The 121,926-nt window shown below is 44.5% G+C and overlaps 2 protein-coding genes and 1 pseudogene across 3 annotated transcripts; 1 reads left to right on the top strand and 2 right to left on the bottom strand.

Moving 5' to 3' along the window:
- MRPL44 (mitochondrial ribosomal protein L44) lies at positions 5,789 to 14,073 on the top strand. Its single transcript, XM_018058904.1, has 4 exons — positions 5,789 to 6,020; positions 7,861 to 8,329; positions 12,208 to 12,386; positions 13,219 to 14,073. Exons 1-4 carry the CDS (start codon positions 5,842 to 5,844, stop codon positions 13,388 to 13,390), a joined length of 999 nt encoding a protein of 332 aa, XP_017914393.1. The 5' UTR covers positions 5,789 to 5,841; the 3' UTR covers positions 13,391 to 14,073.
- SERPINE2 (serpin family E member 2) lies at positions 24,265 to 93,082 on the bottom strand. Of its 2 annotated transcripts, none has more exons than XM_018058899.1 (9): positions 92,929 to 93,082; positions 53,547 to 53,827; positions 50,284 to 50,511; positions 44,224 to 44,421; positions 34,042 to 34,240; positions 31,635 to 31,735; positions 29,421 to 29,507; positions 26,144 to 26,227; positions 24,265 to 24,907 (listed from the first exon to the last, which is right to left on the bottom strand). In XM_018058899.1, the coding sequence occupies exons 2-9, from the start codon at positions 53,803 to 53,805 to the stop codon at positions 24,870 to 24,872; spliced, it is 1,194 nt and encodes a 397-aa protein (XP_017914388.1). In that variant the 5' UTR covers positions 53,806 to 53,827; positions 92,929 to 93,082; the 3' UTR covers positions 24,265 to 24,869. The 2 variants fall into 2 exon arrangements, with proteins under 2 accessions (XP_017914388.1, XP_017914389.1); XM_018058900.1 differs by lacking the exon at positions 92,929 to 93,082 and adding an exon at positions 92,314 to 92,499.
- LOC102187543 lies at positions 113,800 to 114,205 on the bottom strand (annotated as a pseudogene).

Below are 121,926 nucleotides of genomic sequence, written 5' to 3'. Positions count from 1 at the left end.
AATAATACTATACTGTATTCATTCTAAGAAGCCTTTGTTTGGACCACACCTCCATTCCAGACATGTTAAAGTGCGAAAAATAAGAATGCAATTTAGAATCTTTGAAAGGCATTCATTGAGTGGCGACTATATACCAAGCACAATCCTAAAATCTTTTTTGGGTTCAGTCAGTTCAGTCGCTTAGTCGTGTACGACTCTTTGCGACCCCATGGACTGCAACACGCCAGCCTTCCCTGTCCATCACCAACTCCCGAAGATTGCTCAAACTCATGTATCCAGTCGGTGATGCCATCCAACCATCTCATCCTTTGTCGTCCCCTTCTCCTCCTGCCTTCAATCTTTCTCAACATCAGAGTCTTTTCCAACGCAGCAGCTCTTCGCATCAGGTGGCCAAAGTATTGGAGCTTCAGCTTCAGCATCAGTCTTTCCAATGAATATTCATGATTGATTTCCTTTAGGATTGACTGGTTTGATCTTGCAGTTCAAGGGACTCTCAAGAGTCTCCTCCAACACCACAGTTTAAAAGCATTAATTCTTTGGCCTCAGCTTTCTTTATAGTCCAACTCTCACATCCATACATGACTACTGGAAAAACCATAGCTTTTTTACATGGGTTATCTTCATCCAGATAACAATTTAAGAGGTGAAGAGGTAAGTGCTCTCGCAGTCTCACTTTGGAAAAGAGAAAACTGAACCATGGAGAAGTTGAATCACTTGTTTAAGGTCACAAAGCTATGAAAAAAAAAAAAGCAGCCCTTGACTTCTAGGAGTTGGCCTGGCACTGTCAGCCAGACTTGGGTGTTGCTAGGAGCTGGCTGGGTGCTCACAGCTAGTATCTGTGGAGCATAAATATTGCTCAACCAAATTTGGATCCGTTAGCCCCATGCACAGCAAAGCTACTGACACCACACTGCAGTGAAGGAAAGTCAGCATTTATTTGCAGGGTGGCTTCCCTGATGGCCCAAACAGTGAAGAATCTACCTGCAACACAGGAGACCCAGGTTTGATCTCTGGGTAGGGAAGATTCCCCTGGAAAAGGGAATGGCTACCCACTCCAGTATTCTTGTCTGGAGAATTCCATGGACAGAGGAGCCTGGTAGGCTACAGTATGTGGGGGTCACAAAAGAAAAACAAAAAACATGACTAAGCAGCTGCATAAGAGAAGCAAGGAGAACAGGCAGCTCATGCTCAAAAGAGCCAATTCTTAGAATGGCTTTCAGGGAAGGTTTTAAAGGCAACATTTGGGGTAAGGGTTGCGACTCATGACTTTCTTCTGGTTGCGTGGTGGTGATTGGCTATGTTTAGAAATTTTAATCATCAACCTTCTGGTTCTCACTTGTCTAGGGTACATGTACTTTGGTACTGTAGTCACCATTCTCCACCTGGGTGGCGGGGGTCTTAGTTTCTGCAAAACAACTCAAAGATATGCATCAGATTGCTAGATTCTCCCTTGAGGAGAAATAAGGACCGTTATCACTGAACTATCATTTAAGCTATTGTTACTTTTCTTGCTGACTGCTTTTCCTTTGTTTCTGTGTTCCCTCACTCCCCTAATTAGTAACTACTTTTTGGAACTCAGGAAAGGTCAGTGACTCCAGCCTTTTTCTATAAACAAAAAACTGTGGTCCCCCGTTTTCTTTAATACTCCTCTTTCCAACTATATTAGTAGATCATTTATTAGAGTATTTCTCTCAATTAATGAAATACTGCAAAAATAACAGTTCCTTGTGCTTTCAATTTATTTGAATGATAGTCCATGAATTTTCAGTATTTCACATGCAGTGTAACACAAAGCCCAATCATAATCCCCTCTCACCTCTTCTGGAGAACTTGCTTCACCCAGAAATACATCAGCTTGTTTTGCCGTATGTGTCATATCCCTCTTTCCTTCTCTCCCTCCCCACCAGTTCAGTCCAGTCGCTCAGTTGTGTCCGAGCCTTTGTGACCCCATGAATCGCAGCACGCCAGGCCTCCCTGTCCAGCACCAACTCCCGGAGTTCACTCAGACTCACGTCCATCGAGTCAGTGATGCCATCCAGCCATCTCATCCTCTGTCGTCCCCTTCTCCTCCTGCCCCCAATCCCTCCCAGCATCAGAGTCTTTTCCAATGAGTCAACTCTTTGCATGAGGTAGCCAAAGTACTGGAATTTCAGCCTTAGCATCATTCCTTCCAAAGAAATCCCAGGGCTGATCTCCTTCAGAATGGACTGGTTGGATCTCCTTGCAGTCCAAGGGACTCTCAAGAGTCTTCTCCAACACCACAGTTCAAAAGCATCAATTCTTCGGTGCTCAGCTTTCTTCACTGTCCAACTCTCACATCCATACATGACGCTTTTACAAACGGGAATGAACCATTCAGATTCTTCTTCTTGATAGGTTAAGCTAAGAGCTCTGAACTGAGTTGTATGACCTGTCAAAGAAAAATGAGAGCTGGACAGTAGTTAATACATTCTATTTAGGACCTATTTAGGAACTATTTAGGAACTATTTAGAACTGGGCTCAGTTTCCAATACAGCATGGACAAGTGGTGATTTTTGAACTATGGTGTTGGATAAGACTCTTGAGGGTCCCTTGGACTGCAAAGAGTTCAAACCAGTCAATCCTAAAGGAAATCAGTCCTGAATATACGTTGGAAGGACTGCTGCTGAAGCTCCAATACTTTGGCCACCTGATGCGAAGAACTGACTCTTTGGAAAAGACCCTGATGCTGGGAAAGGTTGAAGGCAGGAAGAGAAGAGAACAGAAGCTGAGATACTTGGATGGCATCACCAACGCAATGGACATGACTTTGAGCAAGCTCCAGGCATTGGTGATGGACAGGGAAACCTGCCCTGCCGCAGTCCATGGGGTCGCAAAGAGTTGGATATAACTGAGAGACTGAACTGAACTAAAGTGGGGATTTAAAACCAAGGAGAAGGTAGAGGTCAGTGGCTAGAAAAGTACTAGGAGGAAACATTAGGGGTACTAAGCGATTCTGCCTAAACTAAGTTGACAAAATTCTTACAAAAGGCAGGCAAGCATGATCAGACATAACTGGAGGATAGTAAGGTTTATGAATTTGATAAGATATCAAGGATTGTCAGACATTGGGTTGGAGGAGCCTCTCTAAACTGACTTAACTTTATTGCTAAAACTGTGATGCAGGCCTGTCAATGGGGCCGACTGGAGTCTGAGGTGGAAGCCTTGTTGAGAAGAGGGCTTAGAGAAGCCAGACTGAAGTTTGGTCAAGGAGAATCTTTGCCAGACCCTAAAACTAGAGATTCTTGAGATAAGTCATAGCATGCTTTGGGATGGTTTTGGTCATCACCTCCTGTACATTGTTATGAACCAGTTTTCAGGGAGGTGAATGTAGGTGAGATGTGTCCAGGAAGAAAGGAAAGAAGAAGATTGATTATAGTAGAGGCTGACTACAATAACCTAGGAGAGGGGTAGGCTAGCCATCAGGTAGCTCCTATGGAAATAAACTGAAAGAAGACTTGCCACCTGGACAAAAGAGGGTATTTGTGGAAATAGGAACAACTGAAGACATAGCAGTCCAACCTGGGTGACTACGGGGGATGCCATTAACAAGTAGAGAGATCACAGAAAGAGGTGCTCTTTCAATATCTACATGTTTTGCGGGAAGTTCAAAACTTGAGGATTCAGACAGTCTTCTTTCATGACTTAATATTAAGTTTAAAAAATAAATTAACAGTTTGGTAAGAAAGCAATATTCATTGGAAGGACTGATGCTGAAACTGAAGCTTCAATACTTTGGCCACCTTATGTGAAGAACCGACTCATTGAAAAAGACCCTGATGCTGGGAAAGATCAAAGGCAGGAGGAGAAGGGGACAACAGAGGATGAGATGGTTGGATGGCATTTCTTACTCGATGGACATGATTTTAGCAAATTCCAGGAGATGGTGAAGGACTGGGAAGCCTGATGTGCTGCAGTCCATAAGGGGGCAAAGAGTTGGATCCGATTGAGTGACTGAACAACAAAGAAAGTGATATGATGATATTGTTAAAGAGTGAAAGATAAAGAAAAAAAATGACATAAATCCACTGTTCCCATTTTGACCTATTTTTCCCATCCTCCTCCCCCTTTTGCTGTAAAACAGTTTGTACTTAGATTGTTTTTAAATAAAAATGTTTATTTTGGATTCAATAATCTCTTAGTCTAGGGCTCCTAAAAGGAAGGATTCTGGAGACATGCCAGGTAAATATTTGTCCATAAACAGCTGCTAGATTCATGGTCTTGAACTCTTTAAGACTACGCCTTGATAAGAAGTATTTTCTTTTTGAGAATTTAAGTGTTTTCTTTAAACATGAAACAGCTTGTCTTACTTTAATTAGGACAGAAGGAACAAGAGCAACTGACAAGATGAAGCAACTTCTTCCAGAAATTTATGGATCCCAAAGCCCATGAAGCTCTGTACACCCAAGAGTAATTAATGCCCAAGTAGGAAAAAAAGGTCAAATTACCAGAGATCAAAGTGCCAACATCTGTTGGATCATTGAAAAAGCAAGAGAATTCCAGAAAAACATCTACTTCCGCTTCACTGATAACGCTAAAGCCTTTGACTGTGTGGATCACAAAAACTTTGGAAATTCTTAAAGAGATGGGAATACCAGACCACCTGACTTGCCTCCTGAGAAATCTGTACGCACGTCAACAAGCAACAGTTAGAACTGGACATGGAACAACGGTCTGGTTCCAAATTGGGAAATGAGGGCATCAAGCTGGATATTGTCACCCTGCTTATTTAACTTCCACGGAGAGTACATCATTTGAAATGCCAAGCTGGATGAAGCACAAGCTAGAATCAAGATTGCTGGAAGAAATATCAATAACCTCAGATACGCAGATGACACCACCCTAATGCCAGGAAGCGAAGAGGAACTAAAGAGCCTCTTGATGAAACTGAAAAAGGAGAGCAAAAAAACCACTTAAAACTCAACATTCCAGCTTGCGTCAGCACATATGCTAAAACTGGAACGATACAGAGGTTAGCAAGGCCCCTGCACAAGGATGATACTCAAATTCGTGAAGCATTCCATATTTAAAAAAAACAAAAACAAAAGCAAAAAACCTCAACATTAAACAAACAGATCATGGCATCCTGTCCCATCACTTCATGGCAAACAGATGGGGAAAAAATGAAAACAGTGGCAGATTTTCTTTTTCTTGGGCTCCAAAATCACCGTGGATAGTGACTACACCCATTAAATGAAAAGATGCTTTCTCCTTGGAAGAAAAGCTATGACCAACTAGACAACATATTAAAAAGCAGAGACGTTAATTTGCCGACAAAGGTCCGTCTAGTCAAAGCTAGTTTTTTCAGTAGTCATGTATGGATGTGAGAGTTGGACCAGAAAGAAGACTGAACGTTGAAGAATTGATGCTTTTGAACTGTGGTGTTGGAAGAGTCTTGAGAGTCCCTTGGACAGCAAAGAGATTCAACTAGTCAATCCTGCAAAAAAAAATCAACCCTGAATATTCACTGGAACTACTGATGCTGAAACTGAAGCTCCAATACTTTGGCCACCTGATGCAAAGAACTGACTCATTGGAAAAGACCCTGATGCTGGGAAAGATTGAAGGCAGGAGAAGAGGACGACAGAGGATGAGATGGTTGGATGGCAAAGAGCCAGACACCACTGAGCCACTGGACTTAACTGAAGGAAATAAACAAAACAAAAACCAACGTTTGCGCATGCCCACTAAAACACCCCTACTGGCCCCTACCCACCGGGCGCTGGCTCAGCCCCCGCCTCTCCAGGTTTCCGGGGGAACTGTGTTACTGCGACACTGCTCCGGCTCTCCTTTTTCCGCCCTCCATTGCTTTCTCCGGTGCAATGGCATCCGGCCTGACGAAGCTGCTGCTGCGAGGTCCCCGTTGCCTCCTGGCCACGGCCGGCCCCACTCTCGCTCCGCCGGTTCGGGGAGTGAAGAAGGGATTCCGCGCCGCTTTCCGGTTCCAGAAGGAGTTAGAGCGGTGGCGCCTGCTCCGGTGCCCGCCGCCGCCGGTGCGCCGGTAGGAGCCACCGGGGGAAGAGGATAGGGGTGGCGGTCCTGGAGCCGGGGCGCGCTCCCCCGCGGCTTCGGCCGGGTGGCGGGTAGGGATGCTTATCGCTCGTTTGCTCCTGGCTTGACCCTAGTTGTGCGATAGAGACTCCCACGGGTCGTGGACGCGTGGCGGAGGCAAAGGGCATGCATTTCTGCTGAGGAGCTGGGCGCATGGCTGCCCCCGACGCTCTTGGAACTCCCATTTGGAATCCTGTAGGAGAAGGCAATGGCACCCCACTCCAGTACTCTTGCCTGGAAAATCCCATGGACGGAGGAGCCTGGTAGGCTGCAGTCCACGGGGTCGCTAAGAGTCGGACACGACTGAGCGACTTCACTTTGACTTTTCACTGTCATGCATTGGAGAAGGAAATGGCAACCCACTCCAGTATTTTTGCCTAGAGAATCCCAGGGATGGGGGAGCCCGGTGGGCTGCCGTCAGTGGGGTTGCACAGAGTCGGACACGACTGAAGCGACTTAGCAGCAGCAGCAGCAGCCAGAGACTTGTGAGAAATAAGGCCAGCTGGAGGGTAACCTATACCGGGCTTGCGTGTTTTAGCCCCTGCTTTGTATTGCTGCCTCAGAATTCCTTGGGTACGGACAAGAGGGAGGAAAGCACAAAACAGTATTGCGATATAGGGCAAGGAAAAAAGTACACAATGACAAGTCCACTGTCCAGAGGAAAGGGAAAACAGCTTGGCTTTAGGTTTTTGCCATAATTAATCTTGTTCTGCTAGAGGAAAGTCTGGTAGGAAGACCCTCAGATCTTCATATAACTCCAGAAAAGATCCCCTTATACGTGAGGTTTTGCATTTTTTTTTTAAATAATGTTTCTTTGACCTGTGTCGTGGTGGTACAGATAGATGCACCTCGCTCTTTGGTGGCTCCGTTTGACGGGTGTTTGAGTTACTGTTGCTATTACGACCGATGTAACACCGAATAGCTTTGAAGTTACTGCTCCTTTGGAAATTTAGTATGAAAATCGATAGCTATTTTAATATTGCCTTTCCCCCCAAAAAGCCGGTATAGTTTATACACTTGGTAGGAATATATATGTTCATAGTTCTATATTTTTTCAACACATAATATTAAGTTTTTTCCTAAAAACAATAGTAAAATAGTGTTCCTTCTTAATCTACATTTGGTTATAGTGAGGTTAGTCATTTTAGGCTTTTATAGTTGTTAGAAACTTTATATATTATATAGATTATATATATCTTAATGACTTACAACCCAGATCTTTATGCTTTGCAGCCCTTTTTTACTTGAGGGTTTTATTTTTGGTTTATTGTCTTTAGTTTTTAAAAGACCTTTTAGTGGTTCTTGAGAATGGTTGTGAAGTTTTAACCTACTTACAATATTGTATTTTATTGTTTTAAGATTTGGAAGCATTCATTGAAAATTAGCAATTGATACTAGATTTTATTGCTAATTTTCAATGAATGCTTCCAAATCTTAAAACAATAAAATATAAGATAAATATAACATACTTAGTGTTTATGACTTGAACATATGAAATTATAATTTCTGTTTCATGTGTGAGTATAAAGCATAGTTCCATGGTTATGACAGTAGAACCTAAAAGTGAGGATAAGGTCTTAGTCTCTGTTGATGAACTGCTTTGATGTGGCAGTTGACTCAGAGGGATAGTTAATCCAGGACCACAGATTCTGGAATTAAAATGAAGCTCAGTCTTTTAAAATTTTCTTTATATAATTAAATAAAATTGCATCACAATGAGAAATGTTTGCATCACAGCAACATCTTGTTCTCTTTATTATCTTTTACTGTCTTGTGTTTTACATTTTCAGTTCGGAGAAGCCCAACTGGGATTACCATGCTGAAATACAAGCATTTGGCCCTCGGTTACAGGAAACTTTTTCATTAGATCTTCTCAAAACTGCATTTGTTAATAGCTGCTATATTAAAAGCGAGGAGGCCAAACGCCAAAAACTTGGAATAGAGAAGGAAGCTGTTCTTCTGAACCTCAAAGATAATCAAGAACTATCTGAACAAGGGACATCTTTTTCACAGACATGCCTCACGCAATTGTTTGCGGACGCTTTCCCAGACTTGCCCACTGAAGGCGTTAAAAGTCTGGTTGACTATCTCACTGGTGAGGAAGTTGTGTGTCACGTGGCTAGAAACTTGGCAGTGGAGCAGTTGACGTTGAGTGCGGACTTCCCTGTCCCCCCAGCTGTGTTACGGCAGACTTTCTTTGCAGTGATTGGAGCCCTGCTACGGAGCAGCGGACCCGAGAGGACTGCACTCTTCATCAGGGTAGGTGATTGTTAGCTGCACGTGCTGGAACATGCTTGAGGTAGAAAGAAAAATTTCTTTTTGTACTTTACTTCTTTGCGCTATGACCTTGGCAGGTTACATGTGAATTTTTCTCCTGATCCAAACTGAGAAAGACCTAAAGCTTTTTATCAGTTCAGTTCAGTCACTCAGTTGTGTCTGACTCTTTGCGACTCCATGGACTGCAGCATGCCAGGCCTCCCTATCCATCACCAACTCCTGGAGTTTACTCAGACTCATGTCCATTGAGATGGTGATGCCATCCAGCCATCTCATCCTCTGTCATCCCATTCTCCTCCTGCCTTCAGTTTTTCCCAGCATCAGGTCTTTTCCAAGGAGTCAGTTCTTGGCATCAGGTGGCCAGAGTATTGGAGTTTCAGCTTCAGCATTCAGTCCTTCCAATGAATATTCAGGATTGATTTCCTTTAGGATGGACTGGTTGGATCTCCTTGCAGTCCAAGGGACCCTCAAGAGTCTTCTCCAACACCACAGTTCAAAAGCATCAATTCTTCAGTGCTCAGCTTTCTTTATAGTCCACCTCTCATATCCATACATGACTACTAGAAAAACCATAGCCTTAACTAGATGGACCTTTGTTGGCAAATTACTGTTTTTTAATATGCTGTCTAGGTTGGTCATATCTTTTCTTTCAAGGAGCAAGCATCTTTTAATTTCATGGCTGCAGTCACCATCTGCAGTGATTTTGGAGTCCAAAAAAATAGTCTGTCACTGTTTCCACTGTCTCCCCATCTTCGCCATGAAGTGATGGGACCAGATGCCATGATCCTAGTTTTCTGTATGTTGAGCCTCAGACCAACTTTTTCACTCTCCTCTTTCACTTTCTTCAAGAGGCTCTTTAGTTCGTCTTCGCTTTCTGGCATTAGGGTGGTGTCATCTGCATATCTGAGGTTATTGATACTTCTCCCTGCAATCTTGATTCTAGCTTGTACTTCATCCAGCCCAGCATTTCAAATGATGTACTCTGCATGTAAATTAAATAAGCAGGGTGACAATATACAGCCTTGACATACTCCTTTTCCTATTTGGAATCAGTCTGTGGTTCCATGTCCAGTTCTAATTGTTTCTTCCTTACCTGCATACAGATTTCTCAGGAGGCAGGTCAGGTGGTCTGATATTCCCATCTCCTTAAGAATTTTCCAGAGTTTGTTGTGATACACACAATCAAAGGCTTTGGCATAGTCAATAAAGCAGAAGTAGATGTTTTTCTGGAACTCCCTTGCTTTTTCAATGATCCAACAGATGTTGGCAATTTGATCTCTGGTTCCTCTGCCTTTTCTAAAAAAAAGCTTTTTATGATAGTATCTTAAATATTCTTAAATAATTAGAGGTGAATTAAATATTAAATTTAGTGTTTACCTCATGGCAGGACTGCAAGCCACGTTTTTAGCTTTACATCCTAAGGGACAAGGGTAGTGCCTGCACACTAGAGGCTCAGATGTTTAGTGAGTGAATGAGTCCAAAGGACACTGCTGGAGGGCCTAGTGTGGCTTGGCAGCTCCTTGCTTAAGTACCAGCTGCTGTTCTGCTATTCCGGGTGATACAGTCTTCTATTTCTGAGTCCCTGTTATGGGCTTTGCTGGTGGCGCAGACAGTAAAGAATCCCCCTGCAATGCAGGAGACCCAGGTTCAATCCCTGGATCAGCATGGCTACCCACTCCAGTATTCTTGGCTGAAAAATCTCATGGACAGAGGAACCTGGCAGGATACAGTGCATGGGGTTGCAAAGAGTCAGACACAACTGAGCAAGTAACACTTTCATTATGTGCACCAAATTCCTTGTTAGCCAGTAATTAAAATGCTTAAGTATTTTAAAGTACTTAAGTACTTAAAGTACTTAATTACTTAAGTAATTAAAATACTTAAGTAATTAAAATACTTAAGTAATTGGTTTGATTTAACTCCACTGTCCTTTTAGAAGTTGTCAATTGGGAGAAGTTTTATTCTTTGCTTTTGGATGAAAACATGAGTTTTGGTCTTTCTTACATAATGGATAGTCCAGGCAATCACTGCAAGTCACAAAAAAAGAGTCTTGATTCAGACCTTTGAAATTAGATGTTTTAAACCAGTTTCCCTTATTGTTGGAATCTATGTAATTTAGTATTGACACTAAGTTGATCTGATCGTTTTGATCAAGAAGGATACTTACATTAACCAGCAATCAGACTTCATTCAGAGTTAAGGTCTCCCTTCCAACTTCCCAGCCAGGACTTATGTCTGTCTGTCTTATGGAAGCAGGTTTTTAACTGATACCTCTGGAGATGGAGCTGAGGGAAATAGAAGGAAAGGAAAGCAGAAGGTGTTTACTTGACTTGATGGCCAAAAGCTGGTTTAGTGCTTTCTGAGTCTGCTCACTGTTTAAAACAGACACTAGTGAGCATTTTGTTCCCAGCTGGAGCCTTACAACCATGTACCTTCATGTGGGTGTTGGCTGTCAGCTTCTAGTTTTCTGGATAGGGTTCCTTTCAAAATGACATCCCTGCTGTGAATCCCACCTCAGGTCTTAAGGATTTTTATACCCCTGACATTAGGTGCGGACTTCGGCCCCATTACTGCAGGTAGCTTCTGCCACACTGTTGCCTTAAGCGGGAGTGTTTGTTGACTGCCAGTTGAGTGAACGTCCATTGCCTCATTCAGAGGCCAGGGGACCCTTTGAAGCCCTCTAGGAGAAGGCAGTGGCACCCCACTCCAGTGCTCTTGCCTGGAAAATCCCATGGACGGAGGAGCCTGATGGGCTGCAGTCCATGGGGTCGCGACTGAATGATTTCATTCACTTTTCACTTTCATGCCTTGGAGAAGGAAATGGCAACCTACTCCAGTGTTCTTGTCTGGAGAATCCCAAGGATGGCAGAACCTGGTGGGCTGCCGTCTGTGGGGTTGCACAGAGTCAGACACGACTAAAGTGACTTAGCAGCAGCAGCAGCAGGCCTGAGGTGAAAAGGAAAGCGTCGCCTGCCCCCTCTTTCCCCTGCAATTAAATTTTTTTTTATAAATAAATTCTAACAAAGTCCTCCCTTGATGTCCATTCTCTCCCAATCTCTATAGCTTTTGTAGAGTCTTAGAACTGTCTAAACAATTTTTGGTCACCATTTTGAAATTTTCACAGGGTAGTCGTGAGACTGTTTTGGAAATACTTGTTTACCATATTTTAGTGCTTCTGCCGACAGTTCCAATTATAGATCCTCATAGAGATAGATAATTCAAATATCTTCCTTCTCAGTCAAGAACTGTGACATCTCCCATAGTAGAACTAACTGTGTTGGTGGTATAGTGTGAGCACAGCCACTCTCCATAGTGGAACTGACTGGTTTGAATGGTCTTTCTTCATTCATTTGCTCACCTAATATTTATTGTTTCCTGTGTGCCAGGCACTGTGCCAAGCACTGGAACCAGAGTTTAATAGGATTCAGTCTTTGCTCACAGCTCCTAGGCAGAGAGAGTGGAATGTGGACAGTGCCCTCACATATTGTAAGGTGTAGAGGGAGCTCAGGGGAGGCGACTACTAATTCCAGCAGGGTTAGGGAAGTTTTACAGAAGTGACATTTGCCTCAAGAAGGTCATTCCAGGAAGAAACCTGGAGGAGCATATTCCCTTTGCTGTACTACATACCCTTGTACTTTATTTATTTTATATTGAGTTGCCCAGAAAGTTTCTTTAGGTTATTCTGTCACATCTTATGGAAAAGCCCAAAGGAACTTTTCTGGTCAACCCAATACATACTAGCTCATATCTCTTAATCGTGTTAAATTTTAAAATTTCTGTTAAAAGTGAACTTTGAATTATGGTCCTTATTTTCCTTATACTAATTTTTTTTAATGTATAAATTATGTTTTTATATGCAGGACTTCTTAATTACTCAAATGACGGGAAAAGAACTCTTTGAGATGTGGAAGATAATAAATCCCATGGGGCTACTGGTACAAGAACTGAAGAAAAGGAATATTTCAGTTCCTGAATCTAGACTCACTAGGCAGTCTGGAAGCACCACAGCTTTGCCTGTGTATTTTGTTGGCTTATACTGGTTAGTAAAATTTTAATCTTCATAATATTCATCAGAAGTTTTGAAAACTGATTTTTCACAGTTCTTTAATAAACCTCGAATTGCATTAAAGGATTTTTTGAAAACCTCATTCCCTTGGTGGTCTAGTCACTAACTACTTCCTTTCCTGCTGGTCATCCTTAGGGGAAGGTAGATAATCTGTGGTTTGCTAATAGTAGCTTTTGTTAACCAACCTTTTACTATAGAAATCTCATGGAGTATCCTGCTAATCTAAATATTTCTTAAAAACAATTTGACTTACAATAGAGATTTAACCCCAGTCCACACTTGTAACAGCTTCAGTGGAGCCTAGAACTGAAAAGAAACTGAATGTTGTCCATCAAAATAAGTCAGTCCATGCTGAGAACTGTTAGGTTTTTTCATAACAGTCGACCTGCCTCAGGTTGATTTCAGGTGGATAGAAGTGTTAAGTGTAAACTGTGAATATTTACACTTGACTTTTAAGGTTTAGGTAAATATTCTTCTAATTTTTTATGATGTAGGACTTCGGAGGTATACGAGCAGTGGAAGACGTTGCAAAGAAGAAAATTGATGGTGTTGTTGGATGTTTCATCGTTAGTTTTAATTGAAGTGCAAAGCAAAATGAGATGCTCTTGCTTGTCAGATTGGCAAACCTTAAACGCATCCTTCATCAGCAGTTCATACACTGCTGGTAGAAACAAAGAAAAGGCACAGTATTTCTGATAGTTTTGGTGAATATTGCTGCCAAAATTAGACCAGGGAAACCTGATCTGTGTGCTTTGTTTTATGATGCACCATGTAATTTCAGGCTTTTCTTGGGTTTTTTTCCTAGTGATAAGAAGCTGATTGCAGAAGGCCCTGGGGAGACAGTACTGGTTGCAGAAGAAGAAGCTGCTCGAGTGGCACTTAGGAAACTCTACGGGTTCGCTGAGAATCGCCAGCCCTGGGACTACACTAGGCCCAAAGAGCCTGTGAGAGCAGAAAAGACCATCGCCGCCAGCTAGCCGGCCAGAGACGTGCAGCCTGAAACTTGTGAGCAAAACAGCAAGACGAACGAATGTCAAAAGATGATCTAAGCTGGACATTTTTTAAATTGTAAAGAAATATGTCTTGTTCCTCATACTGAGTTCCTAAAATTGAACAAGTGTTTATCAGGTCACTTCTTTTATTTTCTTTTTATTCATTTTTGTTCTGTCAAAAATCTTTTGATCGTTTGGTATTTTCCTGAGAAATTTTAACTCAAATTCTTGATCTTATTATTGTATTTAACTTGTACAGTTAAGTGTATTTTATTCCCTTCTGACTTTAAGGTATCATAATTTGAATGTATGTTTTACATGAAGTTGCTATAGTGCCAATTAAAAAAGTTATTCTTCATGTATTTCATTGTAGCTTAATTTGATATACCCAGATAGTGAACCCTGTCTCTCTAGTATAGTTTTAGCTAAAATAGTTAAAACTCTTAACCTTTAGAAATGTAAGGTGCTGATTATAACAATCAGGCATTTACGATAACTTAGATGGCAACTACCGAGCCTGTGCTCTTAGAGCCTGTGGTCCATGGTGAGAGAAGCCTCGGTTTAAAATTCTGTATGCAAGTTAATTTCATAGCTATTTAATTTCTATAAAATGAATGGCGGGGATATACATTTTATGCTTTTAAAATAAAAGCAGATTAAAACATTAATGGAAAAATAAAGTATGTATTTACCAATTTAGTATTCCATAATCATAGCAACCATGTCCCAAGCATAGCTCTTAAATATTGTAACACATTTAATTCAGTAGAAGACACATCTTAAGAGTGTGTCTTTCTGATTCTTTAATCCTTTGTGTTCAATTTAGTAGTCCTCCTACTGCAAATTCCTTTTATTTATTTTCAACTTTTTGGCAACTAATAATTTTCAGTTTCAGTCTGCCAATAGTCACTCCCCAGAAGTTAAGAAAAGTGGGAGTTGAGAATAGAAAAGAGGTAAAATGTTTAAACTGGTAACACTTTTTGCCATGAAATCTTTTTGTAAAGGAAGATGAAGAATCTTTGAAACTCCTAACCAGTCTCAAGCAAGCAGTTTCAAAGTGGACTTAATATCATCTAGGAGGTCTTACTGGAGAAGGAAACGGCAACCCACTGCAGTATTCTTGCCTGGAAAATCCCAGGGATGGAGGAGCCCAGTGGACGTTAGGGGTCGCAAAGAGTTGGATGCGACTTGGCAACTAAACAAAGTACAAAAAGAAGACTTACAGCTATGACAGCTAACGCAGAGACCGCTTTTGAAGGGAAGTTTGCGAATTACCTAGTTGGCTGGATTGGTTAGGTTAAGTGTAAACTCTCACGTTTCTTTTGAGAGTAACTCCAATTCCTAATAATTCAGCACAGGGAAAGAGGACCAAAGCCAATAGTGAAATGCTACCCTTAAACGTATCATCCACAAGTAAACACATCAAGCATCTCATTGACAACATAGGAGGAAAGAGATACTATATAAAAAGTTTCTGGGAAGCAAAAGATGGTAAGTGTCTTCCGACCACTTCTCATCCAGCATGTGCTAGAGCAATGTTCTAATTTTATTTTAGTTCAATATTTTTTTCCAAAAGTCTTTGGAGAACTCAGTTGCAAACTGAGTAATCCTTCCCTTCTCTCTAAGTTCTATGGATATATTTCTCCTGCTCAGGGTTTGCAGGACTGCAATCTACAAGTTTGGAGGGGAATTATCTTCACCCTTAGGTTTTTCACACTTCTGATCCTTGAATGCTTTTAGGGTTACACGTGGAACACGTCTAGCTCTCTCGTTCATAAAAACTACTTTGTAGTGTAGTGTTAGTTGCTCAGTCGTGTCTGACTCTGCAACCCCATGGACTGTAGCCTGCCAGGCCCCTCTGTCCGTGGAATTCTCCAGGCAAGAATACTGGGAGTGGGTAGCCAATCGCTTCTCCAAGGGATCATCCAACCCAGGGATTGAACCTGGGTCTCCTTCATTGCAGGCAGATTCTTTACCATCTGAAACACCAGAGAAGCTGATACCTTTAAAAAGCACCGATTAAAATACCATGAAGTAGAACAGAGAAGACAATTTATTTACTCTCGCGCTTCCACGTGAAGCAGCTTGAAACTTGGGACCAACTTGAACGACTACTTAATTTGCTGTATGAGAGTAAGTATTACAGAAGTTTGATGTGTGGGCAAGAGGACCATGTGGGTATGAGGGTGTTGCCAAAGGGCTGTACCCAAGAGCATTCAGTGACCATTCCAGGACCCCTTTTTGACTGATGTTTAGACCATGTTGAGAAGACAGTTGTTATAACCGTGGGAAGTTGGTGGCATATGAAAGCACTGACTCAACCTTGGTACTGGAGAAGAAAGATGTTGAAGTCATTTACTTTGAAACTGACACTCCCATCCTCCAGTTTCCACAGCCCCAGAAAAGTTCCTTATCCAAAAGTGTAATATTGATGTCTATAGACTCAATTATCTAAGCCTTACTCTTTTTTACTGTAGTTCATGCTATTATGTGCATATATAAAATAGGCCATAATATTCTCAAAAGTATGTGGTTTTAAGGAAGTGAAATATTAGTAAAAGCTATCCTTGCAACTATACATTATAGTAAGTGAAGTAAGTCAGAAAAAAATACCATATGGTATCACTTATACGTGGAATCCAAAATATGGCACAAATGAATGTAATTATGAAACAGAAAAAAACACAGATAAAGAGAACAAACTTGTGGTTGCCAGTGGGGATGGGAGAGGAATGGACGGAACTTCTGTATTACATATCGAATCGATAAACAAGGTCCTACTGTTGGGAACTATACTCAACATTCTGGGATAAACCAAAATGGAAAAGAATATTAAAGGAATGTATGTATATGTATAACTGAGTCACTTTGCTATACAACAGAAATTAACACAACATTGTAAATCAACTACAGTTTAATTTTTTAAGAAGCAAAAAAACTCCCCCCAAACTATTATCCTAGTCAGGAATGAAACAAACGAGACTATTTTTTTAGTGTTCAGCATTTTAGGGATTTTGGCCACAAGATGGTGCTCTAACCCTACTTCTCAGTGAAGTATTAGTAGCATGCAAAGTCACATTATGGGGAACAGTCTTTTCTCCCCAAACAGGAAAGATTGATTACATAGAATTATAGTGAAATATGACTTTTCTAGACCTCCTACAGCTCTCTCCTGTGAGCTCGCCTTTTCTCCCCTCAGAGATGTAAGGTTAAGAATTTCATGTATGAGCAATTCACTTCTGATGAAAGAGCCAATGTTTGGAGCTCTTTTTATCTTTTCTAGAAAAGAGTGAAAATTTAAGGGCTGTCATAGTTAATATGTTGAAAATACCTTTTTTTTTTCTTTTCTTTTTTTGGCCCCTTCTTGTTATTCTTTCCTCCTCTTTTTTTGATGAAAGAAAATGCACTGCAGAGGCAAGGGACACTGTCTATCTTGATACTTAATAAAACCAGATGTGGCCTTCCTTCTCATGGGGGTGGGGAAGGTGGGGTCCAGCTCACAGCTTTCCCCAGCTGCAGCAGCCCCTTGAGGATGCCCAGCAGGCAGCATGCTGCGCACCTCTGCATCTTTAAGCCCACCTTTTCTCCTCCCTTCAGCAGATCCCTGAGTCGTCTCTGTTGGTGAAGCCCTCCAGCATGGTCGCTAGACCCTAGAGCCATGGTTCACAACTTCTGTTGTTCCTCAGAGCATTTGAAAGCCGCAGTTCTTTCTGGGATACCAAGACTGATTGCTAGACTGAACTGAATCTTGCAGACTGAGGACAATTTTTCCAAGAAAAAGATGCATGCAGTCCAAAATCATGGCTGCAAGCACACAGGCTCCTGAAAGAAGCACGCTTTCTTGGCAGTAGTGGTAGCTGTGCGTCCCACTCAGCCTTCATTGGCTATTGTTCAATTACCTGGCTGCCTGTTAGTTCTCACTAACGACCAAAGAGTAAGGGTTTTAAGAAAATTTTCTGAGACGGAGAAAATGGAATACGTTAGTTTATTCCCCTTCAATTGAGGAGGAACCCATTATTTGGTTATTCATAGAACACCTTTTTAACCTATCTGTTGTGCGGTAAAATTGCACAGTGAACCTGTGACTTTATTTTAACGAGTTTTGCAGAAGAGAAATGAGGACATTGTTAGCTGGAGAAGGACATTTCTAGTCAGACGAGGAAGGTCTACCTGACTTTCTGATGACACTTCCTTTACATAAACTATTGGTATCAGCGTTTCTACAGCAAGACATGTCAGTAAGAGATATTTATCAGCAGACGATACAGTTAATGAGGCAAATGCAGTCAAAACAACACAACCCTCAGACTAACAACAACGATCACCATTAGGTGGGGCTCCTGACAACCTGCCACTCAGGTTTTGATCCTGGGATTGCTTTTTGTCTACGAGGGACAAGCACGAAGGCCTCCAGTCTTCTCTTTACCTTCTGCAGCTGAGATTATAAACTTTATTTAAAGTTTTTTGTTATTTTTTATTAAACCTTTTTTCTAATGTGGACCACTTTAAACTCTTTATTGAACTTGTTACAATAATTATGTTTTGTTTTTTTCGCCAGAAGGCATATGGGGTCTTAGTTCCTCAATCAGGGAATGCACCTCCTGCGTTCGAAGACAGTCTTAACCAATAGACCACCAGGGAAGACCTGGGATTACAAACTTTAGATGAAAGAGGTACAGCATAAAGAAGTTAAAAAACTTGTTTACATTTTGCTACCTCATATACAGTAATCTAATCTGCAAGCAAGGATGTACCTGGTATTGTGTAGAGTAGTGGTTTCTCATTTAGCAAATTCCTCCTTTAAATCACAACTGCCTCCTTTTTTCTTCAAGATTTCAGTGAGTGTCAGAGGTGCAGTTTGGGGAATCTTGAAAGAAATGGAGCTTAGCCAGTGGTGGTGTCCACACTTTGGCCGTCCGAAGTGGACTCTTGGTAGGACACAGTGTCTTTCTGCATCACAGGATGTCAAGGACATAGCAATTGGCCGTCAGCTTACAAAAAACCTCACCTCTCCCAGGGAGTCACCACCAATCACATCTACTTGTCCTGTTCCCAGCAAACTCCACCCTTCCTCCTTCAGTTTTTTAGGTCCTTTAGTGTGGAGCTCAGGTGTCCTTCAGCTTTTAATTTTCGGAAAAACAAAGAGCTACAGGGACAGAAGCCACTCCTTTGTGTCTTTTGTAAAGCTCCCTGATGATCGGCACTTTTCTTCAGGTCATCTGTCATAATTTTCTTTTCAGGATGGAGACTCAAAGGCTGACAATACGGCGCTTCCAACTGGCTTGGGTCTGTGCCCACTCTTTTTCCCCCTCGTGTGTCAGGTGAATTGAAATCCCCATCTCATTAATTGTCCAAGGAGTGAGTTTCCTGGTTGCTGATCTCCGCTTTTCTGTAAGTTTACCATTTTGTGACCTTAGGGAAATCGCAGCCAATCTCCTGTCCAACTTCAATGTGACATCGAATCCACATAAGAATTGTTTGCTGAAATATCCACATAGCAAATAAAGATTCTGGTACCCAATTCCAGCTTGTGCGGGGGTTTTCCCCACACCAGCTGTGGGTCCTACAATTCAACTCAATTCCAACACTACCCACCTGAAGAGAGCATCAGATTCCACAGATTAAGGGCTCATAAGACTGCTCCACTTGACATGCCAATTGCAAGCCCAGGTTGTTATTTGTGCGTTTGACCCACTGGCTATAAATGAGAGGTTTCCATGACCCCTCCTTGGGTTCAGTAAATTTGCCAGAGCAGCTCCCGGAATGCAGAGGAATATTTCATTTACTAGATTACTGGTTTCTTATAAGAGGACATAACTCAGGGACAGCTGGATAGAAGAGACCAATAGGGCAAGGGCTGAGGGAAGGGCAAGGGCAAGGAGTTTTCAAGGAGCATGGTGCCCTCCCTGTATCTCAACTGTTGAGTTCACCAATCCAGGAGCTCTGCAAGCCATCATCTTGGGTTTTCACAGAGACTTCATGTCATAACCTGCTGCTGTTGCTGCTGTTTAGTTGCAAACTCGGGTCTGACTTTTGGCAACCCCATGGACTGTAGCCCACCAGGCTCCTCTGTCCAGGGATTTCCCAGGCAAGAATGCTGGAGTGGGCTGCCATTTCCTTCTCCAGGGCATCTTCCTGACCCAGGGATTGAACTCGCATCTCCTGCACTGGCAGACAGAGTCTTTACCGCTGAGCTACCTGGTTTCATAAGCATGATTGGTGAAGTCATTGGCCATCAGACTGATAGAACCTCTAGCCAGCCCCCTAGCCCCAGAGGCTGGGGGATGGGGCCCCCGAATTACATGGTTGGTATTCCCCACCCTTGGGAGCTGCAGTTACCTTAACATATCAACATAACAAAAGACACCTGTATTGAGCTCCTCATTTAAGACATTCCAAGGGTTTTGGGAGTTTGGTGCCAGAAGCTGGGATGAGGAACAAATATTGTATATATATTTTTTATTATAAATCACAGCAGCACAGCAAATATAATCATTTTACCCAGGTCTGTCATATTTGTGGCAATCTCCATATTTTAAATTTATTCTAGTTTCCTTCAAAGTTTTCATAAATGTTATCATTTTGAAGGCAAGGCCTTCAGACCCACTAAGTGTATCAAAAGAGAAAAGTTGAATTTTAGAAAAATAATTCGATCAACTTTCCCCCTAAATCCAGGAATTATAAACAAGGTTTACACGTCAGCTCCCTGGGCTGGGAAGATCCCCCGGAGAAGGGCATGGCAACCCACTCCAGTATTCTTGCCTGAAGAATCTCCATGGACAGAGGTACCTGGAGGGCCTATAGACCATGGGGTCACAAGAGTCAGATATGACTGAGCAACTAAGCACAAGCACAAGGGTCAGCCAGGAGCAAAAGTGGGTATTGACTGATGAGTATAAAAAAGTTAAACTGGAGCCTATTACACAGAGTGAAGCAAGCCAGAAAGAAAAACAATACAGTATACTAACGCATATACATGGAATTTAGAAAGATGGTAATGATAACCCTGTATTCGAGACAGCAAAAGAGACACAGATGTATAGAACAGTCTTTTGGACTCTGTGGGAGAGGGCGAGGATGGGATGATTTGGGAGAATGTCATTGAAATATGTATATTATCATATGTGAAACGAATCGCCAGTCCAGGTTCAATGTATGATACAGGATGCTTGGGGCTGGTGCACTGGGATGACCCAGAGGGATGGGATGGGGAGGGAGGTGGAAGGGGGGTTCAGGATGGGGAACACATGTACACCCATGGCGGATTCATGTCAGTGTAAGGCAAAACCAATACAATATTGTAAAGTAAAAAAAAAAAAATAATAATAATAAAGAATAAAATCTAAAAAAAAAAAAAAGAATAGAAACTGCAATAGAAACTGGAGACCAGAAGAGGGAGCTCTCACACCTGTGAAGACATGAGCCCAACAAGGAAAAATAATTTTCTTTCCTGGCAAGGACTCAGCCAGTGGGAAGACATGAAACCTTTTTTATCACAGCTTCTCAACTTCCTGTTCTCCTCTGTAAAAGCATTTCCTTCTCTTGCCATGGGGGTAGATAGTACTCCTCTCACCATTGTTGCATATCCCAAATTTATTCTCTGCCTATCCTGAATAAACTCATCTTTGCTGAAGAAATGCCTGGCATTCTACATGTTTTAGGTCAACAGGAGGAAGGGCTAAAGATGAGTAAGTTGAGAGGATCAAATGAAAAACAGAGGATATACAGATATATTAAAGCTCAACATTCAGAAAACTAAGATAATGGCATCTGGTCCCATCAGTTCATGGGAAATAGATGGGGAAACAGTGGAAACAGTGTCAGACTTTATTTTTCTGGGCTCCAAAATCACTGCAGATGGTGACGGCAGCCATGAAATTAAAAGATGCTTACTCCTTGGAAGTAAAGTTATGACCAACCTAGATAGCATATTGAAAAGCATAGATATTACCTTGCCAACAAGTCTGTCTAGTCAAGGGTATGGTTTTTCCAGTGGTCATGTATGGATGTGAGAGTTGGACTGTGAAGAAAGCTGAACGCTGAAGAATTGATGCTTTTGGACTGTGGTGTTGGAGAAGACTCTTGAGAGATCCTTGGACTGCAAGGAGATCCAATCAGTCCATCCTAAAGGAGATCAGACCTGGGTGTTCTCTGGAAGGACTGATGCTGAAGCTGAAAGTCCAATACTTTGGCCACCTCATGTGAAGCGTCGACTCATTGGAAAAGACTCTGATGCTGGGAGGGATTGGGGGCAGGAGGAGAAGGGGACGACCGAGGATGAGATGGCTGGATGGCATCACCGATCGATGGACATGAGTCTGAGTGAACTCCAGGAGTTGGTGATGGACAGGGAGGCCAGAGTTGCTGCGATTCATGGGGTCGCAAGGAGTCGGACATGACTGAGCGACTGAACTGAGCTGAACAGATGTATATGGGCTTCTCCCGTGGCTCAGAGGGCAAAGAATGTGCCCACAGTGCGGGAAACGTGGATTTGATCCCTGGGTCAGGAAGGTCCCCTGGAGGAGGAAAATGGCAACCCATTCCGATATTCTTGCCTGAAGAGAATCCCATGGACAGAGGAGCCTGGTGGGCTACAGTTCCCAGGGTCGCAGAGCTGGGGCCAACTGAGAAACCAAGCACATGCTCAGATACATACAGCCTGAGAACCTTGACATCATGAACCTTCCATACGCTGTTTCCAAGCTTTATGTATGATAAATTTGAAACATTATCTTTTGAAGAGGCATTCAGAAACGAGACCAGATACTGCCAAATTTAATATGCCCAGTAAAATCGGACTAATTTACTAGGGAGCAGAATGCCTGTATCACGTAACAGGGCCACTACATTGACAACACAAACTCTTTTGGTCCTTTCTGGAATGAGAAGTGTAGAGTCAAGTGTTAGCACCGCAGGCACTTTTATATCTTCCTGGACTAATGAGCACTTGGTCCTACTTCCTTATTTTATATATACACTTGCAATAGTTAAAGACTTTTCTAGGCTAACATTTTCTTACCCTTCCAAAATCAAGCCACGTAGGGAATGGTCATATTTATCTTTGTACTGCCTGGTACTTGGTACCCAGCAGGAATACAAATGAATGAATGAAGTGTATAATTCTCAAATTACTACTCACATTATACCTTTTTAAAACTATTCAAAATAACTGGATGGGATCAGAAAATTGAAGACCAGTAAAACTACTTTAAAAGGCTTTAGTAACTATACTAGCATGTTTGCTAGAATATAAGTGGTCTTAGGTAACCATTCAAAATAATTTTTTGGCATTTACACTTAAGTCAGGAAAACAATTGTCCCCTTGCTCCCTTCTCTCTTGGTTAATAATCAAGGTTGTTATTGTTCAGTTGCGGAGTCACATCTGATTCTTTACGACCCCATGGACCGTAGCTAGAGAATACTAGGAAAGGTTGCCATTTCCTTCTCCAGGGGATGTACCCAAACCGAGGGATCAAACCCAAGTCTCCTGCTTGGCAGGTGGATTCTTTACCTCTGAACCACCTGGAAGCCCTATCAAGGTATCCACATTTAAATAGTTGCAAACAGCCACACTCAGTCCATCTGACAAATAATTGTAAATGACAAACTAGTGAAGAGTTGAATGTGAGGTTTTAATGTACAAGGAGAGGGATAGAGCTAATAGGTTTTTAAAAAAGTAGTTTTTGATAATTACTGTTCTTACAAACTATTCTTATTTAGATAAGGGTACCCAAATCTCTAGAAAATTAGTAAAAACAGACAAAAAATGGTAAACTTAGAATTGTGATGAGCTCTCCAAAAACACAAAAGACAAAGAAAAAATCCACAAAAACTTGCTTTGAAAAACAAGCGTTCTAGCCTATCATAAAAAATGAAACAGCCCCTGTTCACCAGGTAATTTCTTTCTGCTCTTGCTACCAAACCCCTCCCTACCTTTGCTGGGAAGCCTCAGCCCTGGCCTGAGGAACCGTATCTAAAATTAGAGACAGGATTTCTCTGTGATAGTGGTTCCCCTGAATTGATGTTTTTGAACTGTGATGTTGGAGAAGACTCTTGAGAGTCCTTTGAACTGAAAGATTAAACCAGTCAATCCTAAAGGAAATCAGTTCTGAATATTCATTGGAAGGACTGATGCTAAGGTTCTAATACTTTGGCCATCTGATGCGAAGAACTGACTCCTTAGAAAAGATCCTGATGCTGGGAAAGAGGAAAGGCAGGAGAAGGGAACGACAGAGGATGAGATGGTTGGATGGCATCACCGACTCAATGGACATGAGTTTGGGTGAACTCCGGGAGTTGCTGATGGACAGGGAGGCCTGGCGTGCTGCAGTCCATGGGGTCGAGAAGAGTGGGACATGACTGAGCGACTGAACTGCGTGTGCTGTGCTAAGTCACTCAGTTGCATCCGACTCTTTGCAGCCCCGTGGACTGTAGCCTGCCAGGCTCTTCTATCAACAGAATTCTTCAGTCAAGAATACTGGAGTGGGTTGGTATGCCCTCCTCCAGGGGATCTTCTCGACCCAGGGATTGAACCCAGGTCTCTGGTTTCTCCTGCACTGGAAGGGAGATTTTGGGAGGTGCTGGGGCAGGAACAGTGACTGCCAGATTTAGGTGAGGGACAGGAAGGCCAGGGGTTTTTTTGCTGTTTGCCTAAGTGCAAAGGTTTATTAGAAGAGACTGAGGTATTTTTAAAAGGCTGTTTCTTTTGTTGTATTTTCAAATAGCAGAGAAATGGCTTTTTCTTCTTCTTTGTTTTTTTTACTACTCATAACACTTTATTTTTACTTTGTACAAAATACAAAAATGCAAATCCAAAGAGTACAGACCAGTAGTTGACAGGCACACTGCACAACAGCAAACCTTGTCTAGCAAGACATTAGTTTTTTAAACTTTATTTTAGTGGATACATGCATTATATAAAATAACAACAACAAAAACACACAAAGAGGCTAAAGATTTCACTATTTCTACCCCCAAAGTAATGATTACTTTCAAGACTTTGGATGAGACCCAAAAAATTTTTAAAAGGCCAATAATATTTTTTTCATATAAAAGTAAAAGCTACCATAAAATGTCTTTTTTTCCCCTCCCCCATCACGCTGATTAAATTTTTCTGAAAAGCCACACATATAAACAAAACAAAACAAAAATCCTGAACTGGATAGTAAATACTCAAGAGGGTTGTTAACCTAGGTAACCGCTCAGTAGTTTAAAGAATCTTTTAGACATTTTGAAGCCTTTCTATTCATTTCTCAGTACAGTGTTCCACCATCCTGCCCCTTACCCCCCTTAAGACTTTCCAGAACAGAAATGCTGCATCACTGAGTCTCTGAACCTAAGAACTAGTTTTGGAAAAGAAAGTCATGTACAAAAATATTTAACAGAACTAGGCAAGATGTAGGAAAGGAGTCTTTTCTTCATAGCAAAGTAGTCTTTGCTCTGCATGGTTCCTTCCGTATACTCTTCAGGGTTTGTTTATCTGCCCCATGAATAAGACAGCACCTAGAGAATTAAAAGGAAACAAAGCATAACTCTAGTCCTTCAGATAAAATGGAAGATATATCTAAGGGGAGGTTTCTGGGCTGTCTTTAACCCCACTGCTCTTAAGCAATGCTATCCAGTGGAATTTTTGCAGTGATGGGAGTCATATAACTGCCCCCTTTGCAGAGAAAGGAGAATCAGACTGTTTTTACACAGTGTGATGGCATCTCTCAAACACAGGATTTTAGGTTTTGTCTCTTCATTGTATGCATCTTCATTGTCCAATATGGTAGCGCTGGTCACATGTGGCTATTGAGCCTTTAAAATGTGGTTTAAGAAACTGAATTTTAAATTACATTTCAATTGTTGTTGTTTAGTCACTAAGTCATGCCCAACTCTTTTGCAACCCCATGGACTGTAACCTGCCAGGCTCCTCTGTCCATGGGATTTCCTAGGCAAGAATACTGGAGTGGGTTGCCACTTCCTTCTCCAGGGGATCTTCCCGACCCAGGGATCGAACCCAAGTCTCCTGCATTGGCGGGTGGATTCTTTACCTCTGAGCCACCTGGGAAGCCCTTGATTTTAATTAAAGTCAAAAAGCTAAGTCTCACGTGTGGCTAGAGGCTCCCGTTTGGACTGTTTGGCTCAGGAGCATACTAATTATAATGATTAAGATGCAATGAGATAAAAGGATAGGAAGCAGCTTAGGTTATTGATCAAAAGCAGAGTAAAAACTAGAATATGTTAGTTTCTACTCTGCACCAACATGAAGACAACCTCTTCACAAAGACAGTCTTAATTATTCTTTATAACTGTCCTAAGAGGTAGGAATTACTGTTATTCTAATTTTAAAGATGAAGCTAAAAGACAGAGACAACTTTGAATCCATGACTCACGGAGCTAAGACTGACTGAACTAACAATTCTCAGGTCATAACAGCAGGGTGCCCTTACAAAGGTTGAAGACATGTAGCTTCCTGAAAAATTTACCTAATTGTATTCATTTAAAAAAAAGTCAGCAGACGTCAAAAAGCCCCAAAGGACTGCAGAGCTCTTCAGATGTTAAAATAAAAAAAAAACAACAAAGAGACAAAACCTAAAATCCTGTGTTTGAGAGATGCCATCACACTGTGTAAAAACAGTCTGATTCTCCTTTCTCTGCAAAGGGGGCAGTTACATGACTCAAAGCGCTGGCACTTGTTGACACATGGGAGAAGGATTCAAAGCTAGTGAACAATGGGAGAAGACAATCACTCACCTGTAGGATTATGTCGGATGAAAAACAGAAAAGGTCTGTCTACTATGAACCAGGGAGGCGATGACCTTGCAATCAGAATCGCAGCTGCAGGAAGAAAAGGAAAACCCATTGTACACCCAGCATGAGGCCAGCAAAGGCAGCACGTATTTCAAGGCAGGACATCATTCCTGTCCCAGAGGCTGGCCACGAAACAACAGGCCTTGTGGGCACCACTGACGGCACAGCCACCATGGGCCAGGCCCTTTCCAATCTGCCTCATGTAGTTCACACAAGCCCATCTCCTTTAGAAAACATGCTTACTCCAGGCAGCGCTCTTACGAGGATGAACTGAAACATGTGACAGCTCTCAGAACATCGTGTGTGTTTCTGCTCAGTCACTCAGTTGGGTCTGACTCTTTGCAAGCCCATGGACTGTAGCCCACCAGGCTCCTCTGTCCTTGGGATTTGCCAGGCAAGAATACTGGAGTGGGTTGCCATTTCCTCCTCCAGGAGATCTTCCAGACCCAGAGACTGAACCCGTGTCTCTTGCACCTCCTGCATAGGCAGGTGGGTTCTGTAACAGTGTATGCCACTTAAGAAGCACCCAGCGCATATTCACTGTTACTATTAACTGTGCTTCATTCATACCATCTACCTAGCTAAGGCCTGGCCCCTGGTCCTTCTGGCCTATCCAAATCCTTTCTCAGTACCAAGGACCAGCTCACTTCTCATCCGTTTTGTCTGTGCCTTCTCCCTTGGGCTCATCATCTAGACTTTCTTCGCATTGGCAGTATAGACTGCTCATCCGGGGTCTACTACCTGGCACCGCTGTTCAGCTCACCTGGTGCGGACACTGGAAGCAAACATGTCTACGCTTAAGGTCTTAAACACATTTCCTCTGCCCTGTTTCGCAACAGTAGCTCTGATCTAATAAGCCAGTGATAAGGCCTGGCAGAAGGGCGGATATCTGGCATAACTGCCCCATGCTTGCTGCAATGGCCCAGTCTTCTTCCTCAGACCCCTGGGAAGCTGTAATGACTTAGGCTTGATGTTGTAAGGGAAACAGCTATAGCTATGCTTGGACAAACTGCTCAACCTAGGGTTATTACAATCAAATCAAGAGTCAGCAAGAGATATGGACTGAACTGTATCCCTCAAAATCTGTCCGCTGAATCCCTAGCCCCAAGTGTGACTGTATTTGCATACAGGGTCTTTAGGGAAGTCTTTAAGTTTATTTTCAAGTTTTTAAAATTTGATTTTGGCTGTGCTGGGTCTTCGTTGCTGCGTGGGTTTTTCTCTAGTTGCGGTAGGCAGGCTTCTCATTGTGATGACTTCTATTTTTTGGGAGCACGGGCTCCAGGGCACAAAGGCTTCAGTGGGTTTGGCTCCCTGGGCTCCAGGGCGCAGGCTCAGTAGTTGTGGCGCACGGGCTTAGTTGCTCCACGGCATGTGGGATCTTCCTGGATTAGGGATCAAGCCTGTGTCTCCTATACCGGCAGGCGGATTCTTTACCACTGAGCTATGAGGGAAGCCCCAGGAAGGCTTTAAGTTTAAATGAGGCCATGAAGGTAGGGCTTGAAGCTAACAGGACTGGTGCCCTTATAGGAAGAGAGTGAGAGGCTAGGGAAGTGAACACACAGAAGAGGCCATGTGGGGGCCACAGGGACCAGGTGGCCATCTGCAAGCCAAGGAGAGAGGCCTCAGGAGAAACCAACCCTGACAACACCTTGATACGGGACTTCTGCCTCCAGAAATGAGAAGTCAATTTCTTTTGCTTAAGCCGCCTACTCTGTGGTAGCTTGCCATGGCAGTCCTAGCAGACTCATACAGCAGGGCTGGCTTCGAGGGCGTGCGACCTGGGCAGTCACAAGACCCCACACGCACAGTGGCCCTATACTTGGTCTAGTGCTTTGTGGATGCTGACTTGAAATTGTTGTTGTTGTTTTTTAATATTATTTACTTATTTGACTGTACTGGGTCATGGTTGTGGCATGCAGGATCTTTAGTTGTGGCATGTGGGTATCAATCCCTGATGAGGGATTGAACCCAGGCCCCCTGCATTGGTAGCACAGTCTTAGCTACTGGACCACCAGGGAAGTCCTTGAAATTCTTAGTAAAGTTTTGAACAAAAGGCTCCATGTTTTCATTTAGCATGGGGCCCTGCAACTTACGTAGGCGGTCCTGACAGTACTAATGGCAACATTTCTCAATAACTTTGGCAAAGTTTAGATGTCACTTTCTAGCTTTTTGTTTTAAATGTTATTTTAAGGAAATAAAAATTAAATGTTTATTCTAGAAAGGCAATAAAAGGGTCTATTTTGAGCACAAGTGGTACATTTTAATGAAATATTTGACCCAGTTACAAGTAAAGCTAAGACCGTCAGTTTATGAGTTCACAGAGTTTGGCCAGATCTATTCATCCAATTTCGTATGGATAATTAGGGGGTACAAAAACCAACCTAAGACTGTTCTGTTTTCTCCTCCATTATATGAGCCATTGAGGAGAAAGCAAATGTGGAAGTTCTAATTATCCAGGAAGGCTGCAGAGCAATCCTGCCAGAATTCAACAGTTGCTTGCTAATTCTTCACTTGGTCCTGGATAGACTCAATTGGCTATTTTCCTATTAGTAGTTGCTAGTATTTTGTGTTTCAATATGAAGATGGGGCTTTTCTGCCAATAAGAAGCCACAATATGCTTGATCCATCTGAGGGTGGGGGTGGGGGGTGTCAGTTAACCACCATCCCTAGGTCAAGTCTGAGGGGCGACCCCACAGACTGTAGCCTATCAGGCTCCTCCGTCCATGGGGTTTTCCAGGCAAGAGTGCTGGAGTGGATTGCCATTTCCTTCTTCAGGGGATCTTCCCGACCCAGGAATCGAACCCGAGTCTCCCGCATTGCAGGCAGATGATTTACTGTCTGAGCCACCAGGGAAGCTGGATTAGAACACAGCCGTGCCTGTTTGCTTGTATAGTCAGTCTATGCTGCTTTCACACTGTAAAGGCGGAGCTGAGAAGTAGAGAGGGAGCCTGTACAATCCACAAAATCATAAACTAGGTCCCATCCAGCTCTTGACGGAAAAGGTCTGCTGACTCCTGTCCTGGAGGAATTTCTACTGAAGTACTTTCTGTAATGTAACAGACCCTGAGCTTCATGGACTCGGGTTTTCCCCAATTCACCACTGTCTCCCGAGGGTCAGCCCGCAACGCCTGGCTAGAAATGCGGCTCAGGACACAGAAGCTGAGTCGAGGAAGGAACTGGATGTACTTGCTCCCGGCCCCGAGACCCAGGGCTTACTTACTTGTTGCTGCTGAAGCTTTGGTTCCATCTTCACTGACTTCGATTTTTGCTTTTTGCAAGATGTGAGAAACATGAAGGTTTTCTGACCCTGTTTCCAGAAAATAAACAGAAACAGCATTTGCTTGATATGCAGGCTGCTGGGTTGGGTGAGAGAAGTAATCCTGAAGCCATGGCAAGTTTCAGTCCTTAAAAGGTGTTAGGAAAGGGTGAGACGAATCCAGAGAGTAGCAAGGAAACATACATTACCATATGTAAAATAGATAGCTAGTGGGAATTTGCTGTATGACGCACGGGGAGCTCAAACAACGACAACCTAGAGCGATGGCATGGGGTGGGAGGGGGTTCCAGAGGTAGGGACATATGTATACCTATGGCTGATGCATGTTGATGGATGGCAGAAACCAAGACAATATTGTAAAGCAATTATCCTTCAATTAAAAATAAATTGGAAAAAAAATCCAAAAATCAAAACAAAATAGTGTCAGAGGAAGTGATTTCTGACAGTCCATGATGGAAGGGTGTAGCATGACTGTCAACTGTGGTGAATTTCAGTCTCTGCTAAGTGAACTGTGACATCACTTCACAGCAGGGAGTCTGGGACCCCAAGTGTGTTATTGCCTCTGTCGGTTCAACTCCTATCACTTAAGAATTTTAAAAAGGGCAGAGCTTTAAAAAGATTATCTAGTTTTCTGGAAGAAGGAAGCCAACAATATTACTTTTCAATTACAGAATCTCACATCCAGAAAAAATATAGCACTTACGGGGAACCTGTGGCCGAGAGTGTTAAGAAACTGTCCCCCTGCCACATGGCTCATTAGTGGCAGAGTAAGAGTGGTCTTTTCCTAACAAAAGTGACACAGGAGGTGGAGCCAGGCTCAGAGGTGCAGCTAGGCCCCTGGGACCTTCTATTGAACACCCTTTCCTTCTCAGCAAACCTCACCATTCCAGCAATACCCACTGGGGTCAGCATTTGAGGAGAATGAAGACAGAAGTTAATGCTGACCCTGATGGGACACAGGTCTGGTGCAAAGGGAGAAAAGCGCTTTTGGTGTTGCCTGCTTTTAAATCGTCTGCACTGGTGCTCCGCTCTAATGTGACTGATCATGAATGAGGCGCGTTTCCAGGGCCCTCGTCACCTGCACGGTTAAACAGAACATCTCAGGAGAATTTCTGGCACCTGCTCCTCCCTCGGAACACCTGTGAACGCCCTGTCACAGGTATCTAGTATTTAAGCTACAATGCGTAATCCTGAAGGGGAAAGGGCAGGGTAAAACAGCACTTCCCAGGTTGCACTGGGATGAGCTTGTTCAAGCAAAGATGCTGACTCAGTAGGTCTGAGTCAGACCCACGATTGTGAATTTCAGACAAGGTGATGCTAATGCGGCTGGATGAGGGAAGAGAGTTTGGTTAACACGGGATGAGAGTCTCAGAACATCCATGGAGCTGCAGTTTTACCAGGGGAGTCACGTTAATCCCCACGACAGGTACCCAGGTGTTCACTACCAGGCAACTGAGGTTGGTACTGAACTATTCTCTTATCACTCAAGGGTAAAAGTATGAAATGGAGCAAAAATAATGTTTAAGCCTTGTCTGTGGAAGGAGCTGGCTATGCTATCAATTAAAAAGACAAAGACCAACCATTGAGATATGACTCTAGGGGAAAAAAAATTACATGTAACTGGCAAATGAAGGGATATCATACCAGCTGTGTCCTAGATGGTTTGGCAAAGGCAATTAATGAGCCTCCTTTGAATTTATATTTCAGATTAATGGGATTGAGATGCCAAAATCCTATTTGCACATACTGGCACCTGCAGTTGTTTGGTGGAAGTTAAGCCATTTGAGAGCTCAAACATTCTTATCTTGAAAATTTGAAAATACAGGAGACAATGGTGCATTTGGGAAAAGAAGAGACTAATATCTAATTAAGAGCCAAATTTTTAGGTAATGGAAACAATACATGAACTGTTTCTTTAAATGCATGCAGTCACGTAGGTTTCCCATGAAATGTACATGGGAAAGGTAAGGGATGGATGACTCATGCTGATGTAAGTGATGAAGGCTTGGTAGCATCATTTGGTGAGGCATCCAATGAAACCCTGAAGAGTTTTATAGCAACACATTCCCAATGTTGACCTTTTCCTTCTGAACAAATCAGAAACTCGGTTTATAACATACTGTTCAAGTTTAAGAGCAAGTTTTAAATTGAACATACTTGTTATTTTTGCAAAATTCGCCTTTGATGGATCAAACATATCGGTGATGCCAAGGACTTTCAGCGGCTCCTTCAAATCTGTTTGTGCCACAGCTGTGAACCTAGCACAAAAGCAGAAAATGGGGAAAACCATTATAAATGATACAGAATGATATAATCAATCCCAGTGGGAAAGAATGTTTACAAATGTGTTTTTAAATGTATACTCTGAACAGTCATATCTTAAATTTTAACCCCAAGATTTAAGTACCAGGTAAGTAGAGAACAATCCATCTCTCAAACATATATATGGCAAAACAGAAGAGTAACAGCAAGTAGGGGGGTCCTCACCCTCGTGGGCAACAGGCTCCCCATTCTAGCCCGAGAAAGAGCTATGGAAGTACTTTCTCTTATGCTGAATGGGGAGATACAGGGCTGCAATAGGAAAGAATCTCTGTATTCTCTTACAAGTTAATTGCTAAAGGGATGTTGCCTTTAAGCTTAAATTATACCTACTGGCCCATCTCTGGGAACCCTGCCTCCCAGGTAATCAACATTAAGCTAACACACTTTTGTTTAGCTCATAGGAAGTAGGCCAGGCCCATCTGTGAAAGATTGCAGGGAGAAAGAAATTGACACATCCTCTCTGGAGACTGATGGAAACCAGGAAATGTTCAACTTTACTCCCTCCCCTTTTAGTATAAAGGAAGCCTGAATTCTAACTCAGGCAAGATGGGTCTTTGGAACACTGGTCCACCATCTTCACAGTCTGCTGGCTCTCTGAATAAAGTCGCTGTTCCTTGCTCCAGCAACTCATCTCTCTCTCTCTTCCCTTTCTTTGAGAATATTTTTTTATTTGGCTGCTCCAGGTCTTAGCCGTGGCACTTGGGATCTTTGATCTTCATTGTGGCATGTGGGATCTTTAGTTGTGGAATGTGGGACCTAGTTCCCTGACCAGGGATTGAACTCAGGCCCCTTGCATTGGGAGGAGGAAGTCTTAGCTATTGGACCACCAGGGAAGCCCCAGCAACTCATCTCTTTATTGGTCTATTGCTCAATGAGCAGTAGACTCAGTAACAGGGTATTGACAAGTGTTTAGTATTCTACAGTCTTCCCTTGTATCCAGCCACAGAACCACCATGGTTATTGGGATTGTGGATGCTCAAAGGGAGGAGATACATTCCTGCTAGTTAAGTGTTTGCATTCTGGAAGCATTTTACCATTAAATCAGGGGTAAACATTAGGAATGATATTCCTTTGCATATGATATGGATTTGTGGGATACTTGGACTATCTGGCATTATAGCTATACATATGTAAATGTCAGTTATTAAATCTGTCAATAGAAGATGTGTTTACCAGATTTTATCACATCCTGTGGCAGCGCAGCAAGGGTAAGTGAGCAGACCCATCACAGATGGGCTGTAGTGGTAATTTACTTACAATTATAATTTATGTACCTCACCAGCCTATTCATTTATGGCAAGCATTGCCTTATGTGAAGGCTTATTTTACAACAAAAAACTCTTGGGAGGATTATTATAATACTCATTATGAATATATGCCTCTGATTGCTTATCTCAGTGACTAGAAAATTAAAAGCTATCAGAACTGGAAGGTATGCGTGCGTGTGTGTTCGATTGTATCCAACTCTTTGCGACCCCGTGGATGTAGCCCGCCAGGTTCCCCTGTCCATGGGATTTCTCAGGCAAGAATACTGGAATGTGTTGCCATTTCCTATGCCAGGGGATTTTCCCAACCCAGAGATCAAACCCTCATCTCCTGCACTGGCAGATGAATTCTTGACTACTGAGCTACCAGAGAAGCCCCCTTTGAACGGTGAGATATACTAAAAACCCTTGTAGTGGCACAGCAGCTTGTGGTCTGGTAGAGGGCTTAGTGACCAGGCTGTTTTCTCTCCTTCCCCATTGCCATTATCCTGCTACAGAAGAGGCGCTGCTGCTGCTGCTGCTGCTGCTAAATCGCTTTAGTCGTGTCCGACTCTGTGCGACCCCATAGATGGCAGCCCACCAGGCTCCCCCATCCCTGGGATTCTCTAGGCAAGAATACTGGAGTGGGTTGCCATTTCCTTCTCCAATGCATGAAAGTGAAAATTCAAAGTGAAGTCGCTCAGTCCTGTCTGACTCTTCGCGACCCCATGGACTGCAGCCCACCAGGCTCCTCCATCCATGGGATTTTCCAGGCAAGAGTACTGGAGTGGGTTGCCATTGCCTTCTCCGCAGAAGAGGCACAGGGATTGAAAACCGACTTCTACAAAAGCATAGCTTTGTATTCCCACCATGCAACTTCCGCAAAATAAAGCGGGGTTCCATGATGCGTCAGCCTTCGGGTGTGCGGTATGTGACACAGTCACTCCCAGGGCTCAGGGCTCCCGCGCTTCTCTCTTTTGGGGACAGGGGCTACTTACTTGGGCAGGATGACCTGCACCCGCTTGGGCACCATGGTGCTCACCCAGCTGTCGATGGTCTTGGTGCTGATGTGAGGGACAATGGCCGAGAGTGGGACGGAGCTCTCTGTTGGCAGCGCGATCAGCATGCTGATGCTTTCGCCGTGGTAGGGCAGCTCGATGAAGTTGTACCATAAGCCACTGGGGGTGCTTGTAGACCCTGAAGAAATCAGAGGCAGGTTCAGGGCACCCTTGGTGACTTCCAGAAGGAGCATGAGCGGTTGCTGATGGCCAGGGTAGCTTTTTATTTATTTCTTTGTGATGACTTTGGGGCACATACTTTTATCGTTCTCCATTTTTTATATGCCCATTTCCCAAACATGTTTATTCACCTTTTGAATCTTTCAAATCTTCGGGGCCTACCACATAGTGTCTGTGTTAATCCCCCAGTCGCATCCAACTCTTTGTGGTGCCATGGACTGTAGCCCACCAGGCTCCTCTGTCCATGGGATTATCCTAGGCAAGAATACTGGAGTGGGTTGCCATTTCCGTCTCCAGGGGATCTTCCTCACCCACCCAGGGATCAAATCTGCGTCTCTTACGTCTCCTGCACTGGCAGGCAGGTTCTTTACTGTCCGAGCCACCAGGGAAGCCCCCATCATATACCACATAGCAGGCATCAACAAACATTTCATTTTCAAAGGATGGCCATTCATGCATCCGTTCTCCTTTTAATTGTAAGAAGACAACTGAAATTCAGGCCCCATATGTATATTTTTAAAAGATGAGGAACAGCTCATTTTCAAAATCATGATAACATTCAGGTGAGTGTGTCAGGTGGTTTGGTCCTAACTGCTTTGCCTTTGATTTCATTTTTTGGATTATAAGATCTCTAGAAGACAAATAAATGCCCAGACACGTTCGTCTACACGGCACTCACTGCTTTCCCCCTTCATTTTCTGTTTTTATGAAAGCTTCCAAAAACAGCTTTCTTAGAAAGTCAAAGGCAAGGGCAATTATTTCTTCCTTCCCTGGTAAAGAATTCTTTAGTCTAGACATGTCTAGAATGCCTTTGGCCACACTAAATCTAAGTAGAATTAAACCAGATCACAAGGCATGTAGAATACAGTGCTTTGTAAGAAGTTGACCTTTATCAGACGGATGAAGGGATGAATGTGAGCTGCCTAAGCATGATTCTTTTGGTGGAGTGTCTGTGTGTGTGAAGAGGAGCTGTCGGGGTGTGGGGGTGTAGTAAACAGCTTCCCCTGTTTAGAGTCCACTCTGTGCCAGGCCCACATCTACTATGCAAACACATTTAGAATCTACAGCACCTCACAAAGTAGATTTAAGCAGTCCTATTTATAGCTGTGAAAGTGAAAGTGTTAGTCACCCAGTCATGTCCGACTTTGCAACTGCATGGACTGTAGCCAGCCAGGTTCCTCTGCCCATGGGATTCTCCAGGTAAGAATACTGGAGTGGGCTGCCATTCCCTTCTCCAGGGAATCTTCCCAACTAAGGGATCTAACCTGGGTCTTCTGCATCACAGGTGGATTCTTTACTGTCTGAGCCAGCAGGGAAGAATTTTATAGCTGGGGAGGCTACAATTAGAGACACTAACTAACTTGTCAAGAAGGGACACGTGGCTGAGAAGTGGAGCAGAGCTCCATAATGACTCAGTATGTCTAAACCCAAAGGTGCTCCTCCTTCACTCCCACTCCCTACTCACTCTTCATCCATTCTGGGAGACACCATGAGGGCTTTCTGATAGTTTACGGTACCCGTGATTACTAATAAAAGACCCAACAATGACTTAAACCAGCACTTCTCACAAAGTCATCTAGAGAACACACAGCCCGCAAGACACCTGGTAGACAAAATGAATTCCACATCCCAGGAAGCTCCGGACACTTGATTCTTCTTGCACATTCATAATACACAACAGTCCGAGAAAGGTTCTGAGAGGTCCTGAAGAAAACTGTTTAACTCTAGTTATTCCCAGGTTTCCCAAATTTATTTGATCTTAGAATCCTTTTATCCCACGTGGAGGGGCTTCCCTAGTGGCTTCATGGTAAAGATTCTGCCTGCCAATGAAGGAGACAATTCCTGGGTTCAATTCCTGGGTCTGGAAGACTCTGGAGAATGAAATGGCTGCCCACTCCAGTACCCTTGCCTGGAGAATCCCATGGACAGAGGAGCCTGGTGGGCTACAGTCCATGGGGTCATAAAGAACTGGACATGACTTAGTGACTACATAACAACAACAATCCCAGGTGAAACATTCAAAACATTTAGCAACTAAGCAGTACAACCAAGGATCGCCCATCAGAGTCAGCACAAGTGCAGTCACGGCGGGTGTTGGGGAGAAGCCCAGGGAGCAGGTGTGGGGCCCAGAGGCGCCATGAGCATCCCAGGAAAAGAGCCTTCCACAGAGCATGCCTGAGCATCCCAAGAAACCTTTACATTAGCCATGCAATGGGAGACCTGTAAGAATTAACTACGTGAATGGAAAACCAGTATTTCTAGATTATGTGGAATTCTGAAATGTTTTCTCGAACACTTCCAACTTTAGAAGAAGACCTCAGTGATCCTGGTGAGGTTCCTTAACCTCTGTGTGCCTCCTGGTTTGGAGAACAGAGAGATCAGGAATATAAAAAGTGTGGAAAAGCGTAACCAACAAGATCCTACTGCAATAGCGCAGGGCACTCTGCTCAATGTTAAGTGGCAGCCTGGAGGGGGGACTTGGGGGAGAGCGGATACATGTATACATATGGTCGGGTCCCTTTGCTGTCCACCTGAAACGATCCCAACATTGTTAATCAGCTATACTGTAATATAAAATAAGACGTGTGTAGCCCACAGGATCATTGTGAGGATGAATTTAGAAGCCATATACAAGGTACTCAGTGGGAGTTCCCTGGTGGCTTAGTGATAAAGAACCCACCTGCCAATGCAGGAGACATGGGTTTGATCTCTGGCTTGGGAAGATCCCCCAGAGGAGGAAATGGCAACTCACTCCAGTATTCTTCCCTGGGAAAAATCCCATGGACAGAAGAGCCTGGCAGGCTATACAGTCCATGGAGTCGCAGAGTTGGACACAACTTAGCGATTAAACAACAAGGTTCCCAGCAAGGCCCGGACATGGTGGGTGCTCAGTGAATGCTGGCCCCCTCTTCCTCCTCCTCTGAATGACCAGGAAGGACAAAACATTTAAGAATGAGAGAAAAGAGAAAGTGAGTTTCTCTCATGATCTTCACTTGACTGTTCTTTGGGGATGACCTTTGGTAATCACTGCATCTGAGACAAGGAAATTCAGTAAGCCTTTTCTCCAGATAGGGATTGGGAGGGAGGTCCTGATGAAGGGAGAAACTGCAAACTTTGATATGTAGTGAAGTGAAGTGAAAGTCGCTCAGTCGTGTCCGATTCTTTGCGACCCCATGAACTATACAGTCCACGGAATTCTCCAGGCCAGAACACTGGAGAGGGTAGCCTTTCCCTTCTCTAGGTGATCTTCCCAACCCAGGGGTTGAACCCAGGTCTCCCACATTGCAGGCGGATGCTTCACCAGCTGAGCCACCAGGGAAGCCCAAGAACCCTGGAGTGGGTAGCCTATCCCTTCTCCAGTGGATCTTCCTGACCCAGGAATCAAACCAGGATCTCCTGCATTGCAGGCAGATTCTTTATCAACTGAGATATTGGGGATGCAAGAAACACTTTTAGCTCTGTCTCTGTGTGTGTGAGTCACTCGGTCGTATCTGACTCTTTGTGACTCTATAGACTGTAGTTTGCCAGGATCCTCAGTCCATGGAATTCTCTAGGAAAGAATACTGGAGTGGGTAGTCATTCCCTTCTCCGGGAGATCTTCCCAATGCAGGGATTGAACCTGGGTCTGCTGCACTGAGGGCAGATTCCTTACTGTATGAGCCACCAGTAATACGACAAGATGGTGAAGCTCTTAGAATACATAACACTGCAGGAGGATACAGCAGGCTCTCCCTGAGGAAGAAGCACGCGAGCAACTCGTGGGTCACTTGGTGTCCCCTGTTCCCATCATATGCCTCTGCCTGTGGAACTGCCCAGGCACCTGGGGTGCTGGTCTCAGCTCAGGACACACATGGACCTCACGCTCACCCAGGTTCTGTCTCCTGGCTGCCTGAGAATCCAAGATGAGATTCTGTGTCTTTCCCCTGCATCATAAAATAGTCTCAGCAGAAACTGAAAATGATGGGGAAGAAAAAAAACAACAACAAACCACTTCCTAATAAACCTTTCAATTCTCAAAGAAAACATCAGGTTCCTATGCTGGTAGAGCTCATTTTTGGAAACTGAAATCTGGGAAGTTGCTAATAAAGGACGGCTCCGTAGCATGAAATAAGGACCTGGAGGTGTTCATTAACCACTTCTAGAAGTGTTTTCTGTTCTGGTGAGAATCAAGGTCATGAAAAATGAAGTTATGAGCTGGAGTGTGTTCCAGGTGGGGCGAGAGCTGCTACTTCTACCAGGGAATCCAGCCTCGAGGGGACACATCGTTAACTGATCAGTAAGGTGAATAATGGCTAATCAATTTGCATCTAGTCGCTCAAATCTGCCTCATGTTCCATTTCTCCCCAGCCCCACTTCTCATCACAGGAGCAGATGACAAACGTCAGCTAGGATGACTCCATACACAGCCCCCTTCCACGCTTATCTTTGCTTGTGGAAAGTGAAAGTCAAAGTGTTAGTTGCTCAGTAGTGTCTGACTCTTTGCAACCCCAGGGACTGTAGCCCACCAGGCTCCTTAGTCCACAGAATTCTCCAGGAAATAATCCTGGAGTGGGTAGCCATTCCCTTCTTGGATCTTCGTGACCCAGGTATCAAACCCAGGTCTCCTGCACTGCAGGCAGATTCTTTATCATCTGAGCCACCAGGCTGAAAAAACACTTTTCCTCTCCGTCCACCCAATCATGGAAGTACTGCTTTCATAGCGTGGTTGTACAGAGGGCAAAGGTTAAAGACACGATTATCTGGAGTCAGAGGACCTGGATTCAAACCCTGGCTCCAACACACTAGCTCTGGGACTTGGGCAAGTTCCTGAGCTCCAAGTCTCAGTTTCTCTATCTGTAAAATGGGATGATAGTACCCACCTTACAGAGCTGTTGCGAAAATTAAATGAGGTAACTCATGCCTAGAGCTCAGCCTACAGTCGCTACACACAGAAAAAAGCCTTCATCTATGGGTGTGAGCAGCTTTGTAAGATACTTTACTTCCTGACTGTCAGAATCAATCCATCAGGAGAAACCACACCTGCTTCAGTAGGGCACAGCTCCTGGGTGGAATGAACCAGGTGAGGAAGTGGCATCTAGGGATTTTGTGTCAGAGCAGAGAGCCTGTTGCCATCCCAGACCTCTTTCTGCCCCAGGCCCTCCATCCTTTAACATCTGGGAAGCAGACTGAGGGTTCTCCAGTGAGGAGAATTCCTGGAGTATATAGAGATGTGAATGGAGCAGCCCCATTTGTTCTAAAGAGACGGGAAAGGGTAAAAGAGGGAAAAATCAGTTTTTTCTCTTAGATGAATGAAAGTGAAAATGTTAGTTGCTCAGTTGCGTCTGACTCTTTGTGACCCCATGGACTATAGCCCGCCAGGCTCCTCTGTCCATGGGATTCTCCAGGCAAGCACACTGGAGCAGGTTGCCAATTCCTTCTCTAGGGCATCTTTCCAACCCAGGGATCAAACCCGCATCTCCTGTATTCCCTACATTGCAGGTGGATTCTTTACTGCTGAGCCACTAGAGAAGCCCTCTTAGATGAATGGCGATCCACAAAATCTTTTAATGAACCGGCAAAGACTCAAACATTGAAAATACGGAGAAGATTTAGAACTTTCTGTAGGTGGTACTTTGCGGATGGTCTGGTTTTTCTGGAAAGCCCTATAAAGTACTCTGATTCCTACTTTAAGTCCTATAATGGAGGAGATAACCACGGTTCTTAGTGTTAAGAACCCTTCTCAGCCTGTAAAAAAGGAGAGAGAATATTTTAAATATTCAGTATCAGGAAAGCCTTGTAGATGAAAGTCCCTCTAATTACTTCAACTACAAGCAGCTTTGTGGATTTCGGGGTTCTTAAGGAACTGTTCAGGCTATTCTTGAATAGAAATCGAAAGATATATTTGAGAAAAAGAAGCACACGTTGATCCACTGTACATGGTAGTCTACAATCAGGCCGCAATGGAAAGGGAGTCTGGGGAGAGTTGATGGAGACGGAGATGTGGTTTGAGCAACTGGGTTGAGTATTGGTGCCATTTGTTGGGCGAAGGAACACTGTGGGGAGAAGCAGATGGTGAGGGCAATAGTGTGTCCACCTGCGGGGCTAGAACTTGGTAGACAAACTAAGCGGACATGTAATAGGGACACACGGGCATGAGCTGTAAGCTCAGAGGAGAGTGGAAGCTGGAAACATACTGTGCAGCCACAGAACACACGCGCACATATTCATATACATGGGTGTCTGGGTCTCTTAGGTCTAAATTCATAGCAATAAAAATAAAAAAGTTGTTAACAACGTTGACTCAGCAATTCCTATCCAAGGAGATTAGCTTTATTCATTTATTCATTTGGCCATGCTGCATGGTTTGCGGGATCTTAGTTCCCTGACCAGGAATCAAACCCAGGGCCCTGGCAGTGGAAGTGCAGATCCTAACCACTGAACCACCAGGGAACTCCCAAGGAAATTATCTCTAAGAGTTCCAACACAAACATCTAAAAGTTCATGTACAAGAATGCTCATTCTAGTGTTGTTACAGGAGAAAAGTAAATGGCCATCCAGAGAATACTATGATATGCGGAATGCTATGTAGCTGATAAAAGGATCAAGCAGATCCAAAGAAGTGACATAAAGTTTTCCAAGGGAGATTGTCTAAGAAAACAGATTACCGAATAGAAATTATAGTGTAATCCCATGTATGCAAAAAGCTGTACAGACATTTTATATACCCACAGAAAAGGTCTCAAATGATACACCAAGCACTTAATAGGAGTTCTTATACTGGAAAGGGGATTATAGGGGAATATTTTTTTTCTACCTTATATACTGTTATGTTTGAAGATTCTGCAATGAGTGTGAAATATACTTCCATTAATTTTAAGGCCTTTTTTTAATGGAAAAATTTCTGCCCTCAAAGTACTTACAGTTTATGGAACTTCAGTCAGAAGGGTTTTCCCCTCTTATTTCCATCCTCTCCCTTACTGTTTTACTAAGTGAATCCTCTCAGAGACCTTGAGATCTCGGGTGAAAAGTCAGGAAGGCTGATAAATGGGTAAATGGAAGAGCAATGTTCCAGCAAAGCGATCAAGGATGGCTCAGCTTGGCTGAGGCCCACAAGAAGCTGGGCAGCAGGCACCAGAGGCCTTGTGAGTGACCAGCTGCCAGGACAGCCTGCCTCCCAACCCTGGCTGGTCATGTGGGTCAGACAGTGATGAGACAGGCAGAAAATGGGTGACCCGCTGGGCGGTCCATTGTCATGAAAACAAAGGCCTGCCTGCGGCCACCATGGACTACTGGGCTTTCTTCACAAGACGAACTGGCCCCCTCTTTCCATGAAAAGCTGCCTTGCCAGCCAAAGGGGGAAACCTAGGAACAGACAATGCCACTGGACTCCGTTGCATGGGCCATGGAAGGCCCTGGGTTCCAACCCCAGGTGCAGAAAGTAGGGCAGGAAAGACGGCCCCGGGCCACTTGCAGTGTTGACTTGGGAGAGAACTGCACCACGGGGACTTTCATGGTCTGCTCTGAATTCAACACAGGAGAGTCAGGGTCCAACAGCTAACAGGCAGGACACCAAACAGGGGCAATTAAGTTTCATGGAGGGACCATTTATAAAGCAAGGGGAGAACACAGAGGAGTCATAGGATGGTACCCTGGGCCACAAACCTGAGCGCCACTACCAGCCCTAGGCGGGGAGGGCTGAGGGGAGGGGCTGGTGGCCCAGAGACAAAGGGCCCTTGGGCAGGTCCTGACAGCGGGAGACCTTGCCTGGAGAAATGAGGTGCCCTAGTGATGCAGGGAGAGCGCTGGGGTGCCAATGCCTGACCCCGCTCTTCCCCTTTACTCCACCGCCTGCTGGTTCACCCTATCTGCCAACCAACAGGAAACCCAGGGGCAAGGAAACCCACTGATGCGGCCTCCTGGGGGCTCAGAAGGGAGGGGAGGAGCGAGCATATGAATCAGAGAAGGTGGGGAAGAGATTCCCCACACTGTGGACCATAAGAATGCATTTGTCTCACTTTCTGTAAAGCGCACACATATTCTTAGATAAATTAGTTCTTAATTGAGAAGCCACCTGGAGATATAACTCCCTCCCAGGAACATCCTATATGTTCAAGAAATTCCTACGAATACAAACATTTTCATCTTCATGGGAATGTCTACAGAAGACTTGCATTTGAATCTCCTGACTTACTCATTATTTTTCAGCAACAGAAATATACAGTGAGGCCCTCTCCAATTTGGTTTATTAGAATGTACAAATACTGATCTAAAACAAAATAGCCTTTCTTCAGATAGGAGCTAGAGGCAATGCTAGTGTTCCAAAGATGTCTTCCTAGGAAACATAACCTCCAAGTGATTTATAGACAAAATGAGCCTTCTATTTTAACATTTTTATTTATTTCCTTTTTTTTGGCCATGCTGTGTAGCTTGTGGGATCTTAGTTCTCTGACCAGGGATTGAACCCATGAGAGTGTGGAGACCTAACCCCTGGACTGCCAGGGAATTCCCAAGAGACTTTTATTCTCAGTTTCTTTGCATGACACCTTTCTGTAGGACTTTTAAGTACATATTATCTTTAAAAAAATGTATTGAGTGAGCAACAAAATACCACCTGGAAGCTTAATAAATGACAAGGGGGAAGAAAAGTGACTTTGTTTATTGTATCCCTCCCATGAGTCTTTCCTTAATTTAAAGAATTAGGCAGTTAGAGATATGAAGAGCCGTGTTGATCTAATACATACTGTCTATGCAAACAGAGTGCTTGGGACCCACATGTCCACATATAGATTGGAGACATGAAGGTTAACTTATAAATGAAAAGGGAGCTTAACTGGACCACGAGTATTTCAATGAAACCAGGTTTATAAAATAATCGCCAGCCTTAGTTCTCTGCGGTAATGAGGCAGAAATGGGTCATTTTTCCCCCCTGACTATAAAACTGACATATGCTCATTTAAAAAATTTTCAAACTCAAAGAAAAAATAATCATTTTAAATACTACCACTTAACATTTTATTGAACATCCTCCAAGACATGACTGTATGAATATATAGCAAGTATTTTACATAAACGAGATGAAACAGCATCTGCTGTTCTGTAACTTGTTTTCTGAAATCAACCACATATTATATAACTCTCTACTTACATAAATCTAATTGTCATGTGTGTTCCACTACATGCACGTGTACAGCTTCTATTTGTTTGCCAGTGTGTGGTTATCGTCAGATTATAAATCCCTTGGTGTGACACTGTTGGGGCATCGCTTCTAGAAAGTCAGTCAGACCACAGCCCCCTTACCCCCACAGCACTCAAGGGCACCCATGTCCCCCCACACCAGAGTCACGACTGGGTTGGCCTTGTCAACCTTTGCAATTTTTGCTAATCTGATCAGTGGAAAAGAAACCTAATTTTTACTTTCATTTTTAATTTGGTAATGTAAGATGGCTAATGATGAGTTGACAATGCATTCATATGTTTACTGTCCATTTATACTTCTTATGTCCTAAATTGCCCTTTTATCTTTAAATTTCAACCTAAAAGGGATGCATGTGTTACATACTAATACATGTTGCTGTTTAGTCGCTAAGTGGTGTCCCACACTTTCACGACCCCACGGACTGTAGCCCACCAGGCTCCTCTGTCCATGGGATTTCCAGGCAAGAATACTGGGAGGGGTTGCCACTTCCTTCTCCAGGGGACATTCCTGACCCTGGGATCAAACCTACGCCTCCTGCAGTGGCAGGCAGATTCTTTACCTCTGAGCCACCAGGAGAGCCCATAGTATATAACCTTTGTAAATAATGCCAAGACTTACCATGAGCTTTTAAAAAAATCCTGCCCTCCCCTCCCCTGTGCTTTTTAAAAACTAAAAAGGCAGACTGCCCCTGAACTTAGTGATAGCACTCGAGGGCCTTTCCACGGCTGGCACATCCTAGAACACAGCCTCACCCGGCGTGAACTTACCGCAGCGGAACACAGAGAGCTGGGCCAGCATGGGCACTTGGTAGGACTTTCCGTCAGCTGCCACAAACGTGCGCTTCTTGGTATTCTCAGGCAGAAACCGTGATCGCCACAAACCCTTAAAATACACTGCGTTGACCAGGACCAGTCTGGTGAGGGCACCATTGAGAAGATCTGGGGACAGCAGATTGTCGATCATACCTGCGCAGGCAGAGAACAGACACGGAGGACACTTGGGACCAGCCATCCATTAGCGGGCAAAGGCAGCTGAGGGATTGGGGGAATGAAAAAATCTAACAAGTTTTAAGATTCAAAGATTTTTAAAAGACCTTTCACAATATCCTCTTGTCCTTCTAATTGTTTTCCTCACTAAAAATTAAAAGCTGAAAAATTAAAAATCAGTGAACTAGAAAATACTTCAGAGACCCTCTATTTAGAGTCACCACACTTTTCATCAAGAAATTCTTTTAAAGTTGTAGGATATAACAGCAACATACTAAAAATCTGTATCTCTTTCTGTACACTCACAATGACCAATTAAAAAATAAAATGAGAACAAACCCACTTATAATAGCATCAAAAATAATCAAAGGAATATATCTGATAAAAGCACAGGACAAGAACATTGAAAAAAATTATTTTAGAACTAATACCCTATAAGCTCCCTGTTTTAAGACATTTTACTTATCCGCATAAGCTATACTCATTAATTCATTTCTGTGTTTGATAATAACTGACACGTATGGCTGCCATTGAGGGCTTTTGGTTGGTACATGATAAACTGGTGTCATGTTGATTTATTTTAACTCTTGGGTTGATTTAATCCCAGTTAAAAATAAAGGAACATTTCAGCCTATCCAGTGTTATCAAAGCTAAACGCTTAATTTCTCTTAAGAGTTTAGGAATGTGGAGCATTAGTTTGGAATCCCTGGTTATTACAAAGCTACTTAAAGAAGAGGTGGGACTAAAATCGGTATCTATATTGATGGGCCAGGGATCCGTCTAGGCTCATATTACAGAGATTATAAAGAACCAGGGTCTGTCTGTACAGAAGAACTATTTGTTAAGGAGAGCTCTTCACAAGACATTGGGATGGTCCGACTTCTTTGTGCTGGAGCAGTTTCAGGATGCTCTTGTGAATGCATGAAGATCCCCCTCAAGTGCTATCTCTGCCTAAAGCTTTGGATTTTCATTTAGGTTCCTTTTGCTTGGCTTTTAAAGATTCAACTGTGTGTTGGTGTGTGTGTGCACCTGTGTATGTGTGTATATCTGTCTCTGTGAGTGTGTACAGGTTTAAGAGAGATCACTAATACCAAAACTATTAAAAATGAGTTCACTGTAGCTTTTAATCCAAAAAGTACCTAGTATAAATGCCTGTTACAAAACATTAAACGGTGGGAATAAAACCAACAGCTTCTGAAGAAGCAAGACAATCTAATTCAGCAGAGAGAGCTTTAAGTCCTTTTAAATGAAGCTCAAGAAGACTCAGATGGACAATAAACAGATGTTTATGTGAGTCATGGTAAAGAAGCACACCATCGTGGATATACCCTGACCCGCAGGGTTCTCAGTAAGTCAGTGTCATCGCTGCTCTTTACTTACACCAGGGGGCGCCAACGCCCCCCTTACAGCAGGATCTGCAAGGAGAGCACAAGCGCTATAAATAGCCATCTTTCAATGCAAGGGGCCTCTGTGAACACTGGATCCTGTGGGAAGGAAGTGAGAATTCTGTGCTCCAGCGAGTCGGTTTCCCAATAGCTGTGTGTTGCCTTCGCTGGGACCATTATCCATCCAGTCCAACTCCTACATACCTTTGAGATACAGCTCAATGGTCCCCTCTTATAACTCTTGTCTGACCCTCCTCCCATCTCCCAAGAGTTTCCATAAAACCCAGGGCTCAGCACTATCGTTACCCTGCAGCATTTTATTCTAGCCAAATGTAACATCTGTCTCCCTCAACTAAACTGTGAGCTGCACAAGAGCAAGCACCCCGTCATTGATTATTGAAAAATCACACCTACGACTCTACGTTCACTCTTCTGTCGGTGCACACCAACAGTCTGAAGCAACCTCTTCTGCCCTTTTTCCTGAGACGGATAAAGCCTCTTCCTGCCACCAGGTTTAGGCTAGCTCCGCGGTAAAGAATCCGCCTGCCAATGCAGGAGACACAGGTTCAATCCCTGGGTCAGGAAGTTCCCCTGGAGAAGGAAATGGCAACCCACTCCAGTATTCTTGCCTAGCAAACCCCAGGGACAGAGGAGCCTAGTGGGCTACAGTCCGTGGGGGTCACAAAAGGGTCAGATACAACCTGGCAACTAAACAAGGACACTGCTACTGGTGGAACTAAGATATAATAAGGAAGCACAAAGAAATAAGGAAAAAATGCATGGTTTAGAGGCAAGGAGGGAGCTGCCATCAATAACTGTCACGAACACACATCCATCATCTATCCACCCATCCATCGATCCATGCATTCGCTCTTTGATGCCTGCCTACCATGTGCCAGGAACTCTTTCAGGTAAGAAAACAAAACAAAAACAAACCCTGCCCCTCAAAAAGCTATAGATTAGAGGGAGGTGGAGGCTGACATAAGTGACTTGGAAATACAATTGTAATAAATAGCCTGCAGTGAAAGTATGGATACTTAAGGATGTGAAGGCAAGTAAGAGGGGGATCCGATCTGGTCAGTGAGATCAGGGATGGGTGGGCTCCATGAGGAAATATTATTTGAGCCTATAACTGTGAAAATAGTTCACATTCACCAAACATTATTTCCAAAGTGTCAACCACTCTGTTAAATGCCTTATGAGTATTATTTACACTCTCATAACAGCCTTAATGTTATTATAAGAATTCTAATAGGTACCACTGTCTTTTTTTTTTTTTTTCCTTCAGTTTTTCTCTTTTTGGCTGCACCATGAGGCTGGAAAGATCTTAGTTCCCCCACCGGGGATCAAACCCGTGCCCTTGGCAGGGAAAGCAGTAAGTCCCAATCACTGGACGTCGGGAAAGTTCCAGTTCCGCTATTATATCATCTCCCCATTTTACAGAGGAGGATGCTGAGGCACAGGGAGTTTAAGTAACCAGGCTGATGTTACACGGCCAGTAGGTGGCAGAACTGATATTCAAACTACTTACTGCTTGTAAGGGCTATGCCATTCATGAGATAGTGTGAAATGAATAGGCCAGGGGCTATCGGGGAGAGAAAGCATTCCAGGAAGCAGGATGCACAGGGGTGTCTGTGATTGGAGACAGGATGGCCGAGACTGGGATGGGGCCCTGTGATTGGAGACAGGATGGCCGAGACTGGGATGGGGCCCTCATGGTTGGGTCCGAGGCCATAGAGAGGGTGTCCCAGGCAAGCCATCACCATATCCCTGGCACACTGGAAAGTCTCCCCCATCCTCTTCAGGGCAGGATCGGTCATCTCCACGTGGTGGTCTTCCACATGTAGACTGATTCACCTCCAGTGTCTCCCTGAGACCTCGCATGTAGCCAAGTGCCTCTGAGTGGGGCCGTTTGAAAATCTGTAGGAGTGTTTCTGGCTGAGTGGACAGTGACCAGAGATGCTACCTGTCTTGTAATGTTCAAAACAGCCCCACGCAATGAACGGTCCTGCTTCCTGCATAACTTTCCAACACTCCGCTGCAGAGTCATGTCATTGAGAAACCTGCTCAAGGTCATCTGAGCCCAGAACCTCACTTTTCTTGCTTGTAAACACAAAGTATTTTTTTTAATAATTTATTTTTAACTGGAGGATAACCACTTTACAGTAGTGTGTTGGTTTCTGCCATATATTTTGCGTACTGTTGATGGACACTGAATTTGCCGGGAAAGTGATGACCATGCAAACCAAGAGGAGCCTGTACTTGTTTTGGTCGGAAATTTATGAAGAGTTTTGCAGGGTTTTAGAAAAAAACTGCATCAATGATGGTAACACAGCCTGCGGTTTCTGTGTCACCAGTAGAGCGGGCCTGATGCAGTCTGCTTTTGTGGCTGTCAATTCACAGTGTGAATGTCAATTTCCATGTCAGTTCTTACTCTAAGATTCTGTTGCAAATTCAGGGGTGGCTATACCCAAGGGTTTACCTTTTGAACTACATCCATAAACTACTTTTGTTTTTCCTAGTATTACAGCTTGGCATTATATTAAGTTTTTTAAATTTATGTATGTGTGCATAGGTTTCAGGAGCTATGCATTTCACTTCAAGAGAGTATGAAAATCTTTTTTTTTTTTTGACAGCGGGAGTTAGGTCTGCAGGGTTGAAGAGCACTTGTTTAGCCTTACTGCTTTCCTTTCCCCAGATGCTGTGAGCAATGCATTGAGTCAGTGTGTGTTCAAAGTGGCCTGAAACTGTCGGGCGGCATCCTGAGGGACTTACTGCTCCCAGGACACAGCAGAGGAGAAGACTAGGTGGGATCTGGCATGTCACATCACACAGCCACTCCGCATCTGAGTGCCATCAGCTTCCCGCCTCTGTTCTCAGTCCTGCAGGCTCAGAAATCACACTAATCCCCTCCCACTTGCTGGTCTCCTGATCATTTTGTGGTTTCAGGAAGGGCGCCTAGGTTGCACCATGCAGGGTCCTGTTAAGAAGGGATGGCACGGGTTTACCAACACCACCCTGGCTCTCCTCCACCCTCCAGAGCATCTTTTCTGGCCCCTCACGTGGTTTGCAAATATTTGCCTTGACAAGTTTAGAGGGAGACTGGGGGAGAACTTGCTTTAGTCCAGAAGGCTAGGCCCCTGCCTCAGAGCTTCTGCCTCAGCAGACTAGGGGTCCAGTGATCCGAATTCTAAACACATGCCCTGGGCCGTTCTGGGGCTGGAACCATGCTTCAAGAGATGTGACCGCGAGAGACAGAGTTCCTCCAAGGTCCCTCTTTGGGCTTATTCTCCTTCTTGAGACTCTTTTGCTTCCCCTCTCATGACCTTAACTCCCCTCTTTGTGAAAGTCGGTTTCCAAATCTGTTTCTAGCCTTAACTTTTCTCTGTTGTTCTGTACCTATCCCACCTCCTGAATGTTTCCCCTGAAACTGCACTTCACAAATGAGCAGGCTAAAAGCACTGATGTTAGACATTTCTTCAGTTTCACGGGGCAAGGGATACACACGCACAAATGGCCATCACGGTGGACGTGCTCTATCTAATGAAGGGCATGGTTGTGTAAGCACATGCCAACCACAACCCACCAACACACCTACTTCCTGCGATGACAGAGGCGAGGGGGAGGGGGGGAGGAAGGGGAGGAGAGAGGCAACCCGGGGCAGGGGGCCGAGAGGCCCAAACTGGTGTGTCGAAAATACTCTACAAGGATGTACTGTGCAGCCCGGGCATATGGCTAATACTCTGTAATAACCGCACACGGAGTGCAACCGCTAAAACCCGAGAATCGCTACACTGTACACCCGCACCTTATATAATACTGTACATCAACTATTCTTCAATAAAGAGAGGCAGGGAGGTGAGGGGAGGGCTCAGCCCTGAACCTTACAGGCTGAGAAGCACATTCTGGGCAAGGGGGATGCAAATATACAAGCAGGAAGAAATGAGCAAAGAAAATCTGCAGAACAGACAAGGGCCTGGGGGCGGGGACCTGGAGATGAGGTGCATTGAGAAAGAAGAGAATCCTTGGAGCTGTATCCTGCCCTGGTCCCTGAGCTGTATCCTGCCGTGGTCCCTGAGCCGCAGCGAGACAAGTCCTGGGGGTGGAGGGGTGGAGGGGGACGAGCTGCGCCCATAGCAGGAAAAGGGAAGGAAGAAGACTGAGCTGTGGGGCTGCTAAGAGGGAGAGGACGGTGTAGTCAGTGGGGTCCAGGGCTTTCAGCACGGACAGGCCGCTGGACTCACTGACCTCAGGTAGGGTCTCAGAGCCTAACTCATGCCTTTGTCCACAAAGCAGAAAACCACCGCCACTCGCCCCGGGACCCATGGCCACTCACCCTGCGTCTCGTTCCTGCAGAAAACCACCTCCACTCACCCCGGGACCCATGGCCACTCACCCTGCATCTCGTTCCTGCAGAAAACCACCCCTACTCGCCCCGGGACCCATGGCCACTCACCCTGCGTCTCGTTCCTGACCCACGCATTGATGGACGCACAGGCGGAGGCCGGGTCCTCGAAGTTCGCATTCCGGACTTCACACTGGAACACGTCCTTGTTCCTCGTGACGAAGGGCACTTCCATCTTCGAGTTGTTCTTCACAAACACGGCGTTGGCCACCGTCACGATGTCTTTATTCTTCTTGGAGACGATGGCCTTGTTGATCTTCTTTAACATCTTACCGACTCCTGAAGCAGAAAGGAGAAAATGCAGAGATATTTCCATAAGAACTCAAGGCTTTCTTTTTTTTTTTTTTTTAATATCATCTAGAGTATGGAAAATAAGAACAGTATAATAAAAAAGATGAGTATGAGGAGCAAGAGACTAAATCATCTGATTTTTCAGTGGCTTCCTGTTAAGAAAAGAGGGGAGGGCGGAAAGTGATATGTAACTGTTAACCCCTCAAGATCAGCTGCAGGCTTCCCAGATGGCTCAGTGGTAAAGAATCCACCTGCCAATGCAGGAGATGCAAGTTCGATCCCTGAGTTGGGAAGATCTCCTGGAGAAGGAAATGGCAAGCCACTCCAGTATTCTTGCCTAGGAAATCCCATGGACAGAGGAGTCTGGCGGGCTACAGTCAGTCCATGGATCGCAAAGTATCAGACATGACTGAGCACACAGACACACGAGATCAACTGTACGTCTTGCCTGAAAACAGGCATCTCCCTGGGCTGCTCCGCACCTCCCCCGTGTAGACCTCGCTCTCCTGGAAGAGGTTCCTGGCACCAGGCCAACAGGGAGACTGGCACCCTCGTCAGTTACGCACCCACGGGGGAATCAGCCCAAGGACTCTCCTAATCTGTCTCTCTCTCTTCTGAAGTTCTATTTCCTTTCCTGACAAAGATTTAATAGTTCAATTTCTTGTCTCTATTTTGAAAAAAAAAAAAAAAGGTATCAAGAAACATCAGAAAGACTATGAAAAACTGCCATGTGCCACCATCCAAGAACAATGTGATTTTTACTTGATACCAAGCTCACAAAGGGGATTCATTTTATGGTGACATAAGCTTTATTTTTGACTTCCTGGTGGCTCAGACAGTAAAGCATCTGCCTACAATCCGGGAGAGCCAGGTTCAGTCCCTGGGCTGGGAAGATCTCCTGGAGAAGGAAATGGAAACCTGCTCCAGTACTCTTGCCTGGAAAATCCTATGGACGGAGGAGCCTAGTAGGCTACAGTCCATGGGGGTCACAAAGAGTTGGACACGACTGAGCGACTTCACTTTTCACTCTCCTCTAAGCTTTATTTTACACAAGCGACTTGTATGCACTCCATTTGGTTTCAGGGCATGGAAAAGAGGGAAAGAAGTCATAGAGGATGAAATGCGTGCCTACAAGAGAGCTTGACTCACAGATCCGTCTAACTCACTTGGGGTCCTTTCAAAATGACACTGTTCTAAAACAACCAGCAGGGTCACCTTGACGGTCACTCTGGAAGAGGGCAGGTGAGAGCCCCACGGTCCGGCCCTTTGTGAGGCCTCTGGGGACCCCACCCCTCGTGGGCCCAGAGCAGGCAGGCCCCCTGTATGATGAAGGGACCAGCCGCCGTCAGGGCCCAATCCTGGCACTCGTTCCTTCCAGCTGCATGGCCTCCTCCACCGGCCCTGGCCCCCTGCTCAGAAAAGGTCAGGGCAGGTCCTCCTCCCCTGCCCTGGATTGCCTCACCTCCCTCCACAACCCACGTACCGCCATCCTGAGTTCCCAGAGGCTGACCCCAAACCAGGGCCTGACAGCCCACCCGGGCTCCCCTGGATGAGTCTGTCGTGTGAACTGACGGTGAGCGACTTTGGGTCAGGGGAGGTTGCCCACAGACCGATATGTCAACATTTTAGAAATACTACCTGACATGGATGTGGCTTGGAGGGAAAACAAACAAGAATCTAGTTGCTCTTTTAAAATGGTGTCGGCCGGCAGGGCCTGGCCGGCCCTGGGAGAGGCCAGGAACCCTATGGGTGGTTTGCTCTGAAGTTATAAATCACCAAGACTTCAGTGGGCTTCCAACGAGGGCAGCACAGTGTGTTCCAAGCATTTAGTCCTCCTCTGCTTCCAACAGGTGAAGGAACTGCAAACTCATGAAGAGGTTTCACGCTGTGTAAACAAGAGTGAGGGCCAGCGTGGGAGGGCGGGGGCGGGTAGGCCTCTGGGGCTGGTGGCCCCAGAGGAGGCTGCTTAGAGAAGAATCAAGCTGGGGTGCAGAGGGAGGCGCTCAAGCTCCCAAACCCCCATCTCTCTCCTCTGTTCTGACGGTCAACAGGGTCAAGACTCCTAGAATCTGATGGCAAGTGGGAGTGGAAGAATGTGGGCGGGAAAGCACCTTCACTTCCCAATAAAGCAACCAAGAACCAGACGTGAGAAAGGAATTGTTCAAGGTCACGGTGTCCGCTGGTGCCAAAGACCAGCGCTGCCCCCCATACCCCATGCCCTGGAGGAGGTGGTGGATGGAGACTCGGGTAAGAAAACCTGAGCTAAGGCTGAGTGACAACGCTTGGAGATGTAAGCCCCTAAGTTTAGGCAGGTAATTCAAACAGGGTTTTCTTTCAAGAAAACAAAACCATTCCTATTGGGCCTTACTTGAAAAAGAAATCAAGCTTTTTAGTTTGCAATAGTGATAGAGTCACAGGAAGTTGCAAAACCATATATTTTCCCCTGTATATTTCTACCTTTCACCAATTTCCCAATGATAGTATCTTGCATGATGGTAGGATACAGATCCACAACCAGGAAACTGCCACTGGCCCAGTCTCCCATGCACTTGTTTTACATGCATGCATGTGGGGTGTGCGTGTGTGTGTGCAGCTCTTTGCAATTTCACCCCCCATGGAGACTCATGTGTCCACCACCAGTGAAGACGCAGATGGATTCCCTAGCACAAGGCTCCCCTCTGCTGCCCTCCATGGTCACAGCCACCCACCTCCCCAAGCTTATGGATTTAAAAGCATACTCACAGCCATAATGCATTCTGAGCCCTGTACACCATGGGGGTGGGGCAGATGGGAAGTTTTGTTTGAGATGAGAAAACAGGAGCATCCAGAGATCAAGTGCCTGCCTGTAACCCCACAGCTGCAGAGCAAAGCCCAGAGCCCAGCTCTCCAGAGCCCCAGCATTGCCACTGGCCCCTAGAGGAGGCTGGTCCTCAGGCGCAGGGGGCGCTAGCGAGACCCCTCCCGGCTGAGCAAGGGGCCCTCCTGCCCGGGACACCTGCACAGCCAGGCCCAGACACACGCACCGTTCACGCCGTATCTCATCACCGTGGTGAGCTGCTTCTTGGTCCTGCCGTCGGCTCCCAGCTGTAACATCCCCAGGACGGACGCGATCCCGTGCGGAGAAATGATGATGTTGTCATGAGGCTGGGACTTGACGATCTGATTGAACACCTGGATGCCCGTGTCGGAGCCGAGTTCCTCCAGAGACAGAGGGTTGAACTGGGAGCACACAGAGGGCAACGTCACGGAGGCCACCAGGAAGAAAGGGAAATGCCAATTCATGGTTCCTTCCAGCAAGAACAACCTGAAAGAGGAGACGGAGAAAATATTTATGTTCTATACTGAACAAACATTTACGGAGGAACTACTTTATACTCGGGATTCCCTGGTGGCTCAGTGGTAAAGAATCTGCCTGCCAATGCAGGAGACACAAGTTCGATCCCTGGGTGGGCAAGTTCCCCTGGAGAAGGAAATGGCAACCTTCTCCAATATTCTTGCCTGGAAAACCCACGAACAGAGGAGCCTGGCAGGCTACAGTCAAGGGGTCACAAAAAGAGTCGGACACGGCTCAGCGACTTAACAACAACAAAACAACTCTGTACCCAGGTGGCTATGATTTACTAAATTTAGTGTAACTGCAGATCTTTACTATAGTCAAGATAGAACAGCATAGATGAAACTGTTTTCCTTTATATTTTGTGAGGGGGATGGGGAGCTAGAGGAAGGAAACTTCCACTTGCTGGTCCCAAGACTGCGGCAAACACGACTCTAATCATTCTTTCTTTTCCATAACCACCCTTCATCCCATCATACCAATATTTACTGAGCACCCGCAGTGTGCCAGGCCCTTGCCTAAGTGCTGAGCACAGACTGTAAAGAAAATGGTCATGAGCCCTGCCCTCCGGGAGCTTATATTCCAGAGGGGAGACAGAAAACCAGGAGGCAATAGAGTCCTTTCAGAGAGGGATCAGGGGCACAGCAGTATGAATGGTTATGTAAGTGAAGGAAGCAGCAGAGGTGGGGCAGCATGGGCCTGGATGGGCAGGGAAGTCACTTCTGCAGAGGGACACACGTGCCAAGGCCAGAGTAATCAGAAGAAGTGCGAATCGGGGGAAAGGATGCGCCACGCAGAGGGGCAGAGGAGAAGCAGAGATGGGTTATCAGAGTTCGACGTGGCTGCAATATAAGGTACGTGGGGAGGAGGGGAGGGGAAGAGGGTGAAGTAGAAAAAGGGGCCGGATTCTGAAGGGCTTGTCAAGCCCCATCCGGTTCTTGCATTTCATTCTATGGGTCATGAGAAACCACTGGAGGGTTTGAAACAGGAAGTGAATCTCTCAGGTTGCTGAGATTATCTTATTAACTACACGTACACGATTTTTACCATAAGCATATGATTTTCTTAACTAAAGAATGCTTAATGAAACTAAATTTAAGTGAAAATAAATGTAAACCTGCAAGAGGGCAGAGCAATCGGAGACGGCATTGTTTACAGATATTGTCAGTTGTGGTGATTCCTTTGAAATACGCTTTCTTCCTTGATTACTGCTGAGCTTTCTTTGGCTGTGACAAGTAAGAGGTAGGAAATTTACATGTATTTATGGAAAAGCAAATACTCTCGTTAAATAAGAATTTGGAAGCGGCAGCTGATAAAACCAACACAGAACTCAAGATGTGGCTAACCTGGCTCCTCCCTAGATCTGGGCTCCTGATGGGCACAAATTTCTCCAGGAAACAACTGGTCCTCCTGTCATATGCTTTCCTGGTGGCTCAGATGGTAAAGAATCTGCCTGCAGTGCAGGAGACCAGGGTTTGATCCCTGGGTCGGGAAGGAAGATCCCCTGGGGAAGGAAATGGCAACCCACTCCAGTATTCTTGCCTGGAGAATACCATGGACACTATGTGTATTTGCATAGGGAAGGTAGAGGGTGTGTCTTCAGAGAATAAGACAGAGCGGAGCCTTTTAGCAGAGGTAACCTGGAGGGCAAAATAGTGTCCATGTGCTCCAGGGAACGAAAGGGAACCAGGACAGCATCAGGCAAACACGGGAATGTGTGTTCCCTTAGTTCTTGTGTAGTCACTAAGTCGTGTCTGACTCTCTGCAACCACCGGGCTCCTCTGTCCATGGGATTTTTCAGGCAAGAATACTGGAGGGGGTTGCCATTTCCTTCTCCAGGGGATCCTCCCGACCCAGGGATTGAAGCCAGGTCTCCTGCATGGCGGGTGGATTCTTTACCACTGCGCCACCTGGGAAGCTCCGTGTCTCTTGCCTTCCTCTCTACTTTTCCTGCTCCCCACTCCAGGGGATGGTCAATAAATGCATGTGGGATTAAACCTGATGCCTTATATATGTTCTATTTTTGCTAATTATTTTTCATTGCAGCAAAATAATGTTATTGAGCATGACTAGAAAATGATTCCTTTTAAAAAATTTATCTTATTTCTGTATTTCTGGCTGCACACAGGCTTTCTCTGGTTGTGAAGCATGGGCTCTAGGCTCGCAGGCTTAAGCAGCTGTTATGCACAGGGTTAGTTGCCTGACAGCATGTGGAATCTTCCTGGACCAGGGATTGAACCCCTGTCCGCTGCATTGGCAGGTGGATTCTTAACCACTGGAGCACCAGGAAAGTCCTAAGAAAATGATTCTGTTTAGTCCTGAACCTCACTCGCTTTTAGCTTCAAACGTTTTCCAACAGAGTAAAATGCAGTAGGGTGGAAAGAGGCACCCACTACTTCCCCACCTGCTCCCCACTGAACATGCAGGGCCCCAAGGTGAACCACTAAGGGCATTGTTCAAAGATGATGGTGCAATATTCTTTATATTGGGAAACAAGCACGTTACAAAAAATTCAGAACATTCAGAGCTTAACTGTAGAATGGGAGTGTAAATGCAGCCTGTCTAAATTCAAAACATGTAAGTGACCTACATACACTCCCACTCAGGGTTTTCCTATGGCCAGAGTGGCCTAGTCTGACTTTGGCACCTTGGACTGGCTCTAATACCACAACAATCCTCTGAGTTTCTTTTGGCCTGGTTGACAATGCAGAGCTCCCCAATCCTGACTATGGAAGCTTTACTCAATGCATCTAAAAATTAGACATTAGACACTGTGTCCATCCCCTCTCCCTCCCTTCTTCTCCTTTTTTTTTTTTTGTTCTGGAAATAAATGCCCACTTTAACCTTTGAGATACTACAAAGCCAGCATAAATATAAAACAGTTGGTACCATCTTTGTTACAAATCCGGTGACTGGTACCAACTTCATCAATCTGAACTGTTGACTCTAGCATTTTGGTGGACTCTGGCAGCTGCCTTCAGTGTGGGGAATAATCCATATTCCCCAAACCTCCCAACAAAATTCTCCCGGATTAGCAAATATTTGAATCTGCATACTCAGAAAGGACACCAAATTGGTTTGGCCTCTGCTAGTTTAAAGTTGATTTATCCAAACACTATAGATTTATGTAGAAGATTGTAAAACGGGTAGAAAGGATCAGTAACCAGAAAAAGTTATGTTCCAAGGTCTTGCAATCAGCAAAGACTGTCTCCCAAATAAATAGCCACCTTATTTAGCAGAATTTTGCTTGGTTGTGAATTTTAGCTAAAAGAACAGTTTCATTATAAAGTGGGGGAAGTCTGCCAGGGGTGTTTTTCTTGGTTCCTTGGATTGGGAAGTTTTTGAGAGATGTCTGTGTGTAGTTTCATAACAGTACACTGGGACAGGGTCTGAGGCTGTGCAGAACTTGGAATCAGAGCTGTTTGTGATTGATGTTCTGGGCATAACTTCTTTTTGGCTTCAGTTTCATAGGCTAAATGCTCAGCTGTCTAAACTTACCTGGCTTGTGCGCATGTCTAAGATTAAGCTTTTACTTCTTCCCAAAGTTCTGTGGCCAGGACAGTGAGTATTAATCCAAACATTACTATCGGCTGATAACATTCCTGGTATGAATACATATTCATGTTCAAACAGTCTTTTACATGAAATAACTGGTAGAGTTATCAGGCTTTGAAATGCTTACTCTCTAGAAGGAAGAGATTCTCATTATGGGAGGAACATAATAACATCCTATTTTATTTTTTTAAGAGAAATTACACTTTAAACATTCAGGTAAAAGAAGGAATAAAGATGTCACCCAAATGTATTACACAGCATCAATATGGACGATCCTAAATCTATTTAAATGGTTCAATTTCTTGAAAACTCTTTTCATAGTAGTGAAAAGTCTCCACTTTAAGCCATTCTTGTAGGGAGATTACAAACCTATAAATAAAGTCATTATTGCAGGTGAAAATGAAAGTCGCTCAGTCATGTCCAACTCTTTGCAATAGTCCATGGAATTCTCCAGGCCAGAATACTGGAGTGGGTAGCTTTTCCCTTCTCCAAGGGATCTTCCCAACCCAGGGATTGAACCCAGGTCTCCCACATTGCAGGCAGATTTTTTTACCAGCTGAGCCACAAGGGAAGCCCATTATTACAGGTATATTTTTCCAAATGTGGGCTTCTATTTCCTCATGAACTTCTAGTTTCTCTTACTTCAAATCTTTCCTTTCCAGAGTGAGGAATGTTTTTGAGCTTTAAGTGAGATTTCGTGTTGTAAATTTGGCTTTCCAAATGGCACTAACGGTAAAGAACCCGCCGGCTGATGCAGGAAACACGAGAGACGTGGGTTTGATCCCTAGGTCATGAAGATCCCCTGGAAAAGGAAATGGCAACACACTACAGTATTCTTGCCTGGAGAATCCCATGGACAGAGGAGCCTGGTGGGTTAGTCTGTAGGGTTGCAAAGAGTCGGACATGACTAAAGCAGCTCAGCATGCATGCACACACACAGTGTTGTAAATTATGGGTTGGCAGCTTTGCAAACAGGGCTTCCCTGGTGGCTCAGTCAGGAAAGAATCCACCTGCAATCCGGGAAGCAGGTTTAATCCCTAGGTCGGGAAGATCCCCTGGAGGAGATGGTAACCTACTCCAGTATTCTTGCCTGGAGAATCCCATGGACAGAGGAGCCTAGCAGGCCACAGTCTATGGGGTCGCAAGAGTTGAACACAACTTAGCAACTAAACCACCATCAGTGTTGCAAATGCCAGACTCAGAGAGCACTCTGACCACCTATATAAATGTACCACCTATCAAGGGCAGCCATTAGAGAAACACACTCTTTACAGGCCCTGTGACTCAACCATCACTTCTAGAAAGACGATGGCTCCAATGTGCAGCTCAAATGCTCAGCCAAATTTCAGTGCCATGCTTCCCACTGTTTGCTGACTATTTTCATCTGATTGTGCAGGATACTATCTCGGCCTGAAAACCCTTCACTGGTGAGTCGTGGAGGGCCACTGGCCTGAAATCTCTCATATTTATTTGGCCGCCCTGGGTCTTCACTGTGGCACATGCGATATTTGATCTTCACTGTGGGATCCTTTTTAGTTGCAGCATAGTTGTGGCAGGTGGGATCTAGTTGCCTGACCTGGCATCGAATCTGGGCCCCCTGCATTGGGAGCGTGGAACCTTAGCCACTGGACCACCAGGAAAGTCCCCAACTCTTCTCTTAAAGGGCTGGTTTCCCGTGACTGGGTCTGTGGCATTGCTTCTCTCCCTGGCCCTCCACCTAGCACACCAGGGCTTCCCCCAACTCCTTCCATGGCCTGTGGGAAGTATTCCCTTATTGTCTCCGATGGGACTAGCCACCCCCTTCTCTGAATTCCCATAGCATTTTCTATCTACACCTCTCATTTTGTTTTTCAAGTATTTTTTTCCCTCCCAACTAGACTGGAAGTTCACAGAAAGCAGGGCCAGAGCACTTTAGAACCCCCATGCCCTCAGGCTCTTGTTTAGGGCCCTGCCATTGGGGAGGAAAGCTAAATCTGAGGTCTAATCCAGCTATGTGAGGGTTCGGTCTGGAATACAAGGTGCTCTAGAAATATTTCAGGCCAGCAGTCCTCAACATTTCTGACACCAGGGACCAGTCTCACGGAAGACAGTTTTTCCATGCACCGAAGATGAGAGTGAGGGGGATGGTTTCAGGGTGACCTGCACGAGGAACATACAACCTAGCTCTCTTGCATGCACAGCTCACAGTAGGGTTAGTACTCCCGTGAGAATCTATTGCCACGGCTGCTCGGATGAGAGGCGGAGCTTGGGATGTAATGCGAGTGATGGGGGCCGGCTGTAAATACAGATGTTTTGCTCACCTCCTGCTGTGTGGCCTGGTTCCTAACAGGCCATAGGGCAGTACTGGGACCCCTGTTTTAAGCAACTAAAAGTGAGAAGATGTCACATACAATCTAGATGTAGAGTTCTCAGGAAAAAGGAAAATTGATGGGTATCTGGTAACACAGGGCCCTTATTCCCACGGCAGACATCCAGCACAGCAACCGCCCCTGGTGCTGACGCCTGCTTTTCTGCATCCCTGGTTCCCTCTGCACCCCACTGCCTCATCCCTGCCAGTTACCATCGTTCACATTACCTCCCTTGTAGAAAGGCCTTGTGGCCAGATTCCTGCAGTCGCTCATCAGTTAAACAACGGGGGACCAGTAGAGCTGGTCACAAAAGATGAAGCTTATTTTCAATCTTATAAATTCTCTCTCTCTTTTTTTTTAACAAAACAAAACATCTTTTACATATAACACATGAGCAAATGATAAGTAATATACTTGTCAGCTCAAATGATAAATAATGTGATATCTGTCAAGTCTATTTAAAATAACAAATAAGATGTCTATAAACAGTTTTGGGGGGAAAACACTGGAAAGACTCTTCTGGTGCCAACTCTTAGCCAGATGATTCCCATCTGTTTTAAGAGGACACAGGAGTGTCTAATAAAAAATGCTCCATCCCTTCTTATTCTCCAAAATATGTTTAAAGTGATGTATTGGGTAAAATGTATATATTTTAAAAATCTTTCTGTCATAAAAGATTTCAAGTATATGCAAAAATAAATCCTCAGTACCTAACATCCAGATGAAATAACTCGTGGCTTATTTTCTTTTAAAATCAAAGATTATTTTTGAAGTAAATGCTAGACAGTATATAATTCAAAGTATTTTCAATATACACTCTAAACCTAAGGAATACATACACATATTATCCCCCTCAAAAATTAATAACTATTTATTATGTTAAATATCTAATCAGCATTCAAATTTCCCCGATAGTCTTCCATTTTTGCAGTTTATTTAAATCGGGATCTAAATAAGCTCCATACCTGGCAACTGGTTGACATGTCTCTTGTCTTTTTAAAAATCTTTCCCTGGTTACTTTATTTTTAACTTTTTCCTGGGAAGTCTTTCTTTGAAGAGACCAATTTGTTTGTTCCATCATTTCCCAGTCTAGACTTTGCTGACTGCATTCATGTGATGCTGTTTAATAAGCTCCTCTGCCTTCCTTACTTTCTGTAAACCCATATTTAGACCTAGAACATTGGTCTGCAAACTCCTGGGTCCGATCTGGCCACACTTTGTTGCTTTGTCTCCGGCTGCATTTAAGCTCCTACCACAAGTTGAACAGACAGCTGCCCAGTTGGACTGCAAAGCCAAGAAACATTTACTACCTGGCCCTTCATAGGAAGTTTGCCAACTTCTGCTCCAGAGGCTGATCAGATTTAAATCTCTTTTTTTGAAGGAGTATTTCACAGAGGTTTTGTACAAGGGGCTGGAATCAGGAGACAGAGGCTGTATGTGTCTTTTTTGTGATGTTAGCACTTACTCTTGATCATTGCCTAAGTGCATTGTTTTATTACGGCTTGCCAAATGGTGCTGTTGTAATTCTTTATTAGTTGGAATATTTCTATAAAAAGAAATTTCCCATAACCAACTATTTGGTTGTCTTGAGGTTCAGTTTGTATAGCAAAGGCAATAATCCATTCCTTATATCATTCTCCAAATAATGACTTGGTTACTCAGAATTCTTGATGTTAACCAGAGGGGGTTTCCTTGTTTGTTTGCTTAGTATAATTATGAATGCATGTTTTCCAACATATTTTAAGGCTTTTGATTGACTGAGATGCTATTACTTTTATTGATGCTCAGAACAAGCCTCTTCAGGCTGGCCCCTGAACCTTTTATATGACCCTGCAGTCTCAATAGCTTCCTTGTTTCTGGTTTGGCAAGATGTTCTAGGCTTGTTTGACATACTTCCTGTCCCAGTTGGAACCAGATACTTCTCTAGGGAACTCTGGTTCCTTTTAGTGGGAGACAATATTTAGAGACCACAATCTGAGTATCTTGATCAAATAAACCCTAAATTAACTGTGGGGATACTGGGCAACAACAATGTGGAAAAATACAAAATCCATTTACATCTCTCCCTGGACTACAGCCAAATATTAAAATTCAAATTATGGAAGACAGATTGCTTATATGTGAACTAGTTTGCTTCCCAGGGCTATACAGCCCTTATAGTCCTGGATGCTGAGAAGATGAGGGTATGAGCTGGGCATGAAAAGTTGGGCTAGGATAATTAAAACAGATCACCCTCATGTGGAGGTGGTAAGTCTCCTGGATCAACCCCATCCTGAGTGAGACCCTAACAATGCAAGCTCCTAGAATGAACAACTGGCCCACAGCATGACAAGGAGAGTCCCCCAGTTTACCAGGGGGAGAGGGGAGGCATGACAATCAGCTCCCTCCCCTTGATAAACGCTGACACATTCTCAAGTATTAGGAAACTGGAAACGGTTAATATCCTTCTGATTTCAGTGCTTCTAGGATCCTGGTTCTCGGAAACTAAGACCCTTCATTAATTTGCCTCTGGATTAACCATTTCTTCTAGCAGGGGGCTACAGGAGGTAGAGAAAAAGAACAGCATATCAGATTATATTAGAATCATGACATCTCCCAACAGATTTCTTCATAGAGCTTCCCAAAGAAGTAAATGTGAAGGAAAGGCATTGGGCTGCCAGATTGAGACCTCTAAGAGGCCTGAAGTAGGACTGTGCTGCCTAGCCATCAGGCCAATGCTTCTCACCAATGCTCTGCCAACAGGCAATGGCCTAACTGGTAAGGGTACTTGGCAAGAGGCAGCCTGGAGAACTTCAGGAGTTGCCCTATGGAGGTGAAGTCCATGTTTGTAAAATGACTGTAGCTGTTAATGCACAAGTATCTGTGGTTAAGTCTGGTCCTATGATGGAGAGAGGGGGACTCCAGTCCCTCAAACCTCTACAAACATTACTGATAAATGTCTACCAGAATCTGTCCTCGTTTCCAAATATCTACCACATTCTCTTAAGATAGAAAATTAGATAACCAAGCAAAAGGAAAGGGCATCTTGATATCCTTCTTGGGAAGGTATGGAGTGTTATCTGAATGAGTTAGCATTCTTAAGACTTAAGAGAACAAACAGGAAATGCCAGCTGATCAAAGTGACAGCAGCTTGGTGGTTTTAAAATGTCTCCTTTCAGGTTACTAGAGAGAGGCTTAGAGAGACCTCTTTGGATTTTTTTCTTAAATTTTTTAAGACTTCAAAGCAGATGCTTGATCTGTGACACTAATTCCTTTTGCCAAAAAGGAACCTAAAAATTCCCAGGAAAGAAATGTTCAGCTACAGAAATGTATGGCAACAGCATCTAAAAGGTTCCTTCAACCAAGAGACACGTATTGTAAGTATGCTCTAACTAACATCCAAATGCCTTTCATCCACACACCATTCATTCTGAAATCTCTTTTGGGGTGAAAGGGAAAGGCTAGGAGAAAGAAGGTAATTGGGGTTTTGTTAGTTTTCCATCTCTTTTTTTTATGGTTCTTTTTTTAAAAATTGAGAATTGTCCAACTTTTAAAATATTTAAAATTGTCCAACTTTTATCTTTTAAGATAATGGGACGTTTATTTTCTTTTCCTCTAAATGTCAGGGGAATTTTATCTAAGGTTCAAATCTTAGTTTTACCATCCACTAACAAAGAGATCCAAGGCAAGTCACAATCTTTATCAATTTCAGCTTTCTCATTTACCATATTAGAAATTGAATTTCAAGGGTGGTCATGGGAATTCCATCTGCACAACAGAAAGACAGACAGGACCGAGCACAGTGCCTGGCTCAGAGCAGGGGGCTCAGTAAATGTTGTCTCGTCTCCCTCGATGCTCAAACAGTCTCTGATTTTCATTTCAATAGCTATTAAGAAAGTCTCAAGGATTGAGCTAAGAAAACAGGTCCAACAATACTTCCACCTTAATAGAGCCCTGTCTGTATATTTACAACTTCTTTAGACTATTTACAGGAAAGGAGACAGCAACCCACTCCAGTATTCTTGCTTGGAGAATCCCATGGACAGAGGAGCCTGGCGGGCTACAGTTCACGGGGTTGCAAGAGTCAGACACGACTGAGTGACAAAACCATCACCAGACTATTTACACAGAGCAATACAGTGCTGGTGTGTTCCCACTTCTTTATAAGAGAAAGAAGGGGTTTTATATGGTGGGAGTGGAAATAGGTAGGGCTTCCCGAGTGGCACAGTGGTAAAGAATCCACCTGCTGAGGCAGGAGACGCAGGTGTCAGAAAGATCTCCTGTAAGAGGAAATGGCAACCCACTCCAGTATTCTTGCCTGGGAAATCCCTTGGACAGGGGAACCTGGCAGGCTTCATCCACGGGGCCACAAAGACTTTCACAAGACTGAGCAACTGAGCATAGGAGGCAGGTAAGTATGTTCCAAAAAACCTTTAATGGCTGTGTGATATGTTTTTTTAGGCTGCTGACTTGGGCCATTAAATGTTTTACATGTGATGTCAAGTCCTATAGACTTCCTTATTGACAAATCTTTAAGACACAACCGTTTATATGGATGACTTTCTAATCAATAGCCTAAAATATTAGAATGATACGGACTGGTGGTTCTCAATCTTTAGAACAAGGCAGCATATTTTTGAGAGCTAAGAAAAGTATTACAGATGCTTCATGATGAATTATATTTTTAGTACTGGTGAAAAGACACAATAAAATACTACCATGAATCCATAAACACCATTAAAATGCAAATTATATCTATCTATACATAGTAGCATCTTGATACATTTTAAGACAATCATGTTTTGAGATATTATTTATTCAGTCTATACTGAAAGTCAGACCAGGAACATGACTTTTCTGACCCTTGAGAATAACTCTGTTGTCATCTACAGGTCTTCAATTCATAGGTGAGAAATCAATGCTCTCTAGACTTGTTGCTTAAAAAAAAAAAAAAGAGTGAACAGTAAGTGCTGAAAGTGTAAATTGATAAAATTCTCTCTGAAAAACAATTCTTGGTATGAAAATTTTTAAAAGTGTGTATACCTACTGGAACAGTAAGAGCTCTTCAATCTTAAGGTAACAATAAAAATTATAAAAGATTTGAGCCTAAAAAGGTTCACTGTGGAGTTGTTTCTCATAGCAAAATCACCACAATATTCTTTGCATTAGATAAATGCAACAGCAATGATCACTGCAACCTAAATTTCCAAGGGAGGGACACCGTGGGTGACCTCTTAGCAGATCTGTGCCCTTTTCCTCCAGCTTCTGTGTGCTTTGATGCTAACTGTATATACCCGTTACTTTCAGAGGCTTGCCACTGCGAGTTGGAACCCACAATCTTAGTCAGTTGTAAGTGGCTGGGAGGTTACATACACCATTCTGCCCAGAAAAATTAAATAAACCTTCCAGCTCATACAGATCATACAAGGTGAAGAGATGTCTGAAAACTGACACATTTAGCCAGTCTATCATGCTGACTCTTGGGATGCAGTTTAAAGGGTCAGCTGAGGGAAAAGTAAAGAAACACTGCCTTCTTTCTCCCTCTCCGTCCTGTGCTTAAATCATCAAATACTCAGAGTAAACAAGTGACCACAGCTCTGCAGAGCACAGGGACTGAGCAGAATGCTTGTGCCTCTAGGGCCATGGTTCCAGCTGGGAGGGGGGTGACACTGCCCCCCACCCCCGGCCCAAGGGACATCTGGCAACGTCCGGAGATGTTTGGGTTTGCCCTACGTGGGAGGGGGTGCTACTGGCTTTTCACGGGTTGAGGCCAGGGATGCTGCCTGAGACGGCTCCCCGCTGCAAAGAGACATCCAGCCCCAAATGTTAGTTGTGCCAAGGATAAGAAGGCTGTTCCAAAGCACAAAAAAGCACACACGTGCACTCTTCCCCGTGTATCACGACTGACTTTCCTTAACTTAGAATCGAGGCCTCAGTCTGATCACAGACTTGTTTCTTGTCGAAGGGACAAATGTCACAGTGACTCTCCCTGGAACTCTGGGCCCAAGGCTTCTCTACCTAGGGGAGGAAGGCATCCTGCCCGTCCCTTCTGGGAATCCCAGACGGGAAGCTTTGTGTTACCATTAGAGAAAGCTGTGGCCTGTCAGCCGCCTTATCAAAGCGGGCTCTTCTACAAGCCTGTGAAGTTCTGCGGCTGGAGCGGGGGTGGTGCCCATGTCACCCCGAGTCCCCCTGCAAGGCGCAGCATGGACGGCGTTAACAGCAGGCACAGCTGTTCCTGCACCGTGGGAGGACCAGCCCAAGCATCCCTCTGCTGTGGCTCACCCTGATGTCCCTCCCATAAAGCAGGAGCAACCAGTCAATACCCCCATCAGCCTGCCCCTCCCCACTGCCTACTCCTCCACACCCAGTAGTCCTTTCTTTCTCCGCCCCCCGCCCCCCTCAATGGCTCAATGGTAAAGAATCCATCTGCCAATGTAGGAGATGCAAGGGACACAGGTTTGATCCCTGGAGAAGGAAACGGCAACCCACTCCAGTATTCTTGCTTGGAAAATTTCATAGACGGAGGAGCCTGGCAGGCTACAGTCCATGGGGTCACAAAGGGTTGGATGTGACTGAGCACGCACGCAAAGCAAAGCCCGCTCTATCATTCAGGCTCACGGCACCCAAACTGCCAGGTACAGAGAAAAGCCTAAATCGCTCACACATACCCTACATTTATACTTACGGCTGACTGCGTTTACTCCTTGGCATGTTTCTGAACTAATCATATTCAGTTACATGCTTAGCTAAGCAAAACTGAGCCCAAACCTCTATTTTCCTCCCTTTCCTCATGAAAAGGGAGCAGAGGCCAGCAAGAGGGGGAAGGAGACTCAGCTGATGAATGCTGAATTGCATCTCCAGGCAAGCCCTGCACCAAATCACCCACAAAAATGCCACCTGCAGGAGGTTCCCGTTCTGCCCGTAGAGATCCTCCTCGAAAGGAGCATTCAGAGGTAGTGGGAGGCCTCCCAGCTCTGGGAATGATGGAGGTGCTTTTTCTAGGCTCTGAGGGCCCCTGCCCTGGCAGTGTTAACAGAGGATGCGGGCTTTAATCAGGCAGGAAGTCGAAGACTCCTGCATCCTTACTCCAGGCAGCAGGGGAAGAGGGTAAGGAAGCCATACTCAGCTAAGAGAGGAACTCTTGATTTCGAAGGCTCAAATTCACAATGAAACCTGCTTGGTTCTTTTGAAATCAGGTGGTCTTTCTGAGGATGTCACATAAAGAACTGTTTAATGAGGAGGTACCGTTCGTCCATTTATCAATTTCACAAATATTTGCAAAGCACTGGTGTGCCAGGAAGAGGACTAGGGGGAGAACCTGGACAGAATGGGCTCGGTGCCTGCCCTCTGGAACAATCTAGTGACGCAGTTCTCCACCAGGGTGGTCTGTCCCCCAGGGAACATCTGGCAACAGCTGGAGGTCTTTGGTCATGATAACTGGGTGTAGGGGGTAGGGTGCTATGGGCATCTAGTGGGCAGAGGCCAGGGTGGTGCTCAACACCCTCCAAGGCTCAGGACAGCCCTGCACAAGGACCTGTTCACTCCAAAACGTCAAGAGGGTAGAGGTTAGAAACCTTGGTCTAGAGGGAAACGGATTTCAATGAGACCATCATGAATCCTGGGTGGATGTTTACATTCATACTGACATATCTGCTTTGCAAGTGCTCTGACAGCAAGTACAATGGACAATAGAGGAGCCGAGACACACCTGGGGAGAAGAAGGGACAGGCAGGGGCCGGGGAGGTGCTCTGAGGAAGGGCCAGCCTTGCAGGATGAGCTTGAAAGGACAAAGCAGGAGGGGGTTGGGGGCAGGGGAGAGTGCTCCAACAGAGGATCTCATGTGCAAAAAAGTTTTATGTTAGGAGGTCCTGTGGATGGTTCTGGAAACAGAGATTTTGATTTTTAACTCCATCATCATTCTACAGTCCTTGTAGGACCAGGTCTACCCTGGGGCCATAATCTTAAGGAACAGCTCATCATGGCACACACCTCCTGAGTCTAAACTAGATGGAGGCTGGAAGAACAACACTTCACACTCCAATATCCATCCTGCCCCCTCACGTCTGCCTTCGGGACCCACGATCAGACACTGCACGTTAAAGGAGGCAGGAATCTATTTTGTCTTAGATTTGAAATTAAAAGTATGACTCCCAAAATGAAAAACTGATGAACTAGACCTGGTGGCTCACTGGTAAAGAATTTGCCTGCCAACTTGCCAGGTTTGATCCCTGGGTCGGGAAGATCCCCTGGAGAAGGGAATGGCTACCCACCCCAGTATTCTTGCCTGGAGCTGGAGAATTCTACGGATAGAGGAGCCTAGTAGAGAGTAGGACACTACTGAGCAACTAACACTTTCACTTTTCATTTTCATCAAAAATAAAAACATTTGCTCTAAACAAACTTATGGTTGCCAGGGGAAAGGATAGGGGAATGGATAGTTTGGGAGCTGGGAATGGACATATACACACTGCTATATTTAAAATGGATAACTAACAAGGACCTACTTCTGTACAGCACAGAGAACTCAGCTCAATTGTATGTGACAGCCTAGATGGGAGGGGAGTTTGGAGGAGAATGGATACATGGATTCTGTATGGCTGAGTCCCTTTGGTATTTACCAAACTATCACAGCATTGTTAATTGGCTATGCCCCAATACAAAATAAAAAGCTAAAAAAAAAATTTGTTCTACCAAGGACTCTGCAAGGATGATGAAAAGACAAGCTACAGATTAGGAGAAAATATTTGCAAACATCCTATCTAAGAAAAGTCTAATATGGTATCTAGAACACACAAACAACTCTCATAACATAAAAGTTAAAAACAAACAAACAATTCAATCTGAAAATGGGCCAAAGAAACAGACTGACATTTCCTTGAAGAGAACATACAAAAGGCAAATAAGCCCATGAAAAGATATCCAACATCATGAGCCATTCAGTTCAGTTCACTCAGTCGTGTCCGACTCTGCAACCCCATGAATCGCAGCACGCCAGGCCTCCCTGTCCATCACCAACTCCTAGAGTTCACTCAAACTCATGCCCATCGAGTCAGTGATGCCATCCAGCCATCTCATCCTCTGTCCTCCACTTCACCTCCTGCCCCCAATCCCTCCCAGCATCAGAGTCTTTTCCAATGAGTCAACTCTTCTCATGAGGTGGCCAAAGTATTGGAGTTTCAGCTTCAGCATCAGTCCTTCCAATGAACACCCAGGACTGATCTCCTTTAGGATGGACTAATTGGACCTTCATGCAGTCCAAGGGACTCTCAAGAGTCTTCTCCAACACCACAGTTCAAAGGCATCAATTCTTCGGCATTCAGGTTTCTTCACAGTCCAACTCTTACATCCATACATGACCACTGGAAAAACCAAGTCCGCCTTGACTAGACGGACCTTTGTTGGCAAAGTAATGTCTCTGCTTTTCAATATGCTATCTAGGTTGGTCATAACTTTTCTTCCCAGGAGTAAGCATCTTTTAATTTCATGGCTGCAGTCACCATCTACAGTGATTTTGGAGCCCCCCAAAATAAAGTCTGACACTGTTTCCCCTGTTTCCCCATCTATTTCCCATGAAGTGATGGGACCAGACGCCATGATCTTTGTTTTCTGAATGTTGAGCTTTAAGCCAACCTTTTCACTCTCCTCTTTCACTTTCATCAAGAGGCTCTTTAGCTCCTCTTCACTTTCTGCCATGAGGGTGGTGTCATCTGCATATCTGAGGTTATTGATATTTCTCCCAGCAGTCTTGATTCCAGCTTGTGCTTCTTCCAGCCCAGCGTTTCTCATGATGTACTCTGCACAGAAGTTACATAAGCAGGGTGACAACATACAGCCTTGACATATTCCTTTTCCTATTTGGAATCAGACTGTTGTTCCATGTTCAGTTCTAACTGTTGCTTCCTGACCTGCATATAAGTTTCTCAAGAGGTAGGTCAGGTGGTCTGGTATTCCCATCTCTTTCAGAATTTTCTGCAGTTCATTGTGATCCACACAGTCAAAGGCTTTGGCATAGTCAATAAAGCAGAAATAGATGTTTTTCTGGAACTCTCTTAGGGAAACACAAATTAAAACACCACCACAGGCTGTTACTATGCCCCTATCAGAACGGCTAAAGTAAAACCTAGTGATAATACCAAATGCTGGAGAAGATGCAGAGAATCTAGACCGCTTACACATTGCTAGTGGGAAGGTAAAAGGGTACAGCCATTCAAGGCAACAGTTTGGCACTTTCTTGTACGTGTTGAACCATACGATCCAGCTATCTTAAACTTTATCTAAGAGAAATGGAAACTCATCATCACACAAAAACCTGCACCAATGTTTTAGCAGCTTTATCTGTAATAGCTTCAAACTGCAAACAAGCAAGACGTCCTTCAACAAGTGACTGGTTAAATTAACTGTGGCACATCCTACATGGAACACAGCACAAAGAAGGGACAAGCCGTGGATACACACTGCAGCTGGGATGGGTCTCAAGGGAACTGTGCTGAGTGAAAAAAGTCAATTCAAAGGGTTACCCACTAGGAAATTCTCCAGCAGTCTGGGGGTTAGGACTGAATGCTTTCACTGCTGGGGCCCAGGTTCAATGCCTGGTTGGGAAACTAAGATCCCCTACAAACCACACGGCACAGCCAAAACAACAACAAACCGAAAGCCCCAAAATCATGTATGCGGTATGATTCCATTGGTAAAATAGTTTTAAAATAACAAAATTATAGAGATGGAGAACATACTAGTGGTAACCGGGAATCAGTGGTCTGAAGAGGGAGGTGAGTGGATGTGACTGTAAGGCTGACGTGAGAGGTCCTGATGATGAAACTGTTCTGTGTCTCGACTATGGTAGTAACGCGAATCTACAATATGATAAAACTGCACAGGAGTCAGTACACACACACACACAAGTACATGTAAAACTGGACGAAATCTGAACAAGGTGGAGGATTCTACAATTCAATGCTAATGTCTTAGTTGCAGTACTGTAGTTATAGTATATATTGCTGGGAACTACAGCTGGGCAAGGGCTTTCCAGGTGGTACAGTGGTGAAGAATCTGCCTGCTAATGCAGGAGACGCAAGACATATAGGTTTGATCCCTGGGTTAGGAAGATCCCCTGGCATGGGAAATGACAACACACCCCAGTATTCTTGCCTGGAAGATTCCATGGACAGAGGAGCCTGGCAAGCTACAGTCCATGGGGTCGCAAGAAGTTGGATATAACTGAGCGACTAAACACACACACACACACACACACACACACACACACACACACACAGTTGTGCAAGATGATACCTTTGTAGGAACTAGGTGAAGGGTTACAGGCGATTTCCCTCTATTGTTTTTTGTTATGGCATCTTAAAATGAAAAATTAAAAATAAAAAGCATTATTTTAAAATTTTAGTCAGCAAATGCACCTTAAGACAGACCTTTGCATTATTTACTTTCTTTTCCCAATACTGCAAACACACTAAAAATGTCAATATTCTTAAAAAAAAAAAAAAAGATGTCAAAACTATGTGTCTGAATAATTCTGCCTTTCCATAATTCTTTGAGAGAGCACCAATTCTTAGCTGTCTTGGCCACTGTAAGCTCCGGAGACAAACCACTCAAATTCAAACCGGGTCCCCCACCAATTCACTGCCTGATTTCTGACAAGCGCTATACTTCACCTCCCTACTGCACAGGGCATGTAACAGTGGTCCCTGCTGATGCGCTGATGTGAGGAATACAAAAGGGCGGCACGGCTCAGGTTCTTCGGACAGTTCCTGAACACCAAGGAGTCCTTGGGTCTCTGTCCTCAGTCTCCGAACAGCGACTCTTCAGCCCATACTAATAGTTCTTCCTCAACTGCAAAACTTCCCCAAATTCCAATCTCTGAAAATCAAAGGGAATTGTTAAAGCTGCCTTTTCTGTTTTATTCATGGTCTCTTTGAAACTGTGGGCCGTTGCCTTCATTTCTCTGGGCTTCAAGGATCTACTGTATGACTTTATCGTGGTTTCACGTGTGGGCGCAGGTCCTCAGGGAGGCGACCTGAGAGCAGCCCTGCCCTCCCCAGGCAGCAGCTGGGCCCCATGAAGCCCCCTCGAACAGCCCTGGTGATCGTGTCAGGGCTGCTCTGGAAACGTTTTTTTTTTTTTAACAAAAATGTATCTGATGTCACTGGGTGACCTGATATGGGTATCAGGCTCCAGTGACTTCCTGGTGCTCCTTCTGAGACTGCCAGGCTCAGGCATAAGGAGACATGTTTCCTACCAGCTGAAAATGAAATAGGGCCAGACCAGACCGATAAAATTCAGAAAAGAGTTTCAGCGTGGCAAAGCCAGACGAGCCCTGTCTCAGAAGTGTGAATGGTGAGCAGAGTCTCATTACTGCTTTATTTACTTAGGTGGAGGGGAAGTCTAATACAGAAAATGCTTGATGATTGCCCAAGGAAGGCATTTAGAAATCACTCTGAGCTGCACTGGAAAGCCTATTATGGTGGTAACCGGAGAGAAGAAGCAACCCGGGAGAAATATGTTAGATTTTAGCTCACAGTTCAGTTCAGTTCAGTTGCTCAGTCGTGTCTGACTCTTTGCAACCCCATAAATCGCAGCACGCCAGGCTTCCCTGTCCATCACAAACTCCCAGAGTTTACTCAAACTCATGTCCATCAAGTTGGTGATGTCATCCAGCCATCTCATCCTCTGACCTCCCCTTCTCCTCCTGCCCCCAATCCCTCCCAGCATCAGGGTCTTTTCCAATGAGTCAACTCTTCCCATGAGATGGCCAAAGTATTGGAGTTTCAGCTTTACCATCAGTCCTTCCAATGAACACCCAGGACTGATCTCCTTTAGGATGGACTGGTTGGACCTCCATGCAGTCCAAGGGACTCTCAAGAGTCTTCTCCAACACCACAGTTCAAAAGCATCAATTCTTCAGTGCTCAGGTTTCTTCACAGTCCAACTCTCACATCCATAGATGACCACTGGAAAAACCATAGCCTTGACTAGAGGGATCTTTGTTGGCAAAGTAATCTCTCTGCTTTTGAATATGCTGTCTAGGTTGGTCATAACTTTCCTTCCAAGGAGTAAGCATCTTTTAATTTCATGGCTGCAATCACCATCTGCAGTGATTTTGAAGCTCCAAAAAACAAAGTCTGACACTGTTTCTACTGTTTCCCCATCTATTTCCCATACTCTAAAACCCAACGTTTCTTTTCAAAAGATACAGAGAAGTCCCCTTACCTGTTTTCACAGAAATTCTACGATGGGAAGAAAAAGAGCCCTCCTCTAAACTTGCTGTTCCTCCCTGTACTACCTATATCCCAGTAAGGGCAGCTCCCCATCCATCCAAGAGTCTAAGCAGAAAGTCTGGGAGTCACCCTGCATCCTCTCCCTGACCTCATTTAACCATCAGCAAGCTCTATCCTTCTACCTCTAAGATGCTTCCTGAATGGTCTATGTTCTCCACCTCCTTTGTACTCACCAAGCCACCGACATTCCTGGAAGAGGACATCAGTCTCTCACATCCAACCCAGAGTCTTCACTGTCCAGTGACCTTGCTGATAGGGAAGGCTGACCTTGACCCTTGGCGCCAAGACCTGCATCAAACAGGTCTTCCCTGAGCTCTTACCCTCCCACAGCCTCCAATCCGGCTAGTCTGGTCTGATCTAGCTTCCTCTGCAGCTATACTCTCCCCCTGGCAGTATGCAAAACCTGCCAGGCTCTTTCCAGCTTCAGGTTTCTATAATCCTGCTCTGACTACCACACTTGTTGCCTCTTCTCTTTTTCCGGGGGTGGGGAGGAGTGTACTTTTTCTGTCCTGTTCACACTTTCCCAGTATCCAGTGCTGCACATGGGACACCACAGTGCCTTGGTAACCAGGCCATCAATGAAGAAGCCAGGCCTTTGGTAATCACCTGAATTCACCTCATGTAATAATACTGATTTGGGGCTTGCCTGGTGGCTAAGAGGTAAAGAATCCACTCTGTAATGCAGGAGACATGAGTTAGATCCCTGGATGGGGAAGATCCCTTGGAGGAGTTAGCTATAATTTAGCAACTAAACCACAGCTAACATCGATTACAGAAACCACCATCTTGCAAGCACCGAAAGGTTCGTTCAGATTTTTCCATTAGATGTTATGGAAAAATCCAAATGAATCTTTTGACCAACCCACTATTTGGGGAGTCATTTCTTTTTTTCTAAAAACAAAAACTTTCTAGACCAGGGCTTCACAACTTGGGCACTACTGACGTTCTGTGTTGGATAGCTCTGTGTTGCAAGGCACGCTCTGTGTATTACAGGGTGTTTAGTTGTCTCCCTGGCCTCGCCTATCAGATGCCTATCAGATGCCACTCGTGGCTGTGACAACCAAACGACTGCAGACACTGACAAACGTTCCTGGGAGAAAGGGGGCTCACCCCTGGCTAAGAACTGTTTGATCCTGAGAAAAGTTAAACACTAGTGGTTAAGACTTCAATTCTGCCTACAGAATGCCTAATTAACCCATGCTTTGATTGAATTGCAGGAGCAAGAATGCATTTTTTCCTAATATCTAAATTTTATTTTTTTAAAAACTTTTAATTTTGTATTGGGGTATATCCCTGATAGCTCAGTTGGTAAAGAATCCACTTGCAATGCAGGATTGGTTCCTGGGTCGGGAAGATCTGCTGGAGAAGGGATAGGCTACCCACTCCAGTATGCTTAGACTTCCCTTGTGGCTCAGCTGGTAAAGAATCCACCTGCAACATGAGAGACCTGGGTTTGATCCCTGGTTTGGGAAGATCCCCTGGAGAAGGGTAAGGCTACCCACTCTAGTGTTTTGGCCAGGAGAATTCCATAGACTGTATAGTCCGCGGGGTCACAAAGAGTAGGACACGACTGAGCTACTTTAACTTTTCACTATCATAGTCAATTAACAGTGTTGTGATAGTTTCAGGTGAACAGTGAAGGGATTCAGCTATACATAAACATGTACCCAAGGGATGCATTTTTGAGGGGGCTTGCCATGTGGCATAGGGGATCTTAGTTCCCTGACCAGGGATCAAACCCACACATCCCTGCAGCAGAAGCTCAGAGTCCTAACAACTGGTCTGTAAGTGAAGTTCAAGAATGCATTTTAATACAGTGTTGCCTAACCGGCATTTACATCTTTTCAGTTCGATGGGAATATGCATTTCAAGCCTCTTGTAACATTTATGAACAACCACGGAGGGGCTGGTGGGTCCATCCTGAGAGACTCAAGCTAGCTTTCTGCACCAGTGCGCTAGGCGACGGGCTGAAATGAAACAGGAAGAAAAGTGTGGCAGGGGTGGAGGGATGGAGCAGATAGTCCGAAAAGAACTGGGGGAAGGATGAGGCTTCTTACGTTTGATCCAACCTTCTGTCTGTGCCTGGTGTGTGAAAACAGGAGAGAGCGCCAAGAGGACACCTTAATGCTTTGGGTCCTTGCTGAGTGCCCTCCCGCAGGCAGCCTCAAGTTCTCTTTCTTTCCATGCTGTGGCAGAGCCCAGGAATGAAATGGGAAGGATGGAATCTCAACGCTACTCTCACCCTGTCGACCACCTGCCCCTTAGACTAACATAAGGCTATTGAGCTTAGAAGAATTCAAAATGACTTCCTACTTTTACCTGCCACACTGCAATAATATTTTCAATTATTGGTTAAACTGCAAATACTCCCACGAGTCATTTAAATAAATCTCACATGTATGAAATAGCCAATTGTGTTCTCAGAGCAATTCCCAGCTGTAAAAATAGACCCACACTGAATGTACTTTTTTCTGTAGCTAATTGAAAATACCGCACGTAGAATGCATGAGTGAAAGCCCCCAGGAGGAATTTCAATTTGTGTTCCCTGTTTTAAAATGTACAATCAAATGCTGTCTTAAAGTGTTCTGCACATTTGAGTCAATACTGCTTGCCTGAAGCCCCAACACTCCTAAATTTTCACACCAGGAATTGACGACCTGAGGTTTTTAATGCTCCAAGTGACTTTTTAAACAATGGCTTTAAGAGGGCTGTGTTTTCCAAGAATACAAACATTCCTGGACTTGATGGATTCAGACCTCTGCGGCCCAGAGAGGGCTTCCTAGGTGGTACTAGTGGCAAAGTACCCACCTGCCAATGCAGGAGACACAAGAGATGCTGGTTTGATCCCTGGGTCGGGAAGATCCCCTGCAAGAGGGCATGGCAACCCACTCCAGTATTTCTGCCTGCAGAATCCCATGGGCAGAGCCTGCCAGGCTACAGCCCATAGGGTCACAAACAGTCAGACATGAATGAAGTGATTAGCACACACGAGGCCCAGAGAAAATCCCCCAGGAGGCAGCAACGAGTATTTAAACAAAATCCCAAAGGAACACTTAAGAAGATGACCACACTATATTTATGCCATCTTCCCTGGTGGCTCAGTTGGTAAAGAAACCACCTACAGTGGGAGAGATCTAAGTTCAATCCCTGGTTCGGGGAGATCCCCTGGAGAAGGGGATAGCAACACACTCCAGTATTCTTGCCTAGAGAATCCCATGGACAGAGGATCCTGGTGGGCTTCAGTCCACGAGGTCACAAAGAGTCAGACACAGCTGAGCAACTAACACACCACTCTATATTTATATGTTGTCTGTTACCACACCCTGGCAAGAACCATCCAACCAGCAAACTTATGCAAAGCTTAGAAACCATCCGAAGTGATGGGAAGCATAATTCCAAATTTGGCTTCAATCACCCAGTACTGAGGTCCTTCCTTTAGTCTGACTCAGTTTCCCTCGCTGAGGTCCCTGCTGGTGCTTTCTGAAGGAATCTGGCGAGGGGAGAGGGCACAGAGGAGGGAGGTGTTCTAACCCGTGTCCACTTGGACATGGTGGCGGAATAAGGCTATTGAGCCCTAGGCCTGCCTGTGTGGGATAAATCTCACCCCTGCTCTGTGACTCCGCTCTCCCATCAAATCAGTGATACCTGCCCCCGACCCCATCCAGCAGAATCCACACACGAGACACCATCCTGAGAGGTGACCTGACAACTCTGGTCCCACAGAACTCTTCCTCATGGGACAAGCCTTTACACAAAGCTGAGGGAGAACAGGGATTTCTGGAATTAAAAATCAGCGACTTACAATACTGTGTTGGTTTTCAGTTTTTTAGGTGTACAGCACTGTAAATCAATTATACTCCAAGAAAATAACAAAAAGACAATCAGTACCAGATACACCAAAAAAAAAAAAAAATCAGTGACTTAATGAAAGTTCTCCTCACCCATCTCTAACCTCTGCTATAACATACTGCAGTGAAAGATCATTAGGGATGGAGGAGGAGGCTGGGCTTCTTTTTGTCATGAAGTCACAGTTTTTTTGGGGGCTCCAAACTCACTGTAGATGGTGACTGCAGCCATGATATTAAAAGACGCTTGCTCCTTGGAAGAAAAGCTAAGCTAGACAGTATATTAAAAAGCAGAGACATAACTTTGCCATATAGGTCCATATAGTCAAACCTACAGTTTTTCCAGCAGCCATGTATAGATGTGAGAGTTGGACCATAAAGAGGGCTGAGTGCCAAAGAATTCATGCTTTCAAACTGTGGTGCTGGACAAGACTCCTAAGAGTCCCTTGGACAGCAAGACGATCAAACTAATCAACCCTGAATATTCATTGGAAGGACTGATGCTGAAGCTGAAGCTCCATTACTTTGATCACCTGATACAAAGAACTACTCTTAAGACCCTGATGTTGGGAAAGATTGAAGGCAGGAGGAAAAGGGGACGACAGAGGATGAGATGGTTGGATGGCATCACTGACTCAACAGACATGAGTTTGAGCAAACTCAGGGAGATGGTGAAGGACAGGGAAGCCTGGTGTGCTGCAGTCCCTGGGGTCTCAGAGTCAGACGTGAGTGAGTGACTGAACAACAACACAGTTTGTAGGGGAGAATGTCTCTCCAGTTTCTCAGGACCGGTTATGTTCACCAACAGGGGAGCTAGTGAGTCACTGCGCACAGGAGAGGGGAGGGCTAATTTATGAAGCTCTTCCTGTGTGCACAGCCCTGTGAATGCATGGTCTTACTGAATCTCACATGAGCCTTTTGGGTTTGAGCTGAAGTAACAGGTATGCAGAGAGGCTGAGTCATCTGCCTCACATCACACAGCAAGAAAGAGGTCTCAGACGACATGGACATGCCCACCACCATGTGATGGACATTGCCAGAGGCTTCTCCCGGAGAGAAGGCAGAGGTGGTCCCAGAGAGAAGACAGAGGTAGTCTCGTCACTTGCCTCCCCCGTCCACTCCCTCTGGGTCCTCTTTCACTCCCCAAGTCAGAGCTCAGGATTGGCGCTGATCCCTTCCCCCAGCTTTGCCTCACCTTCTGCTCCTGGATGCTGAACAGTGTTCTGAGCACATCTGCCAAACCTCCGCCATGCTGCTGCAAGAGGCACCCCTTCTTCCAGCATGAAAGTCTCTGTTTTTTTTATGTTCTAAGTACCATCTGTGCTTGAGTACATGGTGTCTCCCAAACAGGACAGTTCCCTTGTCCAGCAGAGAATCCCAACACCTCCATCCCAGTGCCCCCATCCCGCAAGTTCTGGTCAACATGACTAAATAAACTTCATGACTGTATGTGAAATCACATATATTATGATCTAGAAATAGAACCTTTCCATTTGCACCTTCCGTGAAGCAATTTAATTCAGAGTTTTCCCCAGACATCCTCTCCATGCCTGTCATCGCTTTTTGAGTCTAACCGTTTCCTTCAGCACATTATCTACTTTCCTTCCGAGCTGCCTGTGATAGTGTACTTTTCAAATCCGTGTGTGACACTTCATGAAAATGTCTATCCTAAGCCATAAGAAGCCCCCCCACAGATCTTCAGAACAGTGGCCCTCACAGACAAAACTATATCTGTGATCCCCACAGCATATTACTGGCTGTGTTACATTTTAAAGTGACCCTTTGTGGCTTAGATAAAATTTGACCTGACAAAGTAGTTAACCTTCTGAGCAAACCCATTTCCTCTTCTTCAGAAGACAGGGCGATAGCTTGTGCTGTAGGTGGGAGCGACCATAAGACTGAAATACAGTCAACAAAATGGGAGTAGAAATGCTGCCTGCAGGCCTGGCCCATCCAGATCTGCCACACGCAACCTGCTGTCACCTTTCTGGTTCCACCAGTTTGATGCCGACCAGCATCATGCCCTTGGAATCCACCTGTTAAACGAAGTGGAACCACATGATGGAAAGAGGCTGCATCACTGAACCATCAGGCTGGAAAACAACACATCAATCTGGGGCTCTATGCAAGTGGAGGATAACGTTCCATCACGTCTGCACCATGGCACATGTTTGGGTTTACTTGTTACAGCAACTAGCGTGACCATAACTAACACAACACATTCAGCATTTGGTGACTGTGAAACCATGACCTCAGGAATAATGACCAAGCCTGTATTCAATTTCTCTGCTTTTTAAAAAAAAGCCTTTTCATCATGCAATCTCTCTAAGCACTCAAACTAAGTATTGATAAAGGTGATTTCAGGCTTACGTGCTTTCTGTCTGTGTTCTCATGAGTCTCACCCATCCGGTGCTTTTGGTAAGCTCTGACCAATAAACATATCAAGATCTTTGCAAAATGGAAGATTTTGTAAGGACCCCAATATAGAGCAAACCTCTCTTTGTCTGAGAGACAATTTCAGAAAAATTTTCACTTCACATTCACACAGTTTTTGAACTAGGACACTCTCTTTTTCACAGACAGAATTCCCCCATTTTAGTGCCTTTGGGGGCTTCCCAGATGATGCTGGTGGTAAAGAACCCGGATGTCAATGCAGGAGATGTAAGAGATGTGGGTTCGATCCCTGGATTGGGAAGATCCCCTGAAAGACAGCAATGCAACCCATTCCAATATTCTTGCCTGGAGAATCCCATGGACAGAGGAGCCTCGGGGGCCACAGTCCATAGAGTTGCAAAGAGTCAGATACAACTGAAGTGACTGACTTAGCATGCCTGCAATGCTTTTTAGTGACTCATTAAGGCATCTCCAAGGTACCAGTTTGGCATACCTGACCCAGAAAAGAGCAGGCCTTGCTGCAATTTGGGACACTTCAGTGTCTTGAAGTCTAGAGTATTTACTGAAAGTTACGTGCAAGTAACGTTTTACACTTTCCAAAGTCATACATTAAAACTGCCATATTTTTTACGAGATCTGATCTCTCTGCCATGGAGAAGTCATCTCCATGTATTTAGCCATAGATAGCCCAAGAGAGACTAAATGGCCAACTTTTATTACAGATACAAATAAGTAAATAGCAATTCGCCACAATTTAGGGCAAAATGGATTTTGTGGAGAGTAACCTGAAAGAAAAAGAAAGGGCCACATTACCCAAGAGGGCCGTGTGCACGTTTGTGCTTGTCAGGCACAAGCCAATGCTTCACATTGTGCACACTCTTACCTCTACACACACAGACACACGCAAACGAACACACATGAGTTGTAGCGACTGACATCTGGGAAACTCCTCTAAGGAAAGGGCTTTAGCATCAGCATGGCTGAGCCTCCCAGGCTCCTGGAAAGTGGGTATCACAGCGCTCAATTCAAGGGGGAGGAAACTGAGACTGGGACACAGTCCATTTCTTGCCCAGCTTCCTGACCCTCAGGGAGCCTCCAAGTTTCTCATTCACAGCACATCCTAGGGCTGGTCAAGTGACCTAATTCGTAATACTTCCTATTTCCCTGTCTATAAAACAGGAACAGTTGAATCTCTCTCTGCAATGAAGCTGCATTCTTTATCATCTCCATTCTTTAGCTTTGGAAATGATGCTCAGGACTGATGGCGGGAAGGTGGGGTGGAGGACGCGAGAGTATTTTGCAGGCATAAAACTACTAAGCGTAGAACAGGACACTTAAATCTAGGTTCATTCGACTTCCCAAGTCACCCTCCATCCAGTCATGGTCTGTGGGTTGGACCACAACTGTTTAGCCTTAGTTGTTCCCTGCAAACACTGTTTCAGAATAAAAAATCTCTACTGAGACACCCAGACCTGGAGTGAACATCCCGTGGGCAGGAATCTCAGAGGGGTGCTTCACACACTTGAATTTCAATGTTCTCACCTGTGAAATACAACTAATTTCCACCTTGCTTAATTTCCATCTGTTTAGATTCAATAAGATCAGGTATAAAAGGTGTCTCACAGCACTTGACACCCTGATGACCCAGTGATCTTTTTCTTCATTCCTCGTCTCAAGCATCTTCTAGGCTCCTCTGTGTCAGGTACTGTGGAAGGAGACCAGAGGAATAAAAGAGACTACAAAATCCTGAAGATTTCCTAGTGGGGTGGAGAAGACACACAAATAACTAGAACACATGATAGAGGGTATGAGAAAAGCACATTTTTGCCAATGTATATATATAAAATATACTTATCCTTCTTAAAGAAATTTTAGACTAATAAGTGATATACGTGCATGAAACAACTCTGTTTTCAGTAACTGCTGAATCAATCCACATCAGTATGACTAGCATTGGTCATGATTAATGACCTAGCTGCTCAAGAAGAGGTTCACTATGAACAGTTCAGCATCTCTGGCCAATCTTCTAAGTTGCTATTTTAATTAATGTGTCTTTAGGAAACGAACACAGGTTTGCCAAGACACGATATGAGTCTATCACTAAAGTAACTTCAAAGAGAAAATTCACAATTTTAGAAAGAAAACTCTATAATTAAGTCATCACCCAGAATCTCCTTGGCATTTCCCAGCTCACTGTCCGAGCAACAACTCAGGTTCAGGCATACACTGGGTGCTATAAAAAGTCCCACATGGATATTTGCCAGTAAAATTCTTAAATCATACTAATGGCAGTAGAAAATACATTCCCTATACAGGAATGTTGGCAATGGTTAGTCCAACATTCACAGAACTCTTTTGTATATTGAAGGAATCAAATCATAATTAGATGACCATGGGTTTTAAATATGTTCACCATGTGCTTAAAATAGCTATTTCTGGATATATGGGCATCACTGGATACAATAGAATGACTTTTTCCCAGTCGGACAAACAAGAACAAAAGGGGAAGACTTTTGATTCTGCATCTGCAGAAACCTAAATATTAAAGATTACTTTTACCTAAGATTACTTTTCCTATTGTATAATTTATTCATTCTTTATAACTACAATAAGAAAAAAAAAAAAAAACAAAACAGCACTCAGTCTGACAAGGCTAGCCTGCAATGCACCCCTAGAAAGACCTAATGGTAACACTTCTGCTTACATTTTCTCAAAGGTGGACTAAAAAGGAGTTTATTTCATGCACCAGCTATCCTTTGGTCTGTGGCCAATACTAGAGGAGCTGGAAGCTTGTGGAAAAGACAGATGACCAGCTGATCACTGGGAATACTGCTCACGAGAGTTTTACAGAAAAGGGGTCTGGAAACTAAGCATGCAAACACAGGCAGCAAGTCACTCATTCATGAGGTCAAAGGCACAGTGAAAACGCAGGTCCCAGAGGAGTGAAACGTTCACATGGACTACTGTGACAAATAGAACCCCACCTCCATCTCGTCTCCTGCAAGTCAACTCCACTCAGAACTCTGTGCTCAGCACCTAAAGCATACTCTCCACTGCATCCTCACAACACTTACGATGTGATTACCTTCATGCCCAGGCTTTCCTCATAGCTCAGTTGGTAAATCATCTGCCTGCAATGCAGGAGACTCCGGTTTGATTCCTGGGTGGGGAAGATCCCCTGGAGAAGGAAATGGCAATCCACTCCAGTATTCTTGCCTGGAGAATCCCGTGGGCACAGTCCACGGGATCGCAAGAGTTGGACACAACTTAGTGACTAAACACACAAAACACCTTCATGCCCAGTTCACAGATGAAGAAACTGAGGCTTGGAGAAGTCTAGCAAATTGGCTACAGCCTCCTGACCTCCAGCTAGTATTCCATACAATCTAGATACAGATGAAAGCCCATTCATCTCTACATCCTCCATACTCTTAATTACTACACTATACAAAGGAGGAGGAGGAGGATGGGGAGAACGTAAACCACAAGATATGACAAACTCTGAAATAAAGTTAAATATAGAGAAAACCATAAAAACAAGTTAAATCTCAATGTTTTAACCTAAGTCTCTACACAGCTGCGGAGTAGACATCCTTTAAAAATAATGTCACCTTTGTTCTTTAGTTCAGTTTTATCCAGCTTAAACATATGTTATTCCCTTGGACTCTGGGTATATGCACTCTACATTTTCAATCCAAAGGTCAGTATTAATTTTAGAGTGTGAGTCCCAGGGGAAAAAAACAAGTATCTAAGAAACAACTGGGCCCAGGGGCCCAAAGGCGTGAAAACATTACTTCAAAGGTAACACAAAAGTATTAGCCTCTTTCCGTTTCTGTTTTGGTTGTCTTATTGAAGGACATCATACAGCAAGGAAAGAAGATAGTCCCTTGAAAGGAGGCCCGCGGTTTGACATAGGTTTCTTTTTGAGAGGTTATAAATATTGATGAGTCATAAATCTTCGGTGGTTCGTAGTGTAGAGCTCACACGTTTACAGACCTGGGTTCAGGCTCTGGCATTGACACATACAGGCTGTATGAGTAACCACGGATATCTGGGCTGCTCTACACGGTTCTGCACAACTGTGTGAATGGGAATGATGTTAGTATCAGTCCTACAGGGAGCCATGAGGCTGGAGGAGACGACGCTGAGCCTCTGTCAACTGCATGCAAATATTAACCAGCACACCTCTCTCAATACTCCTCCTTCCTCTGACCGCAGGCTTTGGACACGTGACTCAGAACCTGGCCAATCACAGTCACTTATTCCCCTGCCCACAGCCATTGGTCCAGGGAAAGGCACATGACCCAACCTGAGCCAATCAGAGTGCCTCCCTGGGATTTTTTTTTTCTGACCTGGACAGCCCGGAAGCTCATCTTTCCTCTTTGATCCTCAGACTGTAGGCAGATCAGCTTGAAGGTGCCTGCAGTCATATTCAGAGACAAGACACGGTGGGAGAGAAAAGAGGCTCGAGGACGTCCAGTTCCGGTCACCTCCAGGGTCAGAGCACCCTTGCCCTGGCTCGGGGTCAGCAATGTAAGCTAGTAGCTCCCCCCAGGCTCTCCGTGTTTTTGAGTCAGTTATTTTGATTACACTTGATTATACTTCTGCACTTGTAACCAAAAGATCAGACAGTAATTAAAGTGCATATAATCTAATCAGTGACCAAATCCTCAATAAAAATAATTTTCTCCTAAGTGGATTCATTGGTTAAAAAGACAAAAAAAAAAAATTTTTTTTTAAGTAGAAAAGGCAAACACAGCCATTATCTGTACTCAATTTTTTCAAAAGAAAGAATCTATTTTCATTTTCAGTCACCTTGTTCATTTTCCAGTGGGGTTCGTATTCGGCGTTAAACTTTCTCACCTGCCCACATTCACTTTCAAGGTTTGGCCCATAAAAACTGGGGCCAAAAACAAACAGTTATTTTTTTTCTATAGCTGTATTAGTTGACACGAAATGCAGAGGGTATGCGGGGGGTGGGACACAGGGCAGGGACAAAGGACTGATGCTATTTTTATCTTGCTCATAGAAATTCCCCAGGTTACTGGACTTCTCACTGCTGTAAGGTGGGGGAGGGCATTACAAAAACAAAACAAAGTATATTCACCAAGGTTTGCAATCACTGTAAGAAATCCTTTCTGCTTTTTCATAGGATTTATTTCTGTTTTACATTAAAATGTCTCCATATTATCATTCTCCCAAGAATGAACTGATAAAAATAAAAGGCACAGTGGGCTCCAATTTTCCAATTATCTTCTGAGGCAAAGGGCAAAGTCTGAGGTCAGACTGAGGCAGGAGCATGGGGTGTTCCTGGTCTCTTCTTGAATCAGGGCATCCACCCCAACCTTTGAAGGAATTCAGGGAGGAAATGGGGATGAAATGTTTGTCAAAATGCATGAATGGAATTACAAATAGAAGACTGCTGAGGCTCAGTGGCCATCCCCATGCACAAAAAAAAGAGGCACAGAAGGAACGCCAACTTCTCTGGACTGGGCTGACATCCAGACCTGGAAATCTAACAGCAGAATAAAGGGAGAATCATTTACTGTGTAAATTGACTTGGCCTGTTAGGTGAAAGGTAGCATTTCTCAAAAGAGAAATAAAATTGTCCTAGTCTTTCAGTGTTCTTAGACAAATTGTGAACTTAGACATAAGAAATAACCTAAAGATGTAGTTTATTGCATTTGACTCCATTCCATACCTAAGGGTATTTTTTTAAACCCAATATTGATTTTTAGATTAGACATGCAATCTACTCATGAGGAAAGATGGTTCTGTAAAGAGAAGGCGGACACATTTACGAATGGAGACAGAGGTTTACAAAGAGGATCCCAATATATGGGACTCAATGTATCACACATTTTTATAAATGCCTCCAAGTAGGAATACAAACCAAATATATCTTCCCGTTGGGCCTCAATGCTATTCCTGAGCCCTAAAGAGCCAAAATGAATGATGTATTTGGTTGCAAAGAAAAAATGAAAGAGAAGAATTAATTTCATGAAGATAAACATAAAACTGCATTTAAGAAAAAATTTCATCTAGGCCTGATATTTATGAGACAGCTGGATCAAAAGGGAAAATAAGCCAAGAAGTTAAACTGTTTTTCTTTTTTTTAAATAAGACATGTTTGAGATCACTATTTCAACATACCTATTGTATAGTTAAGGAAATTAAGATTCAAATGGTCAACTATATAAGTCCTTTATGGCACAGTGCAGACCCTCTCCCAACCCAGGCCTCCTTCCACTAAACTTAGCTTAATTAGCCCAAGAACTGCCCTGGCAAATACTGGGAGGGGAGAGGGGGGGAATCGTAACAACAACAAAAAATGGGTCAGAAAGAAGACATGCTATCACCATCATTGAAAAGGTTAGTGGAAATAAGCTAGTAGGTATTGTACCTTGTGGGCTTCCCTGGTGGCTCAGTGGTAGAAAATCCACTTGCTAATGCAGAAGACATGGGTTCAATCCCTGGTCTGAGAAGATCCCCTGGAGAAGCAAATGGCAACTCACTCTAATATTCTTCCCTGGAGAAACCCATGGATAGAGGAGCCTGGTGGGCTATGGTCCATGGGATCGCAGAGTCAGACACAGTTCACAAACTGAATAACAACAATTCTACCTTCTACAAATTGTGAAATGCGAAGTATAGCCAGTGGACTTCAAGGAAGACGGAACGAAGCCAAAAAGGGTTCAAATGGGGATAACTGAAGTGAACATAGCCACAGAAGCCCTTCTGTGTTAGACTTCTACTTTTTTCTCAGTAATGTTCTGTCTTAGAAGACATGGTTGATCAAATATTTTTATGTTAGGATATAGATTGATTAAGTGCAGAAGTACCAGCACCAGGGGTAGAGGTCTAGAGGCAAAGCTCCCCTTTAAGCCCAGAAGACAAGCACTATTTCATAAAATGTACAGCAAACGTGTGAAAGATATGAAAATGGTTTAGTTCAACATCCATTAAATGCCTTTGGGTCATACACCGTTGCTGGTGTAAGTGTAACCAGAACTCAGGCACAACTTCACACCACTTGGGAATCGGGTGGATAGAGCATTTTGCTATGACACAGTAACTACCATCAGAAAGGCATCCATTGGGCAGTGTACATGTGTGTGTAAACATACCACATGTGCATCAGGGAGGACTGGCAGATACTACCGGTCTTCAGGAAAGACTTTTTGGAACAGGTGACACTAGACATGAGTCCTGAAAAAGTGGAAGTTGGCCAGACAACAAATGCAGAAGATGGAGAAAGAGAATTCCAGGCAGAGGTCCAGTAGGAGCCAAGGTAAGGAGGCAAGGGCAGCATCATGGTATGAGAAGTCTGCAGGGAGTTCAGTTTTGCAAGAAAATAAAGTTGTGGTATTAGAGAAGACTCTTGAGAGTCCCTTGGAGAGCAAGGAGATCAAACTAGTCAATCCTAAAGGACATCAACTCTGAATATTCATTGCAAGGACTGATACTGAAGCTGAAGCTCCAATACTTTGGCCACCTGATGCCAAGAGTCGACTCTCTGGAAAAGACCTGGATGCTGGGAAGGATTGAGGGCAGGAGGAGAAGCGGGTGAGAGGATGAGATGGTTGGATGGCATCACCGACTCAATGGACACAAATTTGAGCAAGCTCTGGGAGATGGTGAAGGTCAGGGAAGCCTGGTGTGCTGTAGTCCATGGGGTCACAAAGAGTTGGACACAACTTAGCGACTGAACAACAACAAAGCAGGGAGGTGGGAAGGGACTGAAAAGCTTGGCCTTTGTCAGGTCATTACAAATGGCCAGCGGCCTGGGGAGGTGCTGGAGAGAAGGGCACTATGGAAATTTCCCTGGTTGGGTGCTGAGGACTTCTGGGATAGGACTGCCCAAAGGGAGCTAAGCTATCTTGGGAACACAGTGCCTGACTCTGGGCACCATGTGAAATGAGCTCCGCCATGTTCCAAGGGCTGAGGTCTTCTGGCTTTGGGACACAGAATTCAGCCTGCCCTGTCTCCTCCTGTGGTAATGGGGCAGGAGGAGGGTGGTGAGGTCTGTGGAAATGGTTTATAAACAGCAGAGACTGCATCTCAGTACAGGTGAGACAACACCAGAATTATGTATCAGCAACTCTCCTTGAAGAGGCTCAAAAGTATTTTGAAAAACTCTGGTACAGCACCTTTAAACATGAACAGAAAGATCACATCTTCAATCTGAGATACCTACCTTGTGACACAGCACAGCTACTCCTTCAGAATAGGGTTTTGTCCCCAAGAGGGAGGCACTCAGCAGCAACGTGGACGATGGTTTGAAAGGGGTACAACACTAGTGTGAAAGACCAGGCAGGAGACGGTGCAGTCAGTCACTCAGGACTGCCCGTGGTCATCCCCCAGCCTGTGGCTGCCAGCTCAGAAGACCATAGGCACTGGGAAGCTGCTGTAAGGAGGGACCAGGGGGTCCAGGGGGAGTAGAAAGCAAGCAGTCTCCAGCCTACCGGGGCCCTGGGAGCTCCATGCCAGGCACGTGCTGCTACATGGCAATGCAGGCCTCCTGTTCCAGGGCCCCTGGTTTTTAAGAGTAGCTGTAAATCCAAGTGATAACCTTTCTAAAGATTAACTCAATTTCTGTAGACTTGCGTTCAGGCCAATGACATGTCTGCCAGCTAGAAATGGCACACTGGCCATCACTGTGCCACTTCTGGACTGCAAAGCAGAATAGGACCACAGTGACTGCAGCAGAAGTTTAACGGATTTCACAGCGCCAGCCCTAGGACCAGGACTTGGTGACTGTCTGGATGTAGGGGGTCTCGTGGTTGCTGGAGGAGTCTGCTGACCCTGGGAGGTCCCTGCTTTAGCACCCTGGTGAATGGTGGCGCCATCACGTAAAACGGGACAGGTTTTCGCTAAGGATGAAACAGGTGTGGGGTGGATGATTAAAAACTAAAATTGCTTTTGGACTTATTGTGGGTTTTCTACCTCAAGAGCATGGATCAGCCCACTAGACTGTAGGGAGCTAGCTGGAGATACAATCTGGGACTTTGAACTGGTGAAAGTGGAAGCCATAGGAAAATGGTAACTCTAACACTCCTCATAGAGCTCAATATGGATGAGAACTGAGCCCCAGGAAACCCCAGGAGGTAGTGGAGTTGCCAGGGAGGCAGAAGGCAAACCAGGAGGAGATGGCAACTAGGGAAGAAGAAAAGTATCCATGAGAAAAAGAAGAAAGATCCATACCCAGTCCTGTAGAAAGGTCTACAGGACATCCTCAGATCCTTCAGGAATTGTGGTGTCTAGACAGGGAAAAAATGGAAACAGTGACAGACTTTATTTGGTTGGGCTCCAAAAATCACTGCAGATGGTGACTGCAGCCATGAAATTAAAAGACATTTGCTCCTTGGAAGAAAAGCTACGACAAACCTAGACAGCATATTGAAAAGCAGAGACATCACTTTGCCGACAAGGGTCCATATAGTCTAAGCTATGATTTTTCCAGTAGTCATGTATGGTTGGACCATAAAGTAGACTGAGTGCCAAAGAATTGATGAGTTTGAGCTGTGGTGATGCAGAAGACTCTTAAGAGTCCCTTGCACATCAAGGAGATCAAACCAATCAATCCTAAAGGAAATCAACCCTGAATATTCATTGAAAGGACTGATGCTGAAGCTTAAGTTCCAATACTTTGGCCACCTGATGCAGAAGAGCTCACTCAGTGGAAAAGACCCTGATGCTGGGAAGATTGAGGGCAGGAGGAGAAGGGGGTGACAGAGGATGAGATGGTTGGATGGCATCCTCAACTCAATGGACATGAGTTTGAGCAAACTCTGGGAGATGGTGAAGGACAGGGAAGCCTGGCTTGCCACAGTCCATGGGGTCACAAAGAGCTGGACACAACTGAGCGACTGAACAACAACTCCTACTGTGGGGAGACTGGCCAGGTTGCAGAGAGTTGAGAAGAAAGGGGAGCCTGAGGAAGGGTTAACTCACTTCAGAAGACTTGGATACACAGGTGATCACTATAGCTGAGTTGGGGATGCAAGGACAAGGAGGTTATGGTGTTTTAAAAATACTGATAACATGTACACCCGTGGCTGATTCATGTCAATGTATGGCAAAAACCACCACTATATTGCAAAAAGCATCAAAAGTAATTACCCCCCAATTAAAATAAATAGATTAATTTTTTAAAAATAAGAGTTCATGGGGAAACACGAGGCACTGTCATATGTGTGTCTGTCTCTCTGATCTTCTCTAAGTCCCAGCCCATCCTCTGATTTTTCTTCTATTATTCTACCTTATTGCAACTCTATCAGAGCATAGTTATGTTTGCTTTGTGTCTGCCTGCTTCCACAAGAAAGACTGTTCCAGGAGAGCAGGGACCTGCTGTTTGCCATACATCAGGGCCTAACAAAGTGCCTGGACACAACAGCTGCTTAAGATTTCCTGGATGTGGGTAACTGTGGAAAAGTCTGCAGGAAGGAAATGGGGTAGGACATGGAGAGACATCAATCCAGTGACTCCTGTTTTCCTGACAGAATGGGTCATTCAGTTCAGTTCAGTCGCTCAGTCATGTCCAACTCTTTGCAACCCCATGAATCACAGCACACCAGGCCTCCCTGTCCATCACCAACTCCTGGAGTTCACTCAAACTCATGTCCATCAAGTCAGTGATGCCATCCAGCCATCTCATCCTCTGTCGTCCCCTTCTTCTCCTGCCCCCCAATCCCTCCCAGCATCAGGGTCTTTTCCAATGAGTCAGTTCTTTGCATGAGGAGTTTCAGTTTCAGCATCAGTCCTTCAGCATCAGTCCTTCCAGCGAACACCCAGGACCGATCTTTAGGATGGACTGGTTGGATCTCCTTGCAGTCCAAGGGACTCTCAAGAGTCTTCTCCAACACCACAGTTCAAAAGCATCAATTCTTCCGTGCTCAGCTTTCTTCACAGTCCAACTCTCACATCCATACATGACCACTGGAAAAACCATAGCCTGGACTAGATGGACCTTTGTTGGAAAAGTAATATCTCTGCTTTTTAATATGCTATCTAGGTTGGTGGTTTGAACATTCTTTGGCATTGCCCTTCTTTGGAACTGGAATGAAAAGTGATCTTTTCCAGTCCTGTGGCCGCTGCTGAGTTTTCCAAATTTGCAGGCATACTGAGTGCAGCACTTTCACAGCATCATCTTTCAGGATTTGAATGGGTCATTAGTCACCTGCCAAAGGGGAAGGAGGGTAGGGAAGAGATCTCCTATGGTCAAGAAGAGTTGTGGTGGGAGGACCAGTCTGCAACCTGGAAGGCAGGAGCCTGCGGTGCAGAGACACTGAGATGCTGATTTCAGAAGCTGAGCAACTCTGGGTGAGGGCAAGACCCAGATGTACAGAACCCAGTAGCGAGAGTGGGTGGGAGTTGAGATGGTCAAAGAAGCAGGCATGGGAGCATCTCCCACATGAACTGTGGGACTAGGGGAGGAGAGAAAGCCCACGGGTCAAAGCTGTCCATGCTGTGGGAGAGGGACTGGTTGGCAGAGGATGGCCACAGAGACGGGTAGCTGAGACCTGACTAGGTCCCCACCTCATTTCCAACTCTGCCACCTCAAACAATCTCTGACTAGTATCTAGTTACTGACGTGTGGAACTGAAAATTACTGTCCTTTAGAAACTGACTCATTTCTATCCTTTTAAAATTACACTAATAAGTGAAGTTCACGGGGGATGAAATTTTCTGCATAGATTCATTTTTTAAAGAATAAAAAAAAATGACACCTTGCTGACCTTCAGTAATTGCCCTACACTGTGCAATATTTTTGAACCTCATTTCAAGAAAGAATCAAACCTCAGAGTTGAAAGAAACCTTACATGATTTCAGCTAACACCTTCATTTGCATGCCTGAAGAAAATTTTCACTGAAATATTGCAAACAGCACATAATTACTAATTTAGATATGCAGACAGCATTGAAGGTATCTTCAATTTCTGAAGTGTGCTTTAGATATACAAATTAGCAACGCTTACATTTTTCCCAGTTATCAGTGTTCAACTTTCGATATAAAATCTCCAAAGTATAAAATTATCACGTAGATTGCTCCTGAACAGTTCAGAGAAGTAACCTGCTTCCTGGCTTGAAAGAGGAAGTCAAATCTTCAAACACCTTTTTATGTTGATGCTAAATATAAGAATATAAATATAAAAACGCTCCCTGAGAAGTAGTCAAAGCAAGCCACAGCAGCATTCGAGATTTCTCAAGAGAGACATAGGCGAAGATTATTTTTCGTTCATTAAAACAGTAAAACCTTTGAGAGCATCTTCCATGACACCTGAAGGTGGAGTGCTGTCTTATGTAAGCCTTCCCTCCGCACTCAGTTTGTAGGCAAATTAAACACCCAGTTCCCCCAGAATTTCTGAGTCCTTTGACCTTACCTGTAGGCACTAATTAGTATTGCAAGTCCCATTGCGACAGGCGATTAAAAAACAAAAAAAAAAAAAAAAAAAAAAAAAAGGAAAGATCTGCTTCACAGGGTTAAATCGGAGGCAGGAAACCAATTTAAAGGTTCTCCCCCAAACCACCGGTTACCCCCACCCTGCTCAGGCAATGGTAACAAGTAGGAGTCCGTAGGGGTCCTCCCTAACAGGAGGTGCACCAGTAAAGTACGGGGTAGGGGACGCCCGGGAGTACCTGGGTACCCCAAGTTCAGGGTCAGGGGCGCCCGCTAGGACGGACCGGCAGCAGCCACGGCGGCTCCAGAACTCCCGGTCGCGGGCACACCTGGACGCCACCGCACGCGCGGCCCCTCGGCTCCCAGCCCTGGTCCCACCCCGGCTCCCCGCGGGGCCGGGCCCGCACGCCACCGTGGCCGAGGCAACCCGGTCGGGAGAGACTAAGAAAGTTCCTCCGCCCGACGCCGGCGCCCTCGGTCCCCGCTCGCCCCGCAGCCTCCTGGCCGGGCGCAAGGTCGCGGCGCGGAGCCTGCGGCGCGCGGAGCCCCGGGACCGTCCCCGGCGCGGCGGGCAGCCCCGGCCGCTCCCCTCCCACCCCTCGGGCGCCGGGGATCGGCCGCGGGCGCGCAGCCCTGTACTCACCGCCCCTCGCTCGGGATCCCCAGGTGGCGGCCGCGGGGCGCGGCGCGGCGCGGCCCGAGCCGGAGCCGGGTATTGGCGGGGCGGGGTAAGTCTGAGGAGGAAGAGCGGCGAGGAGAGAGGCAGCGGCGCCCACACCAGCCGCGCAGCCCGGCAGCCCTACAGCGCGAGCCGCCGGCCACAGCGGCGGGGGCTTTATCGGCGGCCCGCGCGGCCCCCGCCCCTTCCTGCCGCCCCCGCCCCCGGCCCGCCCCGCCCCGCCTTCCCGCCGCCTTCTTTGTGTGCCGGCGGCTGCCGCGTCCCCGCGCCCGCACTCCCGGGCGCCCCCGCTCCCGCCGCCGCCCCGCCGAGGCCCCCCGCTCCCCGCGGGTCCCCGTCCCCGGGCTGCGCCCGAACAGCGCCGGGAGACACGCCGACCCCGAGGTGCGGCGCCAGCCCGGGCCGTGCTGCACGTGGGTCGCCGGGCTCGGCAGGGGGTGTGGGAGGTGGGGAGGGACCCGAGGACTCGCGGTGCGTCCCTGGGACGCCGGGCGAGTCGTCTGGGCTTGCTCCCCCACCCCTCCATTCCCCAGCCCGCCTCGGGAGAGACGGGGTGGGAAGCCTCGGGAGAGTGCCTACCGTTCCGGGTGATGGGGTGAACGGTGCCAGGTCGCTGCTGGGGACGGACAGATCGCCGGGTGCCCCAGAGCCGACTTCTCCCGGCCTCGGGGACAGAGAAGCGGCCGCTGGTCGCCCTAGGCAATAGGCAGACGAGGGAATCCAGAAAACTGAATTCCTGCTTGTGGTGACAGCGTAAGGTACCCGCAGAGCCCAGGGCATCCGGCCCTTCCCAACCGGTTACTGCCGCCGATGGGACCTTGTGCGCCGGAGAGAGGCACAGACCCCAGAGGCTGGCGACGAATCACTGTCCCACTTCCATCTGTGTTACCCAGATCTCCCGTATTCAGCCCTCCTTTGCGTCAACTTAGGTTCGTGGGTACCCAACTTTAATGACATATAATTTATGTCGCCCTTAGACAGTGTGGAATCCTCATCACCAGGCCCACGGCCCCGACTGTGAGAAAAAAAAAAAAAAAGTAAATTTGAAACACGTCCTTGAACTAAGCTTGCACGTACTGATGAGAGCATCTTGGACTCTTAGAAGGGTTTTCACAGCCTCTCATATAGGGAAATTATCTATGGGCGGTTTGGCCCTAAAACAAAAAGGAAACAGTCCACCAAGAGAAAATGCCTTTCACTGCTTTACTCTCATGTCTAGTATTTATATTCAGTTATATGCAGGATACAGATCCTTTTTCCTTGTTGTTCCCTCTGTCTGAAATGCTTTTTTTTTTTTTTTCTCTCTCTCTCTCTACGGTCTTCCTAATGACTACTTCCTTTTACCTAGGGTCACAACTCAAATGTCACCATCTCTAGAAAACCTTTCCTGGTCACTTGAGCTAAAGCCACTTCCTCCTTTCTCCAACCCATTACATTCTTCATAACTCTCATCATGATTTTTTTCTTACCTGTTTCTTGGCTAGTTTTTCGCCCATCTTTCCTCATTAGAATATATACTCCCAGAAAGCAGGGAAGAGAAACCAGTTGAATGTGGTTTCTAACTCACCTAGTTCTTAGTGCCTGAAGCCAGTACTCCATCAAAGTAGTTGCTCAATAAATCTTTGTTGACTAATGGGTGAACAAGTGCCAAGTGACTATTAGCAAGGTTAGGTCTTGCTTCAGGGTCAGGGTTATCGCTTGGTCTCATCTGGCAGGGTGAGCTGGAGCTGGGAACAATGAGATGGAGGTGGAAGAGGATAGAGGAGAAAGCCCAGAGGTGGAGAAACTGGGGTTCATGTGTTTGAGAAACTGGGATTAATGTCTTCCAGATAGGAGTCATCCAGGGGACTAGAGGAGAAACAAATGAGAACCAAGATGTAGGTGAAGCCAGCTTATGAAAGCCTGCTTGATCCCCCCCATCCATTTCTATCTCTATCACTTCATTTATTTTTGGTTGCGCTGGGTCTTTGTTGCTGTGCGTGGGCTTTCTCCACTTGTGGCGAGTGGGGGCCACTTTCTAGGTTCGATGCGCCGGTTTCTCATTGCGGTGGCTTCTCTTGTAGAGCACAGGGTCAAGGGCCCGCGGGCTTTAGTAGTTGCAGCACGTGGGCTCAGTATCTGTGGCACACTGGCTTAGTTGCTCCCGTGGCATGTGGAATCTTTCTGGACCAGGGATCGAACCCATGTCCCCTGCATTGGCAGGTGGATTCTTATCTGCTTACTCCATCACATTTTTTAAACTGAACACTTTTATTGAGATAATTGTGAGTTCACATTGTAGTTGTAGGAAATAACAGAAAGGTTCCTTGTATGCTTTGTCCTGTTTTCCCCAAGGGTAGCATTTTATGAAACTACTGTATAACATCACAATCAGGATATTAACATGGCTAGATTGATTCATGTCTCAAACATTTTGATAATTACTTTCAATTTCAAAGTTTTGGTAAAATTACTCTGATTTTTGAAAGAAATGCATATTCTTTTAAAGGTGTCAGTCTCTTGTTTTAATGGAATCAACTTTTTTTTAAGGTGAAAAATGTTTTATTTTCCCAGTTAGAACATAGTGAGGGTTCAGATTCTTCATCTATAAAAGACAGTCCAAAATCTTTGGAACTTGTCTCTGACCATTCACTTCCCCACTCTACCCAGGACTGTCGAAGGAACGTTTTGAGCAATACTGTACATGACTTGTCAATTCTGAAATCAGACAGGATGCAGTGTTAACTAATATGCTGAACTATGCCTAGCCACTAATGGGCCTTTCTCTCTCCTTGGACATTGGATGAGACTGCCAATGAGTGCCTCCCAGAGGGAAGTGATTCAAGACAAAGGCCCATTCTGCCAGTGCGATATGCTGGGAATATCAACTATGCTTGCTACAGAATGTGCATGGAGGCTGCTGGCCGGTCTCCCCAATGCCCGCAAGAGGACATAGGTGCAATCTCTCAAGCTTTCCATGTCACTCAAGTGACCAGTCATGTTGATACCCATCATTAGGGGCTGCCCGAAAGAAGCTGTGTTGTTCCTACCTCACTTGGTGCCCATGAGCAGCAAGCAGTTCCTCTGGTGTTTGACCCTCACTGAAATGGATTTTTCATTGGTGTGCATTTTCAATCAGCATTTCCCTCCTGTCTCTACCTCTGTTTTGTTTGAAAAATCCAAATCGCTTAACGCTCCTACCCACTTCTTTTTCGACTTCACATTCATAGCAGGATTTCGTTTTGTCCTTCAGTTGTGTGGCTTGCCTTAATCCTCTGATAGAGCTTCAAATTGTTTATTCCTTAAAAAAAAAATTTTTTTTTTCAAGTGACCTGGAGTTTAGCCAGCTCGAGCCAGTCTCTGAGTTTGGCTTTGTGTCCATAAGCTGCAGTTGGGAGAAACGCAAGAAAATGCCCAAACAGAATAAAACAAATGATCTATTTAGTCTCGTTTCCTCTCTTGGAAGAGGTCCAGCTTTGAGTGCTTTGGAAGAAGATGAAAATCCACCCCCCCGCCCCACCCCCACCATTCCCTCAAATACCCAAACAGTATGACCTTGTATTTAAATAAAAACTACCCTTAGCTCCCAATGGGTGATGGTGTTTTGTCTGGAAGAACTACTGATGTTTCTATAATAAGATAATAATGGTTGCTCCTCTCCTATCTAACCCCTAATTTAAAATACATTTCATCACAAGTCGACTTGTTACACAACTTCACAGATGCAAGTGCTGTTTCACAATATGGTTTTAACCAGAGGCAAGGAGATTGGTTACAACAGTTCGCTTAGACAATTAGTTTCTGGGGCTATTGCTTTGGTCTGATTTCTTTTTTTTAGCTTATTATAGGCAATTGTCTTTTTATTTCCCTTTCAAGTTGGCTTTCAAATAAATCCAGTTTCCTCTTGCTATAACTTCTGAAACAGTTCACACTTTCCCATTGTCATCAATACTTTTCCCCAAGAGCTTCAGAGAAAAGACATCGCTAGGTGCTGTGTTGAGAATGACTTGCTACTTATATTTGACCAAAGGAAATGGAAAGCCCTGGGCGCTGATGGTCATTGTGATGCTCACCCATTAAGACAACAGCCTAACTCTTCTTCCTTTTATCACTGAACAGGGATGCCACGTCTCTTCTCTTATACTCTCTCTGCCCTCTCTTCATACCTGCGTCACTGTGTCTCCCTCACCACCCTTCTGTCTCAAAAGTTACCAGTAACTCCCAATGCCAACCCCAGTGGTTTTCCATCATTCATCATCACCCTTGTTCTCTTGGCACCATGGAACTCTGGTGTTTTGTCCTTTTTTGAAATTCCTTTGCCTTTTCTCTCTCCTCCAGTTCCTCAGCCAGCCTTTATCTTTGGCTCATCAGATCTTCCTCCTTCCACATATGGGTGCCATACACTTGTCTGCCCTCAGCTGTTCTCCTCTCCTTCAAATATTCTGTCAGTGGCAGGACCATTGATTGGTTTGTGGCCACTCCCATCTGTTCCCTGTCCTTTGATTGCCAAATCTGGTTGCCTTTGAAGAATTACCTCTCCTGCTTTATGCATCACCCTGTTGGCAGTGGATGACATGGTGTCTTTACTTCTTCTAGCCAGGGGATGGACATATGACCAAACTCACTGGATCCCATCCCAGGACCCTGAATTCTGAAAGGAGTGGGGAAGGTAGTTGGAACTGACTCATCCTAGCTTGCTAAGATTGTTTATGAGTTCTTCCCATCTGGATCTCCAGAACCATCTTGGTCCCTGACTCTTCTGATTAGAAGTCCTCACTGGACTCTTCTTTGTTAGATTTGGTTTCTGTTGTTTGTAACCAAGGACTCTTAACAGAGACATTCTAGATGCAAGTAACTTTGCTTAGTTCTGGATGATTTCCAAGCCTGTGTCTACAGATGGCCTTGAACCCTGTCCAACTTCCTACTCCCATTATCTCCAAATACCTGGCAGATATTTCTAATTCATATCCCACCATCGCCTCCCACCTAACATGTCTAAAGCCAATTTATTATCTCCTTGCCAAAGCATCTCTTCCTCCTGAACTCCATAAGGGAGCAGTCCCCAACCTTTTGGGCAACAGGAAACAGTTTCATGGAATACCTTTTTTTTCCATGGATAGGGGATAAGAGAGCTGGTTTCAGAATGATTCGAGCACATTACATTTATTGTGCACTTTATTTCTATTCTTACTACATCAATTCCACCTCAGGTCATCAGGCATTAGATCTAAGAGGTTGGGGACCCCTGCCATAAGGATTTTAAAGGAATGACTACCATCTCAGTCACAGAAACGAGAAGATAGAAATGAATTCTGACAACACCTCTTCCCTTTATTTATCCTATATCCAGCCATTTCCTGGATGGGATTAATAGCATTTTCCTGACGTCTCCCATCACTCCAGCAGTCTTGCCTGGAAAATCCCATGGACGGAAGAGCCTGGTGGGCTGCAGTCCATGGGGTCGTGAAGAGTCGGACACAACTGAGCAACTTCACTTTCCCTTTTCACTTTCCTGCATTGGAGAAGGAAATGGCAACCCGCTCCAGTGTTCTTGCCTGGAGAATCCCAGGGATGAGAGAGCCTGGTGGGCTGCCGTCTATGGGGTCGCACAGAGTCGGACACGACTGAAGTGACTTAGCAGCAGCAGCAGCAGCACTCACATATATGGACCCTAAACAGGCTTGGCTGGAACTCCGTCTTCTCTCTCCTCCGCTTTGTTCATCTTTATGGGCCTTTCCCCTCCTTTCATATTTCAAACTAAGAGGCTTCTTTCTACGTTGATTTTCCAGCAATATGCAGACTTCTTTACATGATAGCTCAAGACTCTGAGAGGGTGAAACCAGAACTTGCAAGACCTCTTAAGGACTAGCCTTGGATTTAGTACGATGTCACTTCTGTTGCAAGGCTTCCCTGGTAGCTCAGCTGATAAAGAATTTGCCTGCAATGCAGGAGACCCCAGTTCGATTCCTGGGTTGGGAAGATCCTCTGGAGAAGTGATAGGCTACCCACTCAAGTATTCTGACCTGGAGAATTCCATGGACTGTATAGTCCATGGGGTCGCAAAGAGTCGGACGTGACTGAGGGACTTTCACATACATACACTTCTGTTGTATTCAGTCACTTCTGTGACATTCAAAGTAGAACTATCTCAAAGAAGGAGGAGTAGACTCTGCTTCTTGATGAGAGAGACAGTAGTCACCTAGGGCTACCATAATAATATATCACAGACTTAAACAACAGACATTTATTCTCACGCAGAGATCTTAGAAATCCAAGATCAAGGTACTCTTAGGGTTGGTTTCTGGTGAGACCTATCTTCCTGTCTTTCGAATGGCTGCCTTCTCACTGTGTCCTCATGTAGTCTTTTTGTGTGCGTGAGGAGAGAGAGAGAGATCTTTATTGTTTCCTTTTATAAGGACACCAGTCATATTGGAGAAGAGCCTCACACTTGTTTCCTCACAGATATGCAGAAAATAGCACGCTAATGGCAGAAAGCAAAGAGGCACTAAAGGGCCTCTTGATGAAGGCGAAAGAGGAGAGTGAAAAATCTGCCTTAAAACTCACTGGTCCCATCACTTCGTGGCAAATAGATGGGGAAAAAAATGAAAACAGTGGCAGATTTTCTTTTTATTGGGCTCCAAACTCACTGCAATAGTGACTGCAGCCATGAAATTAAAAGATGCTTGCTCCTTGGAAGAAAAGCTATGATAAACCTAGATAGCATATTAAAAAGCAGAGACATCACTTTGTTGACAAAGGTCTGCATAGTCAAAGCTATGGTTTTTCCAGTAGTAATGTACAGATGTCAGAGTTGGACCATAAAGAGTGCTGAGCAGTGAAAATTGATTCTTTTCAACTGTGGTGCTGGAGAAGACTCAGAGTCCCTTGGACAGCAAGGAGATCAAACCAGTTAATCCTAAAGGAAATCAACCCTGAATATTCACTGGAAGGACTGATGCTGAAGTTCCAGTACTTTGGCCATCTGATGCAAAGAGCCAATTCATTGAAAAAAACCCTGATGCTGGGAAAGATTGAGGGCAGGAAGAGAAAGGGATGACATAGAATGAAATAGTTGGATGGCATCACTGACTCAATGGACATGAATTTGAGCAAACTCCAGGAGACGGTGAAGGACAGGGAGGCAGTAGGGTTGCAAAGAGTCAGATGTGACTTAGCAACTGAAAAACAATCCTAATTACTTCCTTGCAAGGCTTATCTTCAAATTAGACCCACACTGGTTGGGGCTTCAACATATGAATTTTGGAGAGACACAATTTAACATAAAACAAGAGAAGTGGAAAAGTCACTTTGCAAAGGACCCGCAGAATGGGAGGGATCAATTTTGGACTTAATTCACCATCTTTCTCTGCCACTGAATTAATAATTTTCATGCTTGACAATTTCCCCTTCTCAGCCTAGCTGGTGTTGAGATCTCCTCACTCAGCACTCTTGCAGCTCTAAGTACAGGTTGTTTATGTCTCATGACCACATCCTGTCTTGGGTATAAGCTTTTGGTTTAGGCTCTAACTTCAAGGCAATCACAACTTTTTTCATATCTTTAAGTTTTTATTTCTGTGTTCTCTTCTAGCTCCCTATACCATTGCATGGGGGTAGAACTAGACGACCAGACCCTGGGAACCAGAAGACCTAGGTTACTGGCCCATTCTTCCTCCTCTTGATTGTGTTTGTGAGCAAGTAATTTGATTTCTCTGAGCCTCAGTTTGAAAGAATAGCAATGCCTTTTTAGGTTTGTCGTGAGAGGAAATATGATATTTAGCAGGAAGCGTTTTTTGAAATCCAAAGAGCTTCACAGATATGATTACTTGTATTGCTCTGGTTGGGCTGCCAAAACAAAATACACAGAGTGAGTGGTTTAAGGAAGAGAAATTTATTTTCTCTCAGTTCTGGAGACTGGAATTCCAAACCAGGGTGCCAGCATGGTCAGTTTCTGATGAGACTCTCCCCCTTTGGTTCTGGGTGCCTTCTTCTCAATGTGTGCTCACACGACCTCTTCTTCATGCCTATGAATGGGAGAGAGAAAAACAGAACTCTGATGTCCCTCTTATAAGGAAACTAAACCTATTGGATCAGGGCCCCACCCTCATGACCTCATTTACTCTTAGTTTCTTCCATAACGACCCTGTTTCTAAATTCTGTCACACTGCAGAATAGGGCTACAACAGATACATTTTGAGGGGACAAGCATTCATTCATAAGCTTACTGTTGTTTGGGGCATCTCAGGTGGCACTTAGAAGTAAAGAACCCACCTGCTAATGCAGGAAGCATAAGAGATGTGAGTTCGATCTCTGGGTCAGGAAGATCCGCTGCAGGAGGAAATGGCAACCCACTCCAGTATCCTTGCCTGGGAAATCCCATGGACAGAGGAGCCTAGTGGCTATAGTCCAAACAGTTGCAAAGAGTCAGCCATGACTGAAGCAACTTAGCATGCACGCACTGTTGTTTTTTTCTGGGAGAACACAAACATTCAGCCCACAACATTATTATTGTTAATTCTGAAACACACAATTGATTGTTTTTTTTTTAAATATTTATTTATTTGGGTGCTCCAGGTTTTAATTGCAGCATGTGAAATCTAGTTCTCTGAGCAGGGATCGAACCTGGACACCTTGCTCTGGGAGAACAAAGGCTACTGGGCCACTGAGGAAGTCATGCAATTGATCTTCACTGGTCTGTCTTGGTTCTTTGTTGATTCTGCTCTATACCAACTCTTCTGGTGTGCCTTCCATAGTGCCTGGCACATCATAGAAATCAATAGATAATAGCATTTATTATTGTTTTTCCAGTCCCTATGGACAGATGTTTGGGAAGAGGAAAGTGAAGGCAAATGTTCTGAGATTTCCAGATCTAAACAGAAGGAATGTCTTTTCCTAGGTTCCCAACTTCACCAGGTTAGAAAACTGTCTTAAAATGTCCAGGAAGACCCCTGAATTATCAAAGGTGACTCAGATTGCAGAGTGAGAATAACCAGGGTTTAAAATCTCAAGAATGGCTTCTGAGTGAAAAAGAAATTTTTTTTTTTTAACTCACAGTTTGCTTAATAATCTCTGTAGCCAGTCACAGGGCAGGAGCTGAAATGCACGGCCTCTTGCCTCCCTGTAGGGCAGCTCCTGCTGTCCCAAGCTTCCAGCATCTACTGTGGAGAATATCCCTGTGTTCTACCCTCTTAAGCTTCCCCGTTATCACCTCTCCTTACAAACCATTTTAGATTTAATGCAGATAACCATGCCCCATCCTTATGACACCTTGAGAAAAGACTGGTTCTTATTAAAGAAAAAGTCAATTATTAAATCATACCAGACATAGAGATCCATTGTCATTTTTAAAGTAATAATTCCATAAGGGACCACTAAAGAAGCCTCTGTAGTCTTTCCAAACTATGCGTGTGCATTTCTACCCTGAAGGATCTAGGAACCAATGACTGAACCTCAAGGGACCCTGTAAGTGTGATCTTTGACTAACTGTATCTATCAGCACACACTGCTGATGCCTGTGTCATCTTAGCATTGAGCATTTCTTCAAAGACTTCTAGAGTGAAGAAGGAACCTTACTGATCAACAGGCCAGCATTTCTTAAAAGTATAATCCAAAGATGGCTGCAAGATCATCTTTGAGATTCTTATTAAAGTTGCCCCTGGGAATCCATCTCAAGATCTACTCATTTAGCAGCCATCTCAATATGAATTTTTTTTAACAAGCCTGTCATATACATCATTTATACACATACATCTAAACACTGATGTAGTCCAAGCCTTTACTTCTTTAAAAAAATGTTTAATTGAAGTATAGTTGATTTACCATGTTGTGTTAGTTTCAGATGTACAGCGCAATGATTCAGTTATACATGTTTATATCTATTCTTTTTCAGATTCTTTTCCCTTATAGGTTATTACAAAATATTAAGTAGAGTTCCCTGTGCTATACAGTAGATTCTTGTTGTTTATGTATATATGAGTGTGTGTGTTACGTGTGTGTGTGTGTGTGTGTGTGTGTGTGTGTGTGAGTTCCAAACTTCTAACTCCCCTCACCACTTTATCCTTTGGTAACCATAAGTTTGTTTTCTGTGTCTGTGGGTCTGTTTTACCAAAAGTTTTACTTTAGTTTTAGGTTTGAAGGATTTATTAACAAAATAAGCCACTCTTTACTCACAAATAAACAATTTCAATTTTTTATAGAAGATTATTTGACTTAATCTCAATATACAGTCATTAAAAAGAAAAAAATAGAAACAACAGAGAGAAGTAACAGCATCAGTCAGTTCAGTCAGTTCAGTCGCTCAGTCGTGTCCGACTCTTTGCAACCCCATGAATTGCAGCATGCCAGGCGTCCTTGTCCATCACCAACTCCTGGAGATCACTCAAACTCATGTCCATCGAGTCAGTGATGCCATCCAACCATCTCATCCTCTGTCATTCCCTTCTCCTCCTGCCCCCAATCCCTCCCAGCATCAGAGTCTTTTCCAATGAGTCAACTCTTTGCATGAGGTGACCAAAGTATTGGAGTTTCAGCTTCAGCATCAGTCCTTTCAAAGAAATCCCAGGGTTGATCTCCTTTAGGATGGACTGGTTGGATCTCCTTGCAGTCCAAGGGACTCTCAAGAGTCTTCTCCAACACCACAGTTCAAAAGCATCAATTCTTCGGTGCTCAGCTTTCTTGACAGTCCAATGCTCACATCCATACATGACCACTGGAAAAACCATAGCCTTGACTAGACAGACCTTTGTTGGCAAAGTAATGTCTCTGCTTTTGAATATGCTGTCTAGGTTGGTCATAACTTTCCTTCCAATGAGTAAGTATCTTTTAATTTCATGGCTGCAATCACCATCTACAGTGATTTTGGAACCCCCCGAAAAATAAAGTTTGACACTGTTTCCACATCTACTTCCCATGAAGTGATGGGACCAGATGCCATGATCTTAGTTTTCTGAGTGTTGAGCTTTAAGCCAACTTTTTCACTCCCCTCTTTCATCAAGAGGCTTTTTAGTTACTCTTCACTTTTTGCCATAAGGGTGGTGTCATCTACATATCTGAGGTTATTGATATTTCTCCTGGCAATCTTGATTCCAGCTTGTGCTTCTTTCAGCCCAGCGTTTCTCATGATGTACTCTGCATATAAGTTAAATAAGCAGGGTGACAATATACAGCCTTGACATACTCCTTTTCCTATTTGGGACCATTCTGTTGTTCCATGTCCAATTCTAACTGTTGCTTCTTGACCTGCATATAAGACAGCATATAAATCACCAAATTGGACCTACCACCGGAATTGAACAGTGCTGGAAAGCCCCTCGTTAACAGCAATCTGGAGTCCCAAGCGAGGAAGTGTCCTGGGAGGTGCATCCACTCCATGGGTGAGAATTTGAATTGCAGTTTGGGGGGCTCCCCCTTATAATCTCAGGCCACAAACTGATATCATTAGTTTGCATGCAAAAATGCAGCTCTGGTTTTACATTTGCAATGCTATTTGTTTCACCTTGTAAGTCACAAAATTTCTTAGGCCCTGGGCTAGGGGAGAGGGGTCCTGGCCAGACCCTCAGGGGTTTAAGAAATTATAGGGCCTGCTCTCTTTCTTATCTAAAGTGCTGCCTGATCTGCTGTGCTTGCAGGCAGTCACAGAATCCTGGCAGTGTCCAGGCAGGTCAGAGGCAGGTCAGAGGCCAGCTCTCCTGCTTCTGAATTCTGAACACGATTTTCTCGATTTTAATTTAACAGGGTCTATTTATGTTTTGCAAATAAGTTCATTTGCTTCACTGTTTTTTAGATTCAACACATAAGTGACATGATATGTTATTTTTCTTTCAAACCCTTACTTCTGAAGACATAGTCCTTAGACTGGTGGTATCAGTATCACTGAGTAGCTTGTTAGAGATCCAGAATCTCAGGCCTTATCCCAGACCTACTGAATCAGAACAAGATCCTCACTTGAGCCATATGAACATTCAAATTTACGAAGATTGCTCAAACTCACTTATATACAAGGCAGCTGGGATCCAAGAAGCCAGTTGACTTGCCCAAGGTCACATGGGTAAACCATGGGATCATATGGGTAACTGGATAGGAACCTATGCTTGAAGTAGGTGGACCCCTGTTGAAATCCACACACCTCTATTTTCTAGCCTAAAATCTTAGGTAAGCCCCTGAACATAGCACCAAACTTGCCATTATTCATTGTTATTGAGGTTTCACAGGCCTGTTGAAAAGGTAAAATGAAAAGCATGTAAAGAGCACCTGAAAAATTCTCAGTAAACAGCTCTGATGATCGTTACTCTAGCTTGGATTTCCTGATTCTGTGCTGCCTCCTGGGCATCCCATGTTGCTTGCAAGAAATGGGAAAAATAGTGCTTTGGATAAATTTGGTCTTTTTGAGCCTATTCTATCTAATTTACATTCTGGGGTTTGAAAGAATGAGGACAAGGGTGGGGGCCCTCAAAAGGAAAGTAAACACAACATGATGCAGCTGAAGATTTCTCAGATCCTTCTTCCCAACTCCTCCTAGCTTGGCCCTTCCTTTGTGTCCAGCAGAGACAGCCACCCCCTGGAGAAACGATCAGGTGAGTGAGGTGTTTGTTTGCACATTTCCACTGCCTTCAGGGGCTTCTCCCTTTTTTCACCCTCCTCTGACCCCCAGCATTCTCACACAGACTCCCTACAGCCTTCCTAAAGGGGGCTCCTCCTCTTCCCATCTCCTGGAAAGCTCAATAAACTTAGGGTCTTACCCCGACACATCAAAAGTCACCTTCTCTGTGCCTCACGACAGAGGATGGCCCAGGCAAGGGCCATCCTCTGTTATGAGGCACAGTGATAAAGCAAATGTAACGCTTGCTTCATGCTAATGTTAAGTTGCTTCAGTTGTGTCCGACTCTTTGCAAGCCTATGGAATATTGTCTGCCAGGCTTCTTTGTTGATGGGATTCTCCAGGCAAGAATACTGGAGTGGGTTGCCATGCCCTCCTCCAGGGGATCTTCTGGACCCAGGGATCTAGCCCACATCTCTTATGTCTCCTGCATTGGGAGGCAGGTTCTTTACCACTAGTGCCACCTGGGAAGATTCACTTCCTTTCAAATAATATTTGTATTTTAATAAGCTCTTTTCTTGTCTTAAACACTAAACAGTGAGCAATATATTATCAAATTGTTAGGGCATTTATATGATGGTGTAGGCTCATGTTATATTCTCTACAGAGTCCTAGAATCAGTCATTTCTTCAAGGAGCCCTGATTCCTTTTATTGGGGAGCAGCATTTAGAAACGAATATCTGGACACCATGTGTGTTTGTTGCTGCTGAGGCATGGGGCATTGCCAGAGTCGCTATGCTAAAGTTTTAATGCATAAGTTGTATCTGTATATATGATACCCAGTGGCTCTGAGAGTGTCCCATCTCTTGCTCACTGTACATCTCCTGCTTGACCAGCTTCACCTACACTTTGTTTACCTAACTGACCTTTCCTCTTAGTTGTAGAGCCCAATCACTGAATGCTAACATACTTTCCCTTGGCCCCAGCTGGTGATTGTTCTAAACTTTAGATCAGAACCATCTCTACTAGGATAGTTTATCAAAGGGCCATCTTCTTCTGTTGGTTTTCCTAACATCGATTGTCTATATAAACGGTAAACTCCCTCTCCCTCTTCCCAGCCCCTCTGCTCTCCTCACCAGTGAAGACTGCTGCCATGTCCTGCCTATTGTCTGCCACACACAGTGGGCTGTCACTTCAGGACCTTGCTTCTAAAGTCTAAGCTCCTCCCTATCCATTAAACCACTGATGTCTCTGTAACTGATTCTGGACTCTTTTTTTCAGTCTTGAGGCTGAGCAAATAAGGGCTTGCAGGCCTGTGGAGTACATCCTAAGACATAGATGTGAAATAACCGACTCAGTGCCTCTTTAAACCTATATTCTGGACGTTCACTTTGATTTACTCATGAGAAACAGTTTTCATGTGTTCTAAAATACATATCTTTGTAACACTGAATGCTTCTGACTCTTATTCATGGGAAAATACACTCTGTACCACCCTACAGCAAGACAATTAGCTCAATAGCAATTTTATCTGACACCCATTAATATATCAAGATGTATATTCACATAATACATTTTGTACTCTGATCAAAATCTGGCAATAAGTCTGTAAAGTTGCCAACCAATGAGTAGCAATAGTGGTTTGTCTGTGAATGCCATGCCCCTTTCTTGCTAGCAGAATCAGAATTTCATTCAGGTATCTATCCATCTATGTCTCTGATACCTATCTTAGAAGTAAATCCTCTTTAATCTTGGCCAGCAATAATTTTGTTCTCTTTGCCAGTGCTTGGTTTAGAGGTAGAAATTATCCATAGGGAAGTCAGTTGGCAGGAAGCTTCTGAAAAAATTTGTCTTGACGATAAAAAGTGGTTTGTACTGAAAGAGGGGATCACTTCTATTTGTTGCCCAGAACTACAGCAGTCATCATGTGACTATGGGAGGAACTAAGTTACATGCTGAGGATGGAAGAGACAAAAGAAAGACTCTGAGTCTTTGATGATATCACTGAGCTGCTGAATTAACCAACTCAGGGGATGCCCTACCTAGGAACACCAAGTTATATAAGATAATAAATAGCCCATATTGTCTTGGGAATTTTGAATCGTTATTTCTTTTACTTGCAACCAAAAGCATCATCCTGAATACATCCTACTTTAGAATATTTTAAAGCAATTAACTTTTAGGAGAATCCAAATCCTTTTTCAGAATTCACCCATTCACTCACTCATTCATTTTAAATAAATATTTACTGAGAAGTGGCAGCAAAAAAGAGATTGATCAATAATCACATACACATAAAATGAAAAACTGTGATAATCAGTAAGAAAGGAAAGTATAAGAAACTACGTGAGGGAAAACTGGAAGGATATAATTTAGACTGAAAAGGAGTGGTGTTAAGACTTCACTTAGCAAGTGATGTGTGTGAACAGAGGTCTGAAAGCAGGTAAAGGAGGAGGAAGGTGTAGGGATGAGGCACAGTGTATGAAGAGCAGCAGCATGATGCCCTGGAGGAAACTGAAGATCTATAGGATGAGGCTGAGAGGTTGCGGGAGGGCGTGGTACATCACAGACTGAAGAGGTCTGCAGGCTCCAGATGACACAGGATGGGTCCTGCAGACCGTAACAATTTCTCTCTTTCTTCTACGAGAAAAAGAGAAATAAAGTTACGTGCTCTAAGCTGCGCTTCTCCAGTAGCTCAGATGTTAAAGAATATGCCGAGTCTGCAATGCAGGAAACCCAGGTTCAACCCCTGGGTCAGGAAGATCCCTCAGAGAAAGAAATGGCAAACCACTCTATTGTTCTTGCCTGGAAAATTCCATGGACAGAAGAGCCTGACAAGCTACAGTCCATGGGGTCGCAAAAAGTTGGGTATAACTGAGTGACTAAACACACACACACACACACACACACACACAGTTGTGCAAGATGATACCTTTGTAGGAACTAGGTGAAGGGTTACAGGCTATTTCTCTCTAGTGCTTTTTGTTATGGCATATCAATCTGCAATATACAACCTGCCCAAGCCTGCAGGGCCATGGCTTTCCCACGACCTCTCCTTTTAAGAAAATTTTGACTGCACCACACAGCTTGTGGGTGGGATCTTAGTTCCCTGACAACGGATCGAACCCGCATTCCCTGATTGGAAGTGTGGAGTCTTAACCACTGGACTGCCAGAGAAGTCCCCAACCTCACCTTTTCCCTCCCATCTCTCTATGTACCATCTCTCCAAATATTCGTCTTGAACCAGGATCACGAGAATCATAAGTGTGCTGACAAAAGCCAAACACCCATGGAGAGCAGAGCAAAAGGGAAGAAATGAAGAAGCAAAAGCAAAGTATTTCAGTGGATGAATGGGAGTGGAAGGGTGGGACCCTCTAAGTCAACAGGCTGGCCCCATCAGCTCTGCATTTTAAAAGATCATTCTGGCCCTGGTTTGAATCTGCTGGTAAAGGGTGAGCACAAGCATAGGTCAGGAGGCCCCTGGGATGAAATTGCAGAAGCTCTGATGGCTCAGACCACAGTGATGGAGGAAGAATACAGGTGCAGATATAGGGAGAGTAGTGATAGGATAGAGAAAGGGTGGATGGAGGGTAGTGTCTCATCATCAAAGCTGTGGATCCCATTTTCAGGAAAATGAACATTCACAACGTTTTATATAAATACAGTGACTCCTATTGTGGATTCCTGAAACTCACTCTCATTCCTGAGCTTAACAGTCCTGCCTCAAGGGGCAGAGTTGCAGACTTTTGGAAAAAAAAAAGTACTTCCTTCATCCCCACTTCTGATAGCAACTGAGTAACAGCGGGGCCAGTGTCATTCTTTGTGAGGGTTGCCCCAAGTGGTTCAGTGTTGCCTGACCTGAGCAAAGCCTGAGTAATAGCCCAATACCTGCAAGACCAGGGCGCCACCTGTGAAGAGCCTGGTCAAAAGGACAGTGCAGGAAGGGCTTTCATAACTTTTTTTTTTCCCCAAAAAACAATGAGTAAAGAAGAAATGCCGTTTCAAAATGGGAAAAGCCAGTGGATATCTAGGGGAATTCTGGGGAGAGGTGAGAGGAGGCAGGCCCTCGATAACAGAATATCCAGGGCAGATGCCCAGAAGTGGGAGGGCGTGCAAGAGGGAGCAAGGCCACATCAGGTCCCGTGACTCCCAGCCCTGCTTGTGTGGAGCCAGGCAGCTCACAGCGGCCCTTGTCCTGGTGGCCTGTGCTAAGGAGCACAATGCCTGCCCCACATCATATAGGGCTGGTCCATCAAACCTGCCTTCTGTTTTGCAGCCTGTGTTATGATGACGTTTTCCAACTTGGTCCCCAAGGCTGTAGGGATTCCTCCACAGGCCTGTGGGGGCCCGTAAGCAGACTCAGACTGGGCTAGAGCTGCAGGGACTGAAACAATTAGGAGTGACCATTTAGGAGATCCTGCCCAAGGAAGGTAGCTAGCCATGTTAACTATCAGGTAAGATTGGGTGTAATCAGGCCTGGCATAAGCAGCCAGCTGGTCTAGTTTGAAGATCAAGGGTACAGCAGTAAGATCTCTGAGTAGCCATAGTAACCAACATCAATGGTTGGTATTTTGAATCCAGGGCAGATATATTCTGGATGAAGCAGCGTTACTGAAAAATGGCTGTTGGGTTGAGGAATAGGGTTCAGCTCACTGGAGAAACAAGGAGGCAGGAAGCGGCTGAGCAGGTTTTTAGGATTCTAGTCCAGCAGGTAATGGATCAGGATCTGGCTGGATACAGTGAGAGGAAACACACAGTGCTGGCTGTGAGCAGGGCTGGAGGGAGTACGCAGGTTCTGGTTCCCCCTCTGATCTTTCAGGTGACTGTTTATAAAGCCTCTTGATGAAAGTCAAAGAGGAGAGTGAGAAAGTTGGCTTAAAGCTCAACATTCAGAAAATGAAGATCATGGCATCTGCTCCCATCACTTCATGGCAAATAGATGGGGAAACAGTGGAAACAGTGTCAGACTTTATTTTGGGGGGCTCCAAAATCACTGTAGATGGTGATTGCAGCCATGAAATTAAAAGATGCTTACTCCTTGGAAGGAAAGTTATGACCAACCTAGATAGCATATTCAAAAGCAGAGACATTACTTTGCCAACAAAGGTCTGTCTAGTCAAGGCTATGGTTTTTCCAATGGTCATGTATGGATGTGAGAGTTGGACTGTGAAGAAAGCTGAGCACAAAAGAATTGATGCTTTTGAACTGTGGCATTGGAGAAGACTCTTGAGAGTCCCTTGGACTGCAAGGAGATCCAACCAGTCCATTCTGAAGGAGATCAACCCTGGGATTTCTTTGGAAGGAATGATGCTAAAGCTGAAACTCCAGTACTTTGGCCACCTCATGTGAAGAGTTGACTCATTGGAAAAGACCCTGATGTTGGGAGGGATTGGGGGCAGGAGGAGAAGGGGACGACCGAGGATGAGATGGCTGGATGACATCACTGACTTGATGGACATGAGTTTGGGTGAACTCCAGGAGATGGTGATAGACAGGGAGGCATGGCGTGCTGCGATTCATGGGGTCGCAGAGTCGGCCACAACTGAGTGACTGAACTGAGCTGAACTATCTAGGCTCTGGGTCAGACACGAGTGTGGCCCTGGCCAAACTATGGCAACTGGATATGTTGCCAGGTGTGTCTCATTGCCTCGTGAGTACAGTTTGAACGACACCTACCAGGTAAAAGTCTCTGGTTTTCATCCTGGGCTTGCCTGAGACAGTCAGACTCCAACACTGGCATATGGACTTTTGCTGAGGTGTAACATTAGAACTGCTCACCCCTCCATTCATTAGACTCTCCTCCCCGCAGGATTTCCCTTAGCCTGCTCGGTCCAGAAATTGTTCTCTTGGGGTGCTGACCATTCACCACCTTCCTCCAGAATTCTCAGGTAGCTGCCCACCAGACTGCTCACTCTGTCTCCGCCTCCAGCACAGGGGATCACCCTGGTATCACCCAGCCATTTCTAGTCTGGGTCTTAGAGACAGATTTCCTGTTCTGAGTTCTGGCTCTGACACTTCCTATGAAGTAAAATCTTGAGTAGATTTCTTCACCCACTGAGCCCTAGTTTCTTTACCCATAGATGAAAAAAATAACCCTAGAGCAAGGGTGGATAAAAGAATTTCATGCGGCCATGCATGTGAAGCCCTTGACCTGAAGCCCAGCACACGTAAATACTGTGTGATATTTTTATTATAGCACATGATTGGTTGGTCTGGTTGGTCTTAGAACTGGTGCTGCCCGCTGCCCTTGCCCTGGCTCCTTCTTATTTTGGCTTCTGTCCTTTCTCCATCAATCTAGAATGCTGCGATACTCTCAGGCTGAGGTGCCTTAATGTGCCTTAGGGAACCTCTGCCATTGAATTCATGTGAGAAGATATTCACATGTATATTAATATATATGCATGCAGCCATAAAATTAAAAGACGCTTACTCCTTGGAAGAAAAGTTATGACCAACCTAGATAGCATATTCAAAAGCAGAGACATTACTTTGCTGACTAAGGTCCATCTAGTCAAGGCTATGGTTTTTCCAGTGGTCATGAATGGATGTGAGAGTTGGACTGTGAAGAAGGCAGAGTGCCAAAGAATTGATGCTTTTGAACTGTGGTGTTGGAGAAGACTCTTGAGAGTCCCTTGGACTGCAAGGAGATCCAACCAGTCCATTCTGAAGGAAATCAGCCTTGGGATTTCTTTGGAAGGAATATTAAGCTGAAGCTCCAGTACTTTGGCCACCTCATGAGAAGAGTTGACTCATTGGAAAAGACCCTGGTGCTGGGAGGGATTGAGGGGGCAGGAGAAGAAGGGGACGAAAGAGGATGAGATGGCTGGATGGCATCACTGACTCGATGGACATGAATCTGAGTGAACTCCGGGAGTTGGTGATGGACAGGGAGGCCTGGCATGCTATGATTCATGGGGTCACAAAGAGTTGGACACAACTGAGTGACTGAACTGAACTGATGTATTTTTACAATTGTATTTATTTATTTTTGTCTGCGCTGGGTCGTCATTTCTGCATGAACTTTTCTCTATTTGCGGGGAGAAAGGTCTACTCTCTAGTTGCCATGCGAGGGCTTTTCATTGCAGTGGCTTTTCTTATGGAGGCTGCATAAGCTCAGTAGTTATGGAGCATGGGTTCAGTTGCCCCAAGCCATGTGGGATCTTCCCAAACTGGGGACTGCTCCCATGTTGCCTGCATGGGCAGGAGGATTCTTTACCAGTAGGGCACCAGGGAAGTCCCACATGTATATATTGTAAAGGAAGGATAGGGATCAAATTCCATCAGTTCAGTATGATTCTTCCTTTTAAAAAAATCATTTCCATCCTGAACGGAGAACAGATGGACCTCTACCCCTTCTGAAAACATAGTGAAGGTTACACCTCTTCTTTCAGAAAACTTGTTAAGGTTTGAGTACATAGGATTGGTGGGAGAAGATCATTTGATGCTTCAGCTTGGTTCACAGCAGGACTGGAATTGATTTAATAATGGTAAGCATACAAGGAGATATTTGTAGGAAGGGCAATGACATGTTATTCTCCACCATCCCTAATAATAACAGCATAAAAGTAAGTTAATTATAAGAGGCAAAAGTCATGGCATCTGGTCCCATCGTTTCATGGTAAATAGATGGAGGGGAGGAAATGGAACCAGTCGCAGATTTTATTTTCTTGGGCTCCAAAATCACTGTGGATGATGACTGTAACCATGAAATTAAAAGACACTTGCTCCTTGGAAGAAAAGTTATGGAAAACCTAGACAGCGTATTAAAAACCAGAGATATCACTTTGCCAACAAAGTCTGTATAGTCAAAGCTATGGGTTTTCCAGTAGTCATGTATGAATATGAGAATTAGACTGTAAAGAAGGCTGAGTGCTGAAGAATTGATGCTTTGGAACTGTGGTGCCAGAGAAAACTCAGAGAGTCCCTTGGACCACAAGGAGATCAAACCAGTCAATCCAAAAGAAAATCAAACCTGAATATTTTTTGGAAGGACTGATGCAGAAGCTGAAGCATCAGCTTGGCCACCTGATACAAAGAGCTGACTCACTGGGAAAGACCCTGATGCTGGGAAAGATTGAGGGCAAGAGGAGAAGGGGACGACAGAGGATGAGATGGCTGGATGGCATCACCATCTCGATGGACAGGAGTTTGGGTAAACTCCAGGAGTTGGTGATGGACAGGGAGGTCTGGTGCACTGCAGTTCATGGGGTTGCAAGGAGTTGGACACAACTGAGTGACTGAACTGAACTGAACTGGGAGTTAGTGAAGAACAAAGAAGCCTGGTGTGCTGCAGTCTCTGGGATCACAAAGTTCAGACTTTGCAGCTGAACAAGAACAACAAAAGTCAGTTTAGGTACAAAGAAGAGAGGACAGAGATAGTTCTAGCAGAATAAGCTTAGAAAATACAAAACTTGGAATTCCCCTTGAAGTCACATTTAAGATATAGAGTACAGCGATGTTACCATAGGTAAGCACTCAGTGTGGGTCTGTTTAGTCAATTTGGTCTCACAGGGAAGCAGTAATTATCATGGCATTTTTCCTCATAATGGATAAATTTCCTTCTCCTTCACCTTTTTTTTTTTTTTAAAGATATTTGAAATACAACTTTGCCCTGATTCTAAACAAAAAGGAATGGGAACGACAGTAACAAACAAGATTCCATCTCTCAATATTGTCATATGACTATAGCAGTCTTCTATTTGAAACTCAAAGAGGAAACAACTGTGTTCCAAAACACCTAAATATGCAGGTCCAAAAAATGAAGGTTTTTTTTTTTTCCACATTCACTCCAAAGCCCATGTATCTCCTTCAGCATCCAAAGATTAAGCACATGTTCTGCTTAGCTTTATAATAAAGTGGCAAGCACACCACACCACTGACATCACAGGACAGTTGCCTATAAAACTAGACTTCCGACGCTGGGCCCCAGCTTCACCTTCTCACAGGTCACAATCTTCATCCAGGAGAGCATTTATCTGAGCAACCCCTAAATCGTCCTTGTACTGTGCTGCCAAGGCTGGGTCCATGAACACCTCTGGCAGGGCAAGAGCAGGCAGGCATGGTGACAGTCCCCCAGGTAGGATCTCCAATCAGTTTTCTAGCAAGCCAGAGGAAGGGCTTTTCAAAGTTGCAGTTAGGTTTGGCAGAAATGTCATAGTACTGAAGATTCTTCTTTCGGTGGAAGACAATGGACTTTGCCTTAACCTTGCTGTCCTTAATATCCACTTTGTTGCCACACAACACGATCGGGATGTTCTCACACACTCACACCAGATCTCTATGCCAGTTAGGCACATTCTTGTAAGTAACTCTCAATGTTACATCTCCCGACCAGCTGTATCCCATACATTGAACTTAATCAGTCCTAAGTTGGTATGGAACAAAAGAGGATGGACCTCAACACCTAAGGTAGCTACATACGTCTTCTCAAATTCACCAGTCAGATGACGTTTCATGAATGTAGTTTTTCCTGTACCACCATCACCAACCAATACAAGTTTGAACTAAACTTGGGGTTCTCCTTGGGCAGCCATCGTGAAGCATCTCCACACCCATCTGACTGAGGCCTCCTTCACTTTTTAAAACTGAAAAGTGTCATTATATTTTAATTGATGTATAGTTACTATATAATATTATGTAAGTTACAGGAGTATGATATAGTGATTCAGTTTTTGTGTGTGTGTGTGTGTGTGTGTGGGTTTTTTTTTTATTAGTTTTTTATTTTTTAAATTTTAAAATCTTTAATTCTTACATGCGTTCCCAAACGTGAACCCCACTCCCACCTCCCTCCCCATAACATCTCTCTGGGTCATCCCCATGCACCAGCCCCAAGCATGCTGTATCCTGCGTCAGACATAGACTGGCGATTTAGTTTTAAAGGTTATACTCCATCTATGGTGGTGGTGGTGGTTTAGTTGCTAGTCATCCAACTCTTTGCAACTCCACAGGCTGTAGCCCTCAAAGCTCCTCTGTCCGTGGAATTTCCCAGGCAAGAGTACTGGAGTGGATTGTCATTTCCTTATCCAGGGGATGTTCTCAACCCACATCTCTTGCATCTCCTGCATTGGCAGGCAGATTCTTTACCACTGAGCCATCTGGGAAACCCCATACTCCACTTATAATTATCGCAAAATATTGGCTATCTTCCCCATGTTGTGCAATATATCTTTGTAGCTTTTTAAAAAATTAAATTTAACATTCTATTGGAGGATAATTGCTTTACAATGTTGTGTTAGTTTATGCAGTACAACAATGTGAATCAGCTATATGTATACATATACTCCCTCCCTCTTGAGACTCCCTTCCGCCTCCCTCATCCTACCCTCTAGGTCATCACAGAGCACTGGGCCGAGCTCCCTGTGCTTCGGACTAGCTATCTATTCTACATGCGGTAGTGGACACCTGTCAATGCTGCTCTCGATTGGTCCCACCTCTCCTTCCCCCGTTGTGTTCACAAGTCTGTTCTCTATATCTGCATATCTATTCTTGCTCTGCAGAGTTTCAGTAATACCATTTTCCAAGATTCCCATATGCATACATTAATATATTTATTCACTTCAGTTCAGTTCAGTCGCTCAGTCCCAGCCGACTCTTTGCGACCCCATGAATCGCAGCACGCCAGGCCTCCCTGTCCATCACCATCTCCCAGAGTTCACTCAGACTCATGTCCATCGATTCGATGATACCATCCAGCCATCTCATCCTCTGTCCTCCCCTTCTCCTCCTGCCCCCAATCCCTCCCAGCATCAGAGTCTTTTCCAATGAGTCAACTCTTTGCATGAGGTGGCCAAAGTACTGGAGTTTCAGCTTTAGCATCAGTCCTTCCAAAGAACACTCAGGGCTGATCTTTAGAATGGACTGGTTGGATCTCCTTGCAGTCCAAGGGACTCTCAAGAGTCTTCTCCAACACCACAGTTCAAAAGCATCAATTCTTCGGCGCTCAGCTTTCTTCACAGTCCAACTCTCATATCCATACATGACCACAGGAAAAACCATAGCCTTGACTAGATGGACCTTTGTTGGCAAAGTAATGTCTCTGCTTTTCAATATGCTATCTAGGTTGGTCATAACTTTCAAGGAACAAGCGTCTTTTAATTTCATGGCTGCAATCACCATCTGCAGTGATATTGGAGCCCAAAAAGATAAAGTCTGACACTTTCTACTGTTTCCCCTTTATTTGCCATGAAGTGATGGGACCAGATGCCATGATATTAGTTTTCTGAATGTTGAGCCTTAAGCCAACTTTTTCACTCTCCTCTTTCGCTTTCATCAAGAGGCTTTTTAGTTCCGCTTCACTTTCTGCCATAAAGGTGGTGTCATCTGCATATCTGAGATTATTGATATTTCTCCCTGCAATCTTGATTCCAGCTTGTGCCTCTTCCAGCCCAGGGTTTCTCATGATGTACTCTGCATATAAATTAAATAAGGGTGACAATATACAGCCTTGACATACTCCTTTTCCTATTTGGAACCAGTCTGTTGTTCCATGTCCAGTTCAAACTATTGCTTCCTGACCTGCATATAGGTTTCTCCAGATAAATATATTTAATATGTATTAATAAATAAATGTATTTATTAAAATAAATATAAATTTATATATTTATATTTACTTATAAAATAAATATTTATACATATATAAATATATGTAAATTTTGTGTTTATATATTTATATATAAATTTATATATATTATAAAATATAATTGGATGGGACAAAGAAATATAAATATATATTTATATTTATTTATAGAAATATAAATATATATTTATATTTATTTATAGAAATAAAAATAAATACATTTATTTTATTTAATAAACATATTTCTTCAGTTCAGTTCAGTTCAGTTCAGTCACTCAGTCGTGTCCGACTCTTTGCGACCCCATGAATCACAGCACGCCAGGCCTCCCTGTCCATCACCATTTCCTGGAGTTCACTCAGACTCACGTCCATCGAGTCAGTGATGCCATCCAGCCATCTCATCCTCTGTCATCCCCTTCTCCTCCTGCCCTCAATCCCTCCCAGCATCAGAGTGTTTTCCAATGAGTTAACTCTTCACATGAGGTGGCCAAAGTACTGGAGCTTCAGCTTTAGCATCATTCCTTCCAAAGAAATCCCAGGGTTGATCTTCAGAATGGACTGGTTGGATCTCCTTGCAGTCCAAGGGACTCTCAAGAGTCTTCTCCAACACCACAGTTCAAAAGCATCAATTCTTTTGTGCTCAGCTTTCTTCGCAGTCCAACTCTCACATCCATACATGACCACAGGAAAAACCATAGCCTTGACTAGATGGACTGTAGTCGGCAAAGTAATGTCTCTGCTTTTGAATATACTATCTAGGTTGGTCATAACTTTTCTTTCAAGGAGTAAGCGTCTTTTAATTTCATGGCTGCAATCACCATCTGCAGTGATTTTGGAGCCCCCAAAAATAAAGTCTGACACTGTTTCCCTGTTTATTTCCCATGAAGTGATGGGACTGGATGCCATGATCTTCATTTTCTGAATGTTGAGCTTTAAGCCAACACTTTCGCTCTCCTCTTTCACTTTCATCAAGAGGCTTTTTAGCTCCTCTTCCCTTTCTGCCATAAGGGTGGTGTCATCTGCATATCTGAGGTGATTGATATTTCTCCCGGCAATCTTGATTCCAGTTTGTGTTTCTATTATTAATATATTTATCTTTTCTTTCTGACTTACTTCACTCTGTATGACTGACAGATAATATTTAATATGTATGATTGGTTAAATATTTATTTATTTGGCTGCACTGAATGAGTCTTAGTTGCACAGCACATGGGATCTTCAATTGTAACATGCAAAATGTTGGCTGGTGGCACGTGGGCTCTAGTTCTCTGACCAAAGATTGCACCCAGGACCTCTGAGTTGGGAACACAGAGTCTTAGCCACTGGACCACCAGGGAAATCCTGCTTGTAGCTTGTTTTATACCTTATAGCTTGTATCTGTTAATGCTCTCCCCCTATATTGCCCCTCCCTTGCTTCTCCCACTGGTAACCACCTGTTTGTTCTCTATATCTGTGAGTTGGCTTCTTTTCTGTTATTTTCTTCACTTTCGATTGTTTATGTGTGTTTTTACTTCCCCATATTCTCTACTCCCTTTTTCATTTTCCCTTAGTGACTGTGTTATTGTTGTTCAGTCATTCAGTTGTGTCCAGCTCTTTGCAGTCCCATGGACTGCAGCATGCCAGACCTCCCTGTCCTTCACTCCCTCCTTCACTTGTGTCCATTCAGTTAATGTTGCCATCCAACCATCTCATCCTCTGTCACCCGCTTCTCCTCCTGCCTATGATCTTTCCCAGCATCAGGATCTTTTCCAATGAGTCGGCTCTTTGAATCACATGACAAAAGTATTGGAGCTTCAGCTTCAGCATCAGTCATTTCAATGAATACTCAGGACTGGTTTCCTTTAGGATTGACTGGTTGGATCTCCTTGCTGACCAAGGGACTCTCCGAGTCTTCTCCAGCACCACAGTTCAAAAGCATCAATTCTTTGGCACTCAGTCTTCTTTATGGTCCAACTCTCACATCCATACATGACTACTGGAAAAATCATAGCTTTGACTACATGGACCTTTGTTGGCAAAATGATGTCTCTGCTTTCTAATACACTGTCTAAGTTCATCATAGATTTCCCTGGTGGCTCAGATGGTAAAGCGCCTGCCTACAGTGCAGGAGACTTGGGTTCAATCCCTGGGTCAGGAAGATCCTCTGGAGAAGGAAATTGCAACCCACTCCAGTACTCTTGCTTGGAAAATCCCATGGACAGAGGAGCGTAGTAGGCTACAGTCCATGGGGTTGCAAAGAGTCATAGCTTTTCTTCCAAGGAGCAAGCATATTTTTTAATTTCACGCCTTAATTTCATGCTGTAGTCACCATCTGCAGTGATTTTGGAGCCCAAGGAATAAAGTTTGTCACTGTTTCCATGTTTTCCCTATCTATTTTCCATGAAAGGATGGACCGGCATGCCATGATCTTCATTTTTTGAATGTTGAGTTTTAAGCCAGCTTTTACACTCTCCTCTTTCACTTTCATCAAGAGGCTCTTTAGTTCCTCTTCACTTTCTGCCATTTAGGGCAGTGTCATCTGCATATCTGAGGTTATTAGTATTTCTCCCATGAATCTTGATTCCAGCTTGTGCTTCATCCAGCCCAGCATTTCACATGATGTACTCTGCATTTAAGTTAAATAAGCAGGGGGACAATGTACAGCCTTGATGTACTTCTTTCCCTATTTTGAACTAGTCTGTTGTTCCAAGTCCAGTTCTAACTGTTGCTTCTTGACTACATATAGGTTTCTCAGGAAGCAGGTGTCAACTACAAACAGGCGCTTACCAAGAGCATTGCCAGTGACTGAACAGCAAAGGCCTTTGCCATCTGCCTCTACAGAGACTGAACCTCATGCTGCTATAGCTGTTGACCTTCACCAACCCCTGAGGGAGTTCAGGGTGGAGAGAGGCACTCTGTGCTCCAGGGAATCTGGTGGGACAGGTCTTTAGATAGTTGGATGTTTTTAGGAACAGATTTTATGATCTCAATCTTTGCATCTCCTCATATCTAGAGGAGCACTAAATCCCTTTATGGTGACATCAGATCCTCATGACTAACAGAAACCTTCTGTAAAATGAGTGCTTCATGGCACTGAATTTCCCCTTCACCAAAACCTTGTATATTGACTTTCCCCCACTGCTGCTTTGGAGCAGTCTCTCAGAGCTATCTGAGATGCTGCCTCCCGGGCTGCAGTCCTCATTTTGCCCCAAATAAAACTTAACTCACAGCTCTCAAGTTGTACATCTTTTTAGTCGACAGTCATGGCAACCACGAAGGGACCCAGAGAGGATTTCCTTCCTTCCACTGGACTCTGCGAGGAACTGGGGCTTTGGTACCAGCAGTGGGCACTTGCACCCATCCACCTCCTCGAGGAGTGCAGATGAATTTGGGTAAGGCTCTCCTGTTTCTCAAATCTCCCATATTGGTTGAGATTCTGAGTTTTATTTGGTGGGGGAGCAGGTTACCTGCCTCCTCCCAGTAGAAAAGATATTGGCAGGGGGTTGCCCAGGTGAAACATCTGAGGCACACCCACTCATGGTCTAGACAATGAGTGGGGCTTGGTTGAAAGATACCAAGAAATTCCCACCCAATCAAAAGATACTGAGTAGGAGGCTGGCTGACAGATGGCAAAATTGCCTACCCAGTGGAAAGGTACTAGGGAGCGGGGCTTGACTGGAAAAAAAATCAAGAAATACCTGGGGCTCCGCTGAAAGATGCTGAGGTTGCTCTGTTGTAGGAGACTGAATGGTCTTGGCTAAGTCATTAAGTAAGAGGCTGACCTGACAATTTTCTCAATTTGACTGCCATTATAGAATTTGTCAGGATAAAAGGGAGGAAAATATTTGAGAGCTTTGCTCTGAAGGGAAGGGACAAGACTCCTCCTGGCCAGGTTTGGTTTTCTCAGGTGCCTGAGAAATTTACGGGAGTGGTGGAGGCCTAGTCCTCATACCATGCAGTGGTCCCATAGGAAAACCCACTCATTAATTAAAATACTTGCTCATCTGGGGGTCACCATAAGAACTAGCCATTCAGTGACCTAAGCAGCCATGGTGGTCTTAGATTGCTGGAGGCAGAATCCGAGACACGTAAGAGGAGCTGAAATGACTCTGGGGAGGCTCCAGGAGGAGTTACGCTCACAAGCAGCACATGGGCCCACTACACAAGTTCATGAGTGATTTTTATACCTGACAAATTCAGCTTAAAATGGGAAACAGAATCTCTCAAAAACAGAAACAAAGGGGTGTCAGAAAGCCAGCCTCTGACTAACACTCTAGCCAGATTCGTGTACAATACTACGGTGCTCATACTCGCAAGTACCTAGTTAATTGGAGAAATTATACTAAAAGAGATCTCAACCTAAATGGTCAAATTGGGGTTCTTTTGATATTCTAAAATTGATATTTTTGCACACACAGTTAGAAAAGGCCAGCTGTGATTTGACTGGTATCTAGAAGTTTCTAAAACAGGAAATGATAGAGTAAATTCTTCACAGAAAATCAACAAGAAATTTCTTGAAACTATATCAAAACTAAAAAAAGGCTGCTAGAACTGACTTTGCCAGGTCACAGGTCTAGTCAAACTGGGAAGTCACGTTTGGCATTTAAGCCATTTGGCTTTTCATTTCTGGGCATCTCTTTGCCTTTTGTTTCATTTGGAGTGTGACTCCAGGCTGGTGAAGTTCTGTTTTGGTTTGGTTTTGTTGGTTTGGTTTGAGTACACAGACATCTGGAACAAACTACTTGAGCTAAAATGGGAATTGCTCACTGTAAGGTTCCAGACTCCATCTGGGAACCCCTTGGGAAAAAAGAAAAAAAAAATTTGATGGGTCAATCTATAGCTGTGATCCAATGACAAGAAAAATGGCCTAAAAATCTTAGATCTTTATTGATGTAAGATAGGAAAATGGACTAAAGTTCCCTTATGTCCAGGACTTCCTCCTATAATCAACAGCCGGGGACTGATCAAACTAAGACCCCTACTTCCCCAGAGGGATAATCCCTGCTGGGACAGATCTGCCCTTGTTATCAGCCAAGTTGAGCACTATCTGGTCTAAATTTTGGCTATAAAACTATGGTCACAAAAAGATATGATTTTTGACAATGTGGTCACAATATTCTTTAGAGAATTCTTGCCCTGAGGAAATAACTTCTTTTGTACCTTTAGATCAGAGTTCTCTGGACCACTTATCTAGACCATCTCTAATTCCTGAAACCAAAAGGAAAAAAAGGGGAACAAAGCCTTTTAAAATTTTATTCCAACTATTTTTCATTCATAACTAAGTTTGGAAAACAAAGCTATAGGATCTCTTTTGTCTATTTGAATACATGTATGTCTCAGTATGTGTTTTTGTTTTTGTTTTTATAATATTGTTGATTGCTGAGACCAGTTTGTAAATGAACTCTAATCTAATTGACTTTATGCTGGTAAGTCGCTTCAGTCGTGTCCAACTCTGTGCGACCCCATAGATAGAAGCCCACCAGGCTCCGCCATTCCTGGGATTCTCCAGGCA

Source organism: Capra hircus, chromosome 2, assembly GCF_001704415.2.
Source record: "Capra hircus breed San Clemente chromosome 2, ASM170441v1, whole genome shotgun sequence".
NCBI lineage: Eukaryota > Metazoa > Chordata > Mammalia > Artiodactyla > Bovidae > Capra > Capra hircus.
The sequence above is the reverse complement of the archived record's forward strand: the minus strand, read 5'-3'. Positions and strand labels throughout refer to the sequence as shown.

Excerpts from the sequence above, each read along its gene's own strand:
- MRPL44 (XM_018058904.1), top strand. The coding sequence starts at position 5,842 with ATGGCATCCGGCCTGACGAAGCTGCTGCTGCGAGGTCCCCGTTGCCTC. Across the intron at positions 6,021-7,860 it reads CCGCCGCCGCCGGTGCGCCG|TTCGGAGAAGCCCAACTGGG; the intron begins GTAGGAGCCACC and ends TTACATTTTCAG. Across the intron at positions 8,330-12,207 it reads GGACTGCACTCTTCATCAGG|GACTTCTTAATTACTCAAAT; the intron begins GTAGGTGATTGT and ends TTTTATATGCAG.
- SERPINE2 (XM_018058899.1), bottom strand. The coding sequence starts at position 53,805 with ATGAATTGGCATTTCCCTTTCTTCCTGGTGGCCTCCGTGACGTTGCCC. Across the intron at positions 50,512-53,546 it reads GATGAGATACGGCGTGAACG|GAGTCGGTAAGATGTTAAAG; the intron begins GTGCGTGTGTCT and ends TTTCTGCTTCAG. Across the intron at positions 31,736-34,041 it reads GTGCAGGTCATCCTGCCCAA|GTTCACAGCTGTGGCACAAA; the intron begins GTAAGTAGCCCC and ends CTTTTGTGCTAG.